This window comes from Mixophyes fleayi, chromosome 6 (assembly GCF_038048845.1).
Source record: "Mixophyes fleayi isolate aMixFle1 chromosome 6, aMixFle1.hap1, whole genome shotgun sequence".
In the NCBI taxonomy this organism is placed as follows: domain Eukaryota; kingdom Metazoa; phylum Chordata; class Amphibia; order Anura; family Limnodynastidae; genus Mixophyes; species Mixophyes fleayi.
Window position 1 is genome coordinate 53,505,490 of NC_134407.1, and position 144,179 is coordinate 53,649,668.

General features: G+C 40.1%; 3 protein-coding genes, 1 long non-coding RNA gene, 5 other non-coding genes and 3 pseudogenes across 15 annotated transcripts in view; all 12 read left to right on the top strand.

Annotated features, from left to right (window-relative positions):
- The first annotated feature begins 11,235 nt into the window (after positions 1-11,235).
- On the top strand, positions 11,236-17,950 carry LOC142161189 (beta-microseminoprotein-like). Its single transcript, XM_075216555.1, has 4 exons — positions 11,236-11,323; positions 13,748-13,859; positions 16,378-16,483; positions 17,714-17,950. Exons 1-4 carry the CDS (start codon positions 11,321-11,323, stop codon positions 17,817-17,819), a joined length of 327 nt encoding a protein of 108 aa, XP_075072656.1. The 5' UTR covers positions 11,236-11,320; the 3' UTR covers positions 17,820-17,950.
- A 1,971-nt stretch (positions 17,951-19,921) lies between these two features.
- LOC142161191 (uncharacterized) lies at positions 19,922-76,876 on the top strand. Of its 6 annotated transcripts, none has more exons than XR_012693361.1 (6): positions 19,922-21,275; positions 71,336-71,359; positions 72,357-72,450; positions 73,470-73,592; positions 75,467-75,572; positions 76,704-76,876. It is a non-coding gene; the product is annotated as an uncharacterized LOC142161191 (long non-coding RNA). The 6 variants fall into 6 exon arrangements; XR_012693360.1 differs by lacking the exon at positions 19,922-21,275 and adding an exon at positions 68,483-68,642; XR_012693362.1 differs by lacking the exon at positions 71,336-71,359 and having other exon boundaries at positions 19,923-21,275.
- Positions 50,741-50,859, top strand: LOC142095548 (5S ribosomal RNA). Its single transcript, XR_012677808.1, has one exon. It is a non-coding gene; the product is annotated as a 5S ribosomal RNA (ribosomal RNA).
- On the top strand, positions 50,952-51,070 carry LOC142095514 (5S ribosomal RNA). The gene has a single exon (XR_012677781.1). It is a non-coding gene; the product is annotated as a 5S ribosomal RNA (ribosomal RNA).
- On the top strand, positions 51,165-51,283 carry LOC142095927 (5S ribosomal RNA). Its single transcript, XR_012678036.1, has one exon. It is a non-coding gene; the product is annotated as a 5S ribosomal RNA (ribosomal RNA).
- On the top strand, positions 51,390-51,508 carry LOC142095608 (5S ribosomal RNA; annotated as a pseudogene).
- Positions 51,608-51,726, top strand: LOC142095783 (5S ribosomal RNA; annotated as a pseudogene).
- Positions 51,820-51,938, top strand: LOC142095559 (5S ribosomal RNA). Its single transcript, XR_012677809.1, has one exon. It is a non-coding gene; the product is annotated as a 5S ribosomal RNA (ribosomal RNA).
- On the top strand, positions 52,031-52,149 carry LOC142095611 (5S ribosomal RNA). The gene has a single exon (XR_012677811.1). It is a non-coding gene; the product is annotated as a 5S ribosomal RNA (ribosomal RNA).
- Positions 52,244-52,362, top strand: LOC142095945 (5S ribosomal RNA; annotated as a pseudogene).
- A 5,305-nt stretch (positions 76,877-82,181) lies between the features above and the next one.
- LOC142161192 (beta-microseminoprotein-like) lies at positions 82,182-101,582 on the top strand. Of its 2 annotated transcripts, none has more exons than XM_075216559.1 (4): positions 82,182-82,202; positions 95,893-96,004; positions 99,273-99,378; positions 101,354-101,582. In XM_075216559.1, the coding sequence occupies exons 1-4, from the start codon at positions 82,197-82,199 to the stop codon at positions 101,481-101,483; spliced, it is 354 nt and encodes a 117-aa protein (XP_075072660.1). In that variant the 5' UTR covers positions 82,182-82,196; the 3' UTR covers positions 101,484-101,582. The 2 variants fall into 2 exon arrangements, with proteins under 2 accessions (XP_075072660.1, XP_075072659.1); XM_075216558.1 differs by lacking the exon at positions 82,182-82,202 and adding an exon at positions 90,214-90,300.
- Positions 101,583-131,662: 30,080 nt separating this feature from the next.
- Positions 131,663-144,179, top strand: part of LOC142161193 (beta-microseminoprotein-like) — a 13,401-nt gene continuing 884 nt past the window's right edge. The window contains exons 1-3 of the mRNA XM_075216560.1: positions 131,663-131,768; positions 139,304-139,415; positions 142,574-142,679. Coding sequence (XP_075072661.1) covers positions 131,763-131,768; positions 139,304-139,415; positions 142,574-142,679 — 224 coding nt within the window. The 5' untranslated portion in view covers positions 131,663-131,762. The remainder of the gene's footprint in view (positions 131,769-139,303; positions 139,416-142,573; positions 142,680-144,179) is intronic.

Here is a 144,179-nt window from a genome sequence, read left to right on the forward strand (position 1 = left end):
TTCTACTTGAGGGGGTCTGACAATACCTTGCTACATATATTCCAGGATATGTATATCTAACATTAGTTTACTATAGGACTGTAGCATGAAGTAGGACATTACTATAATAGGATAACATTTGCGATGAGAACAAACATGTCACCCGCCCCTCAATGAGAGGAGCGTTCGCATCATTGCAGTTTCCCCACTCCCAACCCTTCATCAAGGTGCGGAGGGACCAGAGGGAGAGGACAGATCCGCCCCATCATCTCATACAAGAATTGGAGGGTCTCGAAGAAGTACCCTTGTTTCATACCACAGTGTCTGGTGAAAGCATTCATAAAGTTGGTTTCGTAGTTGGGAGGGTAGGATATCAATATAACTTTCCCAAGTCTCCAAAAATTTGCGAGTTAGGGTACTCTTCTGGAGAGAAGCCTCCAGCCAGTTCATTCTCAGGAGAAAGTACATCTTTTCTTTAAATAGATCAAGTGTTGGAGGGGCGTTCTGGATCCACATATGGAGGATCGATTTCCTAGCCGCCGCAGATATTGCCATAATTAACCTTGTTCCTCCTACAGAGGTACGTGCATCGGAAGGCAAAATACCCAATACTGCCCATTCGGGAGTGAGTGGCAAATAGTTAACTAAATCTGCAGTTGCAAACCTCCATACCCGGGTCCAGAAGGCCCTGATTATAGGACATGCCCATAAACAATGGTATAGGTCTGCTTGGGATTCACCACATTTAGGACACCTAGAATCAGCTGAAAGACCAATAATATTTTAACGATGCGTTGAGAGGTAACCCCTGTGGAATATGTTGAGGAACTTCTCTGCATATATAGAGGCTGGGAAAAGCTTCATCGAGGTGGTCAGCCCCTTCAACAACACCTGCTCTGTTAATTGGGGGAAATGGAGCAGCCATCCACTCAGGCCCGAATTAATTTTGGTGTGGTCTATTATAGTTCTCAGAAAAGCATAGTTGGATGAGATCGCTCCCCTCTTGGAGGAAACAGCTAATTATAAAGTATCAAGAGGGTTATCCCAATCCACTGCTGAGAAGAGCGATATCACCTCTCGGACATAATGCTCGGCCTGAATGAAAGAAAGACCACATGGACCCAAAAATTGAAACAACTCCAGTGCCTCCGCGTGGCAGAGTGGCTTCCTCCCAGTCCTGCTCAGCAACTGTCCTACTGTCTGCAGCCCCTCCCTCTCCCACACAGTGAAGGGGCGAGCCGCCATGCCATTCTAAAACGCGGGATTTCGGATAAACGGTAGATGTATAGATTTATAGGGATTAAGGTGAAGTTTATGTCTCAGAATATGCCAAATTTTCCTAACCGAAGCAACAAGGGGGTTTTCAAGAGTATGAGGAGGCAACTCCTGGTCATGTAAGTGAAGAAAAGCCTTTAAGTGGATGTCCGAAAGAAATTGTTTTTCTACTGCTAAATTGGTAAAAGTGCTCTGATCCATTAACCAATCTTTCAGGTATCGCAGATGAGCTGCATGGCTGTATTGTACTATGTCCGGGAAATTTATGCCTCCATTAGACCTGGGCTGTTGAAGTTTAATAAGCTAATCCTGGGGCGCTTTTTTTTCCAAATAAATTTACGGAACAGATAATACATTTTTTGAGCGTCTTTTTGTGTTAGAAGGAGTGGTAATGTTTGCAGTGGATATAGTAATCTTGGAAACTATATCATCTTCAGGAGGTTTGCTCTGCCCAAGTAGGATACATTGAGTCGTTCCCAACCCTCCAACTCCCTTTGCATGTCCGTTATGACTTTGCTAATATTAAGATTGTAGAGAGTGGCCATGTTCTTCGGGAGTTGGACCCCCAAGTATGGTATTGACCCATTTGGCCACTGCAGCCCAAGTGACCGCGCCCACTGAGGCTCCGCCGGACCTCTCCCCAAATATATTGCTGTTGATTTTTCAAGATTTACTTCAAAACCTGAAACAGACCCTATTTCCATAATTTTCTCCATCAGTGGACCCAGACAAGACTGTGGGTTTGAGATATGAAGCAGAATATCGTCGGCAAATGCTGTAATTTTTGTGCACTCCGTGCCAACCGAGATACCTTTCATCCTGGGCCACTGCTGGATCAATCTTAGCATTGGGTCTAGCGATAAATTAAATAACAGCGGGGACATTGGGCACCCTTGTCGAGTGCCTCTCGACATCACTAATGGGTCTCCTAATAATGTATTAATGATTAGAGACGTTGATGGGGTATCATAGAAATAATTTATCACTGCTATGAAATCTTGACCAAATTCCCTCTCATTCAATACAGCTGATAAGAAAGACCAGGACACTGTATCAAATGCTTTATGAGCATCCAAGCTGAGAATCATATTAGGTGAGCAGGGGTCTTGGGAAGAGGCAATTATTGAAGCTATTGCAGTACGAATACCGCGTACCGAATGGCGTCCGTGCACGAAGCCTAGTTGGTGTGAAGTTAACAGGGAGGGCAGTATTGTCTGAAGGCGCTTGGCCATTATACGGGAAAGAATTTTAAAATCCAGGTTTAGCAGAGTTATAGGGCGATTTGAAGACATCGATATAGGGTCTTTATTTGGCTTAGGGATTAAAGTAGTGTATGCCTGGTTAAAAGATGGGTAATGAGGGCGGTGGCGGTGGATAGTCCGATACAGCTCTAGTAGAGTCGGGACTATCTCTACTTTCAGTAGTTTATAATATTCCCCCGTAAATCCATCTAAGCCAGGAGATTTATGAAGCTTCAGATCTGAGATAGTATCCAAGATCTCTTGAGATGAAATTTCTGTATTTAGTAATTCCTGTTGTTCAAGAGACAACTTTGGCAAATTAGCTTCCTGCATTATTTTACTCAGGAGTGCACCATTAGATGGGGTAGCTGTGTATAGTGTCTGATAGTATTTTAAGAAGGATCCCGCTATTTCTTTAGATTTAGTGAGGGGCAGTGGTGATTCTGGTGTTTTGATAGCCACTATATGACTTTTACGTCTAAAGGGTTTAGAGAGATTCGCCAAAAGTCTACCAGTTCTGTTACCCCCACCTATAGTACCTATTTTTTGTGTAGTCTATTTTAGACTGAGCCTGGGTCAGTAAGAAGTTTTATAATGTTTGTTTTGCCTGTTTATAGCTGGCATATGTTATATCTTTAGGGTCGGAAAGGTAGGCATTGTACTGAGTTCGCATTGTCCGTGAGAGGGATTGGTAGAGTTTATTCGATTCTTTTTTTCGATTGGCCATATATTTTATTATATTCCCTCGCAAGACTGCTTTAGATGCCTCCCAGAATATTATAGGTTTGTCAAAATATTCCATGTTATTGTCTTGGTAATCCAACCAATGGTATTGAAGATGCTGTTTAAAATTCTCTGAGGTATATAAATAAGATGGGAATCGCCAAGTTGAATTCCGTTGTCCTTCCAAGGGCAGACGGAGCGTTACTGTTACAGGGGCATGGTCAGATATAAGTATAGGGCCGATATCAGTCTTAAGGACTTCAGTTACTAGGGAATCAGCTAATAGTATGTAATCAAGCCTGGAAAAGGAATTATGCACTCCCGAGTGAAATGTGAAAGACCTATCTGAGGGATTTAGTAGTCTCCACAGGTCTGTGAGATTATGTGCCATTTTTAGAGTAGAAATTTGATTCCATATCTCAGATCTGAGGTTTTGGGGAACAGGGTTTTTATCTACGGTTGGATCATCTACCACATTAAAATCAACTCCTATTATTAAATTTGGCATTTCTCTTGAGGAGACCAATTGAGATATAAAATGAAAAAATTCTTTTTGATTTACATTGGGGGCGTATATGTTTAGGAGCGTATATTTATAGTCATGGATTTGGATATCAAGTAGTATATACCTGCCATTTGGATCAATTATCTTGTCTGAAACGGTATAGGACACATTCCTCCCGAACAACACGGTGAGGGAGGCGGTGGAGAGGGTACCGATTTATTAGTTTGTGATTTCGGTTTTCCCATCATGGAAAGAGATACTTTGGGTGCACTTGTCCCTATTTTTTGTTTATGTAAGTATTTTTCCATGAACTGAACAGGACAAATAGAAAAGGGGGACCCCCGTTTAGGTGGTGTGCCTAGGTTGTCAATTTAAGATAAGAGTTTACATTTACTTCTCTCCTTGAGAGATTACATTTACATTGTTTATTTGAGTCAGTAAGTCACTTTATGCAATTAAGTTATACCATATAGCTCAAAGATATGTTAGATTACCTCTAAGTTGTTCTAGTTATGTCTTAGCACAGTAGCCGCAAAAACACCACGTATGTATATAGCAGCCTATTAACAACACCTTTCACAATGTTTGTCACTGTTTTTGTTTGTGCACAAATTTTTATGGGTTAAGTTGATCTAATGAAATTTCTACCAGGGCAACCTGTCCAGGTTGTCAATTATGGGCAGAGGTCTATCTTTTCCTCTATCTTTTGAGAAATTTCAATTACATTACTTTAGTTAAATGGTGCATATATAGATATTATCTTAGAGGTTTCTTCAAAGACACTGAATATCTTTTGCCACCAGATGGCAGCAGAATCACACAATGTTAGGATTAACTCAGCAACCTGTGTAAAGTCAGAACTATTGAACATTGAAATCTGCACAAATAGAAATATTTGTTACACATATGCACAATGTAAATTCTTTAGCTTCAAATATCTATTATCACATGAATTATATTGAGAGAAGAATGAAATTGAAAATAGAAGTAAGTCAAAACAAAGCAGAGAAAAGACAAATTCTCCCAATAAATTTTAGGTTGTCAACCTGCTACTTCTGAGCTCCAATTGAGGTTCCTCTGGAAAGGCATATACTGCTAATTATAATAATTTGACTCTGTCCAGGCCATCCGTGACGCTGAGGGAAGGTGTAGGAACGTCTAGTGCTTCCAAGCAGTGCAGTGTATTCCTTCCCCTCAGGGATTCTATGTGCTAGATGGTATTGGACAATGAAGTAGATTAGCTGTTGCTGATATTTTGCTAGTCTCCTCTGCCTGAATGCAAAGCATGCCTCTCCTTATCTTCTGTTCTGTGTAGCGAGGGACAAGGGGTACCTCAGCGCTAACCTTCGGTAATCTCCAGAAAGGGCTGTTCACTGATCCAGTCCGAGGTCTCACACCCTCCATCCGACCGCAGGGTCAAGATCCTCCGTCTCAGCTCCAAGGCAAGTGCCGCCGCCTTCAGTAACGCGTCACCGTACTTCTCCAGAAGGATCAGACCCTCCAACACGGCCTCCGGCCAAGCGACAATATCGTCAACCTCGCCTCCTCTCCCAGTTCGGCTACCAGCGCTCTCCGCCGGGATCTCCCTGATGACTCCACTCACACCTGCCCTCCGCTGCCCCGACAGAGTCCTCCAGCAAGAATCATAGGTAGGTGTCTGTCCGTGCTAATCTCCCGCTCTTTTTCGGTCAGACCATTTGTCACCTTTCTCCTTTCAGGAGTTTGTATAGGAGGTTTTGGCTTTTATTCACTCTGCTCCGAGGGGCCTGCGATATTATTATCATGCACAGATGAGTGTAAGGTGTTCCTCTTTGTCTCTTTATAGAATATCCGCCATGTGGCGGGAAAGTTGTAGCGTGGCTCTCGTTCAGAGCCGGACTCCGGGGATATACTGTAAATTCACTCCGTGCAACTATATGGGTCTCACCTAGACTCCTGGGCTTACTAAAAGCCAAATTATGATGTTTTTAAGGATGCCTGGTCTCCTGATGCCAACAGATAGTAAAGGGTTGCACGGAGCCAAGCTAAAAAGCGGCCATTCCAGATGCCCCGCCCACCGGAAGTCTGTAATATGTCTTTTTAATATCAAATGTATTCTGTGTATACGTTGCTGCACATGGCTTTTCAGTGAGATATTAGGTGTAGCTAATTTCTGACCAAGTTGAATGAGCAGATATTTCAGAGAAGGGCTGACCACTTGTGTAAGTGAAACAGATGGTCTGTTGCGATGGACACCTACAAGTTATGTATAAGATTTGTAGAAACACACATTGTAATATCTAGTGAGCCAGAGTGTTGACTAAGGAAAAACTCGCTCAAAGCAGAACAGCTGAGTAATAAAGTGTGCCCTTTAATCTACTGGACACAAGAACAAGCATAATATTATCAGTAATAGTGTTTATCGGTGCATATACCTCTTATTAGAGCTTTGAATGTAAGTGCATGCACCTACCACAACAATGCGGTCAACTTTAAATGGGCCTTCTTTTAAACTCTTTTAGATGGATCTGTGAGTTGTGGAGCTTGGGACTCCTGGGGGGCAACTCTCTTTTCAGATCCATTAAATCCCTTAAGGGTCACAGCCAGGTCCACCTGAATGCAGCGCTTCTTCATGGTTCATTAAAAGCCTGCTGGAGTACCTGAGAGGCCAACAGTGTTGTTGCTCTCCAATTTTATTTTCTAGGTGATATCTTTAAACATTTATTTTTGCTTAATTACACATTAATTACATAATATTTTAAATATTGGAACTATTATTTAGCCAAACAAGTAATGCTAAATCTTATCTTTAAATAACAGATGGTTGGGAGTTAACATGTAGTAATTATTTGTCTTATGTGCATAGCCATTCTTTCACTTTAGTGTTAAAGAAACTCATCCAAAATAGGTTATTCATATTGATTGATTTTATATCAGTGTTAATCGACTCTACGGGGGGAATTCAATTCCACCCAGATTACCATAGCATTAATGCTACTACCGTTATTACGGTAAATTTAACCTGGTTTCTTCTCGCAGCTCTTGCTGCGAGCAAAAAGCCGGCGTTGAATTTACCGTAATAATGGTATTTAAGCGCACTAATACCGTAATAGCGGTAATAGTGCGCAGGCCTCGTTACTTTTTACAGTAACGCGGCCAATTGAATTCCCCCCAAATGTAGTTCATGTTTGGATGATCTGCTTGATCATGCATAATTAAATGAATGTATTGGACTGGGTAAATAATTACCCCACCTATTCCTACAGGGGAACATCCTCTAAACATGTTTTGTTGTGGGTAATTAGAAAATGAAGTTGAGGAACCCTGTTCGCAACCGCTTCTGACATGCTATGGTAACCAGCGCTTGCACTTGGAGGGGTGTCAATGGAAGATACTCTATTTAGCCCAGTGCGTTCACTTGCACTGAACTCAAGTAAATAGAGCAGGCAGCTGCCATAAAACACTGTTGTGCCTCTGTCACACTGGACCCCAAGCGCAAGTACAAATGGGTTTGGGATCAATAGAACACAAGGTGCTCCCTTACCCGCTTACATGTTGTTTGTAGAGTAAAAAAACGCTTATAAAAACATTTTATGTCATGGGTATGGGGCATAAGTCTGTAGTTAGATTATTGATTGAACAGACAAAACTATTATGCTGTTTATATATACGTTGTTGGTTACCATGTATAAGGATTACACATCAATGAAATAATAAATAAAACATAGAATTTTACATGTGACACCAGCGTCGCTGCGTAACAACATATGCGCCAATGACAGTGATAAACTACATCTCCCAGCCAACACTGCTGCTGCAGAGAGGGGAAGGGTGGAGTTGTGCCCTGCAGAGACACCTGCCTGCCAAGAGCAGGAAAAAGAGGCACCAAAAGGGAGAGGCATAGCCAGATTTGAAGAGAGCGAGAGAAGCTGTGGAACTGAGGTACAAAGAGATAGAGATTAGAGGAGAAAGCCCTGTTGGGCTGAGAGGGAAAGAGTATGGAGATCCACAGAGAGAGGGAGAAGAGAGAGAGGAGATAAGGAGATTGCTGTACTGGATCCAGGAGTTGGAGCCAGTGCTTACAATTTGGGACAGAGTTACACTCCACTTCAGCAGATTCAGGAGAAGGAGCCCAGCAGTAGAAAGGGTGGAAAGACTTCAAATGAGTACCACTGGTTATTTCACTACTTTAATGAGCTACGGATTATAGGGATAGAGATACTAGCTCAGAAGATCCTGTGCTACTATGTGTCAATATAATTGATATGGACTGAGATATTGCAATGGGCTGAAGAGTTAGTGATAGAGGGGAATAGCCCTGAACAGGGTCGGACTGGGACTAAAAATCAGCGCTGGCATTTAAAGTACACTAAGGCTCACCATAGGTCTAGCAGGAAAGAAACCATGTGCCAAAAAGGGTGTGACCACATTGTGTTGTGGGTGTGGTCAACATGAGGCCTTGATACGTATATTATAATAAAACATTACATTTATCATGCCCTCCCAACCACATCACGCTATCCACCCAGGCACATTATGACACCCACAGCCCACTGTACTTAGCTATGCTTCTGGTGCTGCTGACATCCATCAGGGTGGGAACTTTCTCTAGAGTGAGCAGGGAAGCTCTTTGTCTCACAAGACTTAAAGCTCCTCGGTTTGCCCTGCAAGCTGTGTCCTATCCAGGGACTGGGAGCAGCTTTCGGCTCCCTCCTGCTAACCAGAGCTGGATTATCTCTCGGGGGGCACGGAGTTTATAAGACAGGGGGCCCCTATTATGTAACATGGTTATCATTTTAGACAAATGTTAGACAAATACACAGGCAATATTGTGTGCACTACTGGTAGTTGCACGCGGTTTTGCCTTCACAAGCAGTACAGTGTGAAGTGGGACTTACCTCCCAACTGTCCTTGTAGTTGGACCAAATTTCACTAAACGAGACAGTCACCAAAATTCGGGACTTCCCCACCACATTCAGGACAGTTATTATTATTATTATTAATTTTTATTTATAGGGCGCCACCAGGTGTCCTTAGCGCCGTACAGGGACAAACAAATTACAATACGAGGTGAGATGGCACGGTACAGTAAACAATAAGCACAGTAACTCAATAAGATCAAAGCACAGCTAGAGCGAGGGGGGAGGGAAGATTCGCAAGCGCAGAAGCCCAAGAGGGAGGGCGCGGATGACGGGGAGACCCCCAGAGGGGTGGGGGATAGGTAGCTGGAGAGCAGAGTTAGAAGTGGAGGAAACAGGAGGAGAAATGGCCTTGCTCAAGGGAGCGTACAATCTAAGGGTTGGAAGTTGGCAGACAGGCCTGCTCTCTCCTACCTGTTCTTGTCACTTTTACCACCTGTGACTGCTGGTGTCTTTAGTTGCAGCCTGTCTGGATCCATGAATGCTGGAGGCCCTATTTGGAAAAAAAAATGGGTACATGCAATTTAGAAAACTCCAACCAGCGTTTGGTCAATGCAACCCATGTTTTATAATTAGGCCTCCCTGCAGCCTCAACATTAAAATACTAGTATTCACATTTAATAAATAAACATATTTTCCTCCCTCCAAACAACCCCAGCAATAAATTAAATAGCATTTACGTTTAAGAAATATACCTATTTTCCGCAACCATCACTGCCATTAAATATTCACATTTAATAAATAGACGTTATGTTTTTCCCAAACAGCCCCACTTTCAATTAATAGCCCCTAAATCATATTATGCCACAATAGTGCCCCAGTTCATACAATAGTGCCTCCAAATGATATTATACCACAACACTGCCCCCAGTTGATATTATGCCACAATAGTGCCCCCAAATCATATTATACCATACAACAGTGCCCCAAAATAATATTATACTATACAGTAGTGCCCCAAATCATATTATGCCACAGCAGTGCCCCCAAATCATATTATGCCACAGAGTTAACATATTAACAACACTAAATTATATTTGCATAAAATGTGAGTTTATATAAATATCCAGTAGGAATAATTATGGACTACACAGCATCCCCTTCCTGTGTGGCATCCTCTCTTCCCCCCCCCCCTCCTGTGTGGCATCATCACTCTGCCCCGTCCTTTCTCTTCTCCCCCCCTTCTGTGTTGCATCCTCTCTCTGGCCCCCTCCTGCGTGGCATCCTCTCTCTGCCCCCCCCCCCGTGTGTGGCATCATCACTCTTCCCCCCCTCCTGTGTGGCATCCTCTCTCTGCCCCCCCTTATGGCATCATCACTCTGCCCGTCCCTGTGTGGCATCCTCTCTCTTCTACCCCCCGTGTGGCATCCTCTCCTTTCTCCCCCCCCCTTTGTGGCATCCTCTCCTCTCCTTTCCCTCCCCCTCCGTTTTAGTGTACTTACCTTTTCATCTTCTTTTCTCTTCTTGCTGTCTTCTGCTTTCTTCTTCTGTTGTCCGCTCCGCTGAGCCGATTTGAGCTGCACATGTGATCTGGTGGCTTGTTCCTGTGGAGGAGCCAGCCACCAGGAAGCCTGTCACTGACAGGCTGTTAGTGCACTGACTACCCGGGACCGGACCGGACCATCTGACCATCGGCCCTTCTGGAATTTGCCAGAGGTGCCAGATGGCCAGTCCGGCCCTGGCCCTGAATAGGATAGCATTTATTGCTTTCAATTTGGAGTTCTAGTACAACTACAGGTGAAAAAACAAGAGAGAGATTGTAGGCACCATCTTGGTAATAGCAGTGAGGAACAGATAAGTACAAACAGTTTGTGAATATTTAGTCAATTTGTTTGTTGAAGAAAATCAATATTTAGGCCTGTTTGACAAGATACAAAAGACCAGGGAGCTCTGTCGCAAGAAAGTTAATTGTTAAGTTGAACGCTATTTGGGTGTGAGGTGAGTTGCATATATTCAGCACTGTTTAATGTGATACGTTAGGGATATCACAGTAGGTGGATTGTTGCTCAAAGGTTAGACTGTTTATTTGCATTTAATTACAATTCTGCAATGTGTTACTCTGAGTGTGTGCACACAAGTAAAGATGCATACTGCTTATGTAAATGACATTCTGGTGCATTGTTCAGTTACATTGATCCATTCCTTGTTTTTGTACTGCTATTTATTGATATATATATATTTTCATAAAAAATACAAAAAAGTAATAGCTGCTCCATTTTGTTATGCTTAATAAATGTGCCGGAGTGGCTTGTAGATGTGTATATGTTAGTGGAAGGCTGGGTTCCCTGAGTCTCCCTCTGGTGTTCGTGGCTTTGGACCATCCCTAATAATCCAAGTGTCAAAACTCAGGTGCAGGCCTGATATAGACACCATTCCTAGGGCGTGGGAAAGGGGATATTACATGCACCTGATATCTAACGCCCTCTATGGGAAGTTCAAATATGCAAATACATTTACTCAGTGTTACATAGTTCTAATCTGGTAAACACATTTTATTGCTATACTCTGGGCGTGTGAACATCCCAAAGAAAAACATTCGAAGGAACAAACATTGCAAAATCAATAAAAGGAAATTAGCTAAATCCACTTTACTGAATAAGGAGGATTTAAGATGATTATTTATTTAGAACTCTGTACCAGTATAAATACAACGTTTAGAAAAGCCAATTTCAGACACAAAGTTATAGTTGCAGCTTAAGATGGTAAGTTTATGCTCACTATTCTATACATTGAAAAAAGAATATTCTAATGTCTTGTTATTTACATATTTGTTCTTTGATAATAATGATAACATTATATCTATTCCCACAAAATTATATTCCTTTAATAGACACATTCTTTAGTGATAGCTTTTTAAAATTGTATGTAACTTATTTTTAAGTTTGAATATACAGTAGGTTTAAGGTGGAAGTTCTGTCTCAATTGGAATTGTTTGAATGTATGTACCTATTCTCTGCGAACCTGCAGTCAGTGCCGGATTAAGGGAATGGAGGCCCCTGGGCTAAGGGGGCCTCCATTCCCTGTGAGGGCCCCCCCCCCCCCCCGTGATCCAAGCTGCTCGCCCCTCCCCCCCGGCACTTACCACCTTCTCCGGTGAGACTCACGAGATCTCCTCAGTAAGGAGACTACAGCGTGCCGGGGAAGGACTGCAGTGAAAGTGCTCAGCAGCACTGATCGCGCCTCGACCAATCAATACTGCTGCTGAGCACTTTCAAGGGCCCCCTGGATGCCATAGGCCCCTGGGCTGTAGCCCAGTTAGCCCTCTGGTTAATCCGGCCCTGCCTGCAGTGGACAATGTAGCTTTTCCATCTCTGTTAGAGATTGAGTGAGACAAGCTGCAGTTTGTTAATATAGTGCAAACTTATTGAACTCAAATTTGTGACTTGAACAGAGGTTTGGTCAAAAGTTTGCTCGGAAATAGCAAATAGAAATGGATGCTGAGTAACATGTTTGCCCATATATGTATATGGAGAAGTAGGAGGAGTCTCATTCTCATGAAGTACAGTATAAGTACAGTATATACTTATTCAATCTTTTCTTGTTCTATAATTAATATTACCACTGCTCCCTGCACGTGTTCAAGCAGTGGGTCCCTATTCCACCTATCTTCTTCTCGTTTGATCACTCACTGAATTACTGGCAATTCTTTAAAATCACCAATAAAACACTATTCAGTTTAAATTTTCATTAGCACATTCAACAAGGCCCTTGGAAATGTATATTAATATTCACTGCACACCTTATATTCCAATAGGTAGATTAAATTATCACCATAGTAGACTGGTTAGTTTTCTTCATAAAATAAATTATAGATTTTTTTAAAAAAAGTCTTATTAGTCTCTACTGTTCCTCCTGTAGGGTGTATATGCTGTGACTGGCCTCCTAGATTGCAGAGAGTAGACGTTATAACACACGTTTGTTTTAAAAATAAACTTTATTCATCTGAAACTATCTTATAATGTGTTTTTTTATTTCTTAATTAAATTGTATTATTAATTATAAATATATATGTAGTCAGGCAATCAGTGCTACTTTAAGTCAGGCAATAACCCAGCAACAACCACAAGAGCAATTTTATTAACTATAGTATAATTAAAATCTTTAAAAGACTGTGTATGTCTAATATCTAATATTAACCTTCATTGCTCCTAATTACAATTCCTTATGAACTAACTTTTAGCTCTAACTTAGCAATGCTCTGTGTGACTATTGCTGTAATTAGCTAACTATGCCTACCCTAAACTTATGTACTGCTAGTAAACTAAGTAGTGGGATAACACTAAATCTCAATTTTGGAAGGAGTTAATTATTTTATACTCCTTTAGATCCAATTTCTCCCAGGTTCTAATAGTGAAAACATGTTTATCTGCAGACAGAAGATGGCATCTGATCTGTGTCCCCTTTAGATTCTCCTATGAGTTCTTTGTCTTCTCCTGGGGTCTTCTGACTCACTGTGTAGCTCCTGCTGTTTCTTCTCTGCTTCTTTCCTCACTTACACTTAAGTGTGTCCTTACTTACTTTTCTGTCAGCAAAACCTTTTTTTCTCTCTCTGTCAGCTCTCCTTTCCTGTCACTTGCTGTCAGCTATTTTCTCACTAGCTGTCACTGCCCTCATGACAACTCATGCAAAACCAAGACTTCAAAGTAGCAGAAATGTATCAAATCATAAATTGTCAATTATAACACTGCCCATTCCTCACAGTATTAATGTTTCGTAAGCTGATCACTAATATTGACAAATTAATAAACATTTTTACATAATAGCTGGTAGATTTTACATTCTAATATCCCTGCATACCCAAATCTTAATTATAGGGCACTACAGTTGTCAGATGCCTTCCTTCAACCCCTTACTCTCCCTTTCCTTTTAAAAATCCAATGGGTAATTTATAATTTCCAATTGTTTCTGAAGGCTGTCATGAAATAATTGTGTCCTTTAAATTATGTCTTTAAGTCAATCATTCTGTGAAAACTCTTCCACAAAACAGCCAAGGTCACTCATTTTATACTTTATATATATTTTATTTGCTCCCATTTTAAGTAAACTCCCTCAGTTTAATATATGTGGTCTGTTGCGTTAAACTTTGGTATCCATTATGCTTTAGTTTGCCACTGTATTTATTTCAGAAGTGTTTTGTGGCTGTTGTGTTTGGTGCTGGGTTCTTTCTGACTGTTTGCAATGGAGCCTGCTTTTTTCAGAATCCTGATACGGTTATAGAGGGTGAGGAACCTATCAAGGGTAAGTAGCTTATCAGTGTATATATAGTTAAGCTATGACATAATTTGCTATGCAGACAATTGTTACTGTAAAATTCTAAATACAAAACAATAATTTAATATTTAAGTTGGACCTGTCAAAATTAGCATTTGAACTAGACCGTACATCGCCCATGGAAGATCAGTTCTATAATAGAAAGTCTAGTTTATAGAAATACAGAATATTGATGGCAGATAAAAAATCAATTTTTTCTATTTATTTCATCCATTATACCTATTTATTATTTAGTTTTAGCATGGTCGACCTCTGTTTCTTGCAAGCATATTTATCTGCATCTTAATCCATCATGTCACTTACATATAACATATAGCAAATAGGCTTCCCCATTACCTAAATGAGAGGGTCAGCGCTCACAGTGGAGATCTATTGAAGCACTATGGATGGCTCGCAGTATATTAGTTTTCAACAAAACCTAAATACTACTGAGCTGGTTTTTCAATTCAGGTAACAGGGTGTTTCCCAGTGGGCCCATTTTGCTATACATGGGGAACAGAATTGATTAAGTAGGGGCTTTCAAAAGTAAACATATCATTTATTGTTGATTTTCATAATACATCTGATGATATTTTGTTACAATGCATCTATAGGATAACATTCAGTAACATAATATTTTCTCAATTACACTTCAGCTTTTCCTCCACCAGTTTCAGTATCCCCTTGTTTGAGATCTCAACTGAAAAAGTGCCTTTCTTGAGCCTTATTAAGTTCCTGCATTTACAGATAAATCATCATCAGCAGCCGCAGCTATTTATATAACGCCACTAATTCCACAGCACTGTACAGAGAACTCACTCACATCAGTCCCTGCCCCATTGGAGCTTACAGTCTAAATCCCCTAACATACAAACACACAGACCGAGAGAGACTAAGGTCAATTTAATAGCAGCCAACTAACCTACTAGTTTGTTTTTAGAGTGTGGAAGGAAACCAGAGCACCTGGAGGAAATCCACGCAAACACGGGGAGAACATACAAGCTCAACACAGATAAGGCCATGGTCGGGAATTGAACTCATGACCCCAGCGCTGTGAGGCAGAAGTGCTAATCACTTGGCCACCGTGCTGCCCTATTATGCCACAACAGTGCCCCCAAATCATATTATGCCACAGAAGTTTTTATCATGTCTTCCATTTCTTATCTAGAACATGTGTTTGCAATTAGGAGCAACTGTAAACATGTATGTTATCTACAGGAGACTTTAAGGGGCATATTCAAATGTCCGCGTTACTCGCAAAAGTAACGCAGCTTGCGCACTATTACCGTTATTACGGTACCTTTAATGCTGGCTTTCAGCTCGCAGTGACCGGTAATACTCTTAACGCCGCGTTACTTTTGCGAGTATCACAGACAATTGAATATGCCCCTAACAATATCGTATTTTATGGGGAGAAAACAAAGCAAAAAAAAACATTTTTTTTTTGTTTTTTTTAATGTTTTGTCATTAATGACTACAGTTTTTTTTTAGCACATAACATTAATTGAATTTTTTTCTGTGTACTCTTTTGGGACTTGATATTCCACATATGTATTGGATGTACCCATATTCGTCAACAGGCGTATCTTTTGATCCTGTCCTTGTTGAATATGGACGTGTGTATACCCAACGTACATGCATTGTTTAAAAAACACACATTACATTCATTTTGAGTTTGTTAATGAATTAAGCTCACTATAACCACTTTACACACAGACAGAAATACACAACTACATGTAGATTGCACACTGTAAACTCTTTACATACATACACCTGAGGCTTCCTGTCTCTTCTTCTGTCCCAAGCAGAGACTAAACTGCTGCCACTGCAGGAGGTGCAGCACCTATGAGGCCCTCATGGCAGGGGGGCCGGTAATGCCAAAAGAGCACAGTGGGGGCTCTTCTGAGCACGCACCAGTATGACTCATGCATAGCGAAGCTCTGATTGGGGCTTCACAGCACATGCTCCAGACATGCGCATTCTCGGAAGGGCAGTATGTGGATACCTTTCCAACATGCAATGATCCAGCACATGCACAGTGAAGCCCACATATGGTCATAAAAGTCCCTGTTCTGCTCTTCTGAGAGCAGGAGGGAGGTCCAGGAGGACAAAGCTGCATCAGAAATGTTGGTACAGAGCCTGGTGACGCAGTTATGCCCCTGTGTCACATAGCAGAACACAGCTGCAGTTCAAACGGCCAACAGCAGTCCTGATTACCAGCCGGGTGAAAAGAAATAGCAGGGAATGAGTCAGCACTGCAGGCCTCCTAGATGCACTGCCCCATAGCATTGTAATCAATGAGGTCCCAGAAACAACTGGCTTGAAGACATATCTGTTTCATATAGTGGTAAATTCTTCTAAATCTATATTGAAACTCACTGCTAACATTAATCCATAGATCTTTATTTTGATTTAAGACACCTCCAACATCCCAATACATTAGTAGTATATTAACGTGTTATCTCTGAAGTAGGATTAAATGTTTTGTGTTAATATATGTTTACAGGATGCTTTTATGAGGACGAGTTACATGGATTTGGCAGTAACTGGATAACTAAGAATTGTTATGACTGTTCATGTAATGCGGATGGTTTAATGCAATGTTGCTCTAAGTAAGTTGTATCTCCCTTTATTTAATGTGGAATAATTACACCTAACATATAGAACAAGAGAATGTGCACTGTGCAGTTGTCCTTATATACAGCATAAGTACAGAGTCTGTGCTTTGTACGGCTGTCTCTTGCGATTGGTTGGCACTGGGTAATATTTCTGTTTGATATATGCTTGGTAATGGGGATATCTCTGTGTAACATATGACTAGCAATGGGGATATCTCTTTGTAACATATAACTAGCAATGGGGATATCTCTGTGGAACATATGACTAGCAATGGGGGTATCTCTGTGTAACATTTGGCATACAATTGGGAAAGCTATATGCTATAAATGTGTCAGTGAGGAGTTTTCTGTGTATTATATTGAAGGGATGAGTGTCAGCAAAACTTATAGCTAATAATGAGAAGTGTCTTATCCTCCTTTACAACATATTTCTAATACCACTGTTGCTGCAACACCAGTTTAGGATGCATTTTAGCTGTAATTTTTGCTGAGGAACATAGGTATATTTGTACAATATTTATATAACAGTGGCGCACGCAGGGGGGGTTTCTGAGTCTCTAGAAACCACCCCCTGCGCTAACTAAGTGGCCACTGTCCTATACAGCAGCCGCGGCACTGTCAAAGAAGCGTCCGCGGCGGTGCTGTATTGTATACAGCACCGCCGCAGACGCTTCTTAGACAGCGCCGCGGCTGCTGTATAGGACAGCGCTGGCGAAACGGAGCGGCTGTGCATGCGCAGCAGCTCTCTCTCGTTTTTTTTTTTGTTTTTTTGTTTGGGTCGGCGGGGGGAAACCCCCCCCGACAATCCTCCGTGCGCCGCTGTATAACTATATTTGTAGCCTATGCTTATAGCTACAGGGATGCGTTTGACATGGTCAGTGCCATGATATGCAGTTGGAAAAGGAGTCAAGTCGGAAACCACAACTTGACACTTAGATAGTGGAAAGAGCAGAACAATATAGAGAAAGTGAAATGAGACATTAAGAGTACATTAAGAGTCTGTTAAAAGTTTATTGAATTTAAAGATCTGTCCAATCAAAAAGTTATTCTTTGGCTCCTTGTAATCAGATTATTTGCAAAAATTCCCTATATCTTGTTCAAATTGAACAAAAAGAAAATATTTTATGATGGGTTGATGTATGGGTACATGTTATACTTTAATTTCAAAGCATGTTCTCCTCTATTCTAATACATATTGTCTTTTGAACTTACTTTTATATATAGGTTTTTACCAACATCCATTGACAATGACGAATGTGTGGTAATCAAGGACATGAAGACCTGTACTTCCAAAATAGTTTATAAAGATGATCATACAAAGAAATGCTAACCTTGCATCCAGGTTAAAGCCCATGACCTACAAGGCCTGTGCTGCTCATTTCAAGAATGACCAGAACAAGACTGATCACCAGCGGTTAATCAGAAACAATCAATAAATAATAAAAGTTTTCCTAAACTGTTTTCTGTTGTTCAAGGATACCTTATTGAGAAGCTGTAAATCTTTTTAAAGGGAAAATCTTTAATATAGTAATAGATCAAAAATAAACTGTTAGTTCAAAAGCTGCGGCCCATTGGTTGGAATAAAACGAGTGTATTCTCTCAAATACATGTGTTTTGCTGTCACTGTGCCATGAGAGAAGTGACGAAGGAAGTTCAAGCATAGTTCTTGGCATTCAAAATTCATTATCGTTTATTTCTTTATATAGTGCCACCAATTAGCTCTGTACAGAGAATATTTGTCATTCCCATCAGTCCCTGCCCCATTAGAGCTTACAGTCTAAATTCCCTAACTCACACACACACACACACACACACACACACACACACACACACGGAGACACATACTAGGGTTAATTTTGTCAGCAGTCAATTAACCTTCCAGTATGTTTTTGGAGTATGGGATGAAACCAGTGCAGCCGAGGGAACCCACGTAAACACTAAGGCTTGTTGTAAAAATTGACTGGAAACAACAAACATCATGCTAATCAGCACTAAATACAAGTGAAAATGTCCATTTTGCACCACACCATCATTACCAACAATTATTTATATTGTGTCATTTGGGAGACATATTACATAAGATTCATATATCTACTTTTATAGATTTTTTACCTCAATGAAGGCCAGATTTCCATCACTGGATCCTGATAGTACACTATTCCTACATATAGGTGCACAGTTTTCAATAAACCACAGCAACCAATAAACAATAGGTTTGTATCTGTCTAGTGAAAGTTAGAAGAAAGTGCCTGGTTAGGTGTTTTTAGTTTAGTATATTCTACATAATGACAGCTAGAATCTGATTGGTTCCTACAGGCAACATCTCCGCTTTTTTAAACCCGTAGCTTGATAAATTTACCCCTGAATTTTACTTTGACCGTAGGATTCAGTCCAATTCTGAACCTAATCTGGGATGTAGTGTTGTCATTGCAGCTACTAATATGTGCTGGTGTCACTTGACACATAACTTCATTTCTTTTTTAACTATTGTGACCATGATTATTATAAATGTCCCGGATGCTTGGTTTTAAAATCTGGTAATGTCAGGGTAAATGAAGCTGACATTCTGCCCTTCTACATGTAATTACACATATAACTCCACCTCAAGGTTACTTACTGGATGTTTCAACTCATACAATACTATCCAATGTACCATATTGTTCAGCTCATCTGGACTGGGAAACTTTACCAAGTTGTCCTCCAGTTCCTTCTACAATAACACAAAAGAAAGAGAATAGTTTTTACTATGTTAGTAACATATATATGAAGATAATTTATAACTGAACTGTGTCCCATGCTACTACAGTTACTTTATTATGGTTATACCACCCACAACATTTGTTTTTGGGGCGTTACTATGACATGATGAGGGTATCCTCTAAGCTGGGGGTGGTCCTAGCGATTTTGAAACATTAGGATGCCCCGTTCAATTGCGATTAGTACGCAAAGGCGTACAAAGGTTAACTACATAATCTCATAGGAAAACACAGTAAATACTCTTACAGTCACACGTACATTTGGAAATAGTTCACTTTCAATAAACTTTCCAATTTACAGTATTTTATTACTAATATAAAAGAAATAGAGATTTATTATACAATGGTAAATCTACATTGGAATCGCTAGTTATGATTAGTATGAGATTAATACTCAAAATACTATGTACTGAATATGTTAATAGGTTAATTTAAACTGGATTTTTGATGTTTCCCTGAGGCAAGACACATACACCGCTGTTGGAGTAAGTTCCCCTCACCTTTGGAGATGCATCGTGTGAGCCAACCTATGACCTGCATTTTACTAAACTATCTTGAACTCTGAACCAATGAAGAATGATCTTAGTGTTATCTTTGTGTACACTGTGACATCATCACTGTTTCTTTTCAACTCAAACTGTTTAAAACAGGCCACTGGATACAGTATCAGTCTCTCTCTCTCTACACAGACTTCAGGATTGATGACTGTTACTAGATCCAGTGCGCAAGCGTATATATATATCGGTTTATACTTTGTTATATTTTGTAATCAAATCTCTTTGTGCTTTGAAACCACATTGATTGCATTGGGCAATCTTAATTGGTGATGGCAGTTACCGACATAACAGGATGTATGTATTTCTATAAAACTGGATGTAAATATTTCTGTATTACACTCTTATGCACCTACATCTTATTCTCTTGATTAATTTTAGCTTACTGGTTCTTTCCCTTCTTTCTGCCCTGCTAGATTACACCTAGCATTTTAGACTAGCCCTTTAGCTGGAGCAAGAATTACAGCAGAAAAACAATTAACAAACAGAACTTGATTCGGACGTGGCTGCGTGCACTTAAGTTTGGCACTCCCCTACTGTAAAGTCACTCTGGCAAAACACCCTTTCCCCGTCCATTTCACTCCCCGAAAACATAGGCTGTAGTAAGTGTCCATTAGGTTCACAGGTGCACGGAACAGGACTGAGTTCCTGGCCCTATCTCCTGGTTCTGGTCATGCGCAGAGTGATTTTGAGTACGATATGATCGGCAGACACATGCCTTGATGAATCAGGCCCATAAAGTGCAACCACATAGTAGCCATACTCATGTACAGTTTATCTGACACATACAGTGCACTGATAAATGCTCTGGTAACAAGATCTGGAGCAGAACTCACACTAAATTTTGTGAAAACCAGACTCATAGATGAGTATCAGCGTAGAAAATAAATTTCACAGGATAACATGGAAAATGACACAGAAAAAGCAATTAAAATGACATACCCAATTGCATAATATAAGGAACAGTGTGACATTTATTGTGGTACTGAGAAATGAAGTGATGATCCCAGCAGATCCAAATAAAGAAGAGAGCACTTACTCCAAATACACAAGCAATACAGCTACTGAACAAGAGATTGAAATCTGCTGGAAACCAGATAGCAAATGTGAAGGGACACAAGAGTGCACGCAGATGAAAACAAAGGTAAAGCACCAGTGCACCTCTCTTATAGAGCTAAATCAGTCAATATATGTGGATCCACATCCAGGGAAGGAAAATCTGATTTACCAGGAAGGGAAGCTGACAAGTGCACACAGAAGCGATCACTGATAGAAGGGGTACAGTCTACGCTCACACAGATTGGAATCTCCTGGATAAGAGTGATAGAACGTGGGGAGCAAAAGAGCACAGGGACTAGTACATTGAGCAAAGATGAGTCTAGTGGATTAAGCCTCATCTGTTGAGAAGTTGTGTTGAGATATTGCAACAGATTCAGACTTAATGTTGCATGACTGATTACACTGGAGAGACTGCAGGTAGAGCTGTCCTAAATGTGTTGTTGTATTGTCACTCTGTATTATAGTAATGTACTTTATTGTACATGGAATGTTCTTGTTTATTTTCATATTGGAGTTACATATAAAATGTGTTCTGTCTGTATGCTGATATAACTGCACAATTTAACATAAACCTATTATTGCTCAAAGAACTACCCAGAGTGTGCCTATGGACAGTGTATAAAAGAACTACCCAGAGTGTGCCTATGGACAGTGTATAAAAGAACTACCCAGAGTGTGCCTATGGACAGTGTATAAAAGAACTACGATCTGCAACAGAATCTCCTCTGCATTAGAGCTGTGTATAGGGGGGAGGAAGCTCAATTAAGTGCATGTACTGGCACTCAGAGAGTGGGACCCACAGCCCAATGTTGAAAACTCCCCCAACACTATATGGCCACAACCCCTTCAGTGGCACCAATGTTGCACAGTAGCACACAACTCTTTTCCCTGTTCATATATGGTGGGAGGGGCTCAAAAGGTTGCTGAACTGAAGCCCCAAACTCCTCTTGGTAGCCCTGCTCACAATAATAACTTGCAGCAGAAGAAGAAAACAAAGAGAATGCAACTTTCTTCAATTGCTGAAAAATTTATGGTAGTTCTCTCTGAATACTTTTCATAATGTTCAGGAATCGATTTTCATCTTTTGAAATTTCATCCCTTATTGCTGCAAACTTCTCAATTCACACATTATAGCTCTGAAAATCTATTATTTCAGTTTCCAGAGATTCTATTTAAAGAAACTGAAAACAGATAAGTTCCGAGTTATTGTCTGTTGTTTTCTCATGGTTCAATATATATTGAAACATTAGGCTATGAATTTGAAAAATCCTTTAATTCTGGATGCTTATCCAGAATTATTGTAACCATTGAAAAGTATCTCAGAGTACTTTTCTGAATATCATCTGCGAAAATCTGAAGTTTTGTAAATGAAACCCCAAAGTTTAGCACAGTTTGCCTGTTACCTTGAAGTTGTTCATTCAGGGTATTTAAAGAGGATCAGAGACAATTCTTTGCTTTCCAATTCTGAATAAGTTTCACTGATTTCTCAAAGAGGCATTTCAAATTCATCCAAACAACTGACAAAATGAGAGAGTACTTTCCCTCTGGTTAGCCAACCTACATTGCAGTTCAATATGAGATCCCCATATCAATATTCCTTTTCTTCTAAGAAAGTTCTTTATCACATGTGAGTAAGCAATGATCGTGTCACAATTCTGTTAACAATTTTGACTACATGAACTATTATGTCATTTAAAACATTTGAAGAAATTTTAGATCACAAATTTTCTTTTTGCATGACACAGTGAAATGCCAGAATCAGTGTTCCTAACTTGTGTTTTAAAAGTTTAACAAAGCCAATATTTTTTCCATTATTGCCTTAGCCCTATCAGTACATACAGAAAATAATTTGTTTTTCAAATCATACTTTTCAGTAATTTCAATGACAATCTTTGAAATATGTACCCCTTTTGTGGTTGCATTCATTGAAGCAACTGTACATACTTCTTCTACAACAGATTTGTGTTGAATGCAATTATCCAACTATCATTAAACAGGTTACGTCATTTGTCCAAAGTGAGTCATCTTGTCCAAAGTGAGTCACAATTTTATAGATCACTTTCAACTGTTAATATCTTCAGTAATGTCAATTATACAACTTTGAACAGTTTGAGCTGAAAGTGGTATATCTCAAATTTGAGCAATAATATCTTTCTTGTTTGTAAAATTGTACAAAAGGATCTTCAGGACATTGTAAAGATCTTTCCTTAAAAATTTGCCATTGGTAAAAGGCTTTTCATTTCGTGCAATGCACATACTTACTGCATAGCTTACTTTCGTAGGAATTTCATGATGTTTTATAAATTTAAATACACTACTGTTTTTCAAAAAATGCAACATGTGTTATTGCAAATAGTGTTATTGGGCGTAAGGTCACTTCTAAAAAAGAGATGGGTTTTGTAAAAGCGTAGCTATTTTGGGTGCTACTTACTGTGATAATCTGAAAGCATGAAGGTACAATGATGTGACCAATATATTAATAATGCTAATATTGTAATAACCATTTACTAAATGTAAAATGATTTTTAGGGTGATTATGGGGTTTCAATCTCCTTAATAATCTGGCAAATGTATGGATGACAATTTAATACCGTTATATATGACTATTACCGTCAACTAACTTTTGATTTAACCTAAGAAATATGCTTCTTATTTTCCCTTAAATCCACAGGACCAATATTCATATAATAGTGTCAAAGTCGTATAATTGGATGAACGAAAGTATATTGGTTTAATATTGGTTTGCCGTGCGTATTGCGAAGCGTACGCCACGTGTTACGTGATGTGGTAAAATATGCACGCACACACTCGCATTACAACAGCTAGTTATTTATATAATTTCATATTGGTTCTGTTACACTGTAATTCAGGAGCAGATAGTATTCGGTTTATTATTAGTCTATATATATATATATATATATATATATATATATATATAGTGATTATATGTACATACATTGTAGTGTTATTAAAGGTTTAGCTAATAGGAAAGGTGTCATGCCTGATATCATATTGAAGCCCTAATCATCACCAGCTGTCCGGGGCAGTCGGCGAAGAGATTGCACATTGCATACTTTAGTTATTGATATTAGAGAGTAAACCTTTGTATGATACTGGCTATGAAAAGGAGCAGACCCCCTGGAGAGAAGACCCCCACCTTTGGATTCCTTAGATTGAATCAACCTATTACCTGTCTGGCCTGGACCCACCCAACGTATGGACCTATAGAAACCATCTACGTCATCTCTATTGTTCACAAGGAAACACTGACTGTATATATATTAGCTGCATCTCACTGGGACCTCAGTCAGCTCTGACACAATATTCTATACAGAATATTGTCCATCGATAGAATTACTTTAATAATTTGGGGGCTCGTGAGTTAGGAGTTACGTTACCGGCAGGTATGCAACGTTTACGATATTCGGTTCCTCAACAAAGGGTGGATTGACGGACGCATCGCATAAAGCAGGAAAGAACATAATGCGTCTAATACCTGTGGTTCACTGTGTGTTGCGAAACCGAATGTCCGTTGTTGCATAGACTGAAGGAACGCTAATTAGAATCTAGGGACAAGAAAGAAAAAATGTTTCTTTTTATTGTCATTTTACGTTTTAAAGTGTATTGCATTGCTGTGCGTATGTGTACTTCCTGCTGTGCGTACGCGAACTTCCGGTAGATTTGCCACGTGGTTGAACAATCATTTTGATAGTTATTATATGCATAGTATAATTACTTATGAAAGCCTCTGAGACATTATTACGGTTGTTGGGAACATTCAATTTTCTGCGCAGAAAAGGTGTATAGTGTGCGATTTTGTAACGTAGATACACTGTTATTATTCATTGTACTCAGTTGCTGTCTGACGAGGCGGATTGCCCAACTGAAGGACGGTATACAGGGCAGGTATACCGAATGCGAAAACGTAGTTTTCGCAAAAGCGCTACCAATAGATCGCAAGGTTTGCTAATAATTAGTATTGGTAGGCAGTGCGATCTAACCGCACTGTTAGTGCGCATTGGTGAAGCAGCTAGGAGGAATTATGTTGGAAAGGCTGGTTGATTGTATCGACTTTGTTCTCCCAGTTATAATAAACTCAGCAGATTTTTGTGGTTGAGCGAGGGTATCGAGGAGCTGATAGCCCTTGCGGCCCACAGTGATATTTCTGTATTAGGGATCCTCGCCTAGTGCGAGAAAAGCGAGTGAACGCGGCTAAAGGAAATACGTTCACCGAGCATTATAGATCTCTAGCGGTAAGTATAGCAACAGAGTTGAAATTATATTGCTCAACATGGGTGCTAGGCATACGCTAGAGATTGCCAATTTACTGCCTAAGGAAGGTTCTATTGAATCAGCGAGATTTCTCATGTGTAAGAAATATGGTGCATACGCAACTATGTATTGTGACACGTGGGTCGAAATGACCAAAGATTGTGATAGGCCTTTCCCAACAACAGGGAGTTTTAATGCAGAGGTGCTAAATATCGTAAAAGCTAAAGTACGGTTGATTAAGTCAACAAAAGTGAGAAATGCACATAATCATTGTTTAAAATCGTGGCAAATGGAAGGTAACACGTGGCAGAGCAGCGAACGCACAGCGGAAGTGAGTGTAAGGAAAAACACGTGTTCAGCGGAAGTAAGCGTACCGGAAACAAGCATTCCGGAAGTGTGCGTTGCAAAGCGTGGCGAACTGAGCGCAAACACGCCCCCGATAAATTCGGTCGGGGCGGGAAGTACAGCCAATACCAAAAATTTAAAAACTGTAACTAGTAAGTTGTATGTTGTTTTAAGTAACGTTAAAAGTAATGTTTCAGGACAAAGAAGAGGAACGGTCCCACCAAAAGGGGCAGCTGCTGAAAGTGGTGAGAATAATGAAAAGGTTAACACAGGGGGAGACATCCATTGTACTGCAGCAGCAATTTCAGCAACTAGTTTTAGTGATTTGGTAGACTTACATCCTGTCTGCACAGCAGCAGTTCCCAATGGGAAAGCAGACAGGAATAGTGATGTTCCCTTAAAACATGTAGCAAAGCATGATCCATGCACTAGGTCTGAAACATTTTCAATTTTGTCTGATTTCCCTGATCCTAGGAAAGATTTGACCAAATGTCAGCAGTTTATTAGATATTATGGTAATGTGTATGAGCCAACTAATAACGATTGGCGAGTATTATTGAAGGCCTGTCTTCCTCTCAATACTGATAAACAAAAGTTCATTAAGGATTGTATGTTGGAGGAGGATGAATCCTTAACCGAGGATGATAATCAGGACAATATTAAACAAATAATCACACGGTTGGCCACATATTTCCCAGTGATAGTGGACTGGAGTAAAATTTTTAGTATCCGGCAAAAAGATAGTGAAAATGCAACAGACTATTTTTGCAGAGCTCTGATAGCAATGGGCAAATATACTGGGGTACCAGACATAAAAGATAATCCATATTACAGAGAGGTTGCTGTTAAAGTTCTAATGGATGGCCTCAGGGAAAACTTGAAAAGAAGGGTGCAAACTTCATTACCATACTATGAAGGAACCACTGTAAGTGCTCTCAGGGAGTCAGCTATAGAACATGATAAAAGTATAAACAAACAGAAAGAGACACTAAGTGATAGGGTAATGATGATAAGTATCCCAGCACTAGAGGGACTGCACACGCAACCACCAGAATACAACCCACATAACAGGAAACCCAGAATAGTGAGATGTTACAATTGCAGAGAAGAAGGACACATTAGGAAAGATTGTAAAAAGGAAGAGAAACAACACGAGTTGAGGAAGTGTTTTCAAGGCAATAAAATAGGACACCTAGCAAAACATTGTGCAGACATGACAGGGACGTGCTTCTACTGCCATAAGAAGGGACACATGAGTAGGAACTGTGTGGAGAGAAGAATGAATACCTGGGTTGGAAATCACATAGACATCCACAAAGGAGGCGTACACTTCTCTCAGAGGTTCCCCTTTAATTGATTGCACACTCTGTAACAACTAATATTCTGGGGGAGAAATATAGCCGACTCTAGAGTTAATCTGTGGTGAGCATTAAGGTGCAAAATGTAGAAAGAAACTTATTTTTTTTAAAAGTAATCTTTGTTGATTTTGTTTGTTCATTTATGTTGTGAAATGTTTGTTTTCCTAAATTGCTAGCCGATGGCAAAGAATAGAAATGTTTGTTGTGTTTGCTGTTTTAAGATAACTATCTTGTTTTTCTTCTCACAGGTAAAGGGGACACAAAAGGAGTATAGACTTAGTGATCAAAAGGGGAGTTAGAGAAATAGAAGAATCACTCTTGAAAGACAAATTAACAATAGACAATTGGAACACTCTTTTGTTTTAGGCTGCAGTGTCTCATGATAATTTGTTTGGCTGAGAATCATTATCCAACAATGAAGTATGTACATACTTTGCTCCAAAATATCATTTTATGTATTTCAGAGAAAACATGAGTCACTAAGAGTAAATTTTTCATTTCTCTATCATAAGTTAGAAAAGTCCGTTGAAAAAGGTATGTAGTCAATGAGATACCGAGTTCTTAATGAACAAATGACGGACGACACTGGATTGCACTGTTAAGACCCCCTAGTCAAGTATGGGGAGGGGTCATAGTTAGCAAATAGCTAAGGGGAGCAGTGGAATGAATACAGCCATTTCCCCATAGAGTCAGAGTCCAATCCAGCTGTCATTTTGTTGTAAAAATCTCCCTTTCTACATGTATGTTTGTATTCAAACCTTTGTATTCCCATCATTCATTGCTTTCCTATTTCCCATTCTTTACACAAACGCTAGTCTCTCCCCCTACCTCTCTCTCTCTCTCTCTCTAACTCTCTCTCTCTATCTCTCTCTCTCCCTCCCTCCCTCTCTCTCTCTCTATCTCTCCCTCTCTCTCTCTCTCTCTCTCTGCTCTGGTAGAGATAAAATCAGACACAGTCTCAACAATGGGGCTAAAACATATTTTATGTTTTTACATAAGACAAATTCAGAGATACACACACTAGATTGACATGAGTTACAGAAACAGTCAGGGGTTTTGTTTTCATGTGTATAGAAACTGCTGATTTTAAGCAGAAAGGTTCTGTTGTGGAAATACGATTCATGTGTTATAGATTGCATATCTGTTTTGTTTTTTTGTTTTGGCTCGTGCCTCCTGTACAAAAATGTGCCTTTATATGGATGCACAAAGGGTGGGCAGGACAGGAGGACAGAAGAATGCTAGAGGTTAGGCATACAGATATGCATCTCTGTATAGAACATTGGAGTAGGATTTTTACTACAAGATACGACATAATGTGAAACCCTAGAAAATGTAGAATTTTCATGTTTTATATTTTTTCACTGTTAGACAAGCATGTACTGGATACTGTTATATTTGAAGAAACTGTTATAGAAAGAGACCCCTTTGCCTTTCCCACTTAGTCAAGTAGCTGAATATGAGGTACTGAGAATGACATGTGAGTTGGCAGAGGGAAAATCGATTGATATACATTGGTCTTTAGCATTTTTCTAGTCCAGAGGGCGATGTTGAGGTGACTTAGAAATCGTTTTATAGCAATACCAGCACATGATTAGGACACTACATAGAGGACTTTATACTACATCTTAGTTTCATTCTATGGGGAGACGTATGTGGGGTTAGACGTGTGTGATTTCTGCACTAAGTGGGATTTTCTCACAAAGTGGATGAAAATGCACAGTTAGACAACACAGTTGGACAAACATTGGACTACATTTGACTTGATTTAACTCCCAGCAATAAGCAACATCTGCCACAGCCTATTTCTGCACTACTTGTCTATTTATATGGAATACTGCTAAGAGGTAATTCTTAAAATATCCTTGCTTTTTGCTTTTACCCCTTTTTTCACAATGTTTCACAAATTGCTTTTCTTAGTCTCATTTCATGGCATGATCTTTAGGACTGTGTCATCTTTCACCCCTCCACCAACACACAAATTTGTTCATATTGCACCTGCATTACTCCACTCACCTCTATTTAACACCCATGAACTGTTGTCCTATTTATTATCTCTAACAAGTACAGCCTCCACCTGTCGCCAGAAAATAAAAGGCCACACATCTTACAATCCCCTTGCCTATCTTTCGCTCACTCTGCTTCTATTAGCTGGTGATATATCACCTAATCCAGGTCCCCCACACTCCTCACACACACATACATCAGAACACTACCGTTCTATAGCAAACCTCAAACACATCACCTGTCTACCCTCTCTTCCCAAGTCCTTTAAATGTGCCCTTTGGAATGCACGATCTGTTTGTAACAAACTTACCTCCGTTCATGATCTCTTCCTCTCAAAAAACCTCAACCTTCTGGCAATAACAGAAACATGGCTCATGCAATCAGACACTGCCTCACCTGCAGCACTTTCACATGGTGGCCTCCATCTCACCCACACCTCCAGACCTGAAGGCAGACAAGGAGGTGGGGTTGGACTACTTCTCTCCCCACAGTGCACATACACAGTTCTACCAAATGTCCCATCACTCACGTTCACATCTTTTGAAGTACATGCTATTCGCATTTTTAATCCATTCTCCCTACGTGTTGCGGTGATCTATCGTCCCCCTGGAGCACACCAACAATTTATTGAGGATTTCTCTGCATGGCTCCCTCACTTCTTATCTTCAGACATCCCCACCATCATCATGGGTGACTTCAACATCCCCATTGATAACCCACCTTCCAAAGCTGCTTCCAAACTACTCTCTCTAACATCCTCACTTGACCTCTCCCAGTGGATTGAATCATCTACTCATAAGGATGGCCACTGCCTTGATCTTGTTTTCTCTAGACTATGCTCAGTTTCTAATTTTATTAATACACCCTTCCCCCTCTCGGATCATCACCTTATCAGCTACACTCTCACCCCCACTGCTCTAACCTCTCTACTGTCTAACTCAACCAAGCCTCCTCATACTCGTAGAAATCTGAATTCTATTAATCTTCAACAATTTTCCACCTCTCTCCAACACCTTCTCTCCCCTATCTCTACATTCTCATCCCCTGAGATGGCAGTACCTCATTTTCACCTAACCTTAGCAACGGCCCTTGATCAAGTGGCTCCAGCGACACTTCATACTACACGTCGACCTCGATGTCAACCGTGGCACACCAAAGCAACACGAAATCTTCAAAAACTGTGCCGTAAAGCAGAACGTCACTGGCGTAAATCTCGAAGCTCTAATGACTTCTTCACATATACTTCTGTCTACCACTCCTATCGAAATGCTCTGGACACTGCAAAACAAACATACTTTCAATCTCTTATCTATGCTCAGGCTTCTAACCCCAAACGCCTTTTCAATACATTTAATCATCTTCTCAATCCTCCCACCCCTAACCCTCCATCTACTATCAGTGCTCAGGATCTTGCTACCTACTTCAAGGACAAGATTGATAAGATCAGACTAGAAATGGTATCCTCTTCCTCAACAAGCCATCAGCTCATTTCCTTCCCACTACCCTCTTACACCCTTTCTTCATTTGACCCCACAAATGAAGAGGAAATTTCTACGCTCTTCTTATCTTCCTACTCTACCTCCTGTCCTCTTGATCCTATTCCCTCGCAAATTGGTAGATCCCTGTCTTCTGTGCTCATTTCACCTCTAACTCAAATCTGTAATCTCTCACTCTCTACTGGCATCTTTCCATCACTATACAAGCATGCAGTGATTACTCCTATTCTAAAAAAACAAAACTCCGACCCAAACTCTCTCTCAAATTACCGTCCCATCTCTCAGCTCCCTTGCCCCTCCAAGCTTCTAGAGAGACTTGCCTACACTCGCCTCACACGCTTTCTTTCTGTAAACAACCTGTTGGATCCTCTTCAGTCTGGCTTTCGTTCTCAACACTCCACAGAGACTGCGCTGACCAAGGTTGTTAATGATCTGATCACTGCTAAGACTGAACGCCATTACTCTCTCCTAATTCTCCTTGATCTCTCGGCTGCATTTGACACAGTTGACCACTCTCTTCTCATACAAACGCTGCAATCCCTAGGTCTTCAAGACACAGTTCTATCCTGGTTCTCATCTTACCTCTCTAATCGCTCTTTCACTGTTAATTTCTCTGGAGCCACATCTGCTCCGCTTCCCCTATCAGTTGGAGTACCACAAGGCTCGGTGCTAGGTCCTCTGCTGTTCTCTATCTATACCGCTTCTCTTGGAAATCTAATAAGTTCCTTTGGCTTTCAGTATCATCTCTATGCGGATGATACCCAAATCTATCTATCCTCTCCTGATATCTCGACATCTGTGTTGTCCCGTGTAACTGACTGTCTTTCTGCCATTTCATCTTGGATGTCCTCTCGTCAACTCAAACTTAATCTTTCTAAAACAGAGTTAATAATATTCCCACCCGCCAACAAGAGCATACCTGACATTTCTATCTCTGTTGATAACATGACCATAAATCCCACCCCACAAGCTCGCTGCCTAGGTGTAATTCTTGATTCACGCCTATCCTTTGTTCCCCACATTGACTCTATATCTAAATCATGTTACATACATCTAAAGAACATTTCCAGAATCCGCACATATCTCACACAAGACACTGCTAAAACCTTAATTCATGCACTAATCATCTCCCGAATTGACTATTGCAATTCCCTCCTTACTGGTCTTCCCAAAAACAGACTCAAACCCCTAAAATCTATTTTGCATGCTTCGGCAAGACTGATTTTCCTTGCAAATAGCTATTCCTCTGTTGAATCACTCTGTATGTCTCTACACTGGCTGCCTGTCTTCTACCGAATCCAATATAAAATACTTTTACTAACCTACAAGGCCATCAACAAAGCTGCACCAACATACATCTCCTCTCTTGTCTCAAAATATCTCCCAACTCGGCAACTCCGTTCTGCAAAAGATCTGCGTCTCTCATCCACCCTCATTACATCCTCCCATTCCCGGTTACAGGACTTTTTTCGGGCTGCACCCACTCTATGGAACTCTCTCCCTCGCACAATAAGACTCTCCTCTGTTCTACAAACTTTCAAGCGTTCTCTGAAAACCTACCTATTCAGACAAGCGTATAATATTCCTCAACCACCATCTTAACCTCACTACCTTTAGCCTGTTACACAATTTCACACAAGACAACTACCCCCGGACCAACATTATTGTGTGACAGGATCATTTAGCTTATGAGTCACCCTACCTTTGCAGTCTGGCTGGGCCAAGATGCAAAATGTATACTTAACCTCATGTGTCAATCTCCCATTGTCCCATAGATTGTAAGCTTGCGAGCAGGGCCTTCTCACCTCTTTGTCTGTTTTACCCAGTTTGTTTATTAGTTTATTACGTTTGTCCCCAATTGTAAAGCGCTACGGAATATGTTGGCGCTATATAAATAAATGATGATGATGATGATGATGATACAGTGACACAGTTACCAACTGAAGTAGCTGCTAGTAAGGTCCACACTTACACGCACAACCATACATGGCTGTCACACCAGGGAGAACATAGCTGTCAAATAGACAGCAGGGTTTTATGTGACAGCTAACAAATCTATGTTTTGTTTTGTTTTTCGTTGTATTGTTTTAGTTTTAAAAAGGTGAACACACACACATGGGTAGAGGTGTATTGAAATGTGTCTAATGTATTACTGTATCATACTCAAAGCTTTTGTTATTCAATGTGATAGTCCTAGAGTTATAATAGATGATAGGGGTATTCATGTTATTGATAATAGATGTATAATGTATGAGTAGTGGTAACAAATCACATACTTTCAATTAGCCATAAACCAGTGTGAACATAAAGTAGTGGTACTCGGTAGAATGAATTGAATAGAATAAGAGTTGGAACTTGATTGAAGTGCCACTAGTCCTTTCCCGCTACCAAAAGATCACCCCTGGGCAGACTCCTAACCTGTCCGTTTTTGAAATGTTCTTGACCCCTCGTGAGATGAGATTGTAACTGGGAGGCTAGGTTAGACCTTGAGAGAAGGTAAATAGTGAGACAGTAACCGAGAACGTCCAAAACACTGTTTCCTGAAAGGTCACACTAACTGTCAGGATGTTGGATCGGAAGAGTAAGTTGTGGAACAGAAATCTCTTAAGCTTAGGTTATTTGCCAGACAGGTACCAGGTGTAGGCTACCAGCCTCACGGCTTCAAGGGTAGCAGAGACACACTGGTGCCCATACCACCCACTGCAGAGGGGCCAACACTCAGAGAAGGGTACAAGGGCACTCATGAGTCTGCACTGGAAGGCCTCAAATGCAGTTAGTAGCACCTGAGCCAAAGGCTAAGACTGTTGTCCAGCATGAAGTTGTAGTTTTTCCTCTTTTGTGTTCTCTCATTTCACTCTCTTCTCAGGACGGTTAATTCTTTTGATTATTAGCAGGTGACAGAGACTGGTTCAGGTAATGATAAGGAGGTGTTGGGGAGAAAGAAGTTAGTAGCATAATCAGTCCGGCCAATTACTCTATTCAATTCAGGGGTAAAGGAAAATTTGGAAACCTTGGAGCTTGGAGAAAGTGCGAGGGGCTATTGTCTGAGTAGCATTACGTCCGTAAGTACGACGACCCCATGGTTAGAAAAGAGATACACCCAGCGATGCCAGTCCAGTAATATTCGGACTTGAGCAGGCATCCTTGAGAATGATTATCATTCTTGGGAGGGTAAGGTTTTAGACCAAACAAAGTGCTGGGCGTGCTCACACGTGCCTCAGTAATTATATCAAGTAGGATTAGTTCTCTTTCCACTAAATATTCTTGAGGTACCCGAACTATGGGTGGGAGGTCACTAGGGGAAAAAGTAGGACACCTAGGTCCCTTAGTCTGAAGTCTCCCAACGCTTTGCAAGCTGATCACTGTTAAATCTGAGTATTGAGAGACTGGGAAGAACGAACAGACAATAGCCCGCCCACAAGTGCTGATGAAAAGAACTGGTGACATTATTAGATGTGTGTATATTAACGCAAGCTGAAGGAGATTGCATATGACATTATTGATAGACATAGGATGATGCTATTGATGAACATGAAGTGTTTAAATGTATTCTGAGCTTAAAGACATGCGTTGGACAGAAGAACCTGTTAAACTTGAAGAACTGTAGTAGAGAATTCTGTATAGCTGATACACGTTCTACTGTATAATGTACCTTTCCAAATAATGTATTAAGTGTTTTATTGCACCCTTGAAGGGCATACAAAAAGTTATCTCCAAGCTCCAGAAGTGTACGGTTTATAGTAAAAGAAGAAGTCGTTTAGAGGATTAAGACTCTCTCTTATGATAACTTGTTTAGATCTACAAACAGCGTGGACATACACCAAGGGGGATTTGTATTACATAACAATGAAACGTGGTACTGAGATCCTGCATATAACATCTTTAAGGTGATAGTTTATTGTACTATCAAAGGGTGGACTGTCAAAGTCGTATAATTGGATGAACGAAAGTATATTGGTTTAATATTGGTTTGCCGTGCGTATTGCGAAGCGTATGCCACGTGTTACGTGATGTGGTACATTCGCACGGTAAAATACGCACGCACACACTCGCATTACAACAGCTAGTTATTTATATAATTTCATATTGGTTCTGTTACACTGTAATTCAGGAGCAGATAGTATTCGGTTAATTATTAGTCTATATATATATATATATATATATATATATATATATATATATATATATATAGTGATTATATGTACATACATTGTAGTGTTATTAAAGGTTTAGGTAATAGGAAAGGTGTCATGCCTGATATCATATTGAAGCCCTAATCATCAGCAGCTGTCCGGTGCAGTCGGCGAAGAGATCGCACATTGCATACTTTAGTTATTGATATTAGAGAGTAAACCTTTGTATGATACTGGCTATGAAAAGGAGCAGACCCCCTGGAGAGAAGACCCCCACCTTTGGATTCCTTAGATTGAATCAACCTATTACCTGTCTGGCCTGGACCCACCCAACGTCTGGACCTATAGAAACCATCTACATCATCTCTATTGTTCACAATGAAACACTGACTGTATATATATTAGCTGCATCTCACTGGGACCTCAGTCAGCTCTGACACAATATTCTATACAGAATATTGTCCATCGGGTCCCGTGGTTGCGCAGCGTGCGCAAGCGATTGCATTGGTATGTATTATCTTTTGGTATTGGCTGTGCTGTACTGTACTTTATCATAATATAATAATGTATTGAAATTGTTGACTATTTACATCTGCTAAAATAAATCACTTTGTGCTTTGGACACACATTCAATTGATTGGGCAATGCTTATTTTAAAACGATAGAATTACTTTAATAATAGCTTACTCTCATATCTTCAAGAAAGACTACGTACAAAATATAGTTTCATTTAAAACGTGTTGTATTATTAACATCCTAATTGTAAAACTTATATATACAACCTTGGCACTCCAAACTCACCCGCTTCCTCCAAAAGTGCTCTCGCACTGCCGAACTCCTCTGGAGGAAATCTCGCACCCTCACTGACTTCCTTCACTTTAAATTTATCCTCACCTCATTCTGCTTCACCCTCTCCCTTGCTAAACAAACCTTCTTTAAGTCCCTCATTTCTTCTCAGTCTTCTAATCCCCGTGGCCTTTTTGCCACCTTCAACTCCCTCCTTTCTCCCCCCCTCCTCCTGTCCCACTTTCCCTCTCCGCTGCTGATTTCACCACTTTTTTCTCTTCCAAAATTGAGGCCATCAGACTTAACATCTCCTCCTCCATCCCCTCTCCCCCTGCCCTAATTGTTCCACCCCCATCCAACAAACAACTCTGGTGCTCTTTCTACCCTACATCTGGCGATGAAGTTCGCTCTCTTATTCTCTCCTGTCCACCCTCTACCTGTCCTCTAGATCCCATCCACTCTTACCTCCTTCGCTCTCTCTCTCCCACTGCCTGCTCCTACCTTGCACACCTATTCAACCTATCACTCGCCTCAGGTGTTGTACCCTCCTCATTTAAACACGCTCTTATCTCTCCTATCCTCAAAAAACCCATTGTTGATCCCACCTCCCTTGCCAATTATCGCCCCATCTCACTTCTCTCCTACGCCTCCAAATTACTTGAGAGGATAGCCTGCTGTTGACTCACCAAATACCTCTCGGACAATTCCCTCCTCGACCCTCTCCAATATGGTTACCTCCCCCTCCACTCTACCGAAACCGTCCTGACCAAAGTTACCAACTACCTCCTCTCAGCCAAATCCAGGGGTCACTTCTCCATACTCATCCTCCTCGACCTCTCCGCGGCCTTTGACACCATGGATCACCCCCTCATTCTGCAAACTCTTCTCTCTCTCTGCCTCTCTGGTTCTGTCCACGCCTGGTTCTGCTCCTACCTCGCTAACCGCACCTTCTCTGTCTCCACATCTGGTTCTTCCTCCACCCCCTCCCCTGTCCCAGTATGAGTCCCCCAGGGCTCTGTTCTCGCTCTACATTTTCTCCCTCGGTGCTCTCATCTCCTCCTTTGGTCTTCAGTATCACCTCTATGCTGATGACATTCAGTTCTACATATCTTCTCCTGATCTCTCTCCCACCCTCCTCTCTCGTGTATCAGACTGCCTCTCTGCCATCTCCTCCTGGATGTCTTCGCGCTTTCTCACAATATATCTCTCTAAAACTGAATTCATTGTCTTCCCTCCCCCCAGGCTCCCCTTCCACCACAACCTCTCTATCGTTGTTAATAACACAACCATCTCCTCTGTCACCCAACTCCGATGCCTGGGTGTCACCCTTGACTCCTCTCTCTCCTTTGCCCCCCACGTCCAATCTCTTGCCCAAACCTGCCGCTTCCAGCTACGCAACATTGGCCCTTCCTCTCACAAGATGCCACCAAAACAATCATCCACGCACTCATCATCTCCTGCCTCGACTACTGTAACCTTCTCCTCACTGGCCTCCCCCTCTCCCACCTCGTCCCCCTCCATTCTGTTCTCAACGTGGCTGCCTGACTCATCTTTCTTGTATGCCACTCTTCCTCTGCCTCCCCTCCCTGCCATGCCTTACACTGGCTCCGCTTCGCCTACAGGATCCTTTTCAAACTCCTTACCACCACTTACAAAGCTCTCTCCCAGTCTACTGCCTCCTATGTCTATAACCTCCTCACCAATCACACTCCTGCCCTCTCCCTGCGCTCGGCCAATGACCGTCGCCTCTCATCCACTCTGATTACCTCTTCCCACTCCAGAACCCAAGACTTCTCCCGAGGAGACCCCCTGCACTGGAACAAACTCCCTCGCTCCATCCATCTCTTTCCCAGTCTGTGCTCCTTTAAATGGGCACTTAGAACTCACCTGTTCCTCAAAGACTACCAATCATCCACTTAACCTCTAACCTCCTTTGCTAATTCGCTAACCTCCTTCGCTTGCTCTCCCCTCTCTCCCCTGGCCCCTCTTTTCTCTCCCCCTTACTTCAATGGCCCCGTTTTGTTCACCCTCCCTTAGGATGTAAGCTCGTATGAGCAGGGCCCCTCTCCAATCCTGTCTCCATACCTGTTCTTCTCTCTCCGCCCTTACCCATATGTCTTCCCGAAGTTTATGAAATATTGGTACTTTGTGTTTATTGTTCTGTACTATGTCACCCTGTATGATCTACTGTTTGTACTGTGTACGGCGCTGCGGAAATCTAGTGGCGCCTAACAAATAAATGATAATAATAATAATAATAATGTATATATTATAAAACAGTATATAGTGTAACAATATTTTACACAAAGTATAGATTTTGGTGCCATACATTACATTTATTGCCTGTTATATAAATATTCAAGTCATTGTGTGTGTGTGTGTGTGTAGAGGGGGAGGAGGGGGGAGACCTGTGGGGGGAGAGAGCACAAAGGCACGACTCCATTCATCTCACATATCTCATTCAACAAGTCCAACAGCCAGTATTCACTATCCACATTGCCTTCACATGAGAGTTTCTAGATGGCAGCCATTTTACAGGCTTGCCAGATACTAGATCCATTTTCTCTACATTCCCTTTAAACCAACAGTCTAACAAAACGTTATCTTTAACAATCTGACCACTTCCTGAACAATCCAATCACTTACTATACATTTACTCTAAACTACATAAAGCAAACTATTTCTATACACTTCTATTACACAACATTTGCAATCTCCATTAGCCTTCCAGGAATAACCTTTACCAAAATCACAAATGCTTTCATGACCAAAACTTCACTAACTCCAGTTTATCTGAACCACACCGAACTATGTATAACACAAATACTTCCATTTAAAGCAACAATCTATCCCAAACACAACAGGAACTCCAAGAATTGTACAGCACTACAGGAGTCAACACATTGTCAGCCATCCCAACAACATGTGCCTGTAATGGCCCAATTCACTTCCAATGCAACTTTCATAGCAACAGGGACCAGCTCGTATTAGACTACATAATCACATACAAATCAGACTATCACCATACCATTACCTATGCATAAACCAACACAAGCTCAAATAACTCTTGCACTAAACTCAGACAGTTCCATTTGCATTTACCATCTGTATACAAACTTCCATATAATCAACGACAAATGATTATTTATTCTCATATACTTTACCACATATGCGTCTAGATTCGACCATCTTCCATTCAAAAACACATTACGTACTATATATTTCCAGATTTACACACCTTTCATTCATTCCATTCAAAAACTCCATTATAACTGCTAGCCAGGCCTTGGCTGATGGCCTTGAAGGCCATTAGGCAACTTACTATGCCCGCATGGCTCATCAACCTGGGAGCTGCTCACCAAAAAGGCTTGTGTGCTCTTTGCTACATAACAATAATGCCCTTCTCCTGGGCAGAGTTTACTTTTCCACAGGAACTAGGCCACAGCCTTTAATGGGGGGGAGGGGTATTGTGGGGTATTGTGCCTAGTCACCTTCTAATTCAATTGTGGCTGAATCTGTTCATATGTTATAAAATGATAGATTATTTATATACTCTTCATTAATAAACTACCTTCATTATCACACAGGGTTGTTTCCAGTTTAAGGCCAATTCTTAGAAAGATAATTCTATTTCAATGTCTGCTCTATTTACTCTGATTACCACAGTTTAATACATGAAACATTGCATATCATATTCAAGAAAAGATTCCACAAAGTCTCATTAAAGATAATATGTATTCTTATTAACAATAATATTTTTAGTAACGGTATTTACACATATAATAACAGTGTAGAACGCATAATACATTTTACCTGAAATACAATGCATTACCTGCTTTAGCTATCTTATACATGTGTAAATGGGCCATTTATCCATGTTACTAAGCAAACATGATAGTACTATATGTGTATATGGGTGCAATCAGATTGTAAGACAATGTGTGTGCATGTATGTGTAAGACAGTTTGTAAGACATGATGTGTGTGCAATAAGATCCTGTCCAATCAGATTGTAAGATGAGTGTGTGTGTGTGTGTGTAAGACAGATAGTAAAACAGTGCATGTGTGCAAGACAATTTGTATTATAGTGTGTGTGTGTGTGTGTGTGTGTGTGTGTGTTAGACAGACAGTGTGTGGCTATGCATATGTTAATTGCAAGTTGGAGGGGGATTGAGGATTGATCAGTGCACATGGTAGATAGCAAAAATGGCCTTGCAAAATGGAGTCCAGACCATGTGTCTCTGGCCTTAGAATAAAGCTCTCACATGGCTTGCACAGGAGCCATGTTGTCCATTAAATCTATCCAGCAATAAACTGCATGTACAGCACAATACAAAACTCTTGTCTTTAATCTACTTTCTTTCCACTAAACCTATCCAGCACTAGACTGCATGTAACAAACAGTATATGCAAAACTGCAAAACTTTCCCAAATGATCCATGTGTCACTCACCGGACCGTGAGTGCCTCTTCTACTGTTATTAGGAACCGTGGCCGCCCGCCATCCTGATGGTCTGCGCATGCGCAGCCTCTATGAACCCTTCAGACCTGTTGCTTTTAGTTAATTGGCTGATCAGGCAATACTCCCTATTTAAAGCACCTGTGGTCATTACCTCGTTGCCTGATCTTGGAGTCTCATTCCCTGTGAGTCTCTGAAGGTGTTCCTGTGTTTCTCCTCGTGTCTTCAGTTCCAGCTGATTCCTCTCTATTGCATTGCCGGTTTCCAGACCGCTTCAACTTGCCGGTTTCCAGACCGCTTCAACTTGCGGGTTTCCAGACCGCTTCAACTTGCCGGTTTCCAGACCGCTTCAACTCTCCTGTGTTTCATTGTGTCTTCAGTTCCAGCTGATTCCTGACTATAGCATTGCCGGTTCCCAGACTGCTTCAACTCTCCTGTGTTTCATCGTGTCTTCAGTTCCAGCTGATTCCTCTCTATTGCATTGCCTGTTTCCAGACCGCTTCAACTTGCCGGTTTCCAGACCGCTTCAACTTGCCGGTTTCCAGACCGCTTCAACTCTCCTGTGTTTCATCGTATCTTCAGTTCCAGCTGATTCCTGACTATTGCATTGCCGGTTCCCAGACCGCTTCAACTCTCCTGTGTTTCATCGTGTCTTCAGTCCCAGCTGATTCCTGACTATTGCATTGCCGGTTTCCAGACCGCTTCAACTCTCCTGTGTTTCATCGTGTCTTCAGTTCCAGCTGATTCCTGACTATTGCATTGCCGGTTTCCAGACCGCTTCAACTCTCCTGTGTTTCATTGTGTCTTCAGTCCCAGCTGATTCCTGACTATTGCATTGCCGGTTTCCAGACCGTTTCAACACTCCTGTGTTTCATCGTGTCTTCAGTTCCTGCTGATTTCTGCATGAATTTCCAGACCGCTTCAACTTGCCGGTTTCCAGACCGCTTCAACTTGCCGGTTTCCAGACCGCTTCAACTCTCCTGTGTTTCATCGTGTCTTCAGTTCCAGCTGATTCCTGACTATTGCATTGCCGGTTCCCAGACCGCTTCAACTCTCCTGTGTTTCATTGTGTCTTCAGTTCCAGCTGATTCCTTTCTATTGCATTGCCGGTTTCCAGACCGCTTCAACTTGCCGGTTTCCAGACCGCTTCAACTTGCCGGTTTCCAGACCGCTTCAACTCTCCTGTGTTTCATCGTATCTTCAGTTCCAGCTGATTCCTGACTATTGCATTGCCGGTTTCCAGACCGCTTCAACTCTCCTGTGTTTCATTGTGTCTTCAGTCCCAGCTGATTCCTGACTATTGCATAGCCGGTTTCCAGACCGTTTCAACTCTCCTGTGTTTCATCGTGTCTTCAGTTCCTGCTGATTTCTGCATGAATCATCATTGCTCCACTCGTGTCAAGTTCTCTGCCTGTGTGCTACACAGACATGGATTACCGCTACCACTCTCCTGTGGCCTCTACTCGTGTCGGCGTTCAGCCGCTCAGCTATCCCTGTGTTTCTCTCGTGACAGCCTGCTCAACTGAATCGCGGTATGCTTACCATCTATTGACTTTACTAGTTTATTGCATATCCGCTTGGACTGTGTCCTGCTCATCTACGGAGTCCTTTATCTTCAGAAGATATAGATGCTATTGACTTTGTCTCATTTGACCTGGATCTCAGTAGTGACTTTGTATCTCTCAAGCAGCGCTTGTCATTTGCTATTGTATTGTATATACCATTTGGGATCAAGTTCCTTGTGCTCTCTGTGTTACCTTCTATGTTCCACTCATCTACACTAGTGCCTATCCTCACCTATAGCAGTGGTACAACTTGCTGAACGCAGACCAATGACTCCCAGTTTCCTATTGGCACCAGTTACAAGTTCCCTCACTATAAGCAGTGGTACAACTTGCTGTACGCAGACCACTGACTTCCCCGTTACCTACTTGCACCTAGGACCAGTCCCATCACTACTAGCAGTGGTACAACTTGCTGTACGCAGACCACTGACTTCACTACCTCCTATCTACTCCTGGACATTCCTCTCACTATAGCGGTGGTGCAACTTGCTGTACGCAGACCACTGACTTTCCTCACGTCTTCACGTCCATCAAGATCCTCCTGTTCATATTGTCTAATCCATAACCAGTTGCTGCTAGTCATAGACTTTCCTTTAGCATCCTCTCACCATCTGCTGATTCTCCTGTTCCGCTAGTCACCCTGCTATCAGAGGACCACTGTGTGTATACGCGACTCTGGTAAGACTACATCTGGTGATATCCTGGGCAAAGACTCCTAGTGCCCGTGACAGTAAGATCAGGCCATGACAGACCCAGGATCGGAACCATCAGCTAAAGAGATGCTGCAGTATCTGGTCACCCGAATTGAACAACAGGATGTTCGCCAACAACAGTTGCTGCAATGTTATCAGACTTTAGCCTCCCAAGGAAATTCTGTGCAAAATACCGCAGCCACTGTTGATACTCCCGTGTCATCACCTGTTTCCCCAGTGCCATCCCAGGTGTCTACTGCTTCCACGATACACCTGCCTACTCCTTCAAAATATGATGGAGACCCCAAAACATGTAGGGGTTTTCTGAATCAATGCTCTGTCCATTTTGAGCTTTAACCTCACAATTTCTCTACTCATCGTTCCAGAGTGGCCTATCTCATCTCCTTGTTTTCCGGACAGGCTCTTGCATGGGCTTCCCCTCTGTGGGAGAGAAATGATCCATTTTTACAAGATAGTGCCAAGTTTATTTCCACGTTTCGAAGTGTATTTGATGAACCTGGTCAGGTTATCTCTGCCGCATCCAGCATCCTCCATCTACGCCAAGGATCTCGCACTGTAGCTCAGTACGTCATTCAATTTCGGATACTAGCCTCTGAACTTCAGTGGAACACTGAAGCCTTGATTGCCGCCTTCTGGCAGGGGCTTTCTGATAAAATTAAAGATGCACTGACCTCACAAGAATTACCCTCTTCCTTGGAGGATTTGATTTCTCTTTGCCATCGTGTGGACATGAGATTTCGTGAGAGAGATTCTGAAAAACTAACTTTCCATAAAGCACCTCTTCGCTCAGGACCTCAAGTTCGTCAAGCTCCATCTCCAGTAGTACCTATGGAGATAGGTCGCTCCAAATTAACTTCAGAGGAAAGAGACCGAAGAGTAAAAAATAGACTCTGTATCTATTGTGCTGATTCTACTCACATGCTCAACTCATGTCCTAAAAAGTCGGGAAATGCCAGGCCCTAACCAGTTCTGGAGAGGTGAAGTTAGGGTCCCTGGAGTCCTCTCCAAGTTCCACAAAATTAAAAGTTTGTGCTTTTGATATTACCGTTTCCTTTGCTACCAAATCCTTTGTGTCCCAAGCACTTATTGATTCTGGAGCTGCAGGAAATTTTATTTCTAAATCCCTCGTGAATCAATGGTCCCTACCAGTGGTTTCTTTAAAGGTACCTATTACCGTTACTGCTATCGATGGATCACGTATTATTAATGGTCTCATTACTCAGAGTACGTCTCCAGTGACTCTTCAAATTGGAGCTTTACACCAGGAAAAAATGTCATTCCTAATTCTTCCTGTTACTACCAGTCCTATTGTTCTAGGCCTTCCATGGCTTCAACTGCATTCTCCTCAGATTGATTGGAACACTCCTCAAGTTACGTCTTGGGGGCCTGAGTGTCATCATCGTTGCCTTTCTCAAGTTGTTCCACTCAAGATACAGCAATCCTCCATTTCACCGTGTCCACCGGGTCTTCCTCCTCAGTATGCTTCCTTTGCCGATGTATTTAATAAGCTTCAGTCTGAACGTCTTCCTCCTCATCGTTCTTGGGACTGTCCGATTGATCTTCAACCTGGCAAGACTCCTCCTAGGGGTCGTGTGTATCCACTTTCTTTACCGGAGACTCAAGCTACGTCTGAGTATATCAAAGAGAACCTCCAGCGAGGATTTATTCGACCTTCTTCCTCTACCGCTGGAGCAGGATTCTTCTTCGTGAAAAAGAAGGATGGGTCATTACGTCCTTGTATAGATTTTCGTGGACTCAACGCCATTACCATCAAAAATCGGTATCCCATTCCACTAATTACTGAGCTTTTTGATCGTATCAAGGGAGCCCGGATCTTTACCAAGCTGGATCTCCGTGGTGCTTATAATTTAATTCGTATCAGGTCCGGTGACGAATGGAAGACAGCTTTCAACACCAGAGATGGGCATTATGAGTATTTAGTTATGCCCTTTGGGTTGTGTAACGCCCTCGCTGTTTTCCAGGGTTTCGTTAATGAGATCTTCCGGGACTTGTTATATGTTTGTGTCGTCGTCTATCTGGACGACATATTAATCTTTTCTCAGGACCTGCCTTCTCATCATCAACACGTGGCAGAAGTCCTTTCCAGACTCCGAAGAAATTCGTTATTCTGCAAGTTAGAAAAATGTTCATTCGAGTTGCCCCAGATTACATTTCTGGGATATATTGTCTCCGGAGTCAGTCTTCAGATGGATCCAGAAAAGGTGAATGCTGTATTACATTGGCCTCAGCCAACTACTCTTCGTGCAATTCAGCGTTTTTTAGGTTTTGCTAATTATTACAGACGCTTCATCCAAGATTTTTCCTCGATTGCATCTCCTATTGTGGCCCTAACTCGTAAAGGGGCTAATACTAAACAATGGTCCTCCAAGGCCCTTCAAGCTTTCCAGTTACTCAAAGAGTCCTTCTCCTCCGCTCCTGTTCTTCGACAGCCTGATGTGACGCTTCCCTTCTTCCTAGAGGTAGACGCCTCTAATGTTGGCTTAGGAGCCATTCTATCCCAAAGATCGGAGCAACAAAAATTTCATCCTTGTGCCTTTTTTTTTCTCGGGGCCTTCTACCTGCAGAGAAGAATTATACCATCGGGGACAAGGAGTTGCATCATCAATGTAAGACACCACAAAACTTTGCATTCTACTGGGATCACTGCGATGTCAAAGTTGCTTCTACAGGGTGCCAATTTTTAGCTTTCATCTCTTACCCCGGAAGCCACTATAGCTCTGTGCTGAACAGTCAGGGGTAGGAACGCTGTGCTGTATGACAAAGGAACAAAATAAATCGACAAATAGAAAATATAAATAGTCACTTAACCAATACAAAGGTACGAAGAAAAATGTTTTTATATGCGCTTTTCCCTATTCATGAATTGTTATCTGTTTTGAATACATGTTCTGTCCTTTACATACTCAATACATTTGCAGCATATGTCTACAGTGAATAAATTAGTGACATCACAGAACCTTATTCCATTCACTTACATTTTCCATACAGCCACTTCTAAATTTCCACTTTGACCCCTGTATGACATAGTAACCCTTGAATGGTATGATAAGTTAAAATTGTGAAGTGCCAGGCGCCATGTTAATGCTTGCTACGTTTGTATACTCATTTTGGCAATATAGGAAACCACAGTTCCATTATTTGTAGTAGACAAAGTATTTGTTTTGCTTTCAGCACAGACATAAATAAATTACATTATAGTAAGGGGTATATTTACTAAACTGCGGGTTTGAAAAAGTGGAAATGTTGCCTATAGCAGCCGGATTGTAGCTGTCATTTTGTAGAATGTACTAAATTAATGATCGCTAGAATCTAATTGGTTGCTATAGGCAACATCTTCACCTTTTCAGATCTGCAGTTTAGTAAATTTAGCCCTATGAGTCATTTACAAGCTGCAAGGATCCTGCGTTGCCTTTTTATTTACTCAAATGTTCCTATTTGTCTATCATACACATTTGAAGGATCACATCTACTTCACAATCTTTGGAACTACTTCATAGGGGAAGCACCTACTTTTGTGGGCCCACCTGAAAATGCCCATAATGGATACAATAAAAATGTCACTTCAAAATCTAGCCCACCACTTTGGGACCAGCTCCTTCATTCATTTCAACTTTTACATTTTCCTAGTAAAATGCTGCTATGTTTAGAGTCAATAATGTTGTACATTAATAATGAGAGTGGGGTTGGGCAGGCATTATTTTCTAAAGGAAAATAGATTGGCTAAATTAGAAAATGAAAGGCACGTTGCAAAAGAAAGTAAGACAAACCCTAAAAAAAAATTTAAGTATATAAATGGCAAAAGGATTAAAAAAGATAATATAGGACCCCTAAGAAGTGAGATGGGTGAATTGATAAATGATACTAAGGAAAAAGCAGAGGTATTAAACACTTTCTTTTCTTCAGTATTTACCAGAGAGGAACAAATGGTAGAAGTAATACATAAAAATGGAAATGAAACCATGCCATTAATTAATACTTGGTTGTCAGAGGAAGAAGTCCAAAGGCGACTGAAGAATATTAAGATAAATAAAGCTCCAGGTCCAGATGGCATACACCAGTGATGGCTAACCTTTTCAGCTTGGTGTGTCAAAAATCGGAAAAAAGTGTAGCCTTCCTCGGGTCACGTGTCATTTCAAAAAAATAATATATATATATATATATATATATATATATATATTTTATTTAAATATAAATTTAATATAAATATAAAACACTACATAAGATTGCTTGTGGCCAGTAAATGGTTTCCCCCTGTAGCCCAATGACAAATTATATATATATATATATATATATATATATATATATATATATATATATATAAATAAATATATATATTTGTCATTGGGCTACAGGGTGAAACCAGATACTGGCCACAAGCAATCTTATGTAGTGTTTTTATTAATAGACAAAATACTAAATTTCTGGTGAGCCTGCAGGGTATGCAGAGCAGGCTCACCAGAAATTGAGTCTTTTGTCTATTAATAAAAACACTACATAAGATTGATTGCGGCAGGATCTGAAGCTATTTTACAATTTAACATTTGATATATTAAGTGCAAGCCCTACCGTGACCCAGGGAAGCCAGCCAGTGATGCCGGGAGATATGAAAGGGAGGAGCTGCTGCGACCGCGCATGCGCAGCAGCTCCATTTCGCCGATGGGGAGTTGTACAGCAGCCGCGGCACTGCCAAAGAAGCGTCTGCGGTGGTTCTGTACAGAAAAAATATTTGGTATGTTTAAAACAAGCAGTTTGACTGACTCGCCTGGCGTGTCAGTCAAACTGCCTCGGCGTGTCACGAGTGTCATAGGTTAGCCATCACGGGCATACACCCAGGGGTCCTTATGGAGTTAAACTCGGAAATAGCTAGACCGCTATTCTTAATTTTCAGAGATTCCATCTCAACAGGCTCAGTACCAAGGGATTGGCGAATAGCAGATGTGGTGCCGTTGTTTAAAAAGGGGACGAGATCACAACCAGGGAATTATAGACCTGTAAGCCTGATATCAAAAGTGGGAAACTACAGGAAGCTATTTTAAGGGATAGTATTCAGGATTACTTGGTACGCCATAAAATTATTAGTGGGAATCAACATGGATTTGTGAGGGATAGGTCATGTCAAACTAATCTAATTAGTTTCTACGAGGAAGTTAGTGGAAACTTAGACCAGGGCAGCACAGTAGATGTGGTCTACTTAGAATTTGCAAAGGCCTTTGATACAGTGCCACTCAAGAGGTTGGTTTACAAAATTAGGGAACTAGGTCTAGGAATCAACACTTGTACTTTGATCAAAAACTGGTTAGAGAATAGGGAACAGAAAATTGTGATAAATGGAACATTTTCTAATTGGTCAAAAGACTTAAGTGGAGTACCTCAAGGTTCCATGCTGGGGCCACTCCTTTTTAATATATTCATTAATGACCTTGGTGATGGTTTAGAGAGTAAAGTTTCTATTTTTGCAGATGACACTAAACTTTGTAAGGTAATAAAATCAGAGCAAGATGTAGCTTCTCTACAGAGGGACTTAAATAAACTGGAGGATTGGGCGGCCAAATGAAATATGAAGTTTAACACAGATAAATGTAAGGTTATGCATTCAGGGATCAAAAACAAGAACGCAATCTATAAATTAAATGGAATTAATTTAGGAGAATCTATAATGGAAAAGGATTTGGGAGTGCTTGTAGACAGTAGACTTAGCAATAGTTCTCAATGTCAAGCAGCAGATGCAAGGGCAAACAAAGTATTGGCATGCATAAAAAGGGGCATAGATGCAAGGGAAGACAGTGTAATTTTGCCACTGTATAAATCGTTGGGAAGACCTCATCTTGAATATGCAGTACAGTTCTGGGCACCACTCTATAAAAAAAGATAATTTGGAACTAGAAAGAGTTCAGAGAAGGGCGACAAAATTGATAAAGGGTATGGAGTCATTAAGTTATGAGGAAAGGTTAGCCAGTTTAGGCATGTTTACTTTAGAAAAGAGGTATCTAAGGGGAGAAATGACTACTATGTACAAATACATTAGGGATCAATACAGAGAACTTTCACTTTACCCCAAGGACTATACACAGGACACGTGGTCACCCCCTAAGGTTAGAGGAGCGGAAATTTCACAACCAGCAAAGGAAGGGGTTCTTTACAGTAAGGGCAGTCAATATATGGAATTCATTGCCAGGGAAGGTTGTGATGGCAGATTCAATAGATATTTTTAAGAAAGGGTTAGACAAATTTTTAACGGAAAGATGTATCCAGGGATACGACCGTTAATTAAAATGTAGGATAGTAGTGGATATAGGGTAAAACTAGGACTGCAATATTGAGTTTGGGTGGATTTTCACAATTGAAACAGATTGGTGGTTGCTTACTCTGGATTAATTTCAAATATAAGTGCAGGTTCACAGGAGATCCAAAATAGGTTGAACGTGATGGACTGGTGTCTTTTTTCAACCTCATCAACTATGTTACTATGTTACTATGTAATTCTGTCTTTATTACATGTGTCAGTGTTTATGTATTGGAGTGTTTTTATTACAGTGCCTGAAACATGCTTAGAAATATGATTTCCCTTAGAAGTGCAACTGAAAGGTATGAGATGTATTCCATTACATAGGCAAACCGAGGGGGGGGGGTTCCTAGTGCCTGTAAACCCCCCTCCAAGCCTGGGGCGCTGTATAATTGAGGTGGCTAGGCCCTGCCCCCACTTCACACGGCTCTGCTTGAAAAGGGAGAGCTGTGTGCACCTAACAGTACTGCATGCAGCATTACCCATGTATATTTTGGGGATAGGAAGAGTTGGAGAACAGCCAAGCACTGTCTAATGTTATAGCCATACCCCCATGCATGCTGGTCACGCCCACTGGTGGCGTGGTGTGGAAATCCCCCTCTACAAATCCTGCGTTCACCCCCGCATAGAAGGAAACACGAATTCCGTCACCAATGTTAAAATGCTACCAAAAAATCAAAGTCAAATTAATCTAGCTGACATTTTCTGAACTATTTTCAATTTAAATAGCATTCACTAAAAATGTTGAACTGGCCTTGGATTTACTCCTGGTCATGAAATGGATAACCATGAAGTGGTTTAGCCAAAATAAAGAAATTAGATAAACAGTTCTTTTCACTAGAAAAATGTCTCAATAGTCACTCAACAGAGACAAAATGTTTTAAATAACTCACTGAAAAAAACATCTCATGACGGTAAGTTCAAGCTAGTTCATGTACACAATGACTCAGTATTACTTTGAACTTACAGACACATGGGTGTTGAAATACAAAACTTTTTAAAAGTGTAGGCAAATCCTTATGCATTGACTTCATTTAACCGAGCACTCAATCCGTTTTCTCAAAGCCTCATTACAGCATAGTGTACTAGGTAATTAATGGATGCTCTTATAAAACGCTATTATAGTGCAACGAGTGTGAATGTTGCAGGCAATGTTGAAATTGACACAAAGCAAATTATTGCCAGAAAGTCTGTGTACAAGTCCATTCTCTTACATTATTTTTTGGGCTACCAGCTTCAAAGCACATTTCCAGGCTTTAAGAATGCGCATTGAACGTGTAATAGTAACACCTGTTTGAACAAATCCTTAAATCTACAATTTGAGAAAAGGCATTTTTGCATAAGTAGACAACTTACATTTGTACATTTGTATGTATTAATTTAATATAAGGGTGTTAGAAGATATTGTATTCATATAAACAGCACAAAGATTCAGACCAAGTGCTTTTATAGAGGTCAAAAGAGCTCCTCGCTAACTTTATATAATTGCCGTAATAATTTAAAGTAGTGGTCCATTATTCCTTATTATATACAAGTTTTAGTAAAAACAAAAAATCTATTCCCTTAACACACAGACTCAAAATGACAGTGGCTGACACAGTGCTGCTCTGTATAAGACTGATCTGACGCTGCTGCTAACTGTGCTACTGCTCGTCTCACAATAGATGAGTCCGAGGATACAACCTACAGGAAGTCTCAATGGAAGCAGCCGCCACAGATACACCCTTCAGGAGTAACTGCACTTCCTGTCAAGCGTTCCGCAGGGGAAGGCATTGTGGATTTAGATCATACTTGCCTACTTTCAGTAGGCGACGTCCGGGAGAGGCGTGACTAATGGGTGGTATTAAAATTATGTTTTGTTGCGGGGGGGGGGGGGGGGGCGGGGCCAAAATGACGCGATTCTCTGTGAATCGCATCATTTTAACAAGGGAATTCCGGGATGCGGGAGAAATGCCAGCTCTCGCGGGAGCCCGGGAGACTGACCCGGAGAATGACCCGAATTTCGGGAGCCTCCCGAACTTTCCGGGATAGTTGGCAAGTATGATTTAGATCTATATGAATATTTATATCTAATTGTGGTTATCTGTGGTATTTTCACAGGTGGATGCTCCAATAAATTATCTTTACAAGAGTGGAGTTTACAGATGCATGTGAGATATAAAAAATGTAGTATATAGGTTTAGGTTTGAAAAACAGAAGTCTAGGATAAGATGACTTCCACTTCTTTATTATATAAAAATCGAAGATGAAGAAATATAATAGACTCATAGGGGGTCTAGTTCATAGGCTGGTCCTATGTTAGCTATCCTGTAAAACTTGGATGGGAGACCACCTGGGAATACCAGGTACTGTAGGTTATTTTTTTTCGTTTTTTTTTTCTCTCTTGTTCCTGCTTCCTTAAATGCTGGTGTTGAGATGTATAAGAGATGAAGGTCAGTAGGCAAGCAATACCTACAGCCACACCACCCTGAACATGCCCAATCTAGTCTGATCTTGGAAGGTAAGCAGGGCCGGGCCTGGTTAGTACTTGGATGGGAGACCACCTGGGAATACCAGGTACTGTAGGTTTTTTTTTTTGGTTTTTTTTTTCTCTCTTGTTCCTGCTTCCTTCAATGTTGGTGTTGAGATGTATAAGAGATGTAGGTCAGTAGGCCAACAATACCTACAGCCACACCACCCTGAACAAGCCCAATCTCATCTGATCTTGGAAACTAAGCAGGGCCGGGCCTGGTTAGTACTTGGATGGTAGACCACCTGGGAATACCAGGTGCTGTAGGTTTTATTTTTTTCGATTTTTTTTTTCTCTCTTGTTCCTGCTTTCTTCAATGCCGGTGTTGAGATGTATAAGAGATGTAGGTCAGTAGGCAAGCAATACCTACAGCCACACCACCCTGAACAAGCCCAATCTCGTCTGATCTTGGAAGCTAAGCAGGGCCAGGCCTGGTTAGTACTTGGATGGGAGACCACCTGGGAATACCAGGTGCTGTAGGTTTTTTTTTTTCGGGTTTTTTTTTCCGTTTTTTTTTTCTCTCTTGTTCCTGCTTCCTTCAATGCTGGTGTTGAGATGTATAAGAGATGTAGGTCAGTAGGCAAGCAATGTCTACAGCCACACCACCCTAAGCAAGACCAATCTCGTCTGATCTTGGAAGCTAAGCAGGGCTGGGCCTGGTTAGTACTTGGATGGGAGACCACCTGGGAATGCCAGGTGCTGTAGGTTTTTTTTTGGTTTTTTTTTGGTTTTTTTTCTCTCTTGTTCCTGCTTCCTTCAATGCTGGTGTTGAGATGTATAAGAGATGTAGGTCAGTAGGCAAGCAATACCTACAGCCACACCACCCTGAACAAGCCTAATCTCGTCTTATCTTGGAAGCTAAGCACGGCCGGGCCTGGTCAGTACTTCGATGGGAGACCACCTGGGAATACCAGGTGCTGTAGGTTCTATTTTTTTAGATTTTTTTTTCTCTCTTGTTCCTGCTTTCTTCAATGCCGGTGTTGAGATGTATAAGAGATGTAGGTCAGTAGGCAAACAATACCTACAGCCACACCACCCTGAACATGCCCAATCTAGTCTGATCTTGGAAGGTAAGCAGGGCCGGGCCTGGTTAGTACTTGGATGGGAGACCACCTGGGAATACCAGGTACTGTAGGTTTTTTTTTTGGGTTTTTTTTTTCTCTCTTGTTCCTGCTTCCTTCAATGTTGGTGTTGAGATGTATAAGAGATGTAGGTCAGTAGGCCAACAATACCTACAGCCACACCACCCTGAACAAGCCCAATCTCATCTGATCTTGGAAACTAAGCAGGGCCGGGCCTGGTTAGTACTTGGATGGTAGACCACCTGGGAATACCAGGTGCTGTAGGTTTTATTTTTTTCGATTTTTTTTTTCTCTCTTGTTCCTGCTTTCTTCAATGCCGGTGTTGAGATGTATAAGAGATGTAGGTCAGTAGGCAAACAATACCTACAGCCACACCACCCTGAACAAGCCCAATCTCGTCTGATCTTGGAAGCTGAGCCGGGCCGGTCCTGGTTAGTACTTGGGTGGGAGAACACCTGGGAATACCAGGTGCTGTAGGTTTTTTTTTTTTCGGTTTTTTTTTCTCTCTTGTTCCTGCTTCCTTCAATGCTAGTGTTGAGTATGTATTATTACATGTGTCAGTGTTTATGTATTGGAGTGTTTTTATTACAGTGCCTGAAACATGCTTAGAAATATGATTTCCCTTAGAATTGCAACTGAAAGGTATGAGATGTATTCCATTACATAGGCAAACCGAGGGGGGGGGGTTCCTAGTGCCTGGAAACCCCCCTCCAAGCCTGGGGTGCTGTATAATTGAGGTGGCTAGGCCCTGCCTCCTCTTCACACGGCTCTGTTTTAAAAGGGAGAGCTGTGTGCACCTAAAAGTACTGCATGCAGCATTACCCATGTATATTATGGGGATAGGAAGAATTGGAGAACAGCCAAGCACTGTCTAATGTTATAGCCACGCCCCCATGCATGCTGGTTACGCCCACTGGTGGCGTGGTGTATAGATCCCCCTCTACAAATCCTGCGTTCACCCCCGCATAGAAGGAAACACGAATTCCGTCACCAATGTTAAAATGCTACCAAAAAATCAAAGTCAAATTAATCTAGCTGACATTTTCTGAACTATTTTCAATTTAAATAGCATTCACTAAAAATGTTGAACCGGCCTTGGATTTACTCCTGGTCATGAAATGGATAAACATGAAGTTGTTTTAACCAAAATAAAGCAATTAGATAAACAGTTCTTTTCACTAGAAAAATGTCTCAATAGTCACTCAACAGAGACTCAAAATATTTTAAATAACTCACTGAAAAAGACATCTCATGACGGTAAGTTCAAGGTAGTTCATGTACACAATGACTCAGTATTACTTTGAACTTACAGACACATGGGTGTTGAAATACAAAACTTTTTAAAAGTGTAGCCAAATCCTTATGCATTGACTTCATTTAACCGAACACCCAAACTGTGTCTGTGTCTTTATTTAATCATAAGGTTTTAGTTATGTTTTCTGGGAATCATGTCATGGTTGAACATCAAGCATTTTTATAGCCATGAAAGAACATTTCTAACAGAGGTTATACTACGGCATTGTTGTATCAGACTATCCCTGACAAGTCAACATTTGGGTGCATGGCCTAGCAGCCATTCTGTGGATTTGAAACCCCACAGATTAGCTTTCATTAATTAACAAAAATTATTAGAACTCACTTCACCATATGTGTCAGCTACAAGGGCAAAAAAGTTAAACATATATTCTGGAATATACACTTAAAATGGTAAACAAGAGAAAACAAACATAGGAATTATCAGGAACAAAAAAATCAATACATTAACAAAACAAAGCAATCATAGGAATTATCAGGTACAAAAGAAATCATTGAACTAAAACCTGTTTTAGTTCAAAGTGCAAAAATCACTGGCATGAAGCAATTGACAAAACATTATTTGGTCATGAAAGATGCAGTTAAATCAACATTGCCTTTGCCTTCCTAAAGCTCTCTAGTGACCCATCACAATATGGGCAGAGTATATGCACTGTATGTAGGCAGAAAGTGGACCACATATTAAATTTGTAAAGATGCAGAGAATTTTATAGAAGCAATGATAATTGTGGACACTTCAATCATTAATGTTATTATTACCTATCAGGTGGTCCCATGGTGTTTCATGCTGCACTAAAGAAGAAATGCTGGGAAGCGGTCATACTCACTAGACACAGGAATGGATATTACAACTGGACTGACATTACATCTGCTTAAGACAGACTATGACACAGAACATGTGGGCAGCATGGAATCCATCATGTTGGAATGCGCTGCATTGAACAGAGATTTAAACCAATATATAGACGCAGTTGAGTAGACCGTACTTAAGTTCAAATGTGACCCACCGGATGAGATCTAAGAGAGCTTGTACATGAGAGATACACTGCGCTTCAGAAGAATAATGCAGAGGATGCCCTGAGGATGATTTGGTACCATTCTTTTTTCATGGCTGTGTTCTTAGGCAAAATTGTGAGTGATCCCAATCCCACCAGTGCAGAGCTTGCTCAGGAATGGCAGCAGGCAGGTGTGAGTGCATCTGCACGTATAGTGAGGCAAAGACTTTTGGAGGATTGCTTGGTGTCAAGAAGGCCAGCAAAGAAGCCACTTCTTTCCAGGAAAAACATTAGGAACAAACTGAAATTCTGTAAAAGGTACAGGGATTGGGTTGCTGAGAACTGGGGTAAAATCATTTTCTCTGATGAATCCCCTTTCAGATTGTTTGGGACATCTCTTGTCCGGAGAAGGGAAAGTGAGCGCTACCATCAGTCCTGTGTCATGCCAACAGTAAAGCATCCTGAGACCATTCCCTTGGCTTCTCAGCCAAGGGAATGGGCTCACTCACAATTTTGTGTAAGAACACAGCCATGAATAAAGAATGGTGCCAAAACATTCTCTAAGAGCAACTTCTCCCAACCATCCAAGAACAGTTTGGTGATGAACAATGCCTTTTCCAGCACAATGGAGCACCTGGCCATAAGGCAAAAGTGATAACTAAGTGGCTCGGGGATCAAAACTTCTAAATTTTGGTTCCATGGTCAGGAAACTCCCCAGACCATAATCCCATTGAGAACTTGGTCAATCCTCAAAAGGCATATGGACAAACAAAAGCCCACAAAATTCTGACAAACTCCAAGTAAGAATTAGGCAAGAATGTGCAACAATCAATCAGTATGTAGCCCAGAAGTTGGTCTGACAGCATTGCAGGGTGAATTGCATAAACTTAATGTAATTGTCAATAAAAGCCTTTGACACTTATGAAATGCTTGTAATTTTACTTCAGTATACCATAGCAACATCTGACAACAAGGTCTAAAAACACTGAAGCAACAAATTTTGTGAAAACCAATATTTGTGTTATTCTCAAAACTTTTGGCCATGACTGTAGACATCCATGCTTATATAACATCTGCAAGCAACGTTGTTCTTTATTAATTAAATTGTTGTCTTTATAACGTTAAAAAAAAAATAATAATAATACTCCACCATTCTTTGGATGTTGATAGTAGGATTAGGTGGAGTTACAGCAGAGGTGTCACTAATTTTCATAAATTCTTTTACAGTAGACCAGACGGTAAATGTATCAAGCTCCGATTTTGAAAATCCAGCGATTTTCTCGGGAGAGTTGAAACTCGCTGATGTATGAACCTGAGATTTCATGTAAAATCGCCAGAGATGTGTTTCTGTCAAAATCGCTATTTCCAAAATCGATAGAGATCAAAGTCCCGACTGTTTGCCACTCTAGCTATACAAGTCTCAAATGTATGAAGCTGCGATTAAGCAAACTTTCCTGAGTTTGCTTTAAAAATCGCCAGATACAACACACTGCATCCTATCAGCGTGATTACTAAACACATCACTGTTACACCGTCCCTGTCTATGCAGCCGGAGGTCTCGGCAGCTGTCAAAAGTTTAAAATCAGAGAAATGTTCTAGAAAAAAAAAAAGCGTGTGATCCCCCTGGCTGACCACTATTCACCCTAGTGCTGCCAGCCTAATGCTGATTGCGTGAAGATCGGGGAAAAATTTGCGTGGTGTCCCCGGATTTTCACATTAACCAGCACTAGGCAAACCAGCCGGGATGGGTGGTAATATAGTAGGGGTACACGTGGCAGGGATCCCCCTGCCATAATGACACACCAACCCCAGACTGTTCAGCGCTGTCATGGGAAAACCCCTTATACTATAAATAGACCTTGCGCTGAGCTAAGTTCATTGCATATCAAAGCTTGTACACTGTACAAGCTGTTTAGCGCCGCCTGTCATTTTTTAATTTTTTTTAGCTAAGCATGTTCCGGAGTGGAATACAAATATGGGGCCCCTACTGGGCTGAAGATTAGAAGACTGCAATCGACAAGAGGCCCTCCTGGCCAGAAAAATTGAAGATTATTACAAGCATGAACTTTGGAACTACAAATTTATTTATGGACATGGTGTACAAGCATTTTTGGATTCAAAGCTGCTGACGAAAGAAGAAGAAATCTGATTGGTAAGTATATTGGGTTTATTATGTTCAATAAATGTATATGGTATTAATGAGGGTATGTATTGTATTTATTGGGGTTTTATTATTTTTATTAAAATGTTGTGGTTAAAAATAGGAGTTGTGGTTTATTTAACATTTGGTTTTGTGGAACTACGGGTCTCAGCCAGCCCTGGGTGACAGGGCATGTTGGCACTTGTGGTTCTCCAAGTCTGGGACTTGTAGTTCTAGAAAACAAAATGGCATCCGTTTGGTTGTTTTACTTAATTTTCACTGTTATTACCCTACACCAATCGCCCAGGGGGAAGAGCCCTGGGCAATGGGTGTCCCTAGAGTGGGGGCCCACTTGTTTTTTTAGGCAGACCCCACTCCCTAGGGAATCCAGCCCAGTGCTGAGCAACTTGGGATTGGTTTGTCATTATGCCGCGTGTCCCCCTGCTATAGTGCTTCCCAACCCGGCTGGTTTGCCTAGTACTGGTTATGTGAAAATCTGGGGGACCCCACGCAACTTTTTCACTGATTTTCACGCAGCCAGCAGTAGGCTGGCAGGACTAGGGTTAATAATGGCCAGGTGGCGGGAACCCATGCTTTTTTAAAAAAAACCTTTTATCTGTTTTCAAACTTTTGACAGCCACAGGCACACCGGCTGTATAGACAGACAGTGTAACAGTGATGTGTTTAGTAATCACACAGCTAAGACACACAGAGTTAGCTAAACATGGGAGAGTTAGCTAAATACGGGAGTGATTGACATCGCAGTAAATCGCCAGAGATGACCAGCGATTTTTAAGATCAGAGTAAAACTCACAGTTTAATACATCTGGCGACTAAAATTGCGGGTTATCCCTCACGATTTTCCGCAATTTTAATTCGCTAAAAAATAATCGGACCATGATACATTTACCCCCACATGTCAAAATGTTGTGCTGAGTAATCTGCATCATCAATGGGTATCTTGGCGAAAATTAAGTTTTGCAAAGCACACAACAGTATTTAGCAAATATAGGTAACATCAGCACACAGCAGCAGCTGATAGGAAAAGTGGTGCAAGATGGAATTGTCCTTGGGCCCTCCCACTCACTCTTATGTTGGATCTTAAAAAGGACATGCACAATTTAACAAACCATGCAGTTCAGCGACAAGGAGTGCCACTTTTGTGGCTAAAGTGCTTGGTTTGTTTGGGCCCTGTGAGGAAACGGTGCTACTGGACTGAGAACTTTTTATTCATCACCCGTTTTTCACAGATTGATGTACTTTTTAATCCTTGGCCCAGTCTAAGTATATACATCAGAACATCGCTGTACTATGTGTATTATTATTTCATGTTATTAGGTACATTTTGCCCTTGCTATTACCTGCAATATTGTATGTATTGTATGTCTTGATCCCATTCCCTCACAAATTGGTAGGTCCCTGTCTCCTGTGCTCATTCTCCCTCTAACTAAAATCTGTAAACTATCTCTTTCTACTGGTATTTTTCCATCTATATTCAAGCATGCAGTGATTACTCCCATTTTAAAAAAACAGAATTCTGACCCTAACTCTCTCATAAATTACCGCCCCATCTTCCATCTCCCAGCTCCCATGCCCCTCCAAGCTTCTCGAGAGAATTGCCTACACACGCCTCACACACACTTTCTTACAGCAAACAACCTATTGGATCCTCTTCAGTCAGGCTTTCGCTCTCAACACTCCACAGAGACTGTGCTGACCAAAGTTGTCAATGATTTGATCACAGCAAAAAATAATAACCAATACTCTCTTCTAATTCTCCTGGATCTCTCTGCTGCATTTGACACTGTTGACCACTCTCTCCTCATACAAACGCTACAATCCCTAGGTCTTGAAGGCGCTGTCCTATCCTGGTTCTCATCCTACCTATCTAATCGCTCTTTCAGTGTTAATTTCTCTGGATCCACCTCTGCTCCGCTTCCTTTATCAGTTGGAGTTCCACAAGGCTCAGTCCTAGGTCCTCTGCTATTCTCTATTTACACCACTTCTCTTGGAAAACTAATAAACTCCTTTGGATTTCAGTATCATCTCTATGCGGATGATACACAAATTTATCTATCCTCTCCTGATCTTTCACCATCTGTGTTGTCTCGCGTTACTGACTGTCTTTCTGCCATTTCATCTTGGATGTCTTCTCGCCAACTCAAACTCAATATTTCAAAAACTGAATTAATAATATTCCCACCCAAAAACAGAAGCTTCCTGCCTGACATTTCTATTTCTGTCGATAACATGACCATAAATCCCACCCCGCAAGCTCGTTGCCTAGGTGTAATCCTTGATTCACAACTGTCGTTTATTCCCCACATCAAATCTATATCTAAATCATGTTACATACACCTAAAGAACATTTACAGAATACGTACATATCTGACACAAGACACCGCAAAAACATTAATTCATGCACTCATCATCTTCCGCAAAAACATTAATTCATGCACTCATCATCTCCCGCATCGACTATTGCAATTCCCTCCTTACTGGTCTTCCCAAAGTCAGACTTGAACCCCTACAATCTATTTTGCACGCAGCGGCTAGACTGATTTTCCTTACAAACCGTTATTCCTCTGCTGAGCCACTCTGTCAGTCTCTACATTGGCTGCCTGTATTTCAACGAATCCAATATAAAATTCTTCTACTAACATACAAGGCCATCAACAAAATTGCACCGACATACATTTCCTCACTTGTCTTGAAATATTTCCCTACTCGACACCTCCGTTCTGCACAAGATCTATGTCTCTCCTCCACTCTCATCACATCATCCCATTCTCGGTTACAGGATTTTTTCCGGGCTGCACCTACTTTGTGGAATTCCCTCCCACGCACAGTAAGACTTTCCTCTAGTCTTCAAACCTTCAAGCGTTCACTGAAAACCCACCTCTTCAGACAAGGTTATGATATTCCTCAACCATCATCCTAATTTCCCTAGATTACCCTATTACCATCCTCTACACTGCTAACGCAAGACAACAACCTTCTGACCAACATTGCAACACACATAGCCCTCTCAGTACTTTTACCTTTGCAGTCTGGCTGGTCCATTGTGCAATATGATGAAGCACATGCCCTTGTGTTTCTAACTCCCATTGTCCTATAGATTGTAAGCTTTCGAGCAAAGTTCTCTTACCTCTCTGTCTGTATGTATTACCCAGTATTGTCTTATTAATGTTTGTTCCTAATTGTAAAGCGCTACGGAATTTGCTAGAGCTATATAAATAAATGTTGATGATGATATTAGAAGTAGAAATATTATTGCCATATTGTGTGAAAATAACAGGACAGCAGAAATCATTTTGCTTGTGTTAGCTAAGGTAATTACCATTTGTCTCAAATGTCCATTGTCATGAGGTGTGGCTTCATCATCATCATTTATTTATTTATATAGCGCCACTAATTCCGCAGCGCTGTATAGAGAACTCACTCACATCAGTCCCTGCCCGAATAGAGCTTACAGTCTGAATTCCCTAACACACAGACACACACACAGACTAGGGTCAATTTTGATAGCAGCCAATTAACCTACCAGTATGTTTTTAGAGTGTGGGAGGAAACCGGAGCACCCGGAGGAAACCCACACAAACATGGGGAGAACATATACAGATAAGGCCATGGTTGGGAATTGAACTCATGACCCTAGTGCTGTGAGACAGAAGTGCTAACCACTAAGCAACATGGCTTAGATCTGGTTTGTAATCAGAACAATGTCTGAGTGACTTGACATTGCTAGCTGGCAGCCCACGCTAGTTAGCTAGGTCAACAGGTAATCTTAGAGGTAATTAGGTTAGAACTTCTAGATGATATGCAATGTGCCTCCACAGTAATATACTTCCTGAAATAGCATTGGGAAATGTATTAACAGGTATCAATATACATGTTATTGCTTCATAATGTATCACAGACTCAGATTGTGTAATGTTGCGGATACAATGTGTCAAATGTCTTGTTTCACGTAAGCGTGAAGTGTCATTCCTTGATGTTATATCATAACCCTTTGTTTAGTGTATCCAGCCAAATAGCTAATTGAGTCAAGCCATTCCATTGTATAATGGAGGTAACAGAGACAATATGTTTAACGGCTAAAGTATCAACTGATAGACCCCTGCTGAAAGGGGGAAGGTTGAGACATTTGACCCTACTCCCTGTGTATACAGCCAAGAATATAAGGAGAGCAGAATGCCAAGAGGGCTATTCTGGCTTGGAGGATCCTGGTCTACAAGAGATCAGGGAAATGGACTCAGGGCAGGTATTGTAGTGCCGCCTAAGGAAACCCTACCAGGACAGGGTCTGTGTGAGCCAATATCCCAGGCTGGGCGACATGGTAACTGTCTAGCTAAAGTAGTGGTAATATTGCGGGAGGACAAGACTCTGAAAGAGACTGAGATTATTATTTTGGAGTGCTGGCTGCAAGAGGCTGCTGGAGGATATATGCTACCATTTACCCTGTATCTTGTGAACATCTTGTGGTGTTGTGCTGTCATAAGAAAGCCTCATTTTGGATATACTCTGGTCTACCCGAGTGAGTTGAATTCCACAGAGGGTAACTGCCACCCCAGGGTGGTATCCTCACAGACCCACACAAAACAAAATGGGCTTAAGGCACCTAAGCTAATGAACCTTGCACCAGTGAAGCAGTTCTTGCCAGTGATAAGAAGAAGACCATTGTCATGCCTGGGCATAAGACCAAAAAATTCATCTCTTATGCGTGGAATTATTTTCTTAGCAGCCACTAGAAAAATGTATTCTTCAAATATGGCTGCAAAACACCCCACTTTCCATTACACGTTTCAGAGAAAAATGAACATACCAAATCAGGATGCACTAGATGGAGGTCACCTTTCACAAAGAAAGAAGTGTGAGAGCATTTTTTTGAGGTGTGGGAGAGCTACATACACACTCTTCCCCATAATCTAAAAAAACACATGAAACATTCCTTTCAAATTACCACATGGTATGAACTCCAGTCATCAACGTATAATTGAATTTACCATAACCTTTTACCTACAACCCATGGGAACCACACTGGAGCCTGCCCCACCCCACACCCATGCTGCAATGGATGTCTACAACCTTTTTTTGCAAGGACCAAAGTAAGTCAATCGGTTTCAAGTTGCTTCCTCCTCCACCTTTGTTCCCCTAATTTCGTTTCTGCTAACCTTGTGTTACATTCCTTTCTCTTTCCTGCCAGTATGACATGCAATGTTTGTTTTAATCATTAATCCTTAAATCATACTAAGTCAATTGTAGACAAACTCATACAGTAAATTGACGACTGTTTTCAAGTTTAGTATTGATACAGCATCCATATTATAACTAGAGATGCTCACTGACCCCACGGAAGTGGTGTTGGTTTTGGTTTTGGATCTGGATTAACTTTGTGTTTTGGTTTAGGTTTTAATTTTGGCACAACCAACCTTGTGTGTTTTGGTTTTGGTTTTGGATCTGTATTTTTTTTAGACAATTTGCTAAAATATGCTAAAATCCCATAATTTTGCTCTTTTTTTGATCCTACATTATTATTAATCTCACTAACACTAATTGCAAGTCATTCGCAGTCAATTTTGACCACTTCACAGTTCACAATATTATTTTCATACACTTTCAAACAAATATTACAGCAGTTCTTGCCAGTGATAAGGAAAAGGCCATTGTCATGCCTGGGCATAAGACCAAAAATCCACCTCTTATGCGTGCAATTATTTTTACACAAATCCTGACAACAGTTGTCTAGCCATTTGTGGCATTTTTAAAGCCACACTCAGTAGAGGTAGGAACCTTAACCATCTAGGATCTTCATCCGTGTTACGGCATTTGAAGCGAGTTCATGGAAAGCTGTTTGGAAAATCAGAAATTTATGTTAAAAAATAACAACAAGCAGTCCAGCATCATCTACCTCCCTTCTCTCATCTAGATCCCAGCACTTGCAATCTACACCACCAACACCTTCATCATCAATATCCTCACAAGTGATAGGAGTTAGTCCTGCATCCAAGTTGCTTAGGCTAGATGACTCCTCCACTAACCATGATTCCTCTGAAGATATGGGGACAAGCGGAACTGGGCAAACTAAAGATTATTTGACTGTGACAGCCCACTGGATTGGTGATTCGCCTTCACTAGCAGTAACAGCAGCAGCATGTACCCAAGTATGTCACAATTTTCAGAAGTAGGATACTCTGTGTATCAGCGGCTTCACTAAGAGGCATACAGCTGACAATTTGTTACAAAAAGTAAGGGATGTCATTGCAACATGGCTAATCCTGCTTGGACTCTCCTGACGATATGTGATTTCTGATAATGACACCAATGACACCAATATTGTTAGAGCAGGGGGGAATTCCATCACATTTCCTGTTTTGCTCACACAATCAACTTGGTGTTACAGAACTTTTGAAAATGACAATGATATGCAGGAGATGCTTTTTGTGTCCTGAAAAATTTAGGGTCATTTTCAGGATTCTGCAACAGCTTGTAGGAGAATCCAACAGCTGCAAGAAGACTAGAATTTGAGGGGAATGTACTTTAGTCCAGTGAAGTAGTCACCTGTGAAGAGAGTGCAGACACAGTTAGCTCGAGTCAAGTGATTGCCTTAATTATACTTTTTGAGAAGCAGCTAGAGAAATTGAAGGATGAAATAAAACTAAGCAAATCCGCTACCTATATTGTAATTGCAGGTCTAGGACTTAATTCGCTTCGCCAGGATCCAAGAGCTATCAACATCTTGTAATGACGTCTCCTCCTTCAGTTTCTCTGGCAACTGCTTCTCAGAAAAAACTTAGCTTTCCCAAGATACCCAGTGGAGATACAGATGAGTCAGCACAACATTTTGACATTTGCTCTGCTATAAAAGAATTGCCCAAAAATCGTGACAGCTCTGCCATAAAATGAACTACAAATTTCATGAGGAAGGCCATTATCGGCAATTACATGAAAGTACACAGACTTGTGTGATGGTGGACTCCAGCGGGGATGAATTCATATTATTTGAGGAAGATGTACACAATGATGAAGGATAAATATGATGACAGTGTAGATTGCAGGTGCTGAAATCTAGCTAAGAGAATGGAACTACATGATGCTGGTATGCCTGGGTAGAATGATATCTTGGCAATTTTATGCTTTTCTACAGTAAAATTTTAGCTATTTTTAGAGAGGTTTTTTTTTTCTTTAAAAAGGTACAAGCTTTTTATTTACATTTTTATTTCCCTGACTTAAAACCACTAAGCACTTGAACATAGGCTTTAGCACATGAGGTAGAGTGATTAGTATCATCATAACTGAGACTGAAGAGTGACAACTACAATGTCACCCCTCCTGTTTCTGTATGAGCTATGGCACAATACAATGTAACTGGAGACTTTGAAGAACACTGACAGCCCTATTATTACAATTTCTGTTCCAGCACTGAAACCTGCCACTTCTCCTGTTTCTGAGTGAGCTATGGTACAGTAAAATGTAACTGCAGATTTGGACCAAGCCAACCAGCCCTATGATTTCTATTTCAGAAATGATTCTTAGCAATGGAGCACTCCTCTTTGTCTTTTATCTATATAACGCAGTAGAATTTGCCTGCAAATTCAGAAGACAAGCCTGCTAGCCCTCCTATTTGTATTTCAGCAATGACTCTTAGTAATGAAGCACTCCTCTTTGTCTGTTACCTGTATAACACTTCTGAATTTGCCTTCAAATTCAGAAAAAAAGCCTGCAAGGACTTGTATATTTGGATTGCAGCAATGAAAAAAATAGCAACGCTGCTCTTCTCTTTGGGTGTAAATAACACCCTACACTTTTTGGTGCAAATTCTGACAAAAAGGCTGCAAGGACTTGTATATTTGGATTTCACCAATGACAATTAGCAATGGAGCTTTCTTGAACACTGCTACCACCCTCCTCTTTCACTTCTGTACATTTGCCTGCCCAACTGCTTTCACTCTATCCTACCCCTTCTGTATCCCTCTCTCAAATGGCGCTAGATCACTGTGGAGGGCGGTATTTATAGATCACAAGACTCGCGAGATCCGAGATCTGACGATGCCACAATGACCTTTTTCCTCGTTTTGGAATCCAAAAAAGCGCGCAAGTACTGAGCCGACTCGGCTTGGTACTCGGATCCCCTAAGTTTGGGTGTGCTCGGTTCTTGGTAAACCGAGCCCGCCCATCTCTAATTATAACATACTCTTATAACCATTTTCCCATTTCCATGTTATTTGTACTGAAGTTCATTGAAAAAGTTTTTGAAAAGTAGTAACTAGTGCTACTTTACCTTAATGTCTTTAATTATAGATAGATGCTATAACTCTATATTTACATGACACGTTGCAACTCAAATCTGCTATATCATTAGAAATGCAATTATATATTCCTTACTCCGACATTTTTAACCATAATTGTTTTTACAAAAAATAGTGTTGTAGACCTTTTGATATCTCAGTTAATAATGGAAACTATGATATATATTGTTTTTAATTATATAGTTATTTTTTAAAACTATTTATTGGGTAAGCATGGTAATTGGCTGCAACCCATATTTAAATTCTTGTATGCACCTTTTCCAAAGAAACCACATGCAAGAGATGGAAAAACTTGTTATTCAGAGACTAAGATAAGCATTTTTATCTTCTGTTTATTCACCACATTTTACACTTTGGACTATACTCTCTACTCTGCATATTTGCCAAGATGTATGTGATTCTCTCTGCTACAGAAACATAATACTGCTTTACTCAGTTGTTTAATGCTATACTATTGATCTTGCTGGTTGGCATTGGATTGATTGTTGTTTCACTAAAATACCTATACTGAGAGAAAGTCTGTATACAGCACGAAGGAGATTTTGTTTGTTAGATGGGATTTTTAATGTCATCTGAAAGCTCAAGGGTACTAAAATAACAATCGACCAATTTTATTATTGACTGTATTGGTGGCCTAAATTATCAAACCAGAAATGCATATGCTTGGTCCGTAATTTAACTTCAAAACTGCTTGAAATTGTTTGACCACATTCATTTTAAAACTGTTACTATGAATTTAGTCCTACAATGATATGCGTTTTTTCTTTTGAATGTGACTATGCACTAGTACATCGCGCAAGTTTTTGGATCTTCTCCAGCAGGTTGATATTTTGTCTCCTATTATTCCTTGGAGATCTGGATTCAATTTCAGAATGTAACTATATTTTTGGAGAATGGATTGAATAGGCTTCCATTGACTGTTAAACGTACTAATGAACCTAACTGTTTCATTAGCTGATGTTTGTCGTCTTTGTGGAAAGATCAGAGATTCTCTGAATACACTTCTAATTTCTTTAGAAGCTTTCTTAATAAGATTCTGACTGTATCCTCATCTTGAGAGTCTCTTTCCCAACTCAGTAGCTCTTATGTCATACAGTTCTAAATTTCCACAATTTCTTCTTGTCCGGAGAAATTCCCCTTTGGGAATACTACGAATTGTTGCGGGAAAGTGGGAACTTGAGGCATGTAGAACACTGTTTGTTGCCGTTGTCTTTCTGTAAATATCAGTGGACAATTCCTTTTGGTCTGTTATGAAGATAGTGAGATCTAAAAATGTGACTCTCACATCATCAATTTCATTAGTTAGTTTCAAATTTAATTGATTCCTATTAAGATGATTAATGAATGCAACTAGCAGTTCCTTGTCTCCTTCCCATATCAGAAATATGTCATCTATGAATCTAATCCATAAGATGATATGTTGGGTATAGATTTCATTATCATGGGTGAATATTTTCTTACTTTCCCACCAACCCATGTATAGGTTGGCATAGGTGGGGGCACAAGTTGTCCCCTCGGCTGTGCCCCTCACCTGTAAGAAGAATTTGTCATCAAATGTGAAAAAGTTTTTTGTTAAAACAAATTCCAGTAACTGTACTACAAAATCATTATGTTCATTTTTGATTTTCATTCCCAAGAAATGTTTAACAGCTGATAAGTCCTTAGTGTGCTCTATGCTGGTGTATAATGCTTCAACATCACAAGTGCAAAGCCAAGTGTTGTCTTGTACAATGATGTTCTGTATTTTACTCAATACATCCATGGTATCTCGTACGTATGACGGTAGAGAAAGAACAAATTCTCTAAGATGGAGATCTACATATGTACTGGCTTTTTCAGTGAGATTATCTAGGCCCGAGACTATCGGTCTACCATGGTTTTTTTTTTTTGCATTTTTATGAATTTTGGGAAGTATGTAAAAGGTAGCAACCTTAAAATTTTCTATCCAGAGATAATCATAATCTGTTTTATTAATGATACCTTCGTCATATACTGTTTTGATGAGGTTTTGATATGATGCCAAGACAGATTTAGTAGGGTTGTGCAGTAGTTTGGTGTAGCAATGGATGTCATTCAATTGTCGGTATGCTTCTGATTTATAGTCCTTGGCTGACCAGAGGACTATGTTCCCTCCCTTATCAGAGGGTTTTATTATAACATCCTCCCATTTACTAATCTCATCAATTGCTATTCTTTCTTCTCTAGTGACATTATGACTATTTTTTTTTTTGGGCTGGTCATAAGTCTATCCAAATCTTTGGATACCAGATTTATATAGATGGATACTTCAGGACAAATTAATGGATTAGGGCTGAACACTGATTTCTTTTTTAGCTTTTTTAGCCCTAAATTGTGTTCTTTATTTGGGTCAGACATTGCTGATTCCTGTTGTAATTCTTCAAGAGTATCTATCATTTGTTGGTCTGCAGTATCCAGAACGACAGAAGATGTTGATTCATCCGGATTATTAGTGACAGCACCATTATTTTGTTTTTGTTTGAAAAATTTCTTTAATAGTAGTTTCCGGCCAAATAGATGTAGATCTTTTTCAATAATGAAGCGATTCATATTTATTGAGGGAGAAAAAGTCAAACCTCTTGAGAGAACACGCATCTGAGTTGGTGTAAGAGTTAATGTGGATAGATTAATAATCTTAAATTCATCCTCTTGTGTTTCTAGTAACGACGTTTCCTGTATTGGTCCTGAGAAGGTGCATCCCAATCTCTTATTCCTCTTTTTCTGATATTTTTGTCCCCCTTTCTCGTTTTTTTGGGTCTTTTTCTGATTCCTGTGATCTCCTCTTTCCGCCTAAAAAATTCCTTCTAGAGGAAATAGAACCTGTACGTCTAGTAGGGCTATCAAATATCTCACTGTCTGATGTTTCTACCTCCGACGTGGCATAACCCTGTTGGGCAGTTCGAGTTCTAGTATTCTGTGTCCATTGATTCCATTTGAAAATATTGTTAGGTGCTTTTATTTAATTGCAGGTTCCTTTTGTAGCTGAACTTGCCTACACAATCTACTTATAGCTGCAACATCACTGTATGGGAAGCGGTTATCATACCGAGAAACATGTACAATAGTGTACAGACAGATTATTTCCTAAGCAGCATGATGACAATACAATAGTAATCCATAACTACCTAGGATTAATCCCTTATATTCATCTCAAGAGGTTCAACCACTCAATCAGTGAATTTTAAAATACACATTTGTTTTTAAATTAGTATAGTCGGATTTATTTCGCTTTTTTGTTTGTATTAATAAAAGTTAAGTTTTATGTTTACCTCTCTCTACTCCCATAAAATATTAGAGAGTAGTGTGCACCTGGTTCATTTCTTTTTGCTTTCGGTCCACATTCTCCAGGACTCCTGCGTTTAGTGTATTCACAGAGATGAGGGAGTGAGAAGCTGGATTTGAACCTGGATGTGAAAAAGCACATTTTACATGGATAAGAACTTACTTGAGCTTATGCGTTAGGTACTATAAGAAAAAGTAAAGTCAAAATATTTTATTATAGACTATATTGTAAACCTCTTAGAATATACATGTATAAAAAACCTACAGCAAGCATAGGTTTAAAAAAAACAACCCAAAAATCAATATGCACTTTACCTAGAATGCTTAATAAATCTTAATGTTATTAATTTAAGCAGCACACAATTTTAAATTTTGAAGGTGATAACAAAAATGGTGTCACCAGTATGATGCAAATACATCAACATTGCCTTGGTCTTTATTTAGAAGAGCTATTGTCTAATATTGAAAGGTGTCAGGGAAAGTACACAGATCGTGTACACAGGAAAGTACACAGTTCGGTGGCAAGTGAGCATGAATGTTAACAGCAAATGATTTGGTCAAGCAGTATGCAGTAATGTCAATCCTTCCCTTATCTATAGAAATTGCTATTGCTCAATGTTGACTAGCCAGGGACTCCACAGAGTTTAAATAGCACATTCAAAGTTCCATATATTCAATATCTGCAGAAAACATCCCATCATGGTAAGTTCATTCTGACTTTTGTTTATTAGAATTGCCTGTTACATTTCAATTAACTGTATTAAATCTCTGTTATTGCAATGTTATAGAAGCAACTAGTAAGTATTTAAACCAGTAACATGTAACCTCATATAAAAAGTAACAATAAATAAAACACACAAGCTTTTGATCATAACACATTGTTTTGTCTCCCATGTGATAAATCATATAATGTAGCAAAAAGTGTCTCAATTTTAGAACCGTGAAGTAGAATTAGTGGTAAAGGTTAATATCAACAGCTATTGAATCTACAGCACATTAAACTATAGGGGTAGGGTCTATATATTAAATCTAGGTAGTAAATACAGTACACAGCAATAAATATTTGAAGAAGTAAAACACAGAGTTATATTTAGTTAGGGAGATTTCTTAATGTAGAACTATACATTATATTATATTTCACTGATACCAAATTACTTTTGAAATGAAGCAGAGATTTGCATAGACACAATTATAATGGTGCACAATTCAACCACTAATATTAGCAGTCTGTTAACTATGCAGTGTTTATGAATTACTAACACAAGTGCTGCTCAATGGCTATATCAGATACATTCTTTGAAACAGATTAAATAAGGGGAGAATACTCTAGTAGTGTATGAGAGTGTACACTCACAATGAAGACCCTCTTCATTGTGAGTGTACAGCTTCCTTGTTTAAAACAGCATAAAACCATACTTGCCAACTTTTGAAAATTCATTCCAGGGAGAAAGTAAAAACCAATATGGGTGTGACCCGCTCCGCCCACTGGGCGTGACCCGCTCAACCTGTACTAGTTTGATCAGCATGTAATCATAATTCTGCAGCCTGTTCTACTGCATTCTGCTCACGGAATCGCATCATATTGTGCCCACTAACCCAAAATGAAATGAGGCAACTGCGTTATTTCACAACGGGGGCCATAATAGAAATATAAAGATGGCAAGTACGCAACATACACAAACTATTGTAATACTGAATGAGTATTGACTTTCTCTGCAGGTTTTCATTTACTCCACACTTTATTAACAGCCTCAAAACTGAAAATATTTGTGACCACATACTGCGACGTTGATGCAAAAATTATTTACATAGCACCTATATATTACTAATGCTTTCACATCAGACCCAGAGCTTATTCCCTATTATATGGATACACATACTAGGGTTAATTTAAAGTTTAAAATAACCCTAGTGTGTGTATCCATATAATAGGGAATGTAGGTTAATTGGCTTCTGTTTAAATTTCAAACATAAGCCAATTAACCTAAATATAACATAGTTGAACTAAAATAATGAACCAATGTTCAAAAAAAATTAGGACCTATCAGCATTCCTGCCCCATTAAAAAATAACTTTATTAATTCAGTTAAAATAAATAAATCATCCAACTAGACATCTTGCAGTGAAATATTAAAAGGTCACATACACACAACAGTAATTTAAAATAAACTCCGCTGGTGGGGATAGATATGGGTAAAGTTGTTTCAATATTGAGAGTTTTCTCTTTAGAACAACACAACTGATGAACATAGATGATACAATACAAATATGACAGCGTGGATAGGAGGCAACCAAGGGGTCAAATAAAAACAAGGGCTAATCAATAAAATCCTCAATTGGGTAGAATATCCACAGCAATTGCAAAAATGACTGTACATAGATAAATATAAAACTCAGTGTTTATTATCCAATTAAAACTTTAATGCATATATTACCAGTATAAAATTGGTATAAAACCGTTTACAATGAGTATTAGCTCAATATTGGTTAAGGTAATACAACCTTCGTGACCACTAACATCATTTGCACATATATACCAATAAACCCAGATTTATGTCTCTTAGCCCATAAAATCAACTGTCCAGCAATATGTAGAAGATATTATCCGTTTGCCAAGATATTTTCTTTAATGAACCTACAAACTCCACTATTGTATTATAGTCATCAAAAAGCGGATATTTATAGATAAATACATAGATGAGGTGTCAGCGAACTCACACATAAAAAGATGCCTCCTCACTTACTGTATTATAGGCTGTATTATATCCAGAGGGCACTCACAGCGTGGGCGTGGAAGCTCCGTGCTCCGCAGCAATGGCCGAGGTCTTCTGGGAGATTAGCCGCGTCGCGTCATCACGCCGATGACGTCACCGGCGCATGCGCAGTTCGGCAACACCAAAATCGGCCGCAAAATTCGGGATTTTCGTGTCCTCTCCCGGGAGATTTCCCAGTATTCCGGGAGTCTCCCGGACGTTCCGGGAGAGTTGGCAACCATGCATAAATCAACAGACAATTACTCATCCTGTGGCTTAGTGATAAAGGCTTGATTGCTGACTGTTATAATATGTGCAGTATCATTGCAGATGAGTGAAATGATTTATATCCTTAAACTTTTCTTAGATAATGTATTAATATTAATGATGTTATAAACTGTAGCCATGATGCCACATACCCAATGCACAAGTCATGATGCAGGGGTTGGTTAGTTCAAAAATGAGCAGAATTTCGGTCCAGTGTAAAGTCTCATAATATGAGGCTCCTGCAACAAATTGCTTCGAATTGAATTGGCTTCTTAGATGAACATAGAAGTCACCATTTTATAAACACAGTATGAATAAAGTATAGTTTATCTTTGATTATTGGACAGCGCTCTGATATTTTTCTTTTTTATTTAGATTGCTTAGTGAACAACTTAAACGGTAATTGGAGCTGCTCATCTAATAGACATACATCTTAATTCATAAGAGCCAGATTGTTATTTTTTTGGTTATCCCCTGATTCTAGCACTTCTTGATTTCTCTGAGTTTGCAGTCATGTGATCTCTGGCTTTATGTCCTGGTTTCAGTCATGTGATAACTGACACATGACAAGTTCTCTCAGCTATTTTAACCCCACTCTGTGCTGGTCTTACCTGCTTTCGCTTTCCGTACTGTATGTTGCAGTTTAATCATTCTTTGGGGTATATTCAATTGGGTGTGTTACTGTCAAAAGTAACGTGGTCTGCGTTCTATTACCGTAAGTACGGCAATTTCAACGTCGAATTTTTGCTTGCGACTCCCTGAGCCGCGAGCAGAAATCAGTGTTAAAATTACCATATTAACGATAATAGGCTTAATGCTGCGCTACTCCAGGGGGGCTTGAAATTCCCCTCTTTGTATTGATTTCATTTTGTCTCTCGTTTTGAACCAGTGCCTGTGACCCCAACTCTGGCTTGTCTCTTATTTGGAACCTGTTTCTGACTCCTCTTTTGCCTACTGATTTGGTGCCTCCCTCCTGACATCATTCTCCAGCTAGTCACGTCAGGTGGCAGCTAGAGGGCCGCAACCTGCGGGCCCCCAGCACAACGTCCATATTTTCTTGCGGCAGTTCCTGGTGAAGACCGGGTGGCCTGTTAGACTCCATGCCATGACTTTGCCAGTGCCAATCCTGACTGATGAACCGCAATTCTATTACTTTAGTTTGAACTGTGACAAGCAGCAACGAACAGTGTTCATATGGGAAATATAAAACGCTAAATAAAAGCAGTGAGTAGCTTTCTTATAGCGCTGAGAATGTTGAAGTCTTATCACATTTCTTATACTGGAGTTCCACAAATACATGATTTTCCCAGAGTCAGGTCAAATGATGTACAGTCATATAATGATGCTTTTTGCTGTTTGATAACTCAGTCCTCTTTTGTTCTTACATGAATGTCAGAAATATCTTGTGGCAGTCATATGTGGTGCTGGATTCCTAGTGGCTCTGTGCAATGCAGCCTGCTTCATTAAAAATCCTAAACGTGGAATAACTGGTAAGCAGCCTAGATAGAGTAAGTCATACTTTACCACAAATGACACATAAATGGGTGAATTACTGCTGAAAAATCTATAGTGAAACATTCTAAAAAAGTATATTTCTATTGAATAGTTTAAGTACTATTATGCTCTCAATTTGATTATATGTTTATGTACTTATTCTATGCTACCTGTATTAGTATTTAATGGTAAACATTTATCATCACCGTTTTTTCCCCCCTATATTACTGTTGGTCATTTTTTTTACATATAATTGAGCACTTTCAAAGGGTTCTTATACGAAAGTGGATGGAGTTTCATAAAAAGTGGGGTTTTCTAGTGAATCAGGGCCAGGGCCACCTTCAGAAATAATCATGCCCAGTATGGGCCCCCGTGTCCCCCGGGCCCCCCCCCCCATGAGCAACAGCAACACATATATATCTGGGGGCCCGCAGTCCGCTGGTCTCCGCTACTCTGTCTTCAGCCTGGCTGTCACTGTGACAGCCAGATCACATGATCGCAGGGGGAATGATTCTTCCACCCCTGCGATCGCATCCTGGTGCCTGGCTGTCACGGTGACAGCCAGGCTGAAGACAGAGTAGCGGAGACAAGAGGGGCCCCAGGTAAGTATATGTTGCGCTGTTGTACCGGGTCCCCTGGTGAGCCCGGGCCCGGTACAACAGTACCCCCCGTAACCCCCTGATGGCGGCCCTGATCAGGGCTGGATTGGGTGGATTGGGTTTATTGGGCATGGTTTTTTTTTTGTCCCCATTTCTCTAGTCCAAATGTTGGGAGGTATGTGTTTATTACATTGATGTTCAATTGCTTGTGTATTTTTTTAGATGTGCCTCCATGTGACTTGCCTCACTATCTCCCATATAGGCTATACGTCAAAAGATTATTACAATTTTAAAATAAAAGTTTAACTTAAATTCCCTGTTTTGTGCATTTCACAGTAAGACAGTATTTGCCAGAAATCATTTTACATGTGGATTAAAACAAAACTGTCTGTTTTTTTTCTCATTCTGCATTTCAGACATGATTCTTCTTTTTCTCTGAATTTTAAAACTGGAAATTATGGGCGGTCATAAAATTAATTCTGAAAAAACAGAAAAAAATTATATTAAGACGCCCCTGCAAATTTCACCTAAAGCAAAAGGTACGAAAAAGGCTGGCCAGGAAAAAGCCATTGCAGCCAATTCGGCTTATTTTGATTGGTTGCTATGGGTAACTCCAATAAGTAAATCCACTTTCTCTGTTAAAATATATCCTGAATAGGGCAATTTTTCACAGATCTCATCAGAGATTATTTTTAGTGATATTTTAACTATGAAAAAGCTCAAATAATATCCTGGTTAGAAATGAAAGTCCTCTGCAGCCGTAGAAAAGAGTGTGAATGTTCTTGTACAATAATATGAAAATAAAAACAATAAACTACCGCGCTGAGCAGGGCCATCTTAACAACATTATGGGCCCCCGGGCAAAGTAGTGCACCGGGGCCCCTATATATATATATATATATATATATATATATATATATGTAATACAAAAAAAAGTGATTATAATTTATATATATATAAATAAGTATATATATATATATATATATATATATATATATATATAAAATGTGTGTGTGTGTGTGTGTAAAAAAAGGGATTTTATATATATATATATATATATATATATACACACACACACACACTGAATAGGGCAATTTTTCACAGATCTCATCAGAGGTTATTTTTAGTGATATTTTAACTATGAAAAAGCTCAAATAATATCCTGGTTAGAAATGAAAGTCCTCTGCAGCCGTAGAAAAGAGTGTGAATGTTCTTGTACAATAATATGAAAATAAAAACAATAAACTACCGCGCTGAGCAGGGCCATCTTAACAACATTATGGGCCCCCGGGCAAAGTAGTGCACCGGGGCCCCTATATATATATATATATATATATATATATATATATATATATATGTAATACAAAAAAAAGTGATTATAATTTATATATATATAAATAAGTATATATATATATATATATATATATATATATATATATAAAATGTGTGTGTGTGTGTGTGTAAAAAAAGGGATTTTATATATATATATATATATATATATATATACACACACACACACACACACATATACATAAATAACACTTTTTTTTTCAAATCCTCCTTAACTTACCTTGTTCTCCGAGTCCGAACCCCTTCTCTTCTTCGTTGCTGTCCTGGGCTCCTCCGTGCTGAGCTCCTCCGTGCTGTTCTCTTAGTTAATGTCAGGCTTGATGATGTCATCCCGCCTGACATTCACTACGAGCGCAACACGGAATAGGGCACCAGGGAGGGAGCCGGATTGTCACCTGACTTGAACAGTCAAGTGACCGCAAAAGGTATGTTTTTTTGTTTTTTTCAGGAGTCCTGGCTCGGACCCCCTTGTCCGACTGGGCCCGTGGGCACCTGCCCATCGTGCCCAGTCGGAAAGACGGCCCTGGCGCTGAGGTGTCATTCCAATTCCACTAATCATAAATGTAAATATAAATCAATATATAAAATTATATATAACGTTAATAAAATTAAAACAACATTCATAAATAATATATACCACCAATAAACACAACAATAAATAATAAATCTCAAAAAATTCTACATTAATTTTAATGACTGATGTTTGTAAGAAAAAGAAAATATATCGGTACCACCTGAGCCACAGGACCTGCCATATCTCACAATTGGAAAACTGGAACAAAATAGGGCATGCATAATTATGCCCAGATCCACCCAAGCAACATTCAGTTGTGCCCAAACAATAATCATTTAAATTAAAACCATCCCCTTTCTAACAGGCCATGGTCCTGTCGCTGGCCAAAAACCAGGACTGCTGGCAGTATTGGGACACTGTGCTGAAACATAACTTACAACTCCAACTTATGATATCAGAGGAATTCAACTTCTGAACACATTTCACAGTTGTCAGTAATTTGTGTGTGTGAGATGTTTCCATATTGTTAATATATTTTATTTGTTCCAGGATGTTTATATAAAAGACAATTACATGCATTTGGCAGTGACTGGAGGACAGAGGATTGCTACAACTGTAACTGTAATATGAATGGGGAAATACGATGTTGCAATGCGTAAGATGAACCTTTCAATATTCAAATTGCAGTATTAAGAATTTTTGAATAATACATTTTTCCCTCTATGCAGCACATGCTATGAACAAGGGAGTACTTACATTCTAAAATAAATTTACATTCAAGATGATAGCGATATTTCTTGAGGGGTCAGTGATCAGATAAGGTGTATCGGATTAATACGGCCAGCCGGAGAGTTAAGAAACACACAGGTCTGTTGTTTGCAAGAACTCTGACTTGCTCAGGCAAAATACATTAGTTTTGAAGTTCACATTACGAAGACATATCGCACAAGCGTATCAAGTAATTAAAATATAAGTCATTATGCCAACGAATAGAAAAGTACATATCTCAAGTCTTAAGCAGACTAGAGATAAATACATTAGATGTGGGTGTAATATTTTAACATATTTTTAGAAACTTGTCTAGCAAGCGGGTGCCTTATCTACATTTGTCATACGACCTTGGTTCCACAAGAAACAGTGAGATGTGTAGCTTCCATGGTACTGAGCCAGCATGTACAAAGTACAAATCTCCAAACCCAAATAAGCTTTAGCTAAACTTAAACTGCTTTGTTTCATGTGACATTCCTTTTGAACAAAGACAATCTAACCGTTAACTATTTCAATAATTAAGGATTTCATTAGTTTAACCTTTTTGCTATACGTTAGTTATATAATGCAGTATCATCAAGCAAATACACAATCCATTACATTTGTAGTCAAGACTAATTAGGTGTGTGGTTGGTTGGATGATGGGTGTGGTCTATTTAGATTGGGGATGTGGCCCAAAATCTCAGGCCTTCTGAACTGGAAATGCCTCCAATATTTATATTCCACATCCCTGATATAAAAAGGAACAGAACACACAAACACTAAATGGGTAGTGAATTTTAAAAAGCCCTATGGACAAATCATCTTACGGTAACACACAACTTCTGTTTCCATATCTGAGCAGAAAATACCAAAATGGAAGAAGTTTTCTCATGTACTGTATGACAAGTTTGTTCCATCCAGCATACAACAGAGGGAAGAATGCAAGAATGGTTGTGTAAACGAGCCCTTATAGTTGTATCACTTCAAACTTGTTTATAGATTTTACACTGTTTAAATATTATTTTATTTTATTTAGGCATGGTATACCAGTCAACAAGGGCAAGAATTGTAACTTTGTCTTTAACAAAGAGACCTGTTCCTTCGACCTGATACCAAATGAGGATCCAACAAAACAGTGTGAAGAATATAGCATGGTTGGATAAACATATTGTCTACAATATCAGTCTCAACAAAGATTCCAAATGTCTTATTCATAGGGGGAACAAATACATATCTATCTCGAGGTAACTAAGAGGAACGAAATGCAAATATGATGACGTTTGAGCCATAAACATAAATTAAAAAAAAAAACAGATGGAGAAATTATATGTAACCAATTTCAGCATCACTAGTATTAAAGTTTTACTGTACACAATAAAAGAACAATTTAACTATACAACTGCTCAATTTAAACAAAACATGCATCAGAACTGTAACTCAATAACCAGACTTATATTACACTACGTATTACAGTAATGCCTGCCATAAATACTGTTATGTTCATTTTTATCGTCATTAATAAAGTTTGTCCAATGCGATTAATGTGGTTCCAAAGCACAAGAGATTAATAGCAAAATATAGCCAAGTATAACAAAATACAATAAAGTATAAGAAAGTATAACCGATACATTATGCAGCACACTGGAATCCAATAACAGCTCATCAATCCTGAAATCTGCTTGGTGAGAAAGACTTTTGCTGGGTCAGAGCCTGTTTCTATGCAATTTCGATTGAAAAAAAAACCCAGTAATGATGTCAAAATGTATACAAAGATAACACTTAGATACTTTTTCATTGGTCCAGGGGTCAAGTCAGTCCAGTACAATGCAGGTCATAGGTCAGTTCAAACGATGCCTTTACAAAGGTGGGGGCAACTTACACCAACAGCTCCAAAGGTGTCTTCCCGCCAAAAAACTGGTTTGAACCAATCCATTAACAGATTACTTTTGAGAATTAATCTTATACTAATCATAACTAGCGATCGCTATGTGCCATTGCTTCTCCAATGATACCGGATTTCTGCTGTTAAACTGTGGATTAATATAAGACCAAACACCATACATTTCTTAGGACCTGAACCTATAAATACCTTTAAGTAAATGTATCTTTATATAAATAACCTTTACGTCTTATTAATAAAATGTTGTGAGTTGGAACTTTATTAAAAGTGATCTACTTACAAATGTAGAAGTGAGTGTAAGTGTATTTGCTGTGTTTTCCTATGTAATTGCGTATTTAACATTCGTACGCCAATGCATACAAATCGCAATCACACAAGATTCTATAATAACCGATATTTATTCATTTAAAATTACTTCATCCAATTTTTTTACTTCAACAATAAATTGACACATATACATATATATTCTGCTCTAATTAAGCAATGTATGTTTAAGACCATTTAGAAATAGACTATTGTCCTCCATTTTTTGTTTTTGTAAAAGAGCAATATTTATAAGCAAAGTGTGTGATATATATAAATATATATATATATATATATATATATATATATATATATATATATATATATAAAAATTTACTTTATACTGCAAACATCAGAAATTATCAATACTTTGGAAAATATGCTGTATGTCTTATTTAAACCCATCTGTAGTTAAAATTATGTGTATGGAGTGAGATCAACACCTTCTTTCACTCAGAAAAAGTTATTTCTTTGTTGTTACTCAATGGAGATAAAACGTAGTTTAACAAAATTATGACAGAAAATTAGTGCAATGAAAAAATATAATATTGAATATTGTTGAAAGCAATAAATCTGATGTTATCTTTAATTTTCTAAACTGCACTACAAAACTGACAGCCAAAATGGAATTGGTTCCCATGGGCAAAGTGTTTCTGCGCACTACTTTTCAGAATTGTCCCTATATTCAGTAACAGAAAAGAGCATTCAGCATTGTTTACATTTAAACTACTCTTATAAAGAGTAATGCAATATTAGCACTTATAAACAATTTTCAATTGCTTATACTAAATCTTAATATGTCAGAATACAGCATTTAACTAAAGCAGTGATAATATGATAATGATGTGGTAATGTTTCTCTTGCCAATATAACTTACTTCTACCCACATATATAATCACAGACATTTGACAAAAATGTCACAAAGCATACTCTAGCGCGCGTAATTCCAAACTTAGAAAGTACAAAGTTTCATTTCTGATACATAAAGCAGCCTTTTACACCACCTATAAATCTGCAATAATGAGACTTCCTCTAGTACTTTTAGTCAGACACCTTTCACTCCATCTATGTACATTTAAAACACTGAAATAAATGCAGACCCACTGCCCTACTACTATCATCATCACCATCATCATTTATTTATAGAATGCCAGCAAATTCTGTATCGCTTTACAATTGGGAACAAACTTTAATAAAACAATACTGAGTAATACATACAGACAGAGAGGTAAGAGGGACTGCTCGCATGCTTACAAATTAAGGGACAATGGGAGTTTGAAACACAAGGGCACGTGCTACATCATATTGCACATTGGTCCAGCTAGAATGCAAAGGTAAAAATTATTGAGTGGGCTGTGTGATCAGTCACACAGCAATGATGGTCAGAGGGTTGTTGTCTTGTGTTACCTGTGTAGAGGGTGATAATAGCGTAACCTAGGGAGATTAGGATGCTGGTTGAGGTATATCATAACCTTGACTGAAGAGGTGGGTTTTCAGAGAACGCTTGAAGGTTTGAAGATTAGAGGAAAGTCTTATTGTACGAGGGAGGGAGTTAAACAAAGTGGGTGCAGCATGAAAAAAGTCCTGTAACCAGGAATGGGAGGGTGTGATGAGAGTGGAAAAGAGACGCAGATCTTGTGCAGAAGGGAGGTGTTGAGTTGGGACATATTTTCAGACAAGTGAGGAAATGTATGTCAGAACAATTTTGTTGATGGCTTTATAGGTTAGTAGAAGAATTTTATATTGGATTAATTGAAAAACAGACAACCAATGTAGAGACTGACAGAGTGACTCAGCAGAGGAAGAGCGGTTTGCAAGGAAAATCAACCTAGCTGCATTGTGCAAAATAGATTGTAGGGGTTCAAATCTGATTTTGGGAAGATATATAAGGTGAGAATTGCAATAGTCGATGTGGGAGATGAGGAGTGCATGAATTAAGGTTTTTGCAGTGTCTTGTGTGAGATATGTGCGTATTCTGGAAATGTTCTTTAGGTGTATGTAACATGATTTAGATATAGAGTCGATGTGGGGAACAAAGGATAGTTGTGAGTCAAAGATTACACCTAGGCAGCGAGCTTGCGGGGTGGGATTTATGGTCATGTTATCAACAGAAATAGAAATGTCAGGCAGGAAGCTTCTGTTTTTGGGTGGGAATATTATTGTCATGGGCTATATGAATCAAAATTGGGATTAAATGAGCAGTATTCCAGAAAATAACAATCTTATCTTCAAATAAGATACCTACGTCATCCAAATGTAAAAATAACCTTTTTCTGACATTCACATTTAAGAATTAGTTTATTTGTGCAATATGCGATGCAGTCTGCTCATTTTATTCAAGTTATAGGTGACACCACCTATAATATATGTCTTACAAATTGTGTGCCTGATTCATTAAAGCAAATAAAGCGCACATATTTCGGCCATGCACATGTCCATATTCAACTAGAAGTGGATCTGTTGAAACGTCTCTTGTTGAATATGGGTCTAGATTCTCTCTGCACATACGGCACTTGCCGTATTGAGACAGACACAACACACTGAGGGATAGGAACATTAGAACGCACAGAAATAAAAAGTCCAAATATTGTCACCTGTTAATAATATAGTCATTAAGAAAAAGAATTTTAAAAAAATTACCTTTTCATAAAAAAAATTTGTATCACCAAAAACATTTATCTAAATGTTCTCAATGCTTACTCTATGTAAAATTACTTTTTACCATTGCTCCTAAATGCAATCATATGTTCTTGCATACATACACATGCCTCATAATTATTACTCAACTCAACACTTACACCTGCCTTGTAGCTGTTGCAAATAATACGATTAAAAAAACTCACCTTAGAGATGCCCGAAGCTAGAATCGGATGTTGCTGAATGCGCTCAACCTTGGCATGCCCTTACTGCACATTGACTATGTGCATGCCCTTATCTCCCCTGTTCCACCCATGAAATCATAAGCTGTAGATAGTATCATTTACATGCGAACATGAATTGCGCTTTCTGGCCTATGTTTCAGATTCACGCATGCGCAGAGTTGAAAAACACACAATACGCCAGGTAAATGGATTTACGTTCCTTAATGAATCAGGCCCCGATTTTTCAATGTCTGCTCTTAGTAATATTTTCTTCTACTTGTTTTGCGTCAAAACAGCTATTGTAAATTCTAAGTAATCTTGCCCAGCCCAAAGACCAGATTTATAGTTTTATATTTGTTTGCCACTTTTTTGTTAGAGCTTGAAAGTGAATGGAAATAAACTCCGCTAGTAAAGATTGAAATTTACATTAATAGATTATTTGTAACCGTTTTTACGAATTTTCACAATATTTAGTTTTAATAATTCCCTTTCCTGTAACACTGATGACACAATTATTTTTGGCTTCCCTATAAAACATTTCTGTCCTTATACATTGGTGGTAGGGAGGCTTTTTGTTCTCATCAAACATACGTGAGCTCAGTATGTAGATCACATAGTACTGACTGCAATACTTACATTCAACTGGGCTGAGAGTTGGACAAGAAGTGTTTAATCTGCTTCCGGGTCTCCCAATCACAGCTGTACTGTATTCAGCACATACATAGTGCAGCACTCCTGTATATAGGTTATCTCTATTGATCAGTAGATGAGGAGTTATGTTTGAGCTTATAGTTGAAAAAATTGTGTTTATTTGTAAAAAAAATAAACATCAATATCAAAATCTAAATAATAAATATAAATATCTAAGTTTCACATTAATTAGTCCCTGAGCGTATGTGACAGCTACAGAAACTAAAAGTATAAATTAGAATTAAAATATTACTACAATATATACTTTTACCATTACTGTCCGAAAATGCTTCTGCCCAGTATCCACACAGACCTTCCCCACCATCAGCTACAATGGTTTTCCCACTACCTTATGTTTCAGTTGATCACCATAGTATTATAAAATATGCACATCTTTATCTTCTGTTTCTTGCCATTGTCTGTTATTTTTTTTATTATTTGTCAAATGTTCAAATAAAGAAACATCATTGCAATTATTAGGCTGAAAAAATCAGTATATAATTTACCTGGATACCTTTATAAATATAAACATTAAATTATATAACAAAATTGAAACGCGTCCGGTCAGAAAAGTAAAAGACTGGTGGCAAGTAGAAGTTAACAATAAATGATAATATTAATTGTCCTGGCCAAGATTGGTGCAGTTACGTCAATACTGGCCTTTGAATTTGTATAGCAATTGCTCTTGCTCAATATTGACCCAACAGGGACACCACAAGGTTTAAATAACACATCCAAGGTTCAATATGTTCAATATATCTGCAGAGAACATTTCATGATGGTAAGTTCATTCTGACACCTATATATAGTAATGAAATTCTAGTATTGACAGATACATTTAAATTAACTGTATAAAATCTTTACATATACAATATTATGATATGTTAACTAAAGTAGATAAACCAATAATAATATAGCAAAACTTAGCAAAAAATATCATACAAAAGCTTTCCATCATTAAGCATGATAGTGACTTGTTTCCTATGTGATAAATCACAGAATGTAGCCAAAAATATCTAATAATATAGTTAAAAGAGTCTGCGTACAGACAGACATAAATGTTTAAACAGAAGGAAATACAGAAAACACATGCAGCAATGAGATATATTTAGGAAGAAAGGAGATTGGTAATTGGAGAGGTAGGCATTACATTATATTTCAATGGCATAATATCTTTAGTCCCTCGAAATGAGGCACAGAATAAATTTGAAAATATACAGAGACTTACTTAAACACACTTATAATAATATTGCCAAATACAACCATCAATATTAGTAGTCAATTTACTCTACATTGTTCATGGTTTACTAAGACAAATGCTGCTCTGTGACTGGATCAGAAAGATTTCATAAACCAGATTTTTACAAAAGGCGGTCGAATACCAGTGTTGAATTATGATAAATCTGCTGAAAGGTAACCCACACTCACAATTAAGAGGGCACTGCTTACTTTCTTTTAAATCAGCATAAAAGATCAGAGAATGGCTAAGATGTTGCTTTGTCTGTGATTAATACTTAAGAATGCAAAAAAGTACCTTGATCTCAGTTAATAAGTGCAATTATATTTGGAGTATCTTTACAGATGGGCAAAACTGTTTATAATCTTAAAAGTCTTTTGCATAGTTTTTTTTTTTTTAGCATATATGAGTTATATGAGATTTGTAAATCAATTTGCCAAAAACAGAATCATTGGCCCAATATTTAGAAATGTACCATGATCAAATTGATAACCAATGGCACCATGATCCAAAACAGGGGAAAGATATTTATTTGCAGGTAATTCACAAAGATTTATGTAGACCACTGCAAACTAAAAATATGCCCTGAATACTGAGCTATTTCCAAATATATTCCTCGGTTTCTGCTTGTCCTAACAGCTACTGGAAACACAAAGTTAGATATTAACTATAACTTGCCAAGCTCAAAGACCACATTTGTTAAAGCAGTTTATTAGAGGGAAACAAATGTTTACAATACAGAAATAAAGACGCAATGAGAAATTGTTGCATGTGTGGATATAATCATACATGCAATATCATATAAATATTTAAGTGTTATAAAAGCACAAGAAAAAAATATATAATAATCAACATACAGTTGGAGAAACACTAAAACTTATGTGTTTATGATGAAAAAGGAGGGAGGTTTCATCAAAATTACCATTTCTCTAAAAGCCTAAATGGCTAGTAATATGCTACCAAATAAAATTATCCAAAAATAGCATTGATTCTAGAGATGATCCCCTTGTTTTTGTTTTTGTTTTGGTGTTGGATCTGGATTACCCTCAGGTTTTGGTTTTGAATTTGCCAAAACCGCCCTTGCATGTTTTGGTTTTGTTATGCTATTTTTTTCAAAATTACATTTTTTGGGCTAAAATCACATAATTTAGGCAATATTTTGTACCTACATTATTATTAACCTCACTAACACTAATTTTCATTCATTTCCGTTCAATTTTGACCACCTCACAGGTCACAATATTATTTTCATACACTTTCAAACAAAGATTGCAGCAGTTCTTCCAGTAATAAGAGAAAGACCATTGTCATGCCTGGGCATAAGACCAATAATCCACCTCTTGAGTGTGTGGAATTATTTTTACACAAATCCTGACAACAGTTGTCTAGCCATTTTTAGCGTTTTTAAAGCCACACTCAGTAGAGGTAGGGACCTTAACCATCTAGGATCCTTATCATTGTTACAGCATTTGAAGCGAGTTCATGGAAAGCTGTTTGGAAAATCAGAAACTTATGTTAAAAAAATAACAACAAGCAGTCCACCATCATCTACCTCCCTTCCCTCATTTAGATCCCTGCACCTGCAATCTACACCCCCAACACCTTCATCATCTATATCCTCACAAGTGATGGGAGTTAGTCCTGCATCCAAGTTACTAATTCTAGATGACTCCTCCACTAATCATGATTTTTCTGAAGAATTATTGAGCGTTAGTCCCGCTGCTGCTGCTGGGCTGGATCTTCAACCCAGATGAAGACTAGTAATAGATTACAACAAGTGACTGTTAAACAATCCTTTGCTAGAGGAAGAAAGAAAGCTGTCACCCAGTCGCAAAGCGGATCACAGACGCCATGGGGACTATGCCAGTATTAGATCTGCGTCCAATGTCCACTATTAATGCAGCTGGTTTTAGACAGTTACTTGAGGTCTTCTGTCCCTAGTACCAAATTCCATAACGACACCATTTTAATAGAAAAGCTATTCCTTACCTCTACCAGAAGGTTCATAAAAATGTAATTAATGGGCTACAAAATGCATTTCTACCCACTGTACACTTAACCACAAATATGGGGACAAGCGGAACTGGGCAAACTAAAGATTATATGACTGTGACAGCTCATTGGGTTGGTGAGTCGCCTTCACCAGCAGGAACAGCAGCAGAATGTACCCAAGTACGTCACATTTTTTAGAAGTAGGCTACTCTGTGTATCAGCTGACAATCTGTCACAAAAAGTAAGGGATGTCAAGAGCTATCAACATCTTGTAATGATTTCTACTCCTTTAGTTTCTCTGGCAACTGCTTGTCGGAAAAAACGTAGCTTTCCTAAGACACCCAGTGGTGATGCAGATGAGTCAGCACAACATTTTGATATTTGCTCTAAAAGAATTGGCCAAAAATCGTGACAGCTCTGCCATAAAATGAACTACAAATTCCATGAGGAAGGCCATGATCAGCAATTACATCAAAGTACACAGACTTCTATGATGGTGGATTCCAGCGGGGCTGAATTAGTATTGTTTGTGCTGAAATCTAACTAAGAGAAGGGAGCTACCTGATGCTGGTATGCCTGGTAATATTTTGGGTAGAATGGTATCTTGGCAATTTTATGTTTTTCTACAATAAACTTTCACCATTTTTAGAGAGGTTTTTTTTTTCTTTAAAAAGGTACAAGCTTTTTATTTACATTTTTGTTTACCTGACTTAAAACCAGTATGCACTTCAACATAGGCTTTAGCACATGAGTTAGAGGGATTAGTATCATCATGACTGAGACTGGAGAGTGACACCAACAATGTCACCCCTCCTCTTTCTGTATGAGCTATGACGCAATACAATGTCATGGAGACTTGAAGAACTCTGACAGTCCTATTATTACAATTTATGTTTCAGCACTAAATCCTACCACTTCTCCTGTTTCTGAGTGAGCTATGGTACAATAAAATGTAACTGCAGATTTAGCCCAAGCCAGGCAGGCCTATAATTTCTATTTCAGCGAACACAATAAGCAATGGAGAAATGGAGCTCTACTCTTTGGGTGTTACCTATATAACGCAGTAGAATTTGCCTGCAAATTCTACAGACAAGCCTGTTTGTCTTCCTCTTCATTTTTGGCTGTTAGCAATTGAGCACTCGTCTTTGGGTGTATATTAGACCCTACACTTATCAGTGCAAATTCAGAAAAATATAGTTTAATCCCTGCTAGGCCCTCACTAAAAAATACAGTGCTATATCAGAATTTCAGCACTCAGAAAATACAGCTTTTTTTATAAGGGGGTATATGACACCCCAAACACTTTGTAGTGCAAATTCAGAAAAATGCCTGCTCTATACTGCTCTATTCCTGCTCTATACTGTGACCTAACCCCTCTCTGTAACTCTCACAAATGGTGCTAGATCGCCGTGGAGGCGGGTATTTATTGATTCTAAAACTCGTGAGATCCGAGATCCGACGACGTCACAATGAAGTTTTGCCTTGTTTTGGAATCCAAATAGAAAACCGAACCCACCCTTCTCTAATTAATTCAGTGTATTTCAGTCACTAAATATCCTAAACATTACCCAAATATATATACTAGTATTTAATATGTATTATTATATTATTATTTTTTATGCGAATGTGATAGAATTCTGCTTTCTTTTAGCAGAGGTGATCTGTAAATATTGGGCTTCATACAGAGTTGGACAAATGTTGAGAATAGTTAAAGCATCTCAACATGCATCCAGCTTTGTACATGTAGTATATGTGCCAGGTATACGTTAGACATACATACATACACCCACATATGCATACACACAGCCAGGTCAATAGCACAAGGAAAGATTGTTAAAGTTTGTTTTGATAGCGAAAAATACATTCATTATTAGACCTGATATAATACATTAAATAAAATATTCCTTCTTGCGTACGAATGAAAGTAGCAAAAAATGTAAATTAAGTTACAGAACAAGTTAAGACTGGATAACTGGAGGGTTTATTCTACCAAATTTGTACATCATGGACTTTTTCACCCCTCTGCAGCAGGATGCCATATTAGGAGGAGAATATTTCTGTAATTAAGCAAGCTGATGTAAATGACAGACTTGCTCTGCATGAATGCACAGATTGGTAAAGGGTCCCAGTGTAGAATTTACAAGTGGGTCATCCAACTGTTGAAATATGTACAACAAACTATGGGTTTGTTTATATGCATGTTGTTATCATGGAGGGTCAGCAGATGGCGCTGTATTCATACAGAGGTGTATTGTTTGTCTGGTGTATATGCATGTACTTGTTTGTATTTTTCCTGTCTCAACTCTCTGTGTTCTAGAAGAGACTCTCCGGGAAAGGAGGTGAGCTGAGCAGCTCATGTTACTGATATGTTATGTTAAGAAGCTATTACTGAAAGCTGTTGTTATACTGATCCTGGTACTTAGTACTATATAAAGAAGATATACATCTCAAGACTCGTTCTGTCTGAATATAAGGTAACTCCTGAGGTGATTCTTTATCTATGAGACCTCCTGCTGCACACCTATGGTATCATCCATCGCAGAATGCCAACAGGTTATGGGCCCAGACTGGAGTCTATACAAGATAAAGTTATCAGGAGTGCATCCTAAGCAGCATCCAGATCACGAGCTGCACTGCAAGTCCCAGCAGGCACAGACAGCAGACTGTGTAACTTACACAAGAAACACCCAGGAGAACCTTGGAGAGAAAACTGTGAGTAAAACAAGTTTAATACCACAGAAGAATAGAGAGATTCATACAAGGAAGGGTTATGGCCAATTACACAGATCTCAGACTAGCTGCTAGCAAGCTTTCTAATGAGAACTATCAGACATAGAAGTTTAAAGTAGAAATGCTATTAACCAGAGATGATTTATGCGAAGTCATAAGTGCAGACAGACCTGAAGGAGAGGATCAGCAGTGGATTAAGAAGGACAAACAGGCAAGAGCCACCATAAGTTTACTGGTGGAAGATGATCAGCTTATACACATAAGACAAAAGAGTACAGCTAAAGACATGTGGATTGCATTACAGAGGGTGCATGAAGGATCAAGTTTGAACAGCAAACTATTCCTATTAAGAAAACTATACCAAATGAGATTTAACAAAGGCAAGACAATGCAAGAACACATCAGTGCACTACTAGAGATAACCATACAGCTCAGGTCAATGGGAGAATAAATCAAAAGCAACCACATAGTAGCTATCCTCCTGTGCAGCTTACCAGATACATACAGTGCACTAATAAATGCACTAGAAATGAGACCTGAAGCAGAAATCACACTAGACTTTGTGAAGAACAGGCTTATAGAGGAGTATCAACGCAGAAAGGAGCTTGCAGAGTGCAATACTGAGAGTGACATAGAGAAAGCACTTAAAATGGTGGACACTAAGCCACACACCAGGGAAACAAGAGCGTGTTTCAGATGCAAGAAAGTGGGTCACCTGAAAAAAGATTGCACCATATGGAAGACAGAGCAGCACAAACCACCAGAAAGATTACACAAACAAAGAGCCTTCGTCTACATTCCCACTGAAAAATGAAGCAAGTTGCAGAACCGAGCAGTAGAGGGCGTTCTAGTTGGCTACAGTGAACATTCAAAAGGCTACAGAATCTTAAATCCAAAAACTGGAAAAGTAATTATAAGCAACAGTGTGACATTCATAGAAGAAACACGAAATTATGTCATAATTCCAGTAGACTCTACTGAAGAAGAAAGTACAGAATCCAAAGAAACAGATGAAGTAGAGATCACTCAAGAAGTTGAAGTACAACACAAGACAGATACCAGCGACACTCGGGAGAGTACATCCGAGGGGGTGAGACGCTCTTCAAGAGAAAATAAGGGAAAACCACCTGCATGTTTATCTTACAAAGCAAAAGCTATTAACATACAAGAACCTACATCATGGGAAGAAATTGCCAATTTTTCAGAAAGAGAAGCACAGAAATGGTTAAGAGCCGCAAAGGAAGAAATGGAATCAATGGAAGACAACCAGACATGGACATTGACCAGACTACCAGTAGACAAAAAGGCCATAGGATGTAAATGGACTTTTAAGGTCAAGTATGATTCTGAAGGAAAAATAGAAAGATACAAGGCAAGACTGGTCGCTAAAGGATATTCACAGAAATTTGGAGAAGATTATGATGAAACGTTTGCTCCAGTTGTGAAGCACACTACCATTAGAACCTTACTCCTAACAGCAGCCATAAAAGGTATGCAAGTGAAACATTTCGATGTAAAGACGGCTTTCCTACATGGTGAACTAAAGGAAGATATATACATGGAACAACCACCAGGCTTTGTGAATTCTCAAAACCCAGATCATGTATGTAAGCTTAACAAGAGTATATATGGTCTTAAACAAGCAGCAAGAGCATGGAATACAAAGATAAATGGAGTTCTGACAGAGAAGGGATTCGTCAGAAGTAAAGCAGACCCATGTCTTTATACAAAGTTGGCAGAGGAAAGATGGTTCTATGTATTGATCTACGTGGACGATTTGCTAGTTTGTTTTGAACAAGAAGGGGACGAAATTGAATTGCTACAAGAACTAAACCGTCAGTTTGAAACAAAAGACCTCGGCCACATAACACATTACTTGGGAATGCAAATCTCAAGAGAAGATGATGGAACATTCACACTTAGTCAGAAATACAAAATTCAGGAAACCATTGAAGAATTTGGTATACAGGAAGCAAAGACAGCAAGCACTCCTATGGAGACAAGTTATGTAAAGGAACCAAATGATCAGAGCAACCTGTTACAGGATAACCATCTATACAGAAAGGCCATAGGAAAATTGCTATATATTGGAACCGTCACCAGACCAGATATCTCCACAGCAGTCGGGATTTTAAGCAGAAAAGTTTCTAAACCAACCAAGATGGATTGGAATGCAGTTAAGAGGGTAATTCGTTACTTAAAGGGAACGATTAACAAGAAGCTTAAGCTCTCAGCAAGCACAAGTCACAAGTTAACAGGATATGTTGACGCAGATTGGGCTGGAGACACAAGTGACAGAAAATCCACAAGTGGATATCTATTCTCTATCGGAGAAGGATTAATCAGCTGGACAAGCAAGAAGCAGTCTTCCATGGCACTATCTTCTACAGAGGCTGAATATATCGTGGCAGTTCACGCCTGTCAAGAAGTGGTATGGTTAATGCAACTACTATCAGACCTAGGAATGCCTCAAGAAGAACCTATCAAGATATATGAGGATAATCAAGGATGCCTTGCATTAGCGCAAACAGAAAGAGTGAACCCAAGAACCAAGCACATTGATGTCAAGCATCACTTCCTGAGGGATCTACAGGAACAAGGTCTTATAGAGTTGAACTATTGCCCAACAGAAGATATGACAGCTGATATCCTGACTAAGCCTCTTGTCAGAGAGAGACATTGGAGACTTATGTCAAAGATGGGTCTAACTGAAGAAACCCAGTCTGTTGAGAAGGGGTGTTGAAATATGAACAACAAACTATGGGTTTGTTTATATGCATGTAGTTATCATGGAGGGTCAGCAGATGGCGCTGTATTCATACAGAGGTGTATTGTTTGTCTGGTGTATATGCATGTACTTGTTTGTATTTTTCCTGTCTCAACTCTCTGTGTTCTAGAAGAGACTCTCCGGGAAAAGGAGGTGAGCTGAGCAGCTCATATTACTGATATGTTATGTTAAGAAGCTATTACTGAAAGCTGTTGTTATACTGATCCTGGTACTTAGTACTATATAAAGAAGATATACATCTCAAGACTCGTTCTGTCTGAATATAAGGTAACTTCTGAGGTGATGCTTTATCTATGAGACCTCCTGCTGCACACCTATGGTATCATCCATCGCAGAATGCCAACACCAACTACTTCCTGCCCATCCTTAAACACATGCCCAGCAAATTATACAGCAGTGCTTCAGACACACTGGGCCTGATTCATTAAGGAAAGTAAGGTAAAAAAATGTTTTCTCCTGGACAAAACCATATTACAATGCAAGGGGTGCATATTAGTTTATTTATTTTACACATCAGTTAAATACTGGCTGTTTTTTCATGTAGCACAGAAATACCTGATAGCTTTATTTTTACACTCAAATTTAAAGTTGATCTAGGACATGCCCTTCCCCAACTATAAATCTGTCCCCGCATTTTAATTTTAGCTTCCCCTTCAATGCAACATGGGTTTGCCAATCTGCAAAATTACTCATTTTTTTTGCTTTACTTTCCCTAATTAGCAGGCACCCTATATCAACACAGACTGGCTAGCAACTTGGGGCAAAGACAAATTAGCGATCCATGGCATAGAGTCCAGGCAAAACAGGATATTTTTTTAAGAAACTATTCTTATATGGATAATTATATCACAAGTAATAATAAAAAAAATGTGTTAGTTTTAATTATGTATTTAAAAACAACCTGTCCTCAGGGAAATTAATATAGTGCTTTGTATGATAGAGTGTGTAAAACAGTGTGCTCTCCATGCTCAATGCTCAATGCTTTCATTACTAAAAGAGCAACTGAATTCCAATAAGCTGACCCTGAACAATTACATAGCTTAAGTGGGTTCTGCCTGTGCTTACAAGTAAGTGCACTGCAGGTCTATCCCAGCAATGCATGCCTATTGGAAAAAACAGCAATTACAGTAACAAAATACAATGTTCTAAATCACTATAGTCTCAACCTTGCTCCATCCAATAGGAAAGCATTACCGCAGACATGGGTGAATTACACCCAATAAGGAGCCACCTTTCTACTCTTCCCAGTCTCAGGAAATTCACATATTGTCACAGGGTTACAAAGTGAATCTTCCAGCATTAAAAGGGGTGTTGACAGTAGAAGTTCATTACTGGATATAATTAATGCCTGTTTGTAGGAATGGACCATGGCATTGGGTGGTGGGGTGCTGTCATTTTGACTGCATATCCACCTAGACATATCACTGACTGTCCACTTCTGTATCCTGTAGAATATAATACTGTTACTAGTTAGTAAGAGACATTCAGTGATCTGCTAGTGAATATGTAGGGAAAAGTACATACAAGGTTGGGACAAGGGTCGAGGGCACCCTCTGCCCTTCACAAAAGCGACAAGTAGGGCAAAGTCAACTTTATACATCACTTAATATCAGGTACACAGGGCACCTAGGGCAAGAGTAAAACAAGGGGAGAGGCAGAAAAGCAAAAAGGGTGAGAAGCAGAGACAGGAACACGCAACAAAAACAGATATGGGTCAAATAATTTAAATCAATTAGGCAGGGGACAGAGAAAGGGCAAGGAGGGAAAACTGATAAGGACAAAGGCAGTGAAACATAGGTGGATATTAATAAAAAAAATATGTGTTGATACAAGAAGAGACAGAAAAAGGTTGGCAAGGGCAATTTGAGCCAAACAAGCATAAGTAGCAATGTAAAGGGGAGCAGAAAATATACATGAGAAGCAAAGAAGGACAGAAGATGTTGTGTACAATAAAATAAGGGGGTAGACAAGAAACATGAGGCAAAGGGAAAAATGAGATATAGGGACAGACATAATTGCAGGCTAAAGCTGAAGAGTGACAGATGAAGAGAGGAAGATTGAGGTGCAGGTAGTGATGGATAAATAACAGATAAGGGGTATAGTTCCGTTCTTTTGGTAGAGCTGACCTTGTCTCTTTCCTTTTCTGCCTTCTACTACCCTGGAGCATTTTAGATATAGACTTGATACACATTCCCCTGCTGGTGGTTTGCAATGTCGGGCCTTCACTACTTGATTGTCTTACAGATCAGGTTCACTACACTCTGCAATGACCTCTTATATCTAGTTTCCATGCACTTGGCTTTTCTTTTACTTTTCATATTGTAGTCTCCCTCATGGAACTCAGTCTCACATTATTTTCACCTGACAGCTCACTTTGCATTGAATAGGTTCCAGAGCTTCCTTCTCAAAATGCAGCCTTGCTCTATGCTTGACTATCAGCTCACTACTGTCATTTTGGCTCTATACAGCAACTGAACACCCAGGGATAGTTATGGTCATAACTATGTCGAGGACCCATGAGCTGCAACACACTTTAGGTTCGTTCACCCACATGGAGTAGACCTATGCATCAAGTTAAACCACACAATCTCACCAGACCATCTGTTATGACCCAGTTGTGGCACGTCCAATCCCACAGGATATCTCCCTTACTTATGCACTAAAGGTGCATTACACTACCATCTCTAAGTTTCATGAAATCCAGAAAATTAGTATAAAACTTGAGGTTAAATAAGGAAGATTCACAAAAAAAATGAAGAAACATAACAACCCCATGTTACAATTGCACACTAACATGCTATATTTCATTGAGATACTACCTCTTAAATGACAGGCTGGTACAGAAATCCATGCTCATTTTTGTTTGCACCTCTATGAGGTTTGAGCATAAATTAGCAATTTTGGCCACAGAAATCTCAATAGACTTCACTGATAATTGAATCTACCACTTCTGCTCCACGGGAGGTTTCTGTCCTCCCTGAGCTCGCCTTAGGACACCTGCATTACAGATTAACATGTGTACCGCAGGCTTGGAGACAGAAGAGTGAGCCTGCTTGTGGCAACCCATTGTTTCTGTGTATATAAGGTGTCAGTCAGACAGACAAAAATTAAAGGCAGACCTTGAGACAAACAGCCATAGCATGGGGAGAGAGAGAAAATAGGACACAACTACAGGTTGAAAAAGACCAAACACTCAGATAGACCAAGACATAGCACAGTAAGACCAACAGACAAAGTCAGGGCCAGACAGACAGGTAGTTACACAGATAGAAAAAGACACATGGCATCTAGACAAGAAACACAGACATCACTAACTAGAGGAGCTTAATCCTTTCCAATAGTAAATAGACAGGCTCTGGATCTACTGTATATCATTAGTGCTACATCTCACCCTCTGACACTAACAGCTCCCCTATTAGTAATTGCTGTTCTCAGCTTCAATGTATGTTACAGGCTATCACTAATATCAGTGTTAGACAAACCAGTCTTCTACAGAGTGGCAGGAAGTACACATTCATTTTAACATCTGGGTGCTCATGTAAGTTGGACATTTGTGCCCCAATCGTAGGCAGGAAAAGAGCATACATGAGAAAGCACATAGCTTAGTCATAGGCATCTCAAGGTAAGTCCAGTCTATGACACTAGCATACACTCCAGGTTTACATCAGGAGTAACACATGTGTATATACCCCATAATAGCATAGAGAAAGAATGGGGAGAGAGTAGAGATGTGGCTGGACAGTGTTAATAGTAAATGCAAAATTAGTTTATACAAAAATTGTCATATACTTAAGAGAGAAGTGTGTCCCGATAATGCTATTAATAAATGTGATAGACAAATTTACCATGTAGAATATAATTAAATACAGACATGTATACAAAATACAATTACACATGAAATTCAATTAAAAAAGCTGAAAACAATCTTTACCTACTAGGCACATGCTGATACAAGTTTATGAGTGCACCACATTAAATACAGATGTCACAAAAAGACTTAAGGCAACATCAATTGACTTTATCAGTGTGATCAAACTTACATTTGCAACCACAAACTAATAAAACAAAGTTTTTATGTAGTCTTATAAGTACAAGGACTGTTACTTGGTTGAGATATACTAGATGGCAATGTTGCTAGAAATATAGAGTTCTTTTTGGATAAGTTGTCCAGGAGGCTTTAGGATCTAATCAAGAAAACTAGATCCTGACTCTGGGGTCTATGTTGTCATAGAAAGTTAAGCTTTTTGTCCTGCATCAGACCGCATTAGGGCACTGTTCAAAAGAGGCGGGAGGGTTTTGAATGAAGTTAGGAGGTGCTCTATGAAAATACTTTTGGCAACTACCTATTTGTCTGGTAGGTGGTGGTGCATTTTCCCATCACACCTACCTCTGTAGTACCCTCAGGTCAACCACCTGGCTGTAGCTCAATCTTTTCCACCTTAGGCTCCTATGTTTAGTAACTGTAAAGTACAGATATAGCAAGTGTAGTAGTGTACAGGTATCAGTGTTGAACTGAATGGGCACCAGGCCATCTTTTTTGATGAAAATAAATAAGGTAGATCTTTATTTACATCTACCAACTTTACTCTCTCACACAGTTCAATTAGTTGCATACAGTTGGCAGTAGTTTGACCAGGCATAGGAGTCAACACTCTCATATAGTGAGACTGTCACTCTATGTCTCTCACTCCTCTACTCATATACAGATGTGTACTCACACCTCCAGGTACCGGCTTACCTCACTCCATTCTTGGTTACACTTGGGACTTTAGCAAGTACAGTCTCGTATCTATCAGGTACCTCTCAGAGTGAGCTCCCGTGCACACACCACCCGACTCACATGCAGAACAGGTAAGCTGCCTACTGCCCTGACTATGCACTTCGTCTTAGCAGCAATCACAAAAAACTGAACTCAGACTTATGTGACAGTTGAGTGCACTTCACATCACTTGGACAGGTGAGAGTCGGAGAGGTATTAGACATGAATTTAAACTTGGAACCCAGGACTTGGGACTCTGAGTTAATCTTTTGAAACACTACTGTCCCACCAGCATTCTAGCTATGCCCCTCAAGGCATCAAGCAAGGGGCATGGTATTCTGTAACTCACACCCTAGTAAGCGCTAACTTTGTAATTGAACTATCTATAGTACCTTCAAGTTTCATATAATTGGGGTTTAGTAGTCCTTTAAAACATCAACACAGTAAATATTTCTTGAAGACTCAGCAGAAAAATGCATGCATTTATTCTTAAATAAATAGTAATGTAGAGTTATGTCACATGGGATCACATATTAATTGCAATCGCTGAACTAATACAGATAATATAAACTCATTATAAAAATAATTTGTCTTCATATTTGTAATAGAAGCACCTATTTTATTGACTGTGTATTTTTTAACATATTGAGCCAAAGATCTATTATAGGAAGGGATCACCAAATCCTCATACTGTGTCAGCAACTAAGTGCAGATGTAGAAGTCCAATAAACTTGATTTATTTAGCAGCAACAAAAGCTGTTCATATGGAAAATGTAAAACAGCAAATAAAAGCAGTAGCTAACTTTTTTATGGTAATGAGGATGTTTATTTCTTATTATATTTCTTAAACAGTAATTCCACAAAACATAATTATTGAAAACTGAGGTCAGACGCGTACAGTCATTAAAATTATCTTTTTTTAAATTTGATAACTATGTCTCTTTTTGTTCTTACATGAATTACAGAAATATTTTGTGGCGGTTGTTGTTTTTGCTGGGTTCTTTGCGGCTGTGTGCAATGCATTTTGCTTCCATGGTGAACCTAAAGAGGTCATAATGGGTGAGGATCCTCCAGAGGGTAAGTCAGAATTCATCAACAATGACAAATAAATGGGCAAATTATTGCTGGAAAGTGTATGCAGCCAGTTGGAATTTTTCTAAATTGTAGTGAAATCTTATGTCTATTGAATAATATAATACAAATCAAAATTGCTTCCTGTACCACTGTAATCTTTATTTTATTCAAATTAAGCCTAGTGTGTGCTAGGGGTTTTAGACTATAAGCTCTAACGGGTCAGGGACAAATATTGTCAAATATTGTCTGTTCCGTGCTGTGCAATTGGTGGCACTATATATAGTTTATAAACAATACAATTATAATAATAATAATGCTGTGGCAGGATGGACCTAGACTGCCACCCTGTCTTCACTGATTAGCAGTGCTTTAATGGTTTCATCTGGGGATTCCTCTCACCTGCTGTTACTGGCCACACCTACTCAGATTATCTAACCGCCGGACTCTCATCAAACGTGTATGACAAATTGTGCACCAGTTCTAGGAGAGTAGTCACTGCCCCATCAGACTCCTTTACCGGCTCTGGAACCCATTTAAGTCTGGGTATTATGTATAGCTTCAGCAGCACCTCTTTGTTTGTGACTGTGGCTGGTTCCTCCTGACCACTTACTTAGAATCAGGACTCCAGTGTAACAGGCAGAGTCTTGAGTCAGGATGCTGGGTTAAACACAGGACACCAGGGAAATGGTTTAAAGCAGCAGCTCCCAAACTGTGCATCATGGCTCCTAGTGGTGCCGCAGTGATCTCCCAGGGGTGCCTTGGCCAGGGCCAGTGGTAAGTTGGGCATGCAAGGTGGGGAACTACTTGGTAATTTTTTGGTTAAGGGGTGCCTTGAAAAAATGATGGAGACTCTAAGGGTGTCTAGAAACTGAGAACGCTTGGGATCCAGTGAATTAGAGTGTTAGTTCTTATCTGTAGGTCATAGGGTTACAACAGGTAATAGGTGCCATGCAGGATCTTGTTGAATGAAGTGTTTATGTCTCATATGTGGCCCTTATAACAAATGTTGCAGATTGCTATGTGGTGATGGTGATACACACTGGAGTAAAATAATGTACACACAGAATTCAGGACCATCTGCTTTTCATATAGAGCCAAAACCAGTATCCAGTATCCACATAGGCCATAATTCAAATAAACATGTGAAATGATTTGAGCAGGATGGGCAATCTGGGAGAGGGGGTAGATTGCACTGAGCCAACCAATCAGGAAGATATAGACTTTACCAATGGACAAGGACTTGCTGCTCATGTGCAGTTCATGTCTCTCCTAGGTAGTCATGAGGATAGGCTTTTCCTCTTGCAAACAGCAGAGCTTTCAATCACAGCATTATAACATGTTAATGGTTGGCAAAGGGAACAATGCATTATCAAAAACTGGAATTTAAACACAATTTACAGTATTCTGCAATACATAAATAACGGCATGGTTCATCAGTGGGACAGTTTTCATTGCTAGTCTTTTGTTAATCAGGAATAACTCCCCCTGACTTTGTATGCAATCAAATGATAACACCATCCCCTACCTGGGCTAAGACCAGGTGCTAATTAACATGCAATTTCTTATCTATGTGTTACAGAATCATGCTGTAGGCTCCTACCCCAGAAATCAGGCCAAGATCAAAAGCCACATGGTTTCTCATACAACATTATTCTATTCTGATGAGTTTCCTTTAAAACAGCAAATCTTGGGCCCTTAAGTGCCTCCAGTTTCCAACCTATTCAATAAGAAAGTGTAACTGCAAAAACTAGTATCCATTAGACATTTGGTTTTGGTTTTATTAACTAAAGTGATCCATATTGATAAAAGTTGGTTGTTGATTGCTTAATGTGGGTAACTGTACTTTTTGCAGTTTGTTAGTAAATAACCAGAGTAAACAATTTAACCCAAATAAATGGGTAATAATGCACACTCCTGTCTGATACCAATAGGGGAAAATACATACCACACTCTGTGTCAATAAGACTTATTAACTAACCTCAAATACTCAAATATTACATAAAACCACAAACAGAACTTGATAGGAGTTATTGCTGCTTAATTGAAATTGTTGTGTAACAATTCCTACAAAGAAAGGAAATATCAAACAAAATAATAAAGAGCACACATCACTCAAATAGAAATAGAATAGAAATTGAAAATACCACCATAAATGTATCTATTAATTAAAAACATTTTATTAAAACATTAATTAAAATCAAATGAATAAAATATATTGCACCACATATTTCTGCAAAATATATAGCAAAGTCCAGATAGATTGTCATTTTTCAGGACACAATTAGGAATCTCTTTCCAGCTGTTTCTTACCCTATAGTGCACTTATAGGGTAATTCATGCACATGTTTTAAATCAATATGGGCTCCAACAGATATTAGAAAGCAGGTAAAATGGAAGAATGTCAAAAGATTTGTCTGTATCAGGATATACGACAAATCTCTGCTCCGTTTTAATATGGAAGTAGGACACAGGCAGTTTGTGTCGGCGGTCTCTCATCCTGCTGGCTACAGCTGACTAATGATCCCTCTTCAACCCCCACAATAACAATGCCGGCTGCCCAGCGGTTTCTTACCCACCACAAACCTGTTCCTAGTAGCAGTTCAAGATGATTTAGATCCAAACTATTTAAATTAGCGACCTTAGCCAGATTGTACCATAAGCCAGATTCTTTGGTTGGTCCTTCTTTTTGCAATCAGAGAACTTACGCGTTTCTCCACATGTATTGTGGTTTCATCAGAAACGTGCGCTCTTTATTATTTGTTTGATATTTAATAAATAACCCTCTGTCTCTGATAAGGGGTAATTTGAACAGTGAAATGTTTTACAGATATAAGGATAGGCTAGTTAACAGCAAATAATGTGTATAAAAAATGTTAGGGCGTTATAAGACAAACAAGGAAGTTTCATATGGTAAAAGTGTAGCCCCCTGTCTATCTCTGGGTGCAAATATTCAGGCACCTATCTCTGGAGATTGCCATGCCTCCCCCCGAATCTAGCAGAGTCATCTTCACCCAGGGCACAGTGTGCAATTAACAAGACAGGAGTTGACACAGGCATGCAAAGTATAGTTGCATTAAAAATCACTTCACTTTGCTAACAGGTACCTTTCACCTGTTGAAAATTAGATCAATTGGAAAAGCACCACATTGAGTCTCTGCTTTGACTGATGATATGAGATGATATCAACATTCGAACATAATTTACAACTCTCAGGAATTTGTGTGTGTGAATTATTTCCCTGTTATTGTTAATATATTTCACTTGTTTCCAGGATGTCTCTATGAAGGACAAGTATATGAACTTGGAAGCAAATGGAGGACAGAGGATTGTATGGACTGTGAATGTGATTCAGGTGGACAATTTTCCTGTTGCTCTGCGTAAGATCAGTCTTTCTATATTTTAAATATTGTATTAGAAATTCTTTCATAATATATTTTGGTCTCTATGCAGTGCATGCGATGAACAAGGTAGCATTTGTAGTTAAGGATTTCATTCGTTTTAGCTTTTTGTCTGTAAAGGTCCAATATAATGCAATATCATCAAGAATCTAAGAATAAACAATCTAGAACACGTTTCATACCTCCTAGTATTCCCATTTGAGAAATTTTGACACTTTAGACCACACCCCTGATCTAAATAGCCCCATGCATTATCCAACCAACCACACTGACAATAGGGCTTGACATCACCCACAAATCAACATCCTCCCCCCCAGTTTGCAATGGAAATTTAGAATCAGGACAGTATGCATGCTGAAATGGGGAGAGCTGAGCAGTGTTAACACGGACACTGTAAATCTAGTGATTTTCTTCTTTTAATGGGGGTTACTTAAGACATACAAGTGTAAGTAAGAGTGCTTCCTTTTCTGCTCTATTTTTGCACACTTACTTTGGATTTTGCACTGTATAAGATGGGAGTGTGATCTCCTTGTGAGTCCTGCTGATATGTAACCTGTGTCACCTAGGTGCACATACATCTGAGCACTGGTTACCCCAAGGTCTTATGGTCCACCACTCTCATTAAAGCAACTTTCCTAAATTGATTAAGTGCTTGTTTCACACTCCTATAATTAAACGATTTAGGGGAGGCAGAGTTTCTGTATGTAAACTATGGGGTCTATGCATTAAACTGTGATCAGCCAGTAAAGGTTTTTGGACGGAGAAATCAAAGAATTCTCCTGCCATAACCCATTTATCATTTCTTGATGCAGTCCTCAGCTCTGCAATGCATGAAGTTGTGAAAAGCTCTGCATTTCGCAGAAAGGTAACGCCGTCTCTGCAAGGCGTTACCTGTTCGTGTCTATAGGATTCAGCTGAAGTCTCTCTGGCTTTGCTGGATCCCTCACTGTGGACGTGCTATGCGCATCCACCTTTCACTAGCAGTGCTAGGTTGCCGGTAAATAGGAAAAACAGGTCACACCAAAGGGGTCACTTCGCTGGGGTTCCCAGAGTAGCCCTGGCATGGTGCATTTCAGAGGTGTTTAAAATGCATTGCTGCTATTTGCAGCGATGCATATTTACTGGCACCGCATATATTAATGCATAGACCTCTATGTGTGAACATTTTCAGGTTTATTTTTTTAATTACTTTGCTGTTTACTATGCATGGCTGCAGATCAAACATTTTATTTGCACCTAGAAACACTTATTCCTTTACACTGAGATACATGCACATTTCTCCATCGAGAACATAAAAAAATACAGCGTATTTGCGCACCCACTAAACTCCAAAGTCCAAGCGAAACGAAACCAAAGGCATGTCTCCAAGATTGTGCAGTCAAAACCACTTTTGTTCATTTAAATATCTGGCCCAAAAAACTAACATTTTCCTCGAGCAATTTTGCTCTGTGCTAGGCATGAAATATATGACTACCTAGTTACACCAACACTGTTCCCTGATGAGCCCACTGTCCAACTAAATGCTGGGTGCCTGAAAAACCACCAGGTTGTAGTAAAAATTCATGTAATAAAGCACGTATAGTCATCTTTTGTACTACTCGTGCACTTTGTATAACCCCAATTCGGCCCAGTAAGTGTAAGGACTCGTTTAAACAAGCGCCATTTCCTTTTCCATTCTGAACGGAGTGCACATGGACAAAAGTGGCAGTGTATTTTAACCAGGGCTAGGGATCATTACTCACATAGTAACATGCAATGTTTGAGCTGAGAAATCAGACACCATACCAAAAGGGAAGAGATTTAGTACCACCATGTATGCTCTATTCAGAATGTAATAAAGGGAAGGAGGAAAAAGAGCTTCTGTAAATGAGGGTAACCTTTTATTTTAAAAAAAATAAATAAAATTCACTGATTTGTAATGTTCTCTGTGTAAATATTGTTTTATTTTGTTTAGTTACGGCAAACCAGTTGGCTATAATCCGAGAAATTGTAAGTTCGTCTTTAACGAAGAGACCTGTACCTTTGAGCTGCAACCAAATAAGGATCCAAAAAGGAAGTGTGAGCAGTATGCCATGATTGGATAAACATATTGTCTACAATATCCATCTACAGACACATATGTAGCAAGGACTCCAAATGTTGTCTGGCTTGTAACAAGTGACAAATAAAAAAAATAATAAACAGTGTCTGAACTCATTTAAAATCAGTCATAATGTCTCATTCAGAGAGGTAACAGCATAAATATTTATCTCTGATTGACCAGGAGGAGTTAAATAGGACTATTTAATCACTGAGTACTTTCTATCAATATGCAGTGATCATCAAAACCTGTGCACAATCTACAATTTATTGGTGTTTAAAAGTAAACAACAATTCTTGATTACACTACTATGCTAACCCGGGACTTATGAAAAAGATAACAGCTGAGTTGTGTGCAATTGCTGTAGAGAAACAAGTACCAGGTAATATAGTTGTTGAACTCTGATTTTACAAAGCAGTTGAAAGTACTCCCACTGCATAGTAAGTAAATATGTACGCAGACCCCTGTTTTGTGGTTTCAGTTCTAAAGCCATCTTCATGTTTTTGTTTTTTAATAAAATCCTCCTGTGCTTTCATTTTGATTTTGGATCTGGATTTCATTTTTATAATTGTTAGCTGTTTTTCTTCTTACATTAGTGTATATATATCATTAACATTCATTTACATTCAATTTTCTGATGACCATGTCACAATTGTCAAGATTTTCACCAATATTGACCAAAGACTGCAGCGAGCTCTCTGGCTACAACTATTGACAGAGCAGTGGCACAAACACACAACAGTTTAAAAAAAATATATGATACCCATTAAACATAATATTGCAACAGTGGCAGATAGGATGGCAGTTTAATAAAGTAATGGACACCTTTTAAACATACAGGCAGAGAACTGGCTGATAGGATGGTCATTTTAGAAAAGACAATATCCCAAGATGGACCAACCCAACAATTGAATTGGTTTAAGAAATTCATCCTATTTTGTTCTCACTATTATCCAGCATGTGTGACATAGAGAGGGATAGCAGCAGCAGTAATAAAAGGTCATTTTAGAAAATAAGATATACCCAGGTATGCCTCAACCAGAAGTGAAATGTTGGGAGAAACACATTAAAATTTAAAACACAATGTTTGACACATTAGAGAGGGAGAGCTGCAGCAGTAATAAAATATAAAAAAAAAAAGAAATTGTAATTTTAGAAAAGAGGATAGACCAAGGTGGGCCTCACCCAGAAATGAAATGGTTTGAGAAAGACAATGGATGTATTTGTTATTCTCAATTCTCAGCATGTGTGGCACATTGTAGAGTGAGAGCAGCGACAGCAAGTAAAGGTTATTTTAGAAAAGAAGATACACCAGACGGGCATCACCCAGAACTGAAACGGTTTGAGAAAGACAATGAACATATTTTTGATTCTCAATGCATGTGTGACATAGAGAGGGACAGCAGCGGCAGTAATAAAAGGTAATTTTAGCAAAGAAGATAGACTAAGGTGGATCTCACCCAGAAGTGAAATGATTTGAGAAAAACAATGGACTAATTTGTTATTTTAAACATTAGACAGCATGTGTGACACATTGTAGAGAGGTAAATGAGTGGCAGTAATAATAGCTTATTAGAAGATAACATCAGAATCAATTGTTGTTTTAGAAAAGAAGGTAGACGAAGGTGGGCTGTACTCAGAAGTGAAGTGGTTTGAGAAAGACAATGGACTTATTGGTTAAATTCAATGTTAGCATGTGTGACACATTGTAGAGCGATAGATCATCAGCAGTAATAAGCTCATTAGACATATAGCAGCGTCAATAGTCATTTTAGAGAACAAGATAGACGAAGGTGGGCTGTACACAGAAGTTAAGTGGACTTATTTGTTATTTTCAACATTACAAAGCATGGGTGACACATTGTAGAGCGCTAGATCATCTGCAGTAATAAAAGCTCATAAGACTGCAGCTGCATCAATAGTCATTTTAGAAAAGCAGATATACGAAGGTAACTGTACCAGGAGTGAAGTGGTGTAAGAAAGTCAATGGACTTAGTTGTTATTTTTTTTTTATATATAAACAATTTTATTGAAGAAGTTCGGAAATGCACAATTGACAATTATATTTCAAGTGTTATCAACCATTTTCAAATTTAATAAACATACATGTAAATATAAATGATTGCTTGCTTTATATGTGTGACACGAGGAACATAGTTATATTTAGTCTTTTTTCCAGCCTCAGAGGCAACAGTCCAAGTTCTTGGAAATGAGAAGTCCCGTCATATTCTAGCAGTGAAACTTTCCATAATAAAACCCTGATTATATCAAGAATTATAATATCACTATAGCAAAGGATATATGAAGAGCTTCACTGTCCCCATCCTACAGGACTTGTTGTTATTTTCAACAATAGACAGCATGTGTTACACATTGTAGAAAGGTAGATGAGTGGTAGTAATAAAAGCTTATTAGACAGATAACACCTGAATCAAATGTTGTTTTAGAAAAGAAGGTAGACAAAGGTGGGTTTTACTCAGAAGTAAAGTTGTTTGAGAAAGACAGTGGAATGACTGGTTATATTCAATGTTAGCATGTGTGACACATTGTAGAGAGGTAGATCATCAGCAGTAAAAAAGGTCATCAGACATATATGGGCAGCACGGAGGCTTAGTGGTTAGCACTTCTGCCTCACAGCACTGTGGTCACGAGTACAATTCCCGACCAACTCCTGTGTGGAGTTTGTATGTTCTCCCCGTGTTTGCGTGGGTTTCCTCCGGGTGCTCCGGTTTCCTCCCACACGCCAAAAACATACTAGTAGGTTAATTGGCTGCTATAAAAATTTACCCTAGTCTCTGTGTGTGTGTGTGTGTGTGTGTGTGTGTGTGTACATTAAGGAATTTAGACTGTAAGCTCCAATGGGGCAGGGACTGATGTGAATGAGTTCTCTGTACAGCGCTGCGGAATCAGTGGCGCTATATAAATAAATGGTGATGATGGTGATGATGATATAGCAGCGACATCAATAGTCCTTTTAGAAAAGAAGAGAGAACAAAGTGGACAAAGCCTATAATGTAAAATAGTGCAAGAGAGAATTGGGGTTGTAGTTTAAAAAGGACATGCATAGTTTAACAAACCAGGAACTTCAGCAACAGGGAATGCCACTTTTGTGGCATTCCTTTGTGAAGTGCTCGATTTATTTCAGGCTGTTGCTTGCTGAACTGTAGAATAGATAACAATTTTATCAATTTACTAATGGGCTTTAGGCTAACAGTGTTCATCTTCCTCAATGCTGAAAATGTCACCATTCTCATCACTAATGTGAATATCATCATCACACAATATTAGATCATCCCCACTGAAATCCAATGTCAGAGATTCTGTTTGTAATAGACCACAATCATGGTATTCATCATACAGTTTGTAGTTCATTTTGATGAACACTGGTTTTTCAACATGTTTGAGAAGTAGCCTCCTATGACGGTTGCTGTCCCCAACTGTATTAAACACTCTTTCAGAGAACACACTTAGGGTGCGCAGCTTAAGTACACCATAGCTAGTTAGTACAAGGGACATCAAATTGCCTTTTTTTCTCCCAGAATTCAATGGGACTGTCTGAGATGCTAATTTGGACAATAAAGTAATCCTCCACCATTCTACTAATACAAGGTGTATCAGATGATTGAGATGTGGTAGAAATGTCAATATATTTGGGCATTTCTTTTAAGTCTGGCCATCATCATCATCAGCTATTCTTATAGCACCACTAATTCCGCAGCTCTGTACAGAAAACTCATTCACATCAGTTCCTGCCCCATTGGAGTCTAAATTCCTGCCCTTTACAGTCTAAATTTCCTAACATACAGACAGACAGAGAGAGACTAAGTTTAATTTAATAGCAGGCAATTAACCTACCAGTATGTTTTTGGAGTGTTGGAGAAAACCAGAGCACCCAGAGAAAATCCACGCAAACACAGGGAGAGCATACAAACTACACACAGATAAGGCCATGTTCAGGAATTGAACTCATGACCCCAGTGCTGTGAGGCAGAAGGGTTAACCACTAAGCCACCATGCTGCCCCATTTGTCATAATAAACTTTTACTGTCAAAGTTCATTCTTAGAGAATCCTTTTTTGGGTCTACTTAGTTTGGTGCAACCTACTGGGAGGCGTGAAGTCTAACGACATGAAAGGTTTTTACCAGTGACCCCCGCAAGGGGATATGGGCTTAGCTGCTTTCGTGCAGCAGGTTGCAGTTTTGCGAGTCGTTGCTAAGTGAAACCCAGTGGAGAAACGAAGAGGAGAGGATATAAACTGGTAGTGGTGTCTGGCAGAAGGAGTGAATCCCCAGGAGGAGAACCGTAGGTGAGCAAGAGACGAACTCTAGAGGGCATTACAATCTGCAGCAATAAAGGTAGATGTTCAGAGATGCTGGCTGGAAGGTGAATTTGCAACTGATCGCAGCAGGATACACGATAGTTCCGGTAATGCCTGGAGGCACAATAATAGGAACAACAGGGTGCAATAGTCTTCGGCTAGTAGATGCTGAGGTCCAGAGATGCTGGCAGCAGAGAAGCTGGATCAGTATATAGCAACTGGTAGAAGCAGGATAGCAGGGAGCCAGGAAAACACGTCTGTTTAGGGTGAGAGACACAAAAGAACTGGCAATTGAATGAACGAAAAAGGGTGCTTTAAATACTGTGACCACTGTGGGGCATCTGCCAATGAGAGGAGATAGGAGGCTTCAAAAGACGTATACACAGACCCGATACCAAGATGGTGCCGGCCAGGGATCTCGGCACTGCATGCCGGAGAACAGCGGGGGACAGGATTAATAAGGTAAGTCGAGACTGAAACGCAGAATCTGTGGGCCCGGCCTGTTGGAAAGAAAAACATTACATATGACTTAAACCTAGGATCAAGCTTGACTGCCAAAATGTAGTGACCCAATTTAAACATGCTGCAACACTTGGGTTCTGGCAAAGCAAATCAAGAACTTGATCTATAAGGACAACTTACTTAGCAGAATCGTTTACTTTCAGATCCTTCTTTAGCTTCTCCAGCTGTTTCTCTAGTGGTTGGATTAGGCAAAGACTTGACTCAGTCTCTCAGTGTCTGAACTCACTTCATTTGTTACAATTTCAAATGGTTTGAGTAGCTTCCATAAAAGTGAAATGATTCTCCACTGTGCTAGAGTAAGGTAGCATGTCCTGCCTCTTCCTATCTCATGGATTAATGCGTAGATCTTGATGGCATGTTGTTCCTACAGTCTTTGAAGCATATAAAGTGTGGAATTCCAGCTTGTTACTCCCTCTTACTTGTTGGTGACATGGCAGATCATATTTTTTTTGCAGCCACTGCAATGTTCTACATGTGGTCACTGAATGCCCAGAAATGTATAAGCCACAGACAGCGTCTCCTGCACTGACCTCTCTTTTTTATTTTATTTTGTTAAATAATATTTTAGAAAATTTTTGTAACATACAACAAAGGGAGAGGAACAATAAAATAACACTTAGATTGGGAACACATCAGTCTTAAATGTATCACACAGTGGTTTTGTTAAAATGCCGAGTTGTGGCGTTTTTACAGGCAAGTTTTAAACCGCCAGATGTATTAAAGGCAAAATTGCTGATAAACTGCTCAAAGCCTGCAATTTCATCCAGCAAAGCGTTTAACATGGCCATTCCAAATATTTAATTTGATTACATACAAACCGTCAAATATATGAATCAGCGGTTTTACAATTCGCCGCTAAAACACTATCAAAACAGCCAAAACAAAACTGCTTTGTTACAAAGCAGTTTCTAGTAGCCTAAAATTGATGACAATTATTAAGACCTAATCCTATATGTGAGTAGTTAAGGTGGCAGATGTGGGCAATGCAATGCAGACATGCTATAGAATGCATGTTGTTTTTGTAGTACATGAGGCAGAAAGGAGGGAGGAAGAGGAGGAGGAGCACCACCACCAAGTTCTGCGGAGGCTCTGCATAACTCGCTCTTTCAGGGTCCGTTTGAATTTGGACTCCCTGGCTTATCAGGAAGTAGCCCAGATGTTTCGCCTGAGTGGTAGCAATGTCCTAAATCTTTATGCACAGGTGAGAGTAGAATTACAGTCAGATACATCAGGATCCCATGCAGTCTCTGGGCTGCAAAAATTATTGTGTGCTGTTCGCTTTATGACCACAGGCTTAGGGGAGGGTTGTCAAATTTTTAGCCTGGGGGGCAATACTCGACTCAGCAGCCTATTAGGAGCATTTTAAAGGAAAAAAATGCAGGTGGCCCAGTGTCCCAGTCTAAGGTAGCCCACTATGGGACCAGTCCGAGGGGCAAATGCCCCCCTGCCCCCCAGCCCAGACTGCCCCTGCCCAGGCTCCTTTCAGTCTGCGAGCTCCAGAGTGATGGGCATCCCATAGACAACATTTTCACGGCCTTTGACACAAATGATACATGGCTTTAAAAAATTGCTGCATACATTTACTGTATATGATTTCCCGTTACGAGCAACAGTTGCATGAGCCAGGTAGATTTCACAAGGCTATTGGAGGGCCAAAAGGTAGGAGCTTTATATTGTGCTCAAACAGCACTGAGACCACCTGTACTGAGGGGAGAGGTATTTACCAACTGCCACCATTACCACTCGCTGAATGAGCAGGTAGTGTGTGATGCAAAAATACGTATAATGAGTGTTGTGGCCGAATTCCCTTGGACATGTCCTGACTCCTATATCCTGTGTTAGTACTCCCTGTATGCCAGGTTTAAGAGTGATGAAATACCAGAGGGATGGCTACTGGGTATGTACAATTAGCATTTTGATATGTATGTAAATGTCTGTTTTCCTGTAACATGTCTAAATTGTATATTCAGAATAGAAATTAAAATATAACTCTTGTGTCATTCCAGATAATGCAGGACATGTGTCACGGGCACTAGGAGTCTTGCCCAGGATTTCACCAGATGACTATGCTTACCAGAGAGGCGGAGTTTGCACAGCGGTCCTCTGGCAGCAGGGTGAATAGAGAAACGTATATAACAGCAGATGGAGAGAGGATGCCAATGGAAATGATGATAGTCAGTGCCTTGCAGCTATCCTGGTAATGAGTCAGCGACTTGCAGCTATATTGGTAGATGAGTCAGCGACTTGCATCTATAGTGGAAAGGCAGGTTTGAACCACGGAGACCAGGTTGGACGTGAGCAGGTGAAGGAAGGTAACAGGAGAGTCAGTGGTTCATCCAAACAGATATGCAGCGTTTACAGCTAATAGTCTATAACGATATGTATACTGCTGCTGAGTAGAGAGGCTTGCACAAAGCGGATATGCAGAATAATAACTGATAGTCAATCACAAATATGCATATCACTGCTGAGTAGAGAAGCTTGTTCCAAACAGATATGCAGCGTAATAACAAATAGTCTATAGCGGGTATGGATACCACTGCTAAGTAGAAAGGCTTGTCCTAAGCGGATATGCAAGGTAACAGTTGATAGTCAATAATAAGTAAGCATACCGCTGATGAGTAGAGAAGCTTGTCCACGAGAATATGCAGGCACAGCAGGGACGCTGTATGGCTGTAGCGGGTATGGGGACCACAGGTGAGCAGAGCAGGTAATCAGAACCCAGCTGAGGACACGAGCAGGATACAGGAGTCTGTAGCAGGTATGAGAACTGCTGATGAGCAGAGCAGGTAATCCAGAAGCCAGCTGAGGACACGAGTAGGATACAGGAGTCAGTAGCGGGTATGGAAACCAGCGATGAGTAACACAGGGAATCAGCAGGAAGCTGAAGACACTAGTAAAACACAGGAGACACCTTCAGAGACTCACAGGGAATGAGACTCAAGATCAGGCAACGAGGTAATGAGCACAGGTGCCTTAAATAGGGAGAGGTGCCTGATCCACCAATTAGATTAAAAGCAAGAGGTCATAAGTTCTTGGATGCTGCGCATGCGCAGTCCATCAAGATGGCGGATGGCTGGGTTCAGGACAGATGCCGGCAGGAAGGTTAGGGAACCACGCACCAGCGCAGAGGCACTCACGGTCCGGTGAGTGACAACATGGGTATCGTTTATGGTTACTAACACTCCTGATGAATCCACAGACTCCTGCACGACACAAATATAAAGAGTGCCAAAGAACATACATTTGGACTCTAGAAGACCAGTTTCAGGTGCCTTGACAATTCTGGTGGTGTGCTTCTTTATTTTCCCTTACCATCCAGACAGATTGCTGCAGTATTTGGCTAGAAGTATATTAAAAGCATATTGTGACCTGTGAGATGGTCAAAATTGAATGGCAATGACTGGAAATTAGTGTAAGTGAGTTTAATAATAATGTAGGTACAAAATAATACCTAAATTATGTGATTTTAGCTCGAAAAATGCAATTTTGTAAAAAATAGCAAAAAAAAACAAACAAACAAAACCAAAAGCAAAACCAAAACACGCAAGGGCAGTTTAGGCAAAACCAAAACCAAAACCAAAACACAAAGGTAATCCAGATCCAAAACCAAAACCAAAACATGGGGGTGAGTGAGCATCTCTAGTTTAGACACACATTGTTTTTATTGGCACCTACCAAAACCTTCCCTCAGTGGGCCCTTTATGTCCAATCCAAATGCTTTTTTCACTTCAACTTGCCCCCACATGCTGGCCATACCCCACCACTAGCATACTTCAGTACTGGGGTGGTGGGCGCTGTAGCATGTACTTCCTGCAGATACTATGGCTCCATGCTATGCCACTGAATACACATGCTGGGAAAAGTGATGGCCCAAGAAAAGTGAATGGAACATGCTGTTACTCTATTTGCAATTTGGAAAGTCCCAAAGGCCTCTACAGGATTTAGTCCATTTCAGTAGCTGTATAGAAGTCCAAGAATTTTGGATATGCTGCAAAAGGGATGGAAACAGCAGACCTTGTGGGAGCCAAATCTAGTTCAATTTGTAACTCAAATTGAAAAAAACTAAACAAAATGGTTTTGATTGTTTGGCAACACATGTAGGAGTTGTTCAGGTAATATAGGGAAGGATTATAAAACTACTAGAAACTTCTTCACAAGGTCTTTGCCTGTAGCAGCCACTTTCCAAGGAACACAATATGTTCCAAAGTATTCTGTTGCCCCCAGATATTAATTTCATACTTGACAATTTTGTCTAGAGCTCGTCCGAGAGTTCCTGGAGGGTGTATGGTCGGAGGGGGCGGGGCCTGCAGACCATGGCATTTTTGACCACGCCCTATGATGTAATGATGCTTACATCATGGGGCGGAGCCAAAATGACACGATTTGCCCTGCGGAATTTGGGAGTCTCTTGGACATTCCGGTAGAGTTGGCAAGTATGATTAATTTGCAGTAGTAGCAGTTTATAGAACACAATATTCTTGGTGGGACAAGGAAAGAGGTAGCAGACAACTGCCAGACTAGCAGGATAACTCTAAAATACAGGCCTAAGGTCAGGGCTGGCTGTGTTGAATGGAATAAATCTGTAGCACAGGCTGAGGTCAGGGCTGGCAGAGTTCAATGCAAAATCAGTTTAACAGGCCAAGGTTAGGGCATGGAGAGGTTAATAGCAGCTCAAGAAAACAGGCAATGGTGAGGGACAGGAGAAAACAATGAAATCCAAGGTATGGTCTGGGTCACAGCAAAAAGTCAATTCAGGTCAATCTTTCAAACAAAATCAAACAAACAATTAGAAGCAATTTTGGTAATGAAATCAAACCCAGATTTTTTTCCAATATACCTTACAATGACTATGGCAGAATAAATCTCTAAATTCCTAGTTTGCACAGAAAATTCAACATTTGTTAAAAATATAATAACATGAATTAAAAATAAATCTGTTGAATGCATAATACAATAAAACATTAAGACCTAAAAACGTTATAAAAAAAAAAGCCTATATAGCATTGGATACAAAAAATGATCAGGGACGGGGGTGCGCAGATCGCAACATTGTAAGGTTAGACGTACACTTCATGAACACCAACTGGTCGACACATGGCGCCTGCAACACCCAGGGGAGAGGGACTATTCCTTTTTCTCCCACCCCCATGAGGTATACTCACGAATTGACTATCTGCTCCTTCCACAACGGTTCCTACCTAGCCTTCTAACAACATCTATTGGCCAAATAACTTGGTCAGATCACGCCCCCATTTCATTGACTTTTCAACTCTCTCATTTAAAGACTAAAAATGCACTTGGCGCCTAAAGGAGCTTCTCCTTCAAAATACATATTGTAGGGACCAACTGACTGCTGCATTAGATGACTATATATCTGACAATGTTACTCCAGACGTCTCGAGTATTACTATCTGGGAGGCGCATAAATGCGTTATCAGAGGGAAACTTATTGAATTAGGCTCCCGTATGAAGAAAGAAAACATCGCATATCGAGATCACTTACTCCAGCAGATTAGGGACTTAGAGACGACACATAAATCCAACATGTCTAGAGACCTGTTAAACAGGCTGAAGGAGACGAGGGCGGCACTTAACAAATTACTTTATGACAAAGTGAAGCTTGACTTCCAGAGGTGTCGCCATCGTTTCTTTCGCTGGGGAAACAGACCGGGAACAATGTTAGCAAGGGCTCTGCGTAAACAGCGAGCTAAGGCCTACATTGCCATGATTAAGGACAACAATGATCGGGAGTGCAAATTAACCGGTGACATAGCGGGTGCATTTCACACATACTACACCAAGTTATATAATCTCGAAACTCAAGAACTTGACCCTATAGATGCCACACGCTCAGCTCAGATTGCGGCATATTTAAAGGAGATCAGTTTTCCCACTCTCTGAAGATCAGATAGGGATAAACTGGAACAACCTTTCACTGAAGGGGAGTTGAGGGAGGTAATTAAATCAACACCTTTGGGTAAAAGTCCGGGCCCTGATGGCTTTTCCATTGCATACTATAAGACCTTTAAAGATAAGTTGATACCCCTGATGGTGCCGGCCTTTAATGCGATCTCCAACGAATCCGCTTTCTCCCCACAGAGTTTGGAAGCCCATATAACGGTGATCCCCAAAGAAGGAAAGGACCCCTCTCAATGTGCAAGCTATAGGCCTATTTCCTTGCTGAACGTAGACGTTAAGTTGTACGCAAAACTTATTGCAAATAGATTAAAATACCTACTCCCAGATCTGATTCACTCAGATCAGGTGGGCTTTGTCCCGGATCGCGAGGCACGGGACAACACCACCAAGGTGATAGATTTGATTTACTCAGCCTCATGCTCAACAACAGCTTCAATGCACTTGTCTACAGACGCTGAAAAGGCCTTTGACCGTGTGAGTTGGCCGTTTATGAGAGGGCTCCTGGAGCATCTTGGATTAGGCCCATTGGGACTTCATAGAATCTTAGCACTTTATCGACAACCCAGGGCTAGAATCAAAATTAACGGCGATCTGTCGGATCCGGTGATGATCAATAATGGCACTAGGCAGGGGTGTCCGCTGTCTCCACTCATATTTGTGCTGTGCATGGAGGCGTTGGCAAGGGCAATCAGGGCCAATCCGAATATATCCGGTGTCCAGGTGGGTGAGAGAGAACATAAACTCGCTTTATTCGCGGACGACCTTTTGGCCGTTATTACCAATCCTGTTGTTTCCCTACCTAACTTAGTTAAGGAATTCCAAAGGTTTAGCTTTCTATCTAACTTCAAAATTAATTATGGCAAGTCAGTAGCTCTGAACATTAATACCCCGGCCCCCGTGGTGGAGGGTTTAAAATGTGCATTTCCTTTTATTTGGCATCCCACCCAATTGAAATATTTAGGTGTTGTACTTTCTAACGATCTCTCACGCCTATACGACCTCAACTTTAAACCACTTCTTGGAAATCTCCGGGCTGATTTGAGAGAGTGGCAGAGCAAGAATTTCGCATGGATAGGCAGGGTTAACATTATAAAAATGAATGTCCTACCCCGACTTCTCTACCTTATACAGAAATTTATACCTTAAACCAAAGCTTGCTCCACCCCCCCCCCCACCAACCAGCCACACACTACATTATTTAGGGAAAGCAAGTCTATATACCAATTAGCAGATTTACTGCATAGCTTTTACCAAAGCACTTGGAACCGGGCACCGTAATTCCCACTGCCCGGCCCACCCCTCAGAGTTTACTACTCAACATACCCACATAGTCGCCCCAGTATACACGGCACTAGAGCTATAAACAAGACAAAACAGCTATAAACATATTGCAAAAGGAGCAATAAACATCTCCCACTCTAGAAGAGCCATCTGAAGGCCAAACTCGTGTATACTGTTTCGCCTGTTTCTCCCCCCCCCCCTTTTTTTCCCTCCCCTCTCTCTCCCTCCCTATCCCCTTCTTATCTCCCCACAGGACGCGCCACGGAAAAAACAAAGAAACTTATACAGACGTTACCTATCTTAATTCCCAACTCCTGGTTTCAGGGCAACGTATATTCTCATTGATACATTCAATTTTATTTTTTTTTGGCTTAGAGTTATGTTGTTATGATGTTATAAATCTCTTTATCACCCGCCATCCAAAACGAATACTGCTAAAAGTACATTTATATAACCTGTATTTGTTGTTAAACCTCAATAAAAACTTATTTTTTAAAAAAAAAAAATGATCAGGAGGTAAAAAGTATACATTATACCGTATATTAATATAAAATTAAAATTTGTGTAGTCTTTCAAATAGCATTCAAACTATTACCAGCACAGGTGATCAACAGGATGTGTTTTTTATTCAGAGAGGGACCAACAGAAAGAGCCCAGCCTGATTAGCTGCACTAATGCTGCTGGAAGAGAATTAGCTAGCCAGCTGCTGCTGCCTAGCAATGGACTAGAAGCCGGCACTACATAAACTTAGATCGTAGCAGCACTTGCTGCTGCCTGACAGGGGCAGAAGCAGGTGCAGTTACTAGGACCAGCATGCAGCAGCGTCGGCCACTTCTCTTAATATGAGTATATAACAGGAAATTACTAGTCAGGTCTTTTAAACTTGTGGGCTAGTTGTTGATCTTTGTGCCCATGCAGGAGAGAAAGTTACTAACACGTTGGTAAGGTCCATATGAAGTTTTTGAACCCGTGGGAACTGTAAACTAACTGGGATGGAGGAAGGTAGAACAAGTCTATCTTAAACCTTAGTAGGAGGTGGGGCACGTGGATGCCATAGTGAAAGTTTTGATGAAGGAACAAGAGCAAATGTTCACCTTATTCAACACAACATTATCATTTCCCCATGGGTGGTTGTAAATTGGAAATTCTAAAGGGTCCCGGTAGCAAAGTGAGTAGCCATAAAGAAAGCAGTAGACAAGATGTTGAAATTTGATGTCATAAAGAAAGTATGTTCCTTACTTTTTACAAAAGAATGCTGTATTATTTATTATTCTTTTATTGCTATTGATTGGTAAAAATCCACAGTACTATGTCAGTGTGGAAAACAGAGCATATATTAAACTTTAAAGGTAAGCAAAAATAGATGCAAATAAAAAAACAAAGGTTATGGAGGACCCATGGTCATGGGAGAGTCTTATTAGTAGAGATGCTCACTGTAATGAATTACTTTGACATTTCAACCTCCGACCACTAGAGGTCTCTGTATTTGCAAACTTGCCCTTAGATTTGCCCTTATCCAAGATGGCCAGTTTGGAATCAAAGAGAAACCATCTTGTATCCTGTTTCCTGTTTGGTCCTATAAATGACACTTCCTGGTTCAGACATATGCTTGAATATTCTGCTTGCTCAGCTCCTGCTACTTGCTACTCTACCTTGCACCTGTGACAACCCGCTTGTGTACCGACCCGGCAAACGTCTGACTACCCGCTTGTGTATCAACCCGGCAAATGTCTGACTACTCGCTGGATATCTACTCGATTGTTGGGCTTCAGATATTACCACCAGTATCATTACAGGATACTCAAACCTTGAAATGGATCCCGCCGAAGATATACCTATTAAGCGGCGCGTGGCAAGTTTAACCACTGTGCTAATTGAATGCCTGGCGGAGCTAAAATTCCTGAAGGACAGTTCTGTGGCTCTCGAATCACAGGTTAAGCAAGAGTTTCAAGTTATCTCACAAAAGACTCATGACGCACATAGTGGTTTCCATGAATTTCTAATTAGACTATCATGAGGAACATATCTCAGAGTTGGAGAAAGGGTCACCACAAGTGCCTGTAACGGCACCATCCCCTTCTGCTCTCCCTCTCCCACCAGCTCGGTTTGGAGGGGACCCCGAAAGGTTTTGCGGATTTATCAATTAATGCCAGCTGCATTTCCAACTGTATGAGTTCCATTTCCACTCTGATAAGTCAAAGGTCCAGTGTATGCTTTTGCTACTTAAGGACACCGCCCTTGCATGGGCTTCTCCCTATAATGAAACTTCTAGTCCAATTTTAGAGAAATTTGATGACTTCCTCAAAGTAATGAAACACACCTTTGATTATCCTAACCGGAAAGATACTGCTGAAAAGACATTATTGAAATTATGTCAGGGAAGACACTTAGTTGTGGAATATACTGCAGATTTTCGAAGATGGGTCCTCGACACTACTTGGCATTCTGAGGCGCAGCTGTCTGCCTACCGTAAGGGACTTTCTGAGACCATTAAAGTTGAATTAGCCTGAGCAGAGGCACCCTCTGAACTTGAGCCTTTCATTAACCATTGCATTCGAATTGATGCTCGACTGACTGAGAGACGACAAGAAAGGAAGGCCTTAACCTGGACATACCCCAGTTATCGAGAACCCACAACTTCAAAATTTTTCTGGGAATTCTGAGGTAAAATCCACTAAGGAATTTGAGTCTGAACCCATGCAAGTAGACACACTTCACAAACATAATTCCAATGAGAGAAGGGAGCAACGACGCCAAGAGAACTTGTGCCTTTATTGTGGCAAACCAGGACATTATGTCTCAAATTGTCTTAGAAGACCTCAGAAGACAGTGGCTAGCTTAGCAGATGCAGACTTTTCAGATCAGTCTGTGATTTCTGACATTCCTCAGCATGTGAATGCAATTATTCCTTGTCTCTCCTCTTTAGCATCAACTGAGAAGAATAAGGGAAATAACTCACATTTCTCAATTCCAATTCGATTCCTGATCGGTGCACACTGGATTTCCAGTACAGCAATGGTGGACTCTGGTACGAACTGCAATTTTATAGACATTATGTTTGCTAAGAGAAATAAGATAGAATTTAGAGAGAAACAGATACCAGTGTTAATGGAAACTGTGGATGGTTCTCCTTTGAACTCTGGTACAGTTACTCATGAAACCAAACCCCTGGACCTTATAATTGAGCCAAACCATCATGAGACTCTGACTTTCTTACTGATCTCTTCTCCCCAGTTTCCTATTATTCTGGGAATTCCTTGGCTGGCTGCAAATAATCCATCCATTAACTGGGAATCAAAGACTATTTCTTTTTCATAAGAAACATATGTTCCGGAGACTAAACCTGAATCCTCTGTTGAGGAGGTGAGCAAGTTATATAATTCCCCTCCTCATGTTTTGGACCAGAATTACTGGAGAGGCTTCCCTCAGCAAGAATTTTTGCCAAATTAGATCTACGAGAAGCACACAATTTAATTCGTACACTATCTGGCAATGAATGGAAGACTGCCTTTCGATGTAAATATGGACATTTTGAACATCTAGTGATGCCCTTTGGACTGTGCAATGCTCCTGCTACATTCCAACATTTCATGAATGATGTCTTTAAGGATTTAATTGACCAATTTGTTGTCATTTATCTAAATTTCATACTAATTTTCTCAAATTCCCAACAAGTTCGAACTGTATTGGAATGTCTTCGCAGACACTGTTTGTACATTAAGTTGGAGAAGTGTGAATTCCCCCAGACACAGATTCAGTTCTTGGGCTATATCATCTCACCTCAAGTTTTGAGATTGGACCCTAGCAAGGTCCAGGCTATAGTAGATTGGCCAGCTCCAAGAAATGTAAAAAAGGTACAAAGCTTTTCCAAGATTGTGACACCAATTACTTAACTAACCAAGAAGGGATCATCTTTCCATTGGTCTTCAGCAGCTGAAGGGGCTTTTTCTCTGCTTAAGACAAAAGTTACTACAGATCCCATATTAATATATCCCAACCCAGAACTTTCCTTTATCCTTGAGGCATATGCTTCAAATTCAGCAGTAGGGGCAATATTATCACAGAGAATAGGAGAGAAGATGCTATTATATCCATGTGCTTTTTTCTCTCATCAAATCACTGCTTCAGAAAAAAATTATGATGTGGGAAATAAAGAACTATTAGCCATTGTGGCTGCATTTACTGAATGGAGACATTTGCTTGCAGGTGCTGCACATCAAATTACCGTGCTTACTGACCACCGGAACCTAGAGTTTGTTCGGTCTGCAAAAAGACTTTCTCTGCGACAAGCCAGATGGAGTTTATTCCTAAATCGTTTTGATATTGTAACCTCTTATAGACCTGGATCCCGAAATGGGAAAGCGAATGCTCTATCCAGAGCATACATGGAAGACTCACCACAGCTTGATCCGGAAAAGACAATCCTCTCTAAGTCAAATTTCCTGGGAGCTATTGGCACTGGTGAGCTGTTGTCTGACATCAAAGAGGGTTATAGAACTGATCCAATCATTTTAGAACCCCCTATAGATTTTCACTTAACCTATCGAGATAACATTTGGAAGTATGGACATCGCTTGTATTTACTAGCAGCAGCATGATTAAGAATACTGCAATTTGTCCATGACTCTAGACTAGCAGGACATAAAGGTTTTTTCAAAACTCATCAATTATTATCTTGTTACTTCTGGTGGCCGAAATATAAGGAGGATGTTAAAAGATTTGTATCATGCTGCAGTACTTGTGCCTGGTTTAAAACTCCCCTAACTGCTCCACTTGGACTTTTACAGCCTTTGCCAGTTCCTTCTCGTCCATGGGGTTCAATCTCCATGGATTTTATTGTGGATTTACCATCATCCAATGGTATGACTACAATTCTGGTGGTTGTTGATCGACTCACAAAGATGGCTCACTTAGTGCCCTGTCGTGGACTTCCTTCTGCAAAAGAAACAGCCGAATTACTTATCAGGGAAGTTTTTCGCCTACATGGAGTTCCTAACGATGTAGTCTCTGACCATGGAGTACAATTTACTTCATGTTTTTGGAAACAGTTTTGTAGTGCTCTTAATATTAATATCAAATTATCAACTGCCTTCCATCCTCAATCCAATGGACAGACAGATCGCACCAATCAGACTTTAGAACAATACCTACGGTGCTACATTTGCCATCTGCAAGATGACTGGATTAATGTTCTGGCAATGGCAGAGTTCTCATACAACAACTTGCAACACTCCATCCACAAGACAAAGTCCTTTTTATGTCAATTTGTGGTATCATCCAAACCTACTCCCCAATTTTCCACGGAATTCTTCCATACCTGCTGTTACATCCAGACTTGAGTCACTACAGAATAATCTCAAAGTATTAAGAGAGACATTGCAACATGCACAGGACAGTTATAAAAGAATTGCAGACATACATCGTAAAGCTGCACCAGTTTTAAATGTTGGCGACGATCTTTGACTTTCTACACGAAACCTAAAAGTAAGCGTGCCTACTCCTAAATTAGGACCGCAAAATATAGGTCCTTTTAAAATTTTGGCACAAGTCACTTCATTTGCCTTTCGACTTGAACTCCCAGGATCTATGAAGGTTCATCCTGTTTTTCATGTTTTCTTTACTGAAGCCAGTAGTTTCAAATCCTTTTCCTGATCGCACCTTGCCTCCTACAGATCATGTTCAAATTAATGAACATGAAGAATTTCTGGTAGAGAAAATACTAGATTCACGAATATTTAGAAATAAACTTCTGTATTTGATACAATGGCAGGGATACGGACCAGAAGACAATTCAAGGGAACCAGAAGATAATGTCCATGCACCTCGATTTCTACATGAATTTCATCAAAGATACCCGGAGAAACCCTGCAAAGTTATTGAAAGGGGGGGAATACTGTAAGGAATTACTTTGCCATTTGCACCTCCGACTACTAGAGGTCTCTGTATTTGCAAACTTGCCCTTAGATTTTCCCTTATCCAAGATGGCCAGTTTGGAATCAAAGAGAAACCATCTTGGTTCCTGTTTCCTGTTTGGGCCTATAAATGGCACTTCCTGGTTCAGATATATGCTTGAGTACTCTGCTTGCTCAGCTCCTGCTACTCGCTACTCTACCTTGCATCTGTGACTACCTGCTTGTGTACCGACCCAGCAAACGTCTGACTACCCTCTTGTGTACCGACCCGGCAAACGTCTGACTACTCGCTGGATATCTACTCGGCTATTGGGCTTCAGATAATACCACCAGTATCGTTACACTCAGGCTCGGTTCCTCAAGAACCAAACACACGCGAACTTAAGGGATCCGAGTACCGAGCCGAGCCGGCTTGGTATTTTTGCACTTTATCGGAATCGAAAATGAGGCAAAACGTCATTGTTATATCGTTGGAACTCGGGAGTTTTTTTAAATCTATAAATACCGCCCTCCACTGCGATCTAGTGCCATTTGAAAGAGAGACACAAAAGGGGTAGTGTCACGGGCACTAGGAGTCTTTACCCAGGGATCACCAGGTGGTAAGCTTACCAGAGCAATATAGATGGTAATAGTGTACTCTGGTAGCAGGGTGATCACGGAACAGGCACTAGTAGATGATGAGATGCTCAGGAAAGTCTATGACTAGCAGCACTGGTAATATGGAGGTGATAATACACGAGGAACTGTATGGACAAGGGCCAGTGGAGGTAGTCAGTGGTCTGCGTTAGCAAGTTGTACCACTGCTATAGTGAGGAGGAATGTCCAACAGAAACGAGGAGGTGATGAGAGTCAGCGGTCTGCGGATAGCAAGTGGTACCGCTGTCTGAGTGAAGGAATGGAATCCAAGTGGAGGTATCCGGGAAGTCAGTGGTCTGCGGATAGCAAGTTGTACCACTGCTATGTGAGAGGAATGGAACAGGTGATACTGGAACAGGAATCAGTGGTCTGCCTTCAGCAAGTTGTACCACTGAAAATATATGTGAGGAGGTGTACGGGGAGAGGCTGCAACACAGGATGTACACGGGCACATTAAACACGATCCACAGTAATATGCACAATATATATATAAATGACTGAACAGGTCTGCAAATGTAGAAAGTCTCTGAAGAAATCCAGCACAAGGTAACACAGTCAATGATGGCAAAAGACTCAGCGGATTGCAAACTCCAGAGGAGAACCAACACAGTCCAGCAAGATATGCAATACACCAGCACAGTCAATGAGAAGTATGCATACCGTGGTTCAGAAGGCAGTCAGACAGGAGTGCAGTGATACCTGGGCGGCAGGAGGCCGACAGGATGAGAAGTCCCTGGATGTAAGAAGCAGGAGTCTAGTAGGTGCAGCGCACAGGTAAGTAGACCAACAGGGACACGAATCCAATGCTGACAGGAGGGTAGCGACCAGGGGAACCAGGAAGGCGTGGAGAGCGGATCAGCAGTAGATGGACGATAGGACTGGCAGCGGCAGCAGGACTCTGCGAACCCACGGGAGAGATGAGATGACGCTGAGGTGCACAGGATCAGCGGATAGAAATCAGCTAGCAGTCACGATGATGAACACAGGCGAGTTGCCAGCTGGAGGCTGTAGTGCACGGAGGCAGCGGATAGAAATCAGCTCACGGTCACGATGATGAACACAGGCGAGTTGCCGGCTGGAGGCTGTAGTGCACGGAGGCAGCGGATAGGAATCTGCTCACAGTCACGATGATAAACACAGGCGAGTTGCCAGCTGGAGGCTGTAGTGCACGGAGGCAGCAGCTAGGAATCAGCTCACAGACTTGATGATGAACACAGGCGAGTGGCCAGCTGGAGGCTGTAGTGCACGGAGGCAGCAGCTAGGAATCAGCTCACAGACTTGATGATGAACACAGGCGAGTTGCCAGCTGGAGGCTGTAGTGCACGGAGGCAGCAGCTAGGAATCAGCTCACAGACTTGATGATGAACAGGTGAGTGGATAAGGAGAGAAGGCTGTAGTGCACGGAGGCAGCGGATAGGAATCAGCAAACAGTCACTATGGAATATAATAGCGTTGAAGTGGTATAGGAGACTGTAGTGCACGGAGGCAGCGGATAGGAATCAGCAAACAGTCACTATGAAATATAATAGCGTTGAAGTGGTATAGGAGACTGTAGTGCACGGAGGCAGCGGATAGGAATCAGCAAACAGTCACGATGATACAGTTGATGGTAGAAGTGGTATGGGAACCACAGTAGGAGAAGTGGTTAGGAAACCACAGAGGTAGAAGTGGTTTGGAAACCACAGGAATCAGCAGCGCTGAATATACGAGGAAACACAGGAACACCTTCAGAGGCTCATGGGGAATGAGACTCCAAGATCAGGCAACGTGGTGTTGACCACAGGTGCTTAATATAGGGAGTGTTGCCTGATCTGCCAATTGAGTTAAAGGGACATACACTGAAGTATAGGAGAGGGCTGCGCATGCGCAGACCCTCAGGATGGAGGACGGCCACGGTTCCTAAATGTCCGGGAAGAGGCACTCACGGTCCGGTGAGTGACAGTACCCCCCCTTTTAAAGGTGGGCACAGAACGCCTGGAACCGGGCTTGTCCGGATTTTTGAAATAAAACTTCTTCAAAAGGGCAGGAGCATTAAGATCTTCAGCTTTGATCCAAGAGCGCTCCTCAGGACCAAAGCCCTTCCAATGAACGAGGAAACGGAGTACTCCTCGCGAAATTTTTGCGTCTAATACCTCAGTAATTTCAAAATCCTCCTCCTGATGAACTTGAACTGGCTGCGGAGCTGAGGGAGGTTTTGAAAAACGGTTGATAATAAGAGGCTTGAGTAAGGACACATGGAAGGCATTAGAAATCCGAAGATTCTTAGGAAGAAGAAGTTTCACACATACTGGATTGATTACTTGAATGATCCTATATGGACCAATAAAACGAGGGGCGAATTTCATAGATGGGACCTTCAAACGAATATTTTTAGTAGATAACCAGACACGATCTCCAATTTTTAGTGGTGGAATAGCCCGCCTCTTCTTATCTGCGAAAGATTTATATTTGATAGATGTTTTCTTCAAACAGGTTTTGACCTGAGACCAGATATTTTTAAAGGTCTGACAGGCCGTCTCCACCGCTGGAACTTGGGTGGGTGGGAGGGCAGGAAATTCCGGAAAAGACGGATGGTGACCGTAGACCACAAAAAATGGAGTTTTGGATGATGACTCATGGTACATGTTGTTATGGGCGAATTCGGCCCAAGGAAGCAACTCTACCCAGTTGTCTTGATTGGCTGAAGAGAACATCCTTATAAAAGTCTCAAGATCTTGATTGACACGCTCAGTCTGTCCGTTAGATTGCGGATGGTAAGAAGATGAGAGTGCTAATCGTATGCCCAAGGTTTTACAAAGGGCTCGCCAGAATCTGGAAACGAATTGTACTCCTCTATCTGACACAATCTCAGACGGACATCCATGGATGCGAAAGATCTCTTTAATGAAATGTTCGGCCAGGATAGACGAGGAAGGCAAACCAGACAGAGGGACGAAATGAGCCATCTTCGAAAATCTGTCCACCACCACCCAAATAGTGTTATGATTCTTACTAGGTGGTAAGTCAGTAACGAAATCCATACTAATATGGGTCCACGGTTTGGACGGAATGGGTAGTGGTCGCAGCAACCCTGCTGGAGTTCTGCGGGAAGATTTGAATTGGGAACATAATTCACAGGAGGCAATGAACTCTTTGACGTCTCTCCTCATTGAAGGCCACCAGTAACTTTGAGAGAGCATCTCAAAGGTCTTGTGTTCACCGGCGTGTCCAGAAAAACGAGAGGCATGGAACCACGAAAGGATTTTCCTCCTTAGAGTAGGAGGCACGAGAGTCTTCCCAAATGGTAGCGTTTTGGTGGATGAAGCAGCCAGTGAGATACATTTGGGGTCTAGAATGGTATGGTTGGAAACCTCTTCTATATCAGAGGACGTCACAAAAGCTCTAGATAAAGCGTCAGCTTTTTTGTTCTTGGCAGCTGGTTTGAAGGTTATTATTAATTCGAAACGGGAAAAGAAAAGAGACCATCTTGCTTGGCGAGGGTTCAAGCATTGGGCAGACTGAAGATATGACAAGTTCTTATGATCCGTGAAGATCGTCACTGGATGGCGAGCTCCTTCCAATAGGTATCTCCACTCCTCTAATGCAGCTTTGATAGCCAGTAACTCCTTGTCCCCGATAGTATAATTCTTCTCTGCGGGCAGAAGACCCCGAGAATAGAAGGCACAAGGATGGAATTTTTGCTGTTCAGAGCGTTGGGAGAGAATAGCTCCCAAGCCCACATTAGAGGCATCTCCTTCTAGAAAGAAGGGGAGTGTCACATCAGGCTGTCGAAGGATTGGAGCCGAAGAGAAGGACTCTTTGAGTGTTTGAAAGGCTTGAGAAGCCTCAGGCGACCATTGCTTAGGATTAGCCCCTTTTCGAGTCAGGGCCACAATAGGAGATGCAATGGAAGAAAAGTCTTGAATGAAGCGTCTATAGTAATTGGCAAAACCTAAAAAACGCTGAATAGCACGAAGAGTAGTTGGCTGGGGCCAATGTAGTACAGCATTCACCTTGTCTGGATCCATCTTCAGGCCAACTCCGGAAACTATATACCCCAAGAATGGAATCTGGGGTAATTCGAATGAACATTTTTCTAATTTACAGAACAATGAATTTTTTCGTAGCCTGGAGAGGACTTCTGCCACATGTTGGTGGTGAGAAGGCAGGTCCTGGGAAAAGATCAATATGTCGTCCAGGTAGACGACGACACATACATAATAAGTCCCGAAAGATCTCATTGATGAAGCCTTGAAAAACAGCGGGGGCATTACACAGCCCGAAAGGCATTACCAGATATTCGTAATGCCCGTCTCTGGTGTTAAACGCTGTCTTCCATTCGTCACCGGAACGGATTCTGATTAAATTGTAGGCACCACGAAGATCCAACTTAGTGAAAATACGGGCTCCCTTGATGCGATCGAATAGCTCAGTGATCAGCGGAATGGGGTACCGATTCTTGATAGTAATGGCGTTGAGTCCACGAAAATCTATGCAAGGGCGTAATGATCCATCCTTCTTTTTGACGAAGAAGAACCCAGCTCCAGTGGGAGAGGTGGAAGGTCGAATAAACCCACGCTGGAGGTTCTCCTGTATATACTCAGATGTAGCTTGAGTCTCAGGTAACGAGAGTGGATAGACCCGGCCCCTGGGGGGAGTCTTGCCAGGTAGAAGGTCGATCGGACAATCCCAAGAACGATGAGGAGGAAGACGTTCAGACTGAGCTTTATCAAACACATCAGTAAATGAAGCATATTGAGGAGGGAGTCCCGGTGAGGTAGATGAGATGGAAGATTGCTGTACTTTGAGAGGAATAACTTGGAAAAGGCAACGATGGTGACATTCAGGCCCCCAAGACGTGACTTGAGGGGTGCGCCAGTCAAACTGGGGAGAGTGACACTGAAGCCATGGAAGGCCTAAGACAATCGGACTTGTCGTAACAGGAAGGATTAAAAACGATATTACTTCATGATGCAGGGCACCAATCTGAAGTGTCACTGGAGACGTACTCTGAGTGATGAGACCGTTGATGAGACGTGATCCATCTATAGCCGTCACAGTAATGGGTGTTTTTAAGGTAATCACTGGTAGAGACCATTGATTTACTAATGATTTGGAAATAAAATTTCCTGCTGCTCCGGAATCAATTAATGCCTGTGACTCAAAGGCTTTGGTAGCAGAGGAAATCGTAACATCAAAAGCGCAGACTTTAGATTTCATGGAAGATGGAGAGGACTCCAGGGACCCTAACTTCACCTCTCCAGAACTAGTTAGGGCCTGGCATTTCCCGATCTCTTAGGGCAGGAGCTGAGAATATGAGTGGAATCAGCACAATAGATACAGAGTCTATTCTTTACTCTACGTTTTCTCTCCTCGGAAGATAATTTAGAACGTCCTATCTCCATGGGAATCACAGAGGGTGAAACTGGACGAAATTGAGGGTTAGAACGAAGAGGTGCTTTAGCAGAAGTTGTTCTCTCAGCCTCCCTTTCACGAAATCTCATATCAACACGATGGCAAAGAGAGATCAAATCTTCAAGTGACGGAGGAAGCTCTTGAGTAGTCAGTGCATCTTTAATTTTATCGGAGAGCCCCTGCCAGAAGGCGGCAACTAGGGCTTCAGTGTTCCACTGAAGTTCAGAGGCTAAGATCCTAAATTGAATGACGTACTGTCCTACTGTATGAGGTCCTTGTCGTAGGCGGAGGATGCTGGAAGCAGCGGAGGTCACACGACCTGGTTCATCGAACACACTTCGGAATGTAGAAATGAATTTGGCACTATCTTGTAATATCGGATCATTTCTTTCCCACAGAGGGGAGGCCCAAGCCAGGGCTTGTCCTGAAAACAAAGAGATAAGATAGGCCACTCTGGAACGATGGGTAGAAAAATTTTGAGGTTGGAGCTCAAAATGGACTGAACATTGGTTCAGGAAACCCCTACAGGTTTTGGGGTCTCCATCGTACTTTGACGGAGTAGGCAGGTGAAGCGTGGAAGCTGTAGACACCTGGGATGGCACTGGGGAAATGGAGGAAAGCACAGAAGCCTCAGGAGTAGCTGTCACAGTCTGTCCAGATGTTCCTTGGGAGGTTAATGACTGATAACACTGAAGTAACAGCTGTTGGCGGGCATCCTGTTGCTCCACACGGCTGACCAGATGCTGCAGCATCTCTTTGGCGATAGGTTCCGTATCTGGGTCTGTCATGGCCTGATCTTACTGTCACGGGCACTAGGAGTCTTTACCCAGGGATCACCAGGTGGTAAGCTTACCAGAGCAATATAGATGGTAATAGTGTACTCTGGTAGCAGGGTGATCACGGAACAGGCACTAGTAGATGATGAGATGCTCAGGAAAGTCTATGACTAGCAGCACTGGTAATATGGAGGTGATAATACACGAGGAACTGTATGGACAAGGGCCAGTGGAGGTAGTCAGTGGTCTGCGTTAGCAAGTTGTACCACTGCTATAGTGAGGAGGAATGTCCAACAGAAACGAGGAGGTGATGAGAGTCAGCGGTCTGCGGATAGCAAGTGGTACCGCTGTCTGAGTGAAGGAATGGAATCCAAGTGGAGGTATCCGGGAAGTCAGTGGTCTGCGGATAGCAAGTTGTACCACTGCTATGTGAGAGGAATGGAACAGGTGATACTGGAACAGGAATCAGTGGTCTGCCTTCAGCAAGTTGTACCACTGAAAATATATGTGAGGAGGTGTACGGGGAGAGGCTGCAACACAGGATGTACACGGGCACATTAAACACGATCCACAGTAATATGCACAATATATATATAAATGACTGAACAGGTCTGCAAATGTAGAAAGTCTCTGAAGAAATCCAGCACAAGGTAACACAGTCAATGATGGCAAAAGACTCAGCGGATTGCAAACTCCAGAGGAGAACCAACACAGTCCAGCAAGATATGCAATACACCAGCACAGTCAATGAGAAGTATGCATACCGTGGTTCAGAAGGCAGTCAGACAGGAGTGCAGTGATACCTGGGCGGCAGGAGGCCGACAGGATGAGAAGTCCCTGGATGTAAGAAGCAGGAGTCTAGTAGGTGCAGCGCACAGGTAAGTAGACCAACAGGGACACGAATCCAATGCTGACAGGAGGGTAGCGACCAGGGGAACCAGGAAGGCGTGGAGAGCGGATCAGCAGTAGATGGACGATAGGACTGGCAGCGGCAGCAGGACTCTGCGAACCCACGGGAGAGATGAGATGACGCTGAGGTGCACAGGATCAGCGGATAGAAATCAGCTAGCAGTCACGATGATGAACACAGGCGAGTTGCCAGCTGGAGGCTGTAGTGCACGGAGGCAGCGGATAGAAATCAGCTCACGGTCACGATGATGAACACAGGCGAGTTGCCGGCTGGAGGCTGTAGTGCACGGAGGCAGCGGATAGGAATCTGCTTACAGTCACGATGATAAACACAGGCGAGTTGCCAGCTGGAGGCTGTAGTGCACGGAGGCAGCAGCTAGGAATCAGCTCACAGACTTGATGATGAACACAGGCGAGTTGCCAGCTGGAGGCTGTAGTGCACGGAGGCAGCAGCTAGGAATCAGCTCACAGACTTGATGATGAACACAGGCGAGTTGCCAGCTGGAGGCTGTAGTGCACGGAGGCAGCAGCTAGGAATCAGCTCACAGACTTGATGATGAACAGGTGAGTGGATAAGGAGAGAAGGCTGTAGTGCACGGAGGCAGCGGATAGGAATCAGCAAACAGTCACTATGGAATATAATAGCGTTGAAGTGGTATAGGAGACTGTAGTGCACGGAGGCAGCGGATAGGAATCAGCAAACAGTCACTATGAAATATAATAGCGTTGAAGTGGTATAGGAGACTGTAGTGCACGGAGGCAGTGGATAGGAATCAGCAAACAGTCACGATGATACAGTTGATGGTAGAAGTGGTATGGGAACCACAGTAGGAGAAGTGGTTAGGAAACCACAGAGGTAGAAGTGGTTTGGAAACCACAGGAATCAGCAGCGCTGAATATACGAGGAAACACAGGAACACCTTCAGAGGCTCATGGGGAATGAGACTCCAAGATCAGGCAATGTGGTGTTGACCACAGGTGCTTAATATAGGGAGTGTTGCCTGATCTGCCAATTGAGTTAAAGGGACATACACTGAAGTATAGGAGAGGGCTGCGCATGCGCAGACCCTCAGGATGGAGGACGGCCACGGTTCCTAAATGTCCGGGAAGAGGCACTCACGGTCCGGTGAGTGACAGGTAGCACTGTTTGTAGAGCAGTTGGGCAGCAACATAGGTAGAATTGAAAGAGGAGGGGGTAGCAGTGTTCAATAAAGTCTACAGTGAATTTTAGGAGAGCTCCATTGCTAATTTTCCTAGCTGAAAAATACAAATACTAGTGCTGGTAGGCTTGGTGTAATTCTGCAGTCACATTCTACTGTGTTCTATAGGTAACACACAAAGAGAATGGCTCCATTGCTCCATTGCTAATTGTCATTGCTGAAATAGAAATACTAGTGCTGGCAGGCTTTTCTTCTGATTTTGCAGTCAAAGTGTACGGTGTTATCAAAATGGATTCACAGCAGTACACAGAAAAGCAGCAGCACTGAGCAGCTGCTGCCACCAGTCATGATGATAATAATCCCTGTATGTCATCTGGTAACGCCTATGTAAAAGTACATAGTGTTTTTAAGTCAGGGAAACAAAAATGTAAAAACACACCTATTACCTGTTACCTTGGTCAAGAAAAAAAGAGCTGTTATCCAGACAAAGTTATCTGCAGAAAAAAATAAAATTGCCAACATGCCATTCTACACACGCAGTGGCAAAGAAAGAATGATGCCTTCGCCTTTCTCTATGAATGCAAGTTCTGCAACTGTTACTGAGGCATCTTCTTGTAAGGTCAGTCGTGACCAAGCAAGACCTTGTCATTCGGACTCCAAAAGTGGTGTCCAAATACTTTTACATGTAAAAGCCGAGCTGGAAGAAAACAGTAAGGCATTAGAGGAAAATGTATGTTCAGATTCAGAAATGACACAAATCCCTGAGAAGGATCCATCCACGTGTACTATGTGTAATCGGGATCATTCTGATAGTGTACCCATAAAGAAGGGCCCTTTCAGAATTTCTGCAGATGTGTGCCTGAGCAGCCTGAGTGTAGCCGGTGATACACCAATTGAGGATGCCCCTTTGGAAATGCAACAGGATGAGGGGGATATTTGTGTAGCGCTAATGAGGATGTTGATGAGGATGATGTTGTTTGTGTAAGTCCTGCACTGGTGGAAGCAGTTCTGGCACGTGCTAACAAGAAGGCCATTGTCATGCCTGGACATAAGACCAAAAAATCCACTTCTTATATGTGGAATTATTTTTACCCAAATCCTGATAACAGTTGTCTAGCCATTTGTAGCATATGTAAAGCCACAGTCAGTCGAAGTAGGGACCTTAACCATCTAGGGACCTCATCCATTTTACGCCATTTGACGCGAGTTCATGGCAAGGTGTTGGGAAAATCAAAAACTTATGCTAAAAAAATTACAAGCAGTCCAGCATCAGCTAGGACCCTTCTTACACCTACATCCCAACGCCTGCAATCTACACCCACAACACCATCCTCGTCAATAACCTCTGTAGCGATCGCAGTTAGTCCTGCATCCAAGTTGCTAAGGCTAGAAGACTTCTCCACTATCCTGGATTCCTCAGAAGAATTCTTGAGCGTTAGTCCCACTGCTGCTGCTGCTGGGGGTGAATCTTCATCTGAGAAGCAGACCAAGAAGAAGACTACTAGTAGTTTACAACAATTGACTGTTAAACATTTCTTTGCAAGAGAAAACAAGTATGAAAGCTGTCACCCAGTCGCAAAGCAGATCACAGATGCCATGGTGACTATGCTAGTATTAGATCTGCGTCCAATATCCACTATTAATGCAGCTGGTTTTAGAGAGTTACTTGAGGTCTTGTGTCCCCGTTACCAAATTCCATCACAACACCATTTCAGTAGAAAAGCTATTCTTCACCTCTACCAGAAGATTTCGTAAATTTGTTATTATTGGGCTGTAAAATGCCATTCTAACCACAGTACACTTAACCACAGATATGTGGACAAGCGGAACTGGGTAAACTAAGATTATATAACTGTGACAGCCCACTGGGTTTGTGATTCGCCTTCACCAGCAGGAACAGGAGCAGCATGTACCCAAGTACATCACATTTGTCAGAGGCAGGCTACTCTGTGTATCACTGGCTTCACTAAGAGGCATACAGTTGACAATCTGTTACAAAAACTAAAGGCTGTCATTGCAACATGGCTTATCCCTCTTGGACTCTCCTCAGGATATGTCATTTCTGATAATGCCACCAATATTGTGAGGGCATTGCAGCTGGTTGAATTCCATCACATTCCCTGTTTTGCTCATACAATAAACTTGGTGGTGAAGAGCTTTTAAAAAATGACAGGGATGTGCAGGAGAAGCTGTCTGTGGCCAGTAAAATATCTGGACATTTCCGGCATTCGGCAACAGCGTGTAGGAGATTGCAGCAGCTACAAGAGCAATTTAATTTGCCCTGCTACCAACTGAAGCAAGAGGTGACAAGGTGGAATTCCACCCTGTATATGCTTCTGCGGATGGTGGAACAGCAGAAAGCCAACTACGCTTACTCCACAAGCATTGGGAAAGGAGGAGGGATGTATTTTAGTCAAGCGCAGTGGAGAATACTTTCCGTGTTGTGCAAGGTGCTGAATAATCCCCTTTCCTGTGACATTGATGACACAATTATTTTTTGGATTCCTTGCAAAACATTTCTGCCCATTTCTGTCCTTATACATTAGTGGCAGGGTGGCATTTGTTTCTCATCAAACATACGTGAGCTCAGTATGTAGATCACATAGTACTGACTGCAATACTTACATTTAACTGGGCTGAGAGTTAGGACAAGAAGTGTTTAATCTGCTTCCGGGTCTCCCAATCACAGCTGTACTGTATTCAGCACATACATAGTGCAGCACTCCTGTATATAGGTTATCTCTAATGATCAGTGGATGAGGAGTTATGTTTGAGCTTATAGTTGAAAAAATGGTGTTTATTTGTAAAAAATAAACATCAATATCAAAATCTAAATAATAAATATAGATATCTAAGTTTCACATTAATTAGTCCCTGAGCGTATGTGACAGCTACAGAAACTAAAAGTATAAATTAGAATTAAAATATTACTACAATATATACTTTTACCATTACTGTCTGAAAATGCTTCTGCCCAGTATCCACACAGACCTTCCCCACCATCAGCTACAATGGTTTTTCCACTACCTTATGTTTCAGTTGATCACCATAGTATTATAAAATATGCACATCTTTATCTTCTGTTTCTTGCCATTGTCTGTTATTTTTTTTATTATTTGTCAAATGTTCAAATAAAGGAACATCATTGCAATTATTAGGCTGAAAAAATCAGTATATAATTTACCTGGATACCTTTATAAATATAAACATTAAATTATATAACAAAATTGAAACGCGTCCGGTCAGAAAAGTAAAAGACTGGTGGCAAGTAGAAGTTAACAATAAATGATAATATTAATTGTCCTGGCCAAGATTGGTGCAGTTACGTCAATACTGGCCTTTGAATTTGTATAGCAATTGCTCTTGCTCAATATTGACCCAACAGGGACACCACAAGGTTTAAATAACACATCCAAGGTTCAATATGTTCAATATATCTGCAGAGAACATTCCATGATGGTAAGTTCATTCTGACACCTATATATAGTAATGAAATTCTAGTATTGACAGATACATTTAAATTAACTGTATAAAATCTTTACATATACAATATTATGATATGTTAACTAAAGTAGATAAACCAATAATAATATAGCAAAACTTAGCAAAAAATATACAAAAGCTTTCCATCATTAAGCATGATAGTGACTTGTTTCCTATGTGATAAATCACAGAATGTAGCCAAAAATATCTAATAAAATAGTTCAAAGATACAGACAGACATAAATGTTTGAACAGAAGGAAATACAGAAAACAAATGCAGCAATGAGATATATTTAGGAAGAAAGGAGATTGGTAATTGGAGAGGTAGACATTACATTATATTTCAGTGGCATCATTTCTTTAGTCCCTCGATATGAGGTACAGATTTGAAAATATACAGAGACTTACTTAAACACACTTATAATAATATTGCCAAATACAACCATCAATATTAGTAGTCAATTTACTCTACACTGATCATGGTTTACTAACACAAATGCTGCTCTGTGACTGGATCAGAAAGATTTCATAAACCAGATTTTTAAAACAGGGGGTCGAATACCAGTGTTGAATTATGATAAATCTGCTGAAAGGTAACCCACACTCACAATTAAGAGGGCACTGCTTACTTTCTTTTAAATCAACATAAAAGATCAGAGAATGGCTAAGATGTTGCTCTGTCTGTGATTAATACTTAAGAATGCAAAAAAGTACCTTGATCTCAGTTAATAAGTGTAATTATATTTGGAGTATCTTTACAGATAGGCAAAACTGTTTATAATCTTAAAAGTCTTTTGCATAGTTGTTTTTTTTTAGTATGTATGAGTTATATGAGATTTGTAAATCAATTTGCCAACAACGGAATCATTGGCCCAATATTTAGAAATGTACCATGATCAAATTGATAACCAATGGCACCATGATCCAAAACAGGGGAAAGATATTTATTTGCAGGTAATTCACAAAGATTTATGTAGACCACTGCAAACTAAAAATATGCCCTGAATACTGAGCTATTTCCAAATATATTCCTCGGTTTCTGCTTGTCCTAACAGCTACTGGAAACACAAAGTTAGATATTAACTATAACTTGCCAAGCTCAAAGACCACATTTGTTATAGCAGTTTCTTAGAGGGAAACAAATGTTTACAATACAGAAATAAAGAAGCAATGAGAAATTGTTGCATGTGTGGATATAATCATACATGCAATATCATATAAATATTTAAGTGTTATGAAAGTACAAGAAAAAAAATATATAATAATCAACATACAGCTACAGAAACACTAGCACTTATGTGTTTATGATAAAAAGGGAGGTTTCATCAAAATTACCATTTCTCTAAAAGCCTAAATAGTTACTAATATGCTACCAAATAAAATTATCCAAAAACAGCTTTAATTCAGTGTATTTCAGTCACTAAATATCCTAAACATTACCCGAATATATATACTAGTATTTAAAATGTATTATTATATTATTATTTTTTTTATGAGAATGTGATAGAATTCTGCTTTCTTTTAGCAGAGGTGATCTGTAAATATTGGGCTTCATACAGAGTTGGACAACTGTAGAGAATAGTTAAGGCATCTCAACATGCATCCAGCTTTGTACATGTAGTATATGTGCCAGGTATACGTTAGACATACATACATACACCCACATATGCATACACACAACCAGGTCAATAGCACAAGAAAAGATTGTTAAAGTTTGTTTTGATAGCAAAAAACACATTCACTATTAGACCTGATATAATACATCAAATATAATATTCCTTCTTACGTACGAATGAAAGTAGCAAAAAATGTCAATTAAGTTACAGAACAAATAAAGACTGGATAATTGGAGGGTTTATTCTACCAAATTTGTACATCATGGACTTTTTCACCCCTCTGCAGCAGGATGCCATATTAGGAGGAGAATATTTCTGCAACTGAGCAAGCTGATGTAAATGACAGACTTGCTCTGCATGAATGCACAGAGTGAATTGGTAAAGGGTCCCAGTGTAGAATTTACAAGTGGGTCATCCAACTACCTGCCCATCCTTAAACACATGCCACATGCCCCACAAATTATACAGCTGTGCTTCAGGCACACTGGGCCTGATTCATTAAGGAAAGTAAGGCAAAAAAATGTTTTCTCCTGGAAAAAAACATATTACAATGCAAGGGGTGCTTATTAGTTTATTATTTTGCACATAAGTTAAATACTGGCTGTTTTTTCATGTAGCACACAAATACTTGATAGCTTTATTTTTACACTCAAATTTAAAGTGGATCTAGGACATGCCCTACCCCAATTATAAATCTGCCCGCACATTTTAATTTTAGCTTCCCCTTCAATACAACATGGGTTTGCCAATCTGCAAAGTTACTCATTTGTTTGCTTTACTTTCCTTAATGAGCAGGAACCCTATATCAGTACTGACTGGCTGGCAACTTGGGACAAAGACAAATTAGCGACCCATGGCATAGAGATACCAGTCCAGGCAAAACAGGATTTTTTTTTATAAGAAACTATTCTTATATGGATAATTATATCACAAATAATAATAAAAAAAAAATGTGTTCATTTTATTTATGTATTTAAAGACAACCTGTCCCCAGGGAAATTAATAGAGTGCTTTGTATGATAGAGTGTGTAAACACTGTGCTCTCCATGCTCAATGCTTTCATTACTAAAAGAGCAACTGAATTCCAATAAGCTGACCCTGAACAATTATATAGCTTAAGTGGGTTCTGCCTGTGCTTACAAGTAAGTGCACTGCAGATCTATCCCAGCATTGCATGCCTATTGGAAAAAACAGCAATTACAGTAACAAAATACAATGTTCTAAATCACTATAGTCTCAACCTTGCTCCATCCAATAGGTAGGCATTACTGCAGACATGAGTGAATTACACCCAATAAGGAGCCACCTTCCTACTCTTCCCAGTCTCAGGAAATTCACATATTGTCACAGGGTTACAAAAGTGAATCTTCCAGCATTAAAAGGGGTGTTGACAGTGGAAGCTCATTATTGGATATAATTAATGCCTGTTTGTAGGAATGGACCATGGCATTGGGTGGTGGGGTGCTGTCATTTTTACTGCATATCCACCTGGACATATCACTGACTGTCCACTTCTGTATCCTGTAGAATATAATACTGTTACTAGTTAGTAAGAGACAATCAGTGATCTGCTCTAGTGAATATGCAGGGAAAAGTACATAAAGGGTTGGGACAAGGGTCGAGGGCACCCTCTGCCCTTCACAAAAGCAACAAGTAGGGCAAAGTCAACTCTACACATCACTTAATATCAGGCACAAAGGGCACCTAGGGAAACGTAAAACAAGGGAAGAGGCAGACAAACAAAAAGGGTAAGGAGCAGAGACAAGAACACTCAAGGAAAACAGATATGGGTCAAATAATTAAAATCAATTAAGCAGAGGACAGAGAAGGGGCAAGGAGGGAAAACTGATAAGGACAAAGGCAGTGAAACATAGGTGGCAATTAATAAAAAAATATGTGTTGATACAAGAAGGGACAGAAACAAGTTGGAAAGGGCAATTTGAGCCAAACAAGCATAAGTAACAATGCAAAGGGGAGCAGAAATGATACTTGAGAGGCAAAGAAGGACAGAAGATGTGTACAATAAAATAAGGGGGCAGACAAGAAACATGAAGCAAAGGGAAAAATGAGATATAGGGGCAGACAGGCATAGTTGCAGGCTAAAGCTGAAGAGTGACAGATGAAGAGAGAAAGATTGAGGTGGAGGTAGTGATGGATAAATAACAGATAAGGGGTATAGTTCCGTTCTTAATACATCTGGTAGAGCTGACCTCGGCTCTCTCTTTTTCTGCCTGCTACTACCATGGAGCATTTTAGATATAGACTTCATACACATGCCCCTGCTAGTGGTTTACCATGTCAGGCCTACACTTCTTCATTGTCTTACAGATCAGGTTCACTGCACTCTGCAATGGCCTCTTATATTTAGTTTCCATGCACGTGTTTTTTTTTCTTACTTAACATATTGTAGTCTCCCTCTTGGAACTCAGTCTCACATTATTCTCACCTGACAGCTCACTTTGCATTGAATGGGTTCCAGAGCTTCCCTCTCAAAAAGCAGCCTTGCTCTATGCTTGAATATCAGCTCACTACTGTCAATTGGACTCTATGCAGCATCTGAACACCCAGGGACAGTTATGGTCATAACTAAGTTGAGGATCCATGAGCTGTAACACACTCTAGGTTCGTTCACCCACATGGAATTGACCAATGCATTTTTTTTAGGGATCGCATTAAGTTGAACACAATCTCACCAGACCATCTGTTATGACCCAGTTGCGGCACGCCCAATCCCACAGGATATCACCCTCACTTATGCACTAAGGGTGCATTACACTACTTTCTATAAGTCTCATGAAATCCAGGAAATTAGCATAAAACTGGGGGTTACATAAGGAAGATTCACAAAAAAAAGAAGAAACATAACAGCCCCATGTTACAATTGCACACTAACATGCTATATTTCATTGAGATACTACCTCTTAAATGACAGGCTGGTACAGAAATCCATGCTCATTTTTGTTTGCACCTCTATGAGGTTTGAGCATAAATTTGCAATTTTGACCACAGACATCCCAATAGACATCACTGCTAATTGAATCTACCACTTCTGCTCCACTGGACTTCTTTCCTCCCTGAGCTCGCCTTAGGACACCTGCATTACAGTTTGACATGTGTACCGCCCCAGTCAAATGCCCCACCTGTCATTGTTCTCTGAGTGGGCTGTGCGCCAGCTTGTATAACGTGTCAGTCAGACTGACAAAAATTAAAGGCAGACTTAGAGACAAACAGCCATAGCATGGGGAGACAGAGAAAAATAGGACACAATTACACGTTGAAAAATACCAAACACACAGATACACCAAGAAATAGCACAGTAAGACCAACAGACAAGGACAGGGCCGGAGAGACAGGTAGTTACACAGATAGAAAAAGGCACAGGGCATCTAGACAAGAAACACAGACATCACTAACTAGTAAATAGACATGCTCTGAGTCTACTGTATATCATTAGTGCTACATCTTGCCCTCTGACCCCAACAGGTCCCCTAGTAGTAATTGCTGTTCTCAGCTTCAATGTATGTTACAGGCTATCACTAATATCAGTGTTAGACAAACCAGTCTTCTACAGAGTGGCAGGATGTACACATTCATTTTAACATCTGGGTGCTCATGTAAGTTGGACATTTGTTCCCCAAGCGTAAGCAGGAGAAGACGCATACATGAAAAAGCACATAGCTTAGTCATACACATCTCAAGGTAAGTCCAGTCTATGACACTAGCATACACTCCAGGTTTACATCAGGAGTAACACGTGTATATACCCCTTGATAGCATAGAGAAAGCATGGGGAGAGAGTAGAGATGTGGCTGGACAGTGTTAATAGTAAATGCAAAATTAGTTTGTACAAAAAGTGTCATATACTTAGGAGAGAAGTGTGTCCCGATAATGCTATTAATAAATGCGATAGACAAATTTACCATGTAAAATATAATTAAATACAGACATATATACAAAATAGAATTACACATGAAATTCAATTAAACAAGCTGAAAACAATCTTTACCTACTAGGCACATACTGATACAAGTTTATGAGTGCACCACATTCAATACAGATGTCACAAAAAGACTTAAGGCAACATGATTTGACTTTATCAGTGTGATCAAACTTAAATATGCAACCACAAACTGTAATAAAACACAGTTTTTATGTAGTCTTATAAGTACAAGGACTGTTACTTAGGTGAGATATACTAGATGGCAATGCTGCTAGAAATATAACATCTTTTTTTGGATAAGATGTCCAGGGGGTAAATGTATCAATCTCCGGTTTTGTCAACTCGCGGGAGTTCGGCGAAATGACAGCTTAAATTTAAAGCGGCACTTCCTGGTAAAGAGAAGCTTCCCTTACCCCCAGGAGGTTTTGGGATCTAATCAATAAAACTAGATCCTGACTCTGGGGTTTATGTTGTCAAAGAAAGTTAAGCTTTTTGTCCTGCATCAGACCCCATTAGGGCACTGTTCAAAAGAGGCGGGAGGGTTTTGAATGAAGTTAGGAGGTGCTCTATAAAAATACTTTTGGCAACTACCTGTTTGACTGGTAGGTGGTGGTGGTGCATTTTCCCATCACACCTACCTCTGTAGTACCCACAGGTCAACCACCTGGCTGTAGCTCAATCTTTTTCACCTTAGGCGTCTATGTTTAGTAACTGTAAAGTACAGATATAGGAAGTGTAGTAGTGTACAGTTATCAGTGTTGAAATTAATGGGCACCAGGCCATCTCTTTTGATGAAAATAAATAAGGTAGATCTTTATTTACATCTACCAACTTTCTCACACACTTCACTAAGTTGCATACAGTTGGCAGTAGTTTGACCAGGCATAGAAGTTGACACTCTAGTATAGTGAGACTGTCACTCTATGTCTCTCACTCCTCTACACGTACACAGCTGTGTACTCACACCTCCAGGTACCGGCTTACCTCACTCCATTCTTGGTTACACTTGGGACTCTAGCAAGTACAGTCTCATATCCCTCAGGTACCTCTCAGAGTGAGCTCCCGTGCACACACCACCCGACTCACATGCAGGACACGTAAGTTGCCTACTGCCCTGACTATGCACTTGGTCTTAGCAGCAATCACAGGAAACTGAACTCACTTAAGTGACAGTCGAGTGCACTTCACATCTCTTGGACAGGTGAGAGTCGGAGAGGTATTAGATATGAATTTAAACTTGGAACCCAGGACTTGGGACTCACGCTTTTTAAACACTACTGTCCCGCCAACATTCTAGCTTCGCTCCTCAAGGCATCAAGCAAGGGGCATGGTATTCTCTAACACCCAAGTAAGCGTTAACTTTGTAAGTGAACTATCTCTAGTACCTTCAAGTTTCATCTAATTGGGGTTTAGTAGTCCTTTAAAACATCAACACAGTAAATATTTCTTCAAGACTCAGCAGAAAAATGCATGCATTTATGCTTAAATAAATAGTAATGTAGAGTTATGTCACATGAGATCACATATTAATTGCAAACGCTGAAGTAATAAAGATAATATAAACTCATTATAAAAATAATTTGTCTTCATATTTGTAATAGAAGCACCTATTTTATTGCCTGTGTATTTTTTAACATATTGAGCCAAAGATCTATTATAGGAGGGGATCACCAAATCCTCATACTGTGTCAGCAACTAAGTGCAGAAGTAGAAGTCCAAGAAACTTGATTTCTTTAGCAGCAACAAAAGCTGTTCATATGGAAAATGTAAAACAGCAAATAAAAGCAGTGACTAACTTTCGTATGGTCATGATGTTTATTTCTTATTACATTTCTTAAACAGTAATTCCACAAAACATAATTATTCAAAACTGAGGTCAGACGTGTACAGTGATTAAAATTATCTTTTTTTAAATTTGATAACTATGTCTTGTTTTGTTCTTACATGAATTACAGAAATATCTTGTGGCGGTTGTTGTTTTTACTGGGTTCCTTGTGGGTGTGTGCAATGCATTTTGCTTCCATGGTGAACCTAAAGAGGTCATAATGGGTGAGGATCCTCCAGAGGGTAAGTCAGAATTCATCAACAATGACAAATAAATAGGCAAATTATTGCTGGAAAGTGTATACATAATTTTTCTAAATTTTAGTGAAATATCATGTCTATTAAATACTATAATACAAAGTAAAATTTCTTCCTGTACTATTGTAATTTTTATTTTATTCAAATTAACCCTAGTGTGTGCTAGGAGTTTTAGACTATAAGCTCTAATGGGTCAGGTACAAATATTGACAAATAGTGTCTGTTCCGTGCTGTGCAATTGGTGGCACTATATATAGTAAAAAACAAAACAATTATAATAATAATAATAATAATAATGCTGTGGCAGGATGGACCTAGACTGCCACCCTGTTTTCACTGTTTAACAGTGTTTTACTGGTTTCATCTTGGGGTTCCTCTTACCTGCTGTTACTGACCACACCTACTCGGATTATCTAACTGCTGGACTCTCATCAAATGTGTATAACAATTGTGCACCAGTTCTAAGAGAGTAGTCACTGCCCCATCAGACTCCTTTACCAGCTCTTGGACCCATTTAAGTCTGGGTATTATGTATATCTTCAGCAGCACCTCTTTGTCTGTGACACAGGACACCAGGGAAATGGATTAAAGCAGCACTTACCAAACTGTGCACCACGGCTCCCTGTGGTGCCACAGTGATCTCCCAGGGGTGCCTTGGGCAGGGACGGTGGTAAGTTGGGCATATAAGGTGGGGCACTACTTGGTAATTTTATGGCTTAGGGGTGCCTTGAAAAAATGATGGAGACCCTAAGGGTGCCTAGAAAATGAAAAAGCTTGGGATCCACTGAATTAGAGTGTTAGTTCTTATCTATAGGTCGTAGGGTTACAGCAGGTAATAGGTGCCATGCAGGATCTTGTAGAATGAAGTGCTTATTTCTCATATATGGCCCTTATAGCAAATGTTACAGATTGCTAGGTGGTGGTGGTGATGCTCGCTGGAGTAAAAGAATGTACACACAAAATTCAGCAACATCTGCTTTTTATATAGAGCCAAAATCAGTCTCCACATAGGCCATAATTCAAATAAACATGAAATGATTTGAGCAGGATGGGCAATCTGGGAGAGGGGGTAGATTGCACTGAGCCAACCAATCAGGAAGAGATAGACTTTACCAATGGACAAGGACTTGCTGCTCATGTGCAGTTCATGTCTCTCCTAGGTAGTCATGAGGATAGTCTTTTCCTCTTGCAAACAGCAGAGTTTTCAATCACAGCATTATTACATGTTAATGGTTGGCAAAGGGAACAATGCATTATCAAAAATTGGAATTTAAACACAATTTACAGTAATCTGCAATTCATAAATAACTGCATGGTTCATCATTGGGACAGTTTTCATTGCTAGTCTTTTGTTAGACAGGAATAACTCCCCCTGACTTTGTATGCAATCAAATGATAACACCATCCCCTACCTGGGCTAAGACCAGGTGCTAATTAACATGCAATTTCTTATCTATGTGTTACAGAATCATGCTGTAGGCTCCTACCCCAGAAATCAGGCCAAGATCAAAAGCCACATGGTTTCTCATACAACATTATTCTATTCTGATGAGTTTCCTTTAAAACAGCAAATCTTGGGCCCTTAAGTGCCTCCAGTTTCCAGCCTATTCAATAAGAAAGTGTAACTGCAAAAACTAGTATCCATTAGACATTTGGTTTTAGTTTTATTAACTAAAGTGATCCATATTGATGAAAGCTAGTTGTTGATTGCTTAATGTGGGTAACTGTACTTTTTGCAGTTTGTTAGTAAATAACCAGAGGAAACAATTTAACCCAAATAAATGGGTAATAATGCACACTCCTGTCTGATACCAATAGGGGAAAATACATACCACACTCTGTGTCAATAAGACTTATTAACTAACCTCAAATACTCAAATATTACATAAAACCACAAACAGAACTTGATAGGAGTAATTGCTGCTTAATTGAAATTGCTGTGTTACAATTCCTACAAAGAAAGGAAATATCAAACAAAATAAAGAGCGCACATCACTGAAATAGAAATAGAATAGAAATAGAAAATACCACCATAAATGTATCTGTTAATTAAAAACATTTTATGAAAACATTATTTAAAATCAAATTAATAAAATATATTTCACCACATATTTCAGCAATATATAAATCAGATAGATTGTCATTTTTCAGGACACAATTAGGATTCTCTTTCCAGCTGTTTTTTCTACCCTATAGTGCACTTATAGGGGAATTCATTCACATGTATTAAATCAATATGGGCTCCAATAGATATTAGAAAGCAGGTCAAATGGAAGAAAAAGTCAAACAGATATATCTGTATCAGGATAAATCTCCGCTCCGATTCTTTATGGAAGTAGTACACAGACAGTCTGTGTCGGCGGTCTCTCATCCCGCTGGCTACATCTGACTAACGATCCCTCTTCAACCACCGCAATAACAATGCCGGCTGCCCAGCGGTTTCTTACCCACCACAAACCTGTTCCCAGTAGCAGTTCAAGATGATTTAGATCCAAACTCTTCCAATTAGTGACCTTAGCCTGATTGTACTATAAGACAGATTCTTTGTTTGGTCCTTCTTTTTGTAATCAGAGACCTTACGCGTTTCTCCACATGTATTGTGGTTTCATCAGAAACGTGCGCTCTTTATTATTTTGTATTATATTTAGTAAATAACCCTCTGTCTCTGATAAGGGGTAATTTGAACAGTGAAATGTTTTACAGATATCAGGATAGGCTAGTTAACAGCAAATAATGTGTATAAATCATTTTAGGGCATTATAAGACAAACAATGAGGTTACCTAAGGTAAAAGTGTAGCCCCCTGTCCATCTCTGGATGTAAACATTCAGGCAAATGTCTCTGGAGATTGCCATGCCTCCCCCCGAATCTAGCAGAGTCATCTTCACCCAGGGCACAGTGTGCAATTAACAAGACAGGAATTGACACAGGCATGCAAAGTATAGTTGCATTAAAAATCACTTCACTTTGCTAACAGATACCTGTCACCTGTTGAAGATTAGATAAATTGGAAAAGCACCACAGTTTCTACTTAGACTGATGATATGAGATGATATCAACATTTGAACATAATTTACAACTGTTAGGAATTAGTGTGTGAGAATTGTTTCCTTGTTGTTGTTAATATATTTCGTTTGTTTCCAGGATGTCTCTATGAAGGACAATTATATGAACTTGGAAGCAAATTTAGGACAGAGGATTGTATGGACTGTGACTGTGATTCAGGTGGACAATATCACTGTTGCTCTGCGTAAGATCAGTCTTTCTATATCTTAAATATTGTGTTAGAAATTCTTTCATAATATATTTTGGCCTCTATGCAGTGCATGCTATGAACAAGGTAACATTTGTAATTAAGGATTTCATTAGTTTTAGTTTTTTGTCTGTAAAGGTCCAATATAATGCAATATCATCAAGAATCTAAGAATAAACAATCTAGAACACGTGTCATATCTCCTAGTATTCCCATTTGAGAAATCTTGACACTTTAGACCACACCCCTGATCTAAATAGTCTCATCCATTATCCAACCAACCACACTGACAATTGGGCTTGACATCACCCACAAATCAACATCCTCCACCCCAGTTTGCAATGGAAATTTAGAATCAGGACAGTATGCATGCTGAAATGGGGAGAGCTGAGCAGTGTTAACACGGACACTGTACATCTAGTGATTTTCTTCTTCTTTTAATGGGGGTTTCTTAAAACATATAAGTGTAAAAAAATGTGCTTACTTTTCTGCTCTATTTTTGCACACTTACTTTGGATTTTGCACTGTATAAGATGGGATTGTGATCTCCTTGTGAGTCCTGCTGATATGTAACCTGTGTCACCTAGGTGCACATACATCTGAGCACTGGTTACCCCAAGGTCTTACGGTCCACCACTCTCATTAAAGCAACTTTCCTAAATTCATTAATTGCTTGTTTCACACTCCTATAATTAAGCGATTTAGGGGAGGCAGAGATTCTGTATGTAAGCTATGGGGTCTATGCATTAAAATGTGATCAGCCATTAAAGGTTTTTGGCAGGAGAAATCAAAGAATTCTCCTGCCATAATTCATTTACCGTTTCTTAATGCAGTCCCCAGCTCTGCAATGCATGAAGTTGTGAAAAGCTCTGCATTTCGCAGAAAGGTAACGCCATCTCTGCATGGAGTTACCTGTTCTTGTCTATAGGATTCAGCTGAAGTCTCTCTGGCTTCGTTGGATCCCTTACTGTGGACGTGCTATGCGTATGCGCATAGGACATCCACCTTTCACCAGCAGTGCTAGACTGCTGGTAAATAGGAATAACAGGTCACACCAAAGGGGTAACTTCGCTGGGGTTCCCAGAGTAGCCCTGGCATGGTGCATTTCAGAGGTGTTTAAATCTGCATTGCTGCTTTTTGCAGCGATGCATATTTACTGGCACCGCATTACATTAATGCATAGACCTCTATGTGTGAACATTTTCAGGTTTATTTTTTTAATTACTTTGCTGTTTACTATGCATGGCTGCAGATCAAACATTTTATTTGCACCTAGAGACACTTATTCCTTTACACTGAGCAGATAACTGTACATTCCTCCTTTGAGGACATAAAAAAATCCAGTCTATTTGTGCACCCACAAAGCTCCAAAAGTCCAAGCCAAACCAAGATTGTGCAGTCAAAACCACTTTTGTTCATTTAAATATCCGTCCCAAAAAATTAACATTTTCCTCAAGCAATTTTGCTCTGAGCTAGGCATGAAATATATAACTACCT

Bases quoted from the DNA above. Each gene is read 5' to 3' on its own strand.
- LOC142161189 (XM_075216555.1), top strand. The intron at 13,860-16,377 runs GTAAGTAGCTTA...ATATGTTTACAG, and splicing joins GGGTGAGGAACCTATCAAGG to GATGCTTTTATGAGGACGAG. The intron at 16,484-17,713 runs GTAAGTTGTATC...TTTTATATATAG, and splicing joins TTAATGCAATGTTGCTCTAA to GTTTTTACCAACATCCATTG.
- LOC142161192 (XM_075216558.1), top strand. From the start codon at position 90,229: ATGCATGTACTTGTTTGTATTTTTCCTGTCTCAACTCTCTGTGTTCTA. The intron at 90,301-95,892 runs GTGAGCTGAGCA...CATGAATTACAG, and splicing joins AGACTCTCCGGGAAAAGGAG to AAATATTTTGTGGCGGTTGT. The intron at 99,379-101,353 runs GTAAGATCAGTC...TATTTTGTTTAG, and splicing joins CAATTTTCCTGTTGCTCTGC to TTACGGCAAACCAGTTGGCT.